Source organism: Cryptomeria japonica, chromosome 9 (assembly GCF_030272615.1).
Source record: "Cryptomeria japonica chromosome 9, Sugi_1.0, whole genome shotgun sequence".
NCBI lineage: Eukaryota > Viridiplantae > Streptophyta > Pinopsida > Cupressales > Cupressaceae > Cryptomeria > Cryptomeria japonica.
Genome location: NC_081413.1, coordinates 315,634,843 through 315,779,021, shown reverse-complemented (window position 1 = coordinate 315,779,021; position 144,179 = coordinate 315,634,843). Strand labels below are relative to the sequence as shown.

The window sequence follows — 144,179 nt, the reverse complement described above, 5'->3', positions numbered from 1 at the left end:
GGGAGATGGCATAGATGTTGGTAGAGACCGGAGAGGAGATACACCATTGGAGGACACTATATGAGAGTGCAGTTCCACCAGAGTAGAGAGCAGCGTCATATCGGGCACGATCGAGGACAGAGAGCAGGCCACACTCTCGAAGGTCAGCGAGCAGCATGGGGGTGAGTGGACCTATGAGACCACCACATCTAGAACCTAGGGCAGGAGGGACATCATCCTTGAGACATGGTAGGGATGAGGAGGACAGAGGGAGCACCCAGTGACAGAGGCACGTGCTCCTTACGACAGAGACATATGTAGTTTGACATTTTGTATTCAGCCTACAGGCCATACTTAGGACAGACAGTCCAATTTTGTACTCCGATATTATTTTGATATATGATATGATATGCAGCTATATGATGGAACACAATGTGTTATAGTTGATGTGTTTACTTTCCATGCATGGATGGCTGATGCACTGTTTATTGTGGAACATGTATGGATACATTTTTATGTGTTTTTGATGCATTTATGAAATGGATAAAATGCTTGATATAATGCTTGAGATAATGCAAATGTATTAATCAATGAATGCAGGATGCAGCTTATGTGTGTTTGTTTGTGGAGATCAGAGAACTAGATTGAACTGATTGCCCAAACTGATGGAAGAAATGTTAGTAAGAAGAAATGAGATAGAGGATAGTTAGAGACGAAGAAAAACTTGCTTTCACTAATGCACTTTGTAGGTGAGAACCTTTATTTAATGTAGCAAAATGGATGCATAGCATCATGGCATTGAAGGCCAGAGCTGAAATGCAACCCTTTTTGCAAAAGACAGACACATCGCACACAAGGAATGAGTGAAGCATCCTAGAGTGCATACATCAAGGGTCGAGGTATGTGCGGCGTTCACAAAGCGAACGTACTTATCACAGACACCCAATGATATAGTTGCCCTAGTTTGTGACAAACATTCCACAAACAGCAATCACAACAAAAAAGAAAGGGACCATGAACCATCCCGGTCACTCTAAATCACTCAGTGACATCATCGAGCAACATAGGAACATGATCAAAGATAAATCAATAAATGATAAGACTCGCTAATTCCAACAAGTCAAACAAACATCTTGATCTTCATTGTCAAAAGTTGAAAGTGCTGATAGGACGATCATGTTGTCTGGTTTCAGGGAATGCGGTACCCTGTCTAAGACAGGACACAATCTGGTTTTGAGTATACCACACCCTGGATAAGACCCATGATAGTAATGACAAGGACAAATCATATTGATGCTAACGCTCGATTGATAAGACAATTGTGATCAGTTTGAATGTCTAGTTTGATTGAAAAGTTCATCTATTTATGCATGATTTCATTAAAGCACAATGTTTGATTGATTGTCGTTGCATGTATGCTCAGCGATCTGTCTATGCACAAAGGGGATATTTATTTTATTTTGCTTTTCGAGGTTTTACAATTTTTTTGTGTTCATTTTTTTCAGGACTTTATTTGATGTTTAGGGATTTTTTCAAGACATTTTTTCGATTTTTTTGGATTATTTCAGGACATTTTTTTATTTTTTTTTGTTTTTCAGGACATTTTATGATTCACAAGTTCTAGTGATTGATCATGACAAGGGGAACACACCCAATGCACATCTGAAAGACATATATAGAGACTAGGACCGAAACATATGCACAAGGACTGGAACCTAAGTATGCAAGACAATGATGTTGACCAATCCCAGGCCTGGAACAGAACATTGGGTCAGGACCAGAATAGGCATGATAAACCTGTAGAGAGAAAGCATAGCTAGAGGTCATGACAGATGACGGAGGAATGATCTCTTTACACATGGCGCCTGTTTGCCAGGTTTTCACCATGGTACTTGCCCAAAGCGCCTGTTTGCCAGGTTTTCACTAGAGGACGAATCCTTTTTCTTTACTTTTTGTTCTTTTCTTTGTTTCTCTTTTTTCACTTTTTTTTTGTATTTTTTTGAGCTTTTTGATTTTTTTGTATTTTTTTCAGGATCATATTTGAAGAACTGCTGATAGAAAATTATGCCCAGTACTTGCGAAGGTGCATGCTATTTATAGGATCTGACAAAGGTTCACCTTCTGGGGTGGCAAGTTGATATGCCCCCGAGCCATAGGCTACAGTAACGATGAAAGGCCCAACCCAATTAGGTTCAAACTTGCCTTTGATGGTGTCAGTAGATTGTGCATTCTTGGGGTTTGTCTTTAAAACCAGATCTCCCACTTTGAAGTGTCACCCTTTGACCTTTTTATTATAAGAGCGACGGAGATAGTTTTGATATGCTTGCAAATGTGTCAGGGTTGTCTGACGTTTCTCATCTAACATCTCAAGTTGATGCAACCGAGAGACTTTGTGCGTCTCATCATCAATCAGATGTTGCAAGGAAACATGCAGAGAAGGAATCTCCACTTCCAAGGGTAAAATGGCTTCCGCATCATACACCAAGGAATAAGGTGTTGCGCCAGTAGGTGTGCGGATAGAAGTACGATAAGCCCATAATGTTGGATTCAACTGTACATGCCAATCTCGACCAACATCATTAACAACCTTTTTCAGGATCTTGATAATGGTTTTATTTGATGCTTCAGCTTGACCATTACCCTGTGGATAGTATGGACTGGAAAAATGGTGTTGGATGTGAAACTTTTCACAGAGTTCTTTGACATCTTTATTCTTGAATGGACGGCCATTATCTGTGACTATGGCAAGGGGAACCCCATATCTGCATATGATATAATTCAGTAGGAATTTTGAAATTTGCATACCAGTGATATAGGTCATGGGGATAGCCTCGATCCATTTTGTAAAATACTCTATGGCTGTAATGATAAACTTGTGTCCATTTGCAGATGTCGGGTGAATCTTGCCAATAAGATCCAATCCCCATTGAGAAAAGGGCCACGAAGATATGACAGAATGAAGCTCTTGGGCTGGCACATGAATGTAACTTCCATAGATCTAGCATTTGTATCACTTCTTAACAAAATCATGAACATCCTTTTCCAGAGTGGGCCAATAATACCCAGCACAAATCAACTTTTTGGCTAAGCTTAGACCATTGAAATGGCCCCCACATATACCATCGTGAACTTCGCATAAAGCTGTTTGTGCTTCCTCAGAATCCAAACACCTGAGGAGGGTATGGTCAAAGGAACAACGGTAAAGGGTGTCGGCAATGATGACATATTTGGCTGTCTATTGGATGAAGGCTCGGCGTTGGTTAGCGGAAAGGTTAGGTTGTAAGGTTTGGGATTTCAAATATTGATAGACATCATTGTACCACGGGGAGTTAGGACCAACAAGAACACACATCACATCTACTGTCAGAATTTCAAAAGAAGGGACAAGCAACTGTTCGACCAAAAATTCACATTTGTCCATATTGTGGAGCATATTTAACATGGAAGCAATCGTAGCCATCGCATCTGCTGACTTGTTTTGAATTCTTGGAACTTGACTGAAATGGATAGCTGTGAATTTTGTCTTGAAGAAATCTACCATATGCTTGTAGGGAATAAGCTTTTCATCTTTTGTTTCATAGTCATCATTCACTTGACGGATGACTAACTGAGAATCTCCATAGACTTGTAAATGTGTGATGTTCCAGTGGACCGCTACTCGGAGTCCTGTGACCAGAGCTTCATATTCTACAATGTTATTGGTACAATGGAAAGTTATTCTATAGGATTTGGGAATAGCATCACCTTGAGGGGTGACAAACAATATACCTGCTCTAGACCCAAACTTGGTATGGGATCCATCAAAGTATAACTTCCATTCATTAGAAGATGTGAGAGCAAAGACTGAGTCATCCAGAAAATCGGTCAACATGGGATGATCATCATAAATAGGAGCCTCTGCAAGTTGATCTGCTATGACTTGTCCTTTTATTGCCTTTCACTCCATGTACTCAATATCAAACTCACTGAGGATCATAACCCACTTTTCTAGGCGACCTGTCAAATCTTCCCTACTAAGCAAGTATTTCAAGGGATCAATTTTTGCAACTAACAATGTCTGATGACTTAACATATAGTGTCAAAACTTTTGTGTTGCAAAGACTACTGCTAAACATGCATGTTCAATAGTTGAATAATTCAACTCATAGCCCACTAGTGTCCGGCTGATATAATAAATAGCTCGCTCTTTGTTGTTCTCATCCTATTGGGCCAAGAGAACTCCTAGTGCCATTTCAGTTGCAGAAATATACAATATAAATGGCTTCCCTTCTATAGGAGGCATTAGAATAGGTGGCGACAACAGATAATCCTTGAGAGTTTGAAATGCTGATTGACATTGCTCAATCCATTTAAAAGCGACTCCTTTATGCAATAAATGCTGGAATGGATGACATTTGTCTACCAATTGAGCTATAAACTGACGGATTGATTGTAGCTTTCCTTGCAGACTTCTTAGTTGTCAGAGATTGGAAGGAGGACGCATATCCATTATTGCTTTAACCTTGGCAGGGTCGACTTCAATGCCTCTGTGAGAAACAATGTACCCTAGTAATTTGCCGGCTGTGACACCAAAGACACACTTCTTTGGATTGAGTCTGAGCTTGTAGGTCTCCATTCGGTCAAAGATTGGGCCCAGGATGGCTAGATGACTATCTCTTGTGACAGATTTGCATAATAAGTCATCAACATAGTTCTCCATCAAAGTATGCATGAAATCATGGAAAATTGTCGTCATAGCTCTTTGATATGTTGCTCCAACATTTTTAAGACCAAAGGGCATCACATTCTAGTAGTAAGTACCCCAAGCACAGGTGAATGCTATCTTATGTTGATCTTTAGGAGTAATGCGAATTTGGTTGTAGCCGGAGAAACCATCCATCAATGAGAGCATCTCATATCCAACAGTCATGTCAACTATGATGTCTATATTTGGCAGTGGAAAATCATCTTTAGGGCATGCTTTATTGAGATCCCTAAGATCCGTACAGATTCTGATGCCCCTAGTTACCTTGCTAACTGGTACCAAATTGGAAATCCAGTCTGCATAATCAATGGGTCTGATAAAGCCCACATCTAGTAATTTTTTTAATTCTACCTTGACCAAGAGAGCCACCTGGGGATGCATCTTTCTGAGTTTCTGTTTGATAGGCTTGGCATCTGCTTTTAATGGCAAGTGATGAAGGACTAATTCTAGATCAAGGCCAGGCATATCTGCATAGGACCATGTAAAACTGATCTTCTTCTCAAGAAAGAAATTGACAAAATCTATCTTTTCCTATTTTGATAGAGAAGCGGCAAAATGAATGACCTTAGGGTTATCAGGTGTACCCAAATTTATTTCTTCAATCATTTCCACAAGCAATGTTGATTTATCCTGACTTGACGAGGGTACGTCCAATCTTCCACCTTTGGGTGCCTCAGAGAGGTTTTCACCCGCAGGTACGTCTTTTATTTTTACTTTTTTAAGATCAAAGAGTGCCTTATGGTTTTCACTCAAAGACTTATCTTTTTGATTTTGTACTTTTTCGTTTCTTTTTTCATTTTTATGACTGGAAGATGGAGTTGACTCCCCAAAATATGTTGTAGAATCTAGGTCAATAGCAAATCCTGCCTTATGATCACCTTGTGGTATGCCTTCCCGTAGTCCAAGAAATTCTGCAATTGCTTCGTCATTTTGAAAACAATCCAATGTGAGTGGTTCTTGTTGGTCATGTTGGATAAGTTGCGGATAGACAAGGGGCATGTCATCATCGGTTTTAAGGAGGGAGAGGGCCGAAATGGTAAAGATGTGAACATCTGTGGTATCACTATATGAACTGCTCGTATCTTATTCGGAGCTTGGGTCCCAGAATGACTCTATCCAAGCGTTAGGACAAGTTTTAGGAGGGGGAGTTATTTCATGTTTGTCTTCCATGGGCAAATCATCAGGGTCAAGGAAAACATTGTCAAGGGCATAGGAGCTAGAAGAAAAAGAACTCCACTCCCATTCATTGGAATCAGTTTCGGGTCGAGTATCCTCAGGTATTGTTTCATCATCAGAGTCACGCCCCTTTCTACACGTGGTCATTTTGGTAGACAAGGGTCCAATTCGCAATGGTACAAAACCTAACCCTAAAGTTGGAGGTCGCATCTTAGGTATAATAGGTTCTAGCCTTCCTTTCTTGTCAGGGTCTAAGCCACTGCAGCCATCATATCCTTTCTTCTGCAGCATAGTAAATCCTTTGCCATACCGCTCCACTGGCAACTTGACAGGTGGGGTCTCAGTTGGATCCTTATAAAGCCAATCTATGACATCATCATCCAAAGTTTCTTTGTCAAGTTCACCCCATCTTGTAAATGTAGTGGGGGGCTGATGTTGAATGACTATCTTAGGTTCCTTTTGCAACAAATGTGGTTTGCCATGTGATTTTGGAGATATTGGTAAATTCCCGATGAGGAATGTTTGAGCCATTGAATATTCTCCACATCCTTGGTCCTGTATTTTCAATTTACCTTTGACAGCTTCTAACAATTCATTAGGATCCAAATAACTATGTGAGTGGGCCTCTCTATTAACTGGGACTTGCTGCTGCGGGGAATCCTTTAGAGTAGCACAAAATTGAAATGGATTAGGATCTCCTGGAATTGTTATCTCAATTCCATTGTAAGGATATTTTGAACATTGATGATAAGTGGATGGAACTACTTTCATTGCGTGGATCCATGGACGACCAAGAATCATATTGTAAGGGAGATCGAGGTCTAGGACCTACAGGAAAGTGTTTTCTGTCACTGGACCAACTCTGATAGGCAATGTAATTATCCATTTAGATGGGTGCTCAGCATCATCATATGCTTTGATTGTTATTCTTTTGGAAGAATCAATATCATTTTCTGTATAACCAAGACCAATGACCACTCTCAAGGTACAGATGTTAAGACCCGCTCCGCCATCTATCAAGACTCGTTGGATTTTGCAATTATGGACAAAGACTTCAAGATGTAAAGGATCATTATGAGGGAGCTTATCAGGTGAAATATCATTATCATAAAATGCAACGTGTTGGGAAACAGCTAGATGTCCTATTCGGGCTTGAAACTGGTCAACATCAATGTCTGTCGGGACAGTGGACTCAATTAAAGCTTTATCTAGGACTCCGCGATGTATAGGGGACATTTTCAACAACTCAAGGATCGATATTTGTGCAGGTGTCTTTCCCAGATGATCTAGGAGATTATATTGACTTGTAGAAGTTGACTTGGGAGGAGTTGCAGGAGCTCCTTTTAGGACTATTTTGGATCAACGAGTGGTGACTGCGCAAGAAGGATCTTGTCCCTTTATTCTTAGGGTGGAAACATACTCATTTGATGCTCGAAAACAATTGATGACATTGTTATAACCAGTATTCACATAAATTGTTGTTTGGGTAGAGTTTGAAGAAGATGCTTTACCCTTGTCATGATCAAGCAAAGGAGTTTTGAAAATTGTATGATCAGTGTTAGAGGTTGCGTTGGGCGGATCTACCTCAATTACTCCTTGCTCTAACAAGTCTTGAATCATATGTTTCAATTGAAAACATGATGCAGTTTTATGTCCTTTTGATCGATGGTATTCACAATAGGCATTATCATTCCACCAATGCGGCTTTACCAATGGTTCTGCCTTCATATCTGGTAACTTGATAAATTTTGCTTGTATTAATTGTTTCATTACTGACTCAATAGGCTCTCCCAATGGCGTAAATTGTCGAGGAGGCCCATCCCTTGATCGGAAAGGTTTTCGTTGCTGGTTTTGTTGCTGACCTTGTTGTTGATTATATTGTTGAGTGTATTGTTGAGTATGCTGTTGGTATTGCGGCTATTGAGTAACATTGCTCGCTGGTGTTTGATTTTTTTCCATAGTTGACATATTAGGAGCACTCAATTTCTTGATTGTGAACGGGGGTTGATTTGCATTCACCGCTCTTGCGTCAACAACTCCATCATTAGTGACATTCTTGTTTTTGTACCAAAATCTATTTCTTTCCCCTGAATTGTTTGTGTTGTCACTGTCTTTATTGAGCTTAATGATTCCCTTGGCTACAAGAGCAGTTTCAATGTTCATCCCTTTCTTAATGAGTTTCTCAATAGTACTGGGACTTTTCAATTTGAGTTCATACATCATTTCTGGGACCAAATTTTGGATAAACAAGTTCACTTGTTGTTCTTTAGGTATATCTAGGGAAGAACGACTATACAAGCTTCGCCATCATTGCAAGAAAGTCACTAATGGTTCACCTTGCTTTTGCTTGGTGTTGCATAAATCTGACATGGTCACGTCACTGTCAATGTTGAATGCGAAGTGAGATATAAACTTTTGAGCCAATTCCGACCAAGTCTTTATATTTCCTGGCAAATGCAAATACCAATCCATGGCTTGTCCTGTGAGACTTCGTGCAAATAAGCTCATTAAATATGTTTCCTCATAACTCACTTCAGTACACGCCGCGAAAAATGCTCGAATGTGATCTTTTGGATTGCCATTCCCTTTATATTTCTCAAAATTAGGTGCCTCAAAATGCTTAGGGAAGGGAGGCATGTATAAGCTCTTGTCAAATGGATTAGGACATAAATCTTGATCTATGTACAACTTCTTTGTTCCTTTGGTTTCCAATGCGTCGACTTGTCATTGCAACTTCTCAAGCTGTTGCACAATTGTGTTAGATTTTGGAGGTCCATCATTAATCCTGGCAGGTACTCTTTGTCGATACATCGTGTTTCCGATCGGTTGTTGATGCTCTGAAATTATCGTCTTTGGTGTCTCCGACATATAATGTTCTTACACCTCTTGTTGTTGTGGTTGTGCCATGCCTTGATATTGACCTTGTTGCTATGCTTCTTGTGGTGGAATCATCATTTGTAGCCTAGGTTGATATTGCAATTGAGGGTGTTGTTGATATTGCACAGGCGTCAATTGCGGTTGTGAAGTATGATAGCTTGTTTGTCTTGGCACATATTGAGGCACATGTTGTTGTTGATGCTAACAAATCAAAATTTGCTAACTTTGTGCCAATTGTTGTTGTCTCGGTGTAAATCCCATCATTTGCAAAAAAATTTGTTTGGGTGGTTTTTGTTGTTTCTCCTTAAGATGGGGTATGGCACTTGCATTGACTTGTTGTGTTGTTTGTCCAAGCCATTGTGGTGGTTGCAAGTTTGCATTAACTTGTAAAGGGGCAGAAGGCACTGCAACTTGTTGTCGAATGCGATACTGTTGTTGTTGATTATTGTTTGTTTGGACATTCGATTGTACCTTTTGTGTATTACTCAATTGTTGCAACATTTGTTGTTGGTGCAAACCACTATCTGTAGCTCTTTGTGTCGCCATTATCGAAGGATCTATCACAATAGTTTTCATAACAGGTACTTGAGTGTTTGGCAAATATATTGAACTTAATGGGACATAGGAACTTTGTTGCATTGTGGAATTATTTTGGACATTGGTGAGATCAGTCATTCCATTCGTGAAGCTTTCTTGCATCTTAGATTTTGATCCAATTTTATGCATGTGAGGAACCACCTCTTGTTGAGAGACAACTGTCAATATTTGTGTGGTCTTCATTTGATCTTGTGTTATAGGTGTTGTGTTAAATAATGGACTATTTATTGTCTCAAATGGTGACTTTTGAGGAATAGTCACTGTCAATGCCTTTGAAGCACGTTTACTCATCAAGGTAGGTTGAGTTTCTTGTTGCACATTTTCTTCATTTGGATGTGGAGAGAAACTTAACAGCTCACCGCCTTGTTGTTTTTGTACATTGATTTGCTCACTTGAAGAGGTCACATTACTCATCATGTCAAGATATTTTTGTGGGAACATCTTAAAGACCTTGTTCAAGAATTTATCCATCTTTTTTGTCATCTTAGGATCTTTAAGGAACATATCAACATCATCGGAAGCATCGAAATCTGATGAAGAATTTGGTAAAACATTTGGATTTGTTTCTTGTTGAATGCCTTGATCTGAACCAAATCCTTGTGAAAGAGTTTGTTCCTCATATAATGTTTGAGTTTGAATGTCATGTTGCAGGTTCAGTTGATTCCAATCAAAAGGTGCATTTCCCCTTAGTGCTAGTGGAACACTCCCATGTCCTGGTTTCATGGGTACAAACACTGGTTCATATAATGGAGGTGGTCCAAGTTGAACCATTCCATATGGTGGTAATGATGTGTTTGACGAACCTTCAATTTGTAATGATTGACTAGGTTGAAACTGTGAGTTTGATACGTTGTCAATGGGTTGATATGTTGGTTCGCCCATCTTCTTAGATTTTGACCTTGTTTCAACAGGCATGTCACTATGCAAATGCAATATTTTTTTGGAATTTTTCAAGGATGATGTATGATATGCAACTAAATGCAAACTAAATAAACAAAAATGCAATCTATGGCAAGAATGCAACCTATGTTTTTGTTGCTTTTCAATATTTTGACAAACTTTTTGGAATGCAAATCTAAGAATGAGACCCTTAGGAAATTGAAATGATGTCTAGACCTCAAAGGACAAAAGGACCGAGTGACAAAAGGATAAAATGACAATGTCTCCCCTACATGCTTGGATACTAAGCTAGGTTTGACCGAATGACATGGATGACAAAAGTTTGATAAGGTCTAGACTTCCTAACAATAACTTAGGGTTTATCGAAGATTTGGATTACTCAAGTATGACAAAAACTAGTTTTGACACTATATGCAAAGGGACAATTACTATGCAAATGACCCTAATATGACATGATAATGACCTAAGCTTAATGAAGAGATCTAGGGTATGCAAATGTGACCTAATGTTATGAGGACAAGGATGCAAATGCAAATGTATGACAATGTCAACCTAAGACAAAACCTAAGGTTGAATTATGAAATGGTATTACTCTAATACTAGAGGACACATGCAAATGGATGACCCTTATTGATATGCAAAGGAGTATGACCTAGGTGAAACTTAACCTTGGTAATTGACAATGAATTTGCAAAATGCAAACCTAGGATGAACCTAAATCTAAGTGACATGAATGTTGAGACAAGATTTTGAAAAATGTTTGACAACCATGTTTGAAGGTGTTTTGACCTATGTTGACTGAAATACTCTTGTGTTTAACCTTGTTTTGAATCAATTTGTCTTGTTTTTGAAATGAAACACAACTCAAATTTTGACAAGTAAAGAAGACAAGATATTTTAACTTAGACTCAAGACAATCATGCTCATTCACACATTTCTTATGGTAGGCAAGGACAGTAGGTACTTGAGAGGTAGACTCATTATGAGATTCAAGGAGAATACATAGATGCTTGACCCCACGGGCTCCCCTCCATGGCACTCACTTCTCAGGGCAGCCAAGCATCAGTCCCCATGGAAATCTCCCCATGGCGAACTTAGTATCTCTTCCAAGTATCCGAACTTGTCCTTCTCAAGCAACTAGAAGGATTTTTGGCCTCTAAATACAAGGTGTTTAATAAGGATTTCTGTTAAGTGTTACTCCTTGGTGTCACGCAAGCGTGATTGAGACATAATTCCACCAAGATACCAAACAAATGTAGTCGCGCAAGCACGATTTAGACCGTGAGGTCCTACTTAGATGTTGATATGAGAAAGAGTTCAAGGGTCATCACTTCCCAAGTAACTACAATTCCCACGTAACCCTTCCTTCAAAGCTTTCGCCCATCAGGTATTTATTTATAGTGAGTTAGAATGCCAAGGTACTCTGGCTGTGCTCACTTTGGGTCATTCCCTTCTGATGATTGCCACTTGCTTGCAAAAGAAATCAAATGGTCGGGAAGGCAGGCCCTCTAAAGGTAACAAACAATCCGAGCCATGAGAATGGTATCGAAGATATGGATTTCTGATCACCCTAAGAAGGATGAGAGCATACTCTCCTAGTCCAATGTCAAACTCGACAATCAAAGCAAACACATGTTCATTCCATCCTACTTAGCAATCATACTAGGTGCCTAATTATGAATCACAAACACAAAGTTCTGTTGGAATACAAGGCAACCTGCAAAATCACTAAGTTAGAAGTTTGATTTGTTTGGTCTTTGACTAGGGAACCTGCATAAGATTTGTTAGTAGTTTCATTTTTGTCTTTGCCATGCGTAATGCCAAGGTGCTGCACAGAGAATCAGTACCAAAGAAAAACCAAAATGCAGAAACAGAATGCAAAACAAAGTAATTTGCAAGTAAAGACACTGATTTTTACCTCTATTTCTAGCCTTACACAGGCGCAGAATGTCTTACACAGGCGCAGAATGCAGTAACACAGCCGCAGATCCCTTTGACATAGGCGCAAAATGCAGTAACACAGGCACAAAATGTAGTAACACAGTTGCAGATCCCTTTGACACGGGCGCAGAAGTGCCCAGAGAGCCCTGAATTACCCTATTTCTTGGGTTTTTCACCTGCAAATCAGCTCAAAAGCACTCAAAAGCATGGTTAAGGGGTTAATTTCACGTCGGGTTCACCAATTAATGTAGATAGGAATCTGGAAATCATCAAAGCAAATAGCAAATTGGACTAGCTCAATCACGAAAACTAAAATGCAGTGACAAATCCTAATTACATTCAATAGAGATGCATAAAAAAAAAGACATTCAATTCAAATGCAAGCCATCACAAATGTGAATATCTCCTCCAGAATTCTCCATTGTCCTTCTTTCTGCTTCAAATAGCTTTGTTTTGTGGATCTCACCTTCAAGTGCATAAGTATAATGTGAAAGCAAGATTGACAAGATGAGACGACAGCATAAGGGTACTAGAAGCGTGATTGATTCAACCTTTTGATTGAAGAAATTCATCCAATCTATAGACAAATTGGAGAAATGACAAGATTAGCATGAAGAGATTTGAAAGGAAATTTCAAATCAAGAATGACAAATATGACAAATTATGACAAAATTGACACTTTCTATGCGAAATTGATTGATTGACAATTATGACAAATTGCTATGTCAAAATGGATTGATTGACAATTATGACAAATTATGACAAATTTTCTATGTCATTCCCATGAAATTAGGAGAAATATTAGAGAAAATAGAAAATTAGATGAATTAGAAATTAGGAAATTAGAAAATTGATGAAAATTAGAGAATTAGGAGAAATTAGTAAATTGGAAAATTAGGTAAATTAATTAATAATTTTTCATTCATTAATTAATTCACAAAGAGAGGAGAAATTAGTTAGCCAATTAAATAAACATTTAATTGTGACAAGAAGACTTAGGATAAATAAATAAATTATTTAACCTAGAGGGAAAATGACTAACAAGGTTAAATGAACAAATCATAAAAACCCTAGAAGATGAATTAGAAATGCAAGGACGACAATTAGGTCTTGATGTAAGATCGATTTGATCATGATTCTGACTTGATAAAAGACCAATGCTGACAAATGATTTGATTGACAAATGCGCCAATTGATGAGGAACAATGACTAATTGATCCAAATTGACATGATTGAGAGGACGACGATCGATGTCAAATCGATCGCAAAATGACAAGATTGAAAATGACAACGATCGATGACAAATTGATCGCAAAGCAACAAGATTGAAAATGACAACGATCGATGACAAATTGATCGCAAGACGACAAGATTGAAAATGACAATGATCGATGACAAATCGATCGCAAGACGACAAGATTGAAAATGACAACGATCGATGACAAATCGATCGCAAAGTGACAAGATTGAAAATGACAACGATCAATGACAAATCAATCACAAGATGACAAGATTGAAAATGACAACGATCGATGACAAATCAATCGCAAGACGACAAGATTGAAAATGGCAACGATCGATGACAAATCGATCGCAAAATGATAAGATTGAAAATGACAACGATCGATGACAAATTGATCACAAAATGATAAGATTGATAAGAGGACAAAATCCTAATTCCATCATCGATTAGGATTGACGATGTCCAAAATGATGACAAATGAACACGCATATTGATGCGACAGGATAAGATCGACCAAAATCATGACTGAAGATTGTTATCGACAAGACCAAATTCAAAAGCGAGACAAATGAAGAATGAAGAAGAAGGACTCGATGCTCGCAAATGATACCATGTGCATAACATAGGAGAAATGTTAACGCGACGCAAAAACCCTGAAATAAGGCAATGCGCCAATGTTAAAATACGACTCCGCAAGTGTTGACCAGTTTTAGACGTCTACACATAGTAGTAGAGTAAAATAAGAAAAATTATGTGGATGTAGAAGCGTGTTTTATCATAATGTCGAGGTTCTCAGATCTAAAGGAGACACAAAAACAAAGAGAGAAAAAAGATGCAGGTCAACATGGAAGAAGGCCTAAATGCCCCCAATGCTTTGCATCATCCTCGAATGTTGAAAAGAAAGCTATGACAAAGGGAAGAAAAGTATTAACAAATAGAAGTTGCACAATAGAAAATTCCCTATTTTTGAGCACCTACAGAGTAACTCGGGTCCTCCAGGAGAGCACAACTTGTAAAGAGAGTCAACCTCTCATTTCCAAGCACCAATAGAGTAACTTGTGTCCTTCGGGAGGGAACAAACATGTAAAGAAAGCATGGGGGAACATAGATAGGCACACACTCTAACTATAAGATAATAAGGGTATTGTCCTAGAGTTCATCCCTTAGGAGATCATCGTCCTCCCAATCTAGATAATATGGGGAGGGGGGATGAGAAAGGAGAGGAACAACCACAAGGGAAGCAACATGTACCTCACCAATAGCTAGAGCTAGGGATGAGGCAACTTCAACATTCACATCCATAAGCTCAAAAGAGGAAAGAGTCAGTGACCAAGTGAAGATCATAGACAACGTCAAGATCTCCTCCAAAGAGTCGAACAAACATGCCCCTATAGAGGAAGTAGGTGACGTAGTTAGAGGAGGTGATACAAGAGTCAAACTGCTAGCCTTAGTGAGAGGGGAAATGACAAACTCGGGAGAAGGTAAGGCCTTCTCAACAACAAAAATAGAAATAGGCAAAGAAACATACATTGAATCAATCAAAGATACAATTGAGGAACATACCTAAGTATATTTGTGTCGATGAAACTCTGGAATGGGGCCCTGCTCAAACTTGCACTTAAGCTGTGAAGGAGGCATAAGCCTCCTGCTAATCGTAGTAGGTTAGAGGAATCCAGGAAAACTCTGATGAAGAAGCAGCTATGAAATAGGAGCACCAAGCAAAGTAGCACTAGAGACCACATGTGTGTGCAACATATCCAATGGTTGAGACAACATAGGTAAATTAGGCAATGACGTGATGACAGGTGGCTCAAGGGATAACACAATGAAGACCTGCACCTTCTTGGGGTGGTTTTCATCAAGAGTTCTAAAAGCGACCGATAACAACACTAAAGATTATATAGATGTTGGAACTACTGAAGTAATAGGAATAGATGTAACAAGAATGGATGCCAAAGGTGCACCATCATCTTTCAAAGCAACATCATGTTCCCAAGTCATCACCTACTGATGATGCTTACGCTCATGCATGCGTTGATTGCACTGAAGATGGGGACCAGGGGTTAAAGCATCATGCTCCATACGAGAGTCCTCCAAGACCATGTTTAGCATAAGAGAAGGCCCCACTAATGAAGCAAGAGGTCCCCCTGAGATAGGCACTACGTTCATGACTATGGGCGCCCTTCCTCGCTTTGCTCAATGAGAAATTGGAGGGAATAGGGGGTGCCCTTAGAGGCTATGATGTAGGGGATAATAGTGATAGATGAGCACGAGGGGAGTGATTCCCCTTCTTATATCAAATAGGATGAGGGATATTTGCTAGGATCGAGATCTCAAAAGGAGGGCGGGCCATAGAATTTGATAGCACAAGTGCCTTTCCTTTGTCTGCACTATGTGCAATCGTAGGAAGGGAAGAAACAAGTGGAGGTTGTGTAGTCCTAGGTGAACAAGGAGATCTACTTGGAGGAACAAGTTTAATCTCAACCCTTGACAAAGAAGGGTTAGAAGGCACTACCTGCTACAACACAGGAATGGACGGAGCAGAAGTTGATGCAGGAGGAGAAAACAAATAGCCAAGCTGAATCGATTCAGAAGACAACTCCTCCCTTTTAAATTGATAATAAGCCTTATACATTAAGTTTCCATAGGGAAGAATAGGCCTAACTAGAGCAGGCCGAAAGTGATCTAACAAAAAATCCCCATGGGCTACTAGTGATTGATATCCAGTATCTTGAATGACATGCATTGAAACCTAATGAAGAATTTTTAAACACTTATGAATAACTAAAGGGATTGCATCCATGGCTACCAACCAAGGAATACATAGTTTAACATTAAAGAGGTCTGATTCGGGAATGATGACAACATAGTTGAAATGACCTTAGGTCCCATGAGAATCATCAAGGTGATAATGCCCAAAGGAGAAAGAGACAACCCATTATGTGTTCTCAAAGTAGCATGACACTCATCATATCTCAAGTAGTTGAAATGGCCTTAGGTACCATGAGAACCGTCAAGGTGATACTGCCCAAAGGAGAAAGAGACAACCCATTATGTGTTCTCAAAGTAGCACGACACTCATCATATCTCAACCTATGTCATCCATTTACAAACAAGATCTCCTTTGTGATGATGTCGACTCTGCACAAATGATCAACCATTACACCTATAGTACTTTGACCATTGAGTTTTGCAGGGATGTATAGAGGAGCAGGTTCTCCACAATATAGGGAATCCAGAAGGGTGAATGATATGTAAAAGACTTTTGTCTTCTAACTGGGATGTGAGATTGGAGTGATAATAACCATGTTAATATAAGCACCCTCATTTTATAGTGGATCCATAGATGATGTAGAGATGAAATTAGATGAATGTGATAGAAAAGGATTTGTGGAAATCTGCAACTCACTATTCATCTTATCAACAAATTTATTAGATTTGTGCTTTCTTTCATTGACGTTAATAGCTCCATTGTCAATGTGGTCTTGGACTATATGTCTAAGACTATAACAACATTCATTGTCGTGTCTAGGCATGCGGTGATATTGATAGAATTATGAAATGCCATACCAATGAGGGTATGGTCTATTGTCAAACACAGGTCAGATTTCTGGAAGGATTATATGATTATCTTTTAATAAATTATGCATTATGCTTAAATAGGAGTTATTCAATTTGGTGAAGACCCTATTATGTTGTGGTTTCTTTTTAGTAGCTATCTAAGGTGTAGCCATGATATTAGCCATAGTTTTTTGCCTTTCTAGACCCTTCCGTGGGCATGACCCCAAAATCACCAGCATGAGAATTCAGGGCAAACTCTCTGAACTGAGTCATCATATGTTGGTAATTAGTGAGTGTAGAACATGGGATAGCAAAGTTTTGATATTGATTAAAGGACAAATTCTCCCTCAATGTCAACTATAGATTTTTGATAAATATTCTCTGTAAGTCACTATCTGGTGGAACAAAGGGGATCCTAGTAGAGATAGATTTGTATCATGAAATAAAATCAGTAATCTTATCATTCAATTCCATTTTATAATGAACAAGGTCTATGATGGTGACCCTGATACCAATCTTGGATTGGAGCCATTTGAGAAACAAATCCATGAGCTAATCAAATGTTTGAATGGAATGATCAGGTAATGAGCTATACAATTCTAACGTGGTTCCCTTGAGGGAACACGAGAAAATCTTAAGCAAGACAAAATCCAAATTGTGGTAATCACTACACATGGTCATAAATGAATCAATATGCACATTAGGATCACCCTCTCTATTGAATCAATCAAGTTTCAATGCTTCAACCACTTGGGGAAGGATAGTGTTAAGGATAGTCAGATCAAGCGGGCTTTTGTGATAATAAGAAGGCAAAGAGGACTAGCCAGAGGTGGATGCAAGGTGTATACGCCTAAAAAATGGTCTGAAGATAATTAATTAAATAAGCAATTATTTAATTAATCCTCCTCCCCAATTTAATTGAATTCACTAGGCAATTTGATTAAATTTTCCCCTTTCATCTACTTATTAATAAATCTAAGGATTTATTTAATAGGTTCATTTCATTTCATCCCCTTTAATTAATTAATTCAAATTAATTAATTCCCTTCATCCAAATTCATTTCTTCTAATCATTAATTAATTAAAACAAATCAAATTCATGAGTTGTTGAGATTAATTAGCCTTTTCCCATTATTTGAATTTTTAAATTCAAATTCTCCTAACTTCTACCACTCCTAAACCTAACCCATTCTACCTACCACCATGTCCCCTTTAATCCAACATCTTCTAGAGCCTTTGTGACACTTGTCACTAAGTGTTCCCTTTCATCTAACTCCTTCTAGAAGCCTCTTGACACCTGTCACCATAGAGATGACAGATGTTCCCTTTAATCCAACCCCCTTTGCCATCCTCCTCCAATTTAACCATTGATATCTTCAGATCAATCTTGACCGTTGATTCTTGCCACATCACCCCTAGCCTTGGAAATACTATAAATAGACCTCATGCAGGCATACTTAACCAGATCATCCTTGATAGAATTGACTATCATGCCTCGTGAGTTGCTCACTGAACCAGTGAGCTTAGACATTTCAGTTTTGCTTACCATCCTTAGGGCTAGTACTTCCCCTGTGTTGTAGAAATCGGTGACTGCATGAATTTCCTGCAGCATGATATCATGTGTTCTCTCCAGGTACATCTTGTCACCATGGACTCTGCTCAGAATGATCCTTATATGATCCTCTATGAAATACTCCAGGAAGTAAACAACATTGTGGAGCTTCTTCTTCTCCAAAATATTATACTCCGGTTTGATCTTCTTATCCTTTCCACAAAATAAACCTAACTGGGAGTGGATAGCTAGAGACCCTAGGTCTTCAATCTTGCAATCTATGTAGTCAGAAATTCCCTCTTCTACTATCACACCAGCCGAAACTTGTGATAGGGCATTATACTTAGACTTTCATTGAATAAAACTTGCAGACTCGACAGATGCACTAGAACTGGTATGAGATGTGGAAGCCATGATAGAAAATTTAAGAACTTGAGAAATACCTTTTGAAACATGTGAATTTAGGGCTTGCAGATTCTCCTTCACTTCACACTCTGTCGGTTGTTGAATCATCGCTTTGTGTTCTCCACTTGACCATTTGCAGTTTGAATTTGAATCTCCTTTGTGGTTTCTCAATTTCTCAAAATCTCGGCTCAAATCACCTTTTCATCGCTCTACTCTTTGAAAAACTTTCTTCGCTCGAAAACTGATAGTGAGAAATGATTTGAAAAATGCTTTTAAGCATATTCCTCACCTACCGTCATTAATGCTCCTCCATTAGGGTGTAAACCCTAATTTGCCTTTTTACCATTTCCGGTCTTCTGCCAAACGACAGGTATCACATATCGGTTAAGGTCTTTTATCGGTGTAAACCGGGGGTTCGAAACATTTTGTCGTTTGCTCCCCCTAAGCTTTTCTAAAGCTTAGTTTGTCGGTTCCGTGATTTCCACACTAGGTGCAGAAACCGGTTCCTCTTGTAACACCGCTGGTTTCTTCTTCCAGGTTTTGTTCATTTCCGCTTGAACAGTGTCAACATCAATGTTTCCTTCCGGAGTGGCCGGTATATCATCAGATATGTTCTTTCTTGATCTACAGAATCTAGCAATGTGACCCAGTTTGTTGCAGTGATAGCAGACCAATCCAGGTGCTCTCCAAGGTCCATTGTTCATGTTTCCATTCTTCCTTTTGCATGTTGTAGCAGTGTGACCATGACCATGACAGACCATACAGTTTTCTCTCCATCCAGTTGCCACTTGATAGCCACCGCTTCTTTGTTGATGATTGAAGGCATTCAACCGGTTGTGATTCTAGTTCATAAAAGGTTCAGGACCAGCTCCTTGGGTCCTCTAAGGATATCTATCAATGTTGTTCATAACTGACTTGCATTTAGATGCTCTATGCCCATACTTGTTGCATGCATAACAGTTACCGTTGAATCTATAGGATCTAAGCTTATCATTTAGGAAATAAGGAAAATTGTTGTAAGCCTTACTCCTACACACATTTGCAGTATGTCCTTCTTTAAGACAGTTGAAGCAAACAGGTTTAAACTTTTGCTTACCTTTATCCTTTGATGTCAGTTGTTTCTTTGACATTCCAACATTTGTACCAGAGGTCTCACCTTCCTCATGACCGGAATAACCAAGTCCATTGGTATTCTTGATCGGTTTGGCAGATTCAAGCTTTTGCTCTAGCTTGACAGTACTCTTGTTGAACTTAGCAAGTATTTCCTTTGACTCAGAGAGTTCTTTGGAAATAGCAGCATTTGTTTCCAACAGGTTTTCATTCTTAGAGATGGCAATGTTCAGTTCTCCTTGCATGTCTTCCTTTTCCACTTTGCTTGCATGGAGTTGAGCAGTTAGAGCACTGATCTCTTGTTTCAGCTTGGAGATCTCATGATCTCTTTCTTTCACCAGATCTTCAGCTTTCCTCTGGTTCTCAAGCTCTTGACACATCCGGATAGTCAGTCCTTCCAACTCCTTTCTTAGGTTGGAGTTTGATTCATTCAACTTATTTACTTCTGCAATTAGGGCTTCCATGTCTGCTTCATCTGAAGAACTATTTTCAGATAGCTCCATCAGCTTTTTAGCATGTTCTCTCCTTTTTGCTTGAGATGCCTTATATTTGACCATAAGATCATCATAGGATTGCTTAGACTGAGTGAGCCGATGTGTAAGTTCCCTTATAGAGTATTCCCCCATATCTCTTTCCAAGTGGTTAAACTTATAGAAAGGTAGGCTCTGATACCAATTGATGAATACTAAGAGGGGGGGGGTGAATTAGTATACCAAAAATCTCTGCACTTAAACACTTTGCAAGACTAATAATAAACCGATAAAACAGTTTAGCAGACAAACTAGTTAACACACATGCAAACCAAATAGCTAATAATGCATTCACCCACAGAAGAAAAAACACCATAACACAAGAGATTTTGACGTGGAAACCCAAATGGGAAAAACCACGGTGAGATGGAACTCACAAGTAACTATCTACAGAATAGGAACCAGACCGGTTAAGGTCTTACAATGTTCTTTACCAGAACATATCCTGTTAGGAATCTCAATCTCTATTAGGAGATAAGTCTGATTAAAGACTACCTTGCTAGAGAATTTTAGATCCACAGATGTGAACCACCTTGTTAGAGGATTTACAAAAGGCTTTTGGGCCTACCTGGTTAAGGGCTACAGACTTGTCAAAGATGTGAGTAATCAACAAGTGTTTGATCTCGCTAGTAGCACAGACTGCTCAGTTAGATCCTTGATAGCTCGTTCCTAATGCACTCCAGCATTACTTCAGTCTTATACACATTCATATTCTCTCCAACTCCTCAACCACCTTAAACCCTAGCAACAACATAAACTTTTGCTACAACCACATCAACAACCTAAAACCCTAGACATGATGTCCTTATAAAGGAATCTGATTTCATGTCGGTCCAATAGGATTACATAACAATTTCCTAGGTTCAATGAACCTAGACATACTTGGTACCACGACACAAAAAGCACTATTTAGGTGTCGACACCGTCAAACAATCGGTGGATGGTAACTCATCAAAAAATGTTGGTTGGTAACTCATCATAGAGTATTACCGGTTCATATAAAATGCCGGTTGTCGGTTTGACAAAAATGAAGACTGGTAAAAATGTGTTATGCCGCTTTAATCCCTCGTACCGCTTGGGATCCATGAACCGCTTGGGGTCAACATGCCGCTTCATACCGGGAAACACATTCTGCAAAACACCAATAGTCTAAAGACTATAATACAACATACCAGTTGGAACAAATACCAGTTGTGCTCTAAATCATACATATAAAGGAGATCTCAATGCAAGTGTGTGTCCATCAATGACAATCACAACATAAACATCAAAAATGCCAACACAAAGGACAAGTTTTTGATGTATTACAATAATATCCTTAGCAATGCAAATATAATGAAAATAGTAGTATCGATGAAGAATGAAAAAAATGAAGGAGATTCTCACACAAGGTCTAGCTATGAAGCTTCTAGCAAGATAACTCTCCTCACTCAATGAAAAACCTACACACAAACTAGAAGGACAAAATCTTATGCTTGTGTTTAGAGGCATGCCACAGTCAGACCCTCGTTTTGGTGTTTCCACCTCCATGGACAACCAAGATAATGGATTGGACAAAATATAAACAAAGAAATGACGATAAAGATAATGATAATAATATGCTAATGGAGATAAAGAAAACATAAATGCAACATGTGAAAGGAAAAAGAGACTCCCCTTTAACACCAACAATGTGCAATTTTGTTGGAGAGAAGATGAGCAATCTATGACAATGATAGTAGCACACAAATGGAATGAGAAATCCAACATGAATGTGTAGAAAACTTGTGAAAAGGATGTAGTAGTCTCCCCCAATTCTCAAATGATCTAGAAGCCCCCAAAATAGGCTCCCGTGGTCAAGATATAGAGCCTAGGGAAGAATCTTGATGTCAGTGGCCGCAAACAAAGGTATTACAAATCTTCTAGGCACATGCGTAACACTCAAATGGCCACCTGCAGATTGACATATTCGCAGGATGTTGGCGCGACACGCAAATGTCTTTGCAGTGTGCTAGTGTCTAAGAGTCAAGTAGCCAATGTGATCGGGAAAAGGCCAAATCTTGAGCTATCAAGGCAATCCATGCGGAAAAAAGGACAAAGAGATGAATAAGATCTCTAATTAGCTTAAAGTGAAGGTTTCTGTGTGACATGGAATTGCATGGGGTACAATTTACGATGTTACAGATTCATTATTCCCACCCATCTTATCATACATTATTACGATCAATCATTCACATTCAACTTTCATCGCACCCATAATCCCACACACTTAATCCCTTCATTCCATCCATACTCACTTCGTCTTGAGTACTAAATATTTTGAAGGGAATTTTCTAGACCATGCAGGCTCCACAACCCGTCATATACACACATCAACACTATCATTTATAAAACCATCATGACTTTGGTTTTGGACATGCAAACAATTATCCCTATAATTTATTCCTTTATAGTATATTACTTTCTATATTCTCTTTTCTTTCATCCTACCGACCATACACACAACCATCTTCGATTCTTCCCAATTCCTACCACATCCTTACATCACTACTAGTTTATTTCCTTTGTGAGATGTTAGGGGTAATTCCTAAACCATGCTATAGATAGGTTTATACATATAATTTTCATATGATCCATTATATTGAGCTTACATCCTAGTACATAGAGTAAATATCCCATGGCATTGAGCTCCCCCCCACCCGAATTACATTGAGCTTACTAGACTCATGATTACACATCAAACCACACACTAAAAACTATGCTTTATACAATCTAAATCAAGACCCCCTCAAAGAAAACTCCTAGTCAACACACTAGATGTCTACCATATTCAACAAATCAACCATGCATGCCCTTAGGGATGCATCCTTCCCATGATAAGAATAATCCATGACTATCATTTATCCCAATTTTGGAAAGAGATGTGTTGGTTGCATGGCTTGTTTATTATTTGGTCTTTTGTTTTGATTTTTATCTTTTTGACCCATGATTGTACATACTCGTAATGAGGCATAATCATTATTTTTGTGTGTTGTATTTTTTGGTTATCTTTTATATTCTCCACCAAGTTTGATTATAATATTAAAAAATGTAGATATGAGTATGACAACTATTCTTTGCATATACCCATCGAGCCTATGCTAAGGAATTGTGTGCATAAGGATATCCTCATACTTTATATCTCAGATGACATATCTAGGTTGTATTAAGACTTGTAAATGTATTAAGTTAACCTTTTGTATGAGAGTCAAGTCCATGCAAAGGATACTATATCACCTTGGTTTCTCATACCTCGGGGCATAATCTCCTTTTCTATATATAAAAAATTAGGCTTTCTCTCCACATATTAGCATAACCTACCCACATCCCTCTCATTCATATCATCTAACCCATCTATAATCCATATCAACCTACACCATCCATCCCCCTATTGCAAGGCTCCAAATTATTCACTATCTATTCCTCCTTTTTCAGTTCCCTTTCCTCTCACCTTGTATCATGACTTTAAGAAAAAAAAATGACACCCACTCATCACCATATCATAGGAAATGATAATAATAATTATGTTAAAACATGCAACATCCATCCCCACATATACCACCTAAATCCACTCAATCCTGCACACTTGCATTCATAATCACACAATAATGTCACACAAACTGAAGAAGTTGAGAAATACAACTTTAGAGATCCCAAGAACACCTGCAAGCAAAATACTTGTCACAAGAGAAGAATGGAGGCAAAAAAGAAATAATGGCTCTGAAGAAAAAGATTATCATTCAAAGAGGGAATGAATAAAGAAAATACAATACAATCCTTATAAAAAGATATTATGCAACCCTAAAGTTGTGCAACCCTAAAGAAACCCTAAAGGGATAATGTGTATTTAATAATTAGAATAGAATAATTATTAAATACCTACAATATTATTAAATGCCTAAGTTTAGCTTAAGTGTAGAGGATAATAGACTAATAATTAAATAAATAACTATTATCTAATACATGATAACTCTAACACCCCCACTTAAGATGAACTTAGGGAGTAGCTAAAAACAAGTAAGGACTAAAACATGCATGTAAATAAAATGCATGAAAGTAACAATGGGTCCCGACAACTAGGCCTGATGAGGTACCCAAGTACAAAAGATCTCTCACAACTGGAGAAAAGGAGAAAACCTCATGGGAAAAACTCCTCTCCTAAAGAGAGAAATACAAGTGAAGGACTGAAGAAGCCTCCAAACAAGAGAATGTTCCAGAAAATAGGAACAAAGTATGAACATGAAGAACACCATTGAAGCATGAAGATGCAAACACTGTCGAAGAATAACTGTCGATCTGAAGAACCTCCATTGAAAAAGAAGATGATCAGGTAGAGAAGATTGTAATCTGCATGAGTGCCCTCAAATAACAATACTCGAATCAGATGGCAAACAAAGGCAAACAACTGAACTCAAAGATATAGATGGCAAAAACACCAAAGTCTGAAGAGCTGATCAATCGAAGATGGAAGGTTGCCTCCAAAAATAGGAATGAAAGGGTGTCCATATGGTAAATGATCCATCTCATCGAAATGTATAGGTAACCAACCACTGCATCCACCTAGTACATAGGAACAAATATTGAATACATAACTCACTCCAATGAACCAAGGAAGCATTAGAACCAACAGGAGAACCCCCCCCCCCCCATAATGCTGACAAGGGAGAGGTGACAGGTACACTGGAAATGAATTCCAATTAAAATTGCATGACGAAGAATGAGGAACATCGAGAGTGCAACAGAAAGTACAAACACATATAAAGGCTAGTGTCATGGAAGGAACACTCACTTGACACACATCATGAGGCTAATATCATGGAAAGAACACTCACATGACAAAGGTAGATGACAAACAAAGGAAAATATCAAACCCCCCATGACACTTTATAATGGAGTGCGAGTACAATAAGGCATAAGATGTGGAAGATCCCAAGCATGCAAGGCATACTGGCACTTTATCTTAGTGCATTTGCAAAAAGGAAAATGCTTACAATGAAGGCTCAGAATGTCAAAAAAAGACACAAGGCTGGAAATACATTAAGAACAACCAAAAACAAGTCATCCCACACAAACAAGAAGTTTCCACGACATCATATGTCCAAGCAATTCACCAGAGTGTGAAAACACAAAAAACTGAATAAAATGTACCTGGAGTAAAATATGGAAAAAGTGCATGGATGGGTGTGAAGAGCTCTGAAACATCATCCCAATGCCACTGGAATCGCAAAAATCAGATAAACTAGCGAAACGTTATGAGCTCGAGACTGGAAATAATACCTCTGACTTCAAATGGTTGTAGAATATACCAAAAGAAAAACTAGGTGATGAAACCACAAATATGGAAAGTAGATGAGACCAACTTTCCACCGATATCTCATTTACCAAAAAATGATATTGTATGCCCAAGTTATGGCCAAAAGAAAAACAACCCCTCTTTTAGGGCACAAAGAGGGTCATAGGGGGGCATGCAATCCATCTATACCGCTGACGTCAGTGAAATATTTTGAGAATATTCCTTCACCTGCCAAAAAAAATCCCTCGCCTGAAAACTCGTCGAAAAATACCTCATCACCAGAAAAAAAAAAATTGATGGGGGCCGAAGAAAGAAACCAACAGCGGAGCAAGGCTTCTATGACGACAACAGGCTTGGGCGGTGGCAATAGGTAGGAGGTGGCATGGTGGATGGACGAGGCAGGAGGCGACACCAAGGCATGGGGGCCAGAGAGTAGGGTTGTTGTCCAATAGAGCAGGAGGGTCGGCCAAAAACTTGCAGGGGCCATGGAAAAGACCAACGGTGGCTGGGGGGCTGACAAAGCCATCGACCCTGCTGCAGGGGGTACGTCCCCCCCCTTTCACAAGTTTTTTAAAAAAAAAAACTTTGTTTTAATGCAAAAACTCATTTTGTAGTGGCTTGGGCATGCCGTTAAACTGTCCACAATTTTTATTTTTTTTTGAAATTTCTCAAAATTCGTGTCCAGAAAAGGGCAAAACCCCCCCAAAAATTCAGAGGCTAAAGTTTTCCAAATTGGAAAAAATTTATATGAAAATGAGATTTTTTGGGTGTTCTGAGGTCATTTATGAGGTCCGTTTGAGCCCAAAATGCCCAGAAACAAAGAAGTACCCCATATCCAAATAAAAAGCTCTGAAAAAACTTGGAACCCTAGCCTCCAAAAATCTTTGAAAAAATAGGAACAAGTAGCAGCAGATGTAGGCTCTGATTCCATGAAGAAGTTGAGAAATACAACTTCAAAGATCCCAAGAACACCTGCAAGCAAAATACCTGTCACAAGAGAAGAATGGAGGCAAAAAAACAATAATGGCTTAGAAGAAAAAGATTATCATTCAGAGAGGGAATGAATAAAGAAAATACAATACAATCCTTATAAAAGGATATTATGCAACCCTAAATTTGTGCAACCCTAAAGAAACCCTAAAGGGGTAATGTGTATTTAATAATACCTACAATATTATTAAATGCCTAAGTTTAGCTTAAGTGTAGAAGATAATAGACTAATAATTAAATAAATAATTATTAGCTAATACATGATAACTATAACACAAACCATTCACACCCATCATAATAATTACAATATAGGTCATAAGATCACAACATTATAATATGTATTTTCATCATAGTCATATTATACACTTTCAAAAAATAAGCAACATTTCATAATAGTCATAGTCATATTAGGCATTTTCAAAATACTAGCAACAATCCATAAAAGTAATATTCATATAAAAAATCATCTCCAAATCATAAGCATAGATCATCATTATAGTGAAATACATCCACTTAATTCAAATGTATAAACCACCATCATGATCAAACACATCGATCAAATAAACATCCATCCATCTAACCATAATCATAAGCATAAATCCATGAATAATTTGTAACACATAACATTAAACATATACATCTGCATAAACATTTACTAGCATTTTCATACATTTCCATTGAACTATAATCATGATCATAAAAACCATAAATAATCCATAATGCATAACATGTTCGTACATATCCATCTAACCATAATCATAAAGCCATAAATGAACCATAATGCAAAGCATAACATTATAAATCTATCCACATACCAATAACCATAACCATGAAATTAGATGCATCCATTATCATATTCATAGAATCATCGTCAACAAAAAACATCATCTCATATAATAATAATCATGGTCATGATAAATAGTGTCACAAAAATGTTTACATAGTAGGGCTCAAAATATTATATACATAAATGCGTGTAGGTATATTCTAAGTCAAACCCTCCTCTAACTAGGTGAGGGATGCTCCTACTCTTCCTCCACCTCTCGAGGCTCTTGTTTCTCCTTACCCATAGGGAGTAAGGTATGTATGCCTTGTTTGTAGCGCAGTTAGGTGCCTCCTACTAGGAGTATGGGGTAGTCCCATATTGTTGTAAGCCATCTGTAGACCCATAGATAAATTGTTGGCATTGTGGACTTTTAAAGATCCTTTTCTTTCCTTTACCCTCAGTGGTAGTGGTGGGACTATACCTACATATGCCCTTGATTGCACTGATCTCAATTGTCCTAACCAACTACTCTCCATAAAACTAGGTGCTCGTTGCCTTGTTGGCATCACAATCTCATAAAGATCCATATAGTAAAGCATGTTTTGAAACAAATTTCCTACCTTATGTTGAGTTGCCAGAATATCTAAGAAAGCTTGTACCAACCCCTACCCTAACAATAGTCCCCTCATTGTATCCCTCTCTTGTTACAATCATGCGGCCTATGCACCACTCCTTTGCTGAAGAGCCCTCATTTCATCCCTCTTGACTAGGGCTATGTCCCTCTCCATCCTAGAGGAATTCCTCTTTTCTCTCGCTAGATCACAACTTTTTGTGCTCAATGATAACCTAAGCCAGATGTCCACCATCCACCCCTTATCCCAATGGTGTATCTATCCTTGCAAGCTCAACTTGAAGGTTGCCTCACTTTGCAGTACTAATCGCCAACTTTGCTTATAGCTAGTCTTTCTGTTGCTAGCTCTCCTCAATCTTGGACATCATTAATGCCAACCAAACCTATACATCCTTCTCATCTTCATCATCCTTGACATCATCACCATATTCATTTCCCTCATGTCCCCCTTAGTTGGAGCATCAACATCCATCTCTTCCCCCTCCCCCTCTGCAACTATCTCCCCTTGCTACTACTTCACTATTGCCTATTGTCCTCATCTCCCCCATCCACTAGTATTAACTGAAGAAATTGATGATGATCCCACCATCAAATGTATTCATTTGTGTAGGTGACATCCTCTATATCACGAGATACCCAAGGGCTCAGTTGCATTTGCAACCAAGAATTCCTCACTAGTGTTATTTCAACTGGTACCCCCACTCCTTAATCTCTTGACTCACTCTAGCAAAAGATAGCTCATCTTGCTGCCACTTGGTCTACTAAAAATCAAATTGATGCAAAACCATGAATGGTGTATAATGTTTAATGATAGGGATTGTTCGTCTAATAAGATAACAAGACAAATGAGTGTATGGAAGATGATCTCCATAATTGAGTCACACCTCACAAATCCACCATCGATGCCATGTAACCTTGTAAATCCATCAATAACTCGGCACTAGTGTTCAAATCACCCACATGATTCTGATGGATCACACTAGCATATAGGTGGGCAAATGACTGATCCACTAGTCGTCACCTCACCAATATTGGCTTGAGTACTTCAATGTGCTCCCTTGCCCAGATGTGTAAATGAGTCACCTCGTATCCGAGGCTCTACCCATCTCTATAAATGATCTCATGTAACTCCTAATATAGATGCACCAATGTGCAATAAAACCATCCATACACTATTCCCTTAGATACCATCCTATAGATCACTCAACCTCATGTAATAGAAAATCCCCTAGAGAAACAATCAAGGGTCATTATACTGACAATCAACCTTGCTAAGTTTAGTGGTAAGGTCTCATGGGGGACTTTGAGACCTATTTTCATCAAGGAGGTCCCATGAGACAAAAAAAAATTATGATATAGGATTATAAGAATACCAACTCCTACTTCTTAGGACTTTATATTTCAGTGGTTGAAATTGGTGTGGGGCTAAAAAAATGCCCCACCAATTTAGGAATATTTTCTCCCACTTGTCAATCAACTAATATTTTAGATTCCCACCGGAAAATAAATAGATAGAAAATTATGTTTATTAATTTTTTTTATCGATAATATTCTTTATGAAGCTGAATTGCTAAATTATTCATGGAACCACCAACTTTAAAATATTTATACAAAATCTCAAACAACTAGCATACAAGATGCACCTTTGACCATACAAGATACATCTTTAATCATGATTGTTAATTAAGTAAAAATAGGAACTTATGATATTCTAATTTTTATTAATTTATTAATAGTGGCATAGACAAAAATATGCTTACATAATTTAATTCCATTTCTATGTAAATAATATTAAAATATCTAGTTTTGAGCAACAAAATGATAAAAAAAGAAATAATTGCCTCCATGACTGGTGCCTGCCTGTTCTTCATGCGTACTCCATTGTCTATGCTGCCGTTGTGGGGATTGTTCTACACGCCTCTTTATTATTGCAGAGGAATCATTAGAAATCAATCATAACTATGTTTTTAGTTGGAAGATCTCAAAATGTCCCAACCCAAGATTTTTGGTGCATCAAACGTTGGATACGTTGTCTATTAAATGGAAGAAAATCAAGGGAAATGAGGTCAAAGATTGGGCATTGGACAAAACAATTAGAGTTAGGGATTTAGAGAGCATTTAGTGTATATGGTTAAACTGTATATTGTATTGTTATATTGTTAAGTATCGCAGATAATGTAAAATATGATTAAATAAATGGTTTAAATGTATAAGATGAGAAAAATATTTGGTTGTTATTAGTAATAATAATTTTAATAATTTGATACTACTTGTTGGGCTGAAGTTAAATTGGCTCCAAAACTGTCATGCTACGACTGCCAGCACACGACCAGTCTGCACCGTCCATTGCGTTTAACAATGGCTGAGATTTTACATAACTTCTTTTTGGAGACATAATAGACACTAATTGTTGGGTCTAACAAAATGTTTTTTTTTTCAAACTATCATGTAAATTAATGCTAATAGATTTCCACAATCCATGAGATTGATTTATGCACTGCGTCTGGATTTGATAGTGTGATAGTTTTTACATCAACATTTCGGATCACACTATGTGATCCATCAGACATAGAGATCATAAGGAGTAAAATGATATAAGTTGCAGACCAACAACTATTTAAGAGAGCAAGGAAGGAGAGGGGAGGACAAGAAAATACAAGAGTTAGGTGGCAAGATAAATTAAAAAATCTATTTAAAAAAAAAAAAAAACCATGAAAAGAAAATGAAACGTTGATGTAAAAACTATCACACAATCAAATCCAGAAGCAGTGCATAAATCAATATTATGTACATGTTAAATAAATTGTTATAAAAATTAGAATCTGATTTAAAATCCTTAACAAATAATTTTGAGAGATGTGAAAATAAAGTGCTCAACTAATAACAGACAATATGATTTGGAAGAGATTAATTGGTGATGCTCACAGGGTTGAAACATTAGGACTTCTTGAGAAATTATCCATCCCAATATTACTTCAACTCAAGTGTGGAGTTTCCTCCAAGATCAGACCCACTTAGCTTTCTACCTTTCATAAGTGTTTTGCCATATGAATCATTCATTGTAGAGTCCCTTTATCTCAAAAATTGATGAATAAGAGGTTATTTTCATAGTGTGTCAAATTATGATATTCATATTAGGATTTAATCATAATTTTTGAATCAAACTCATTGAACCATATTTTATGAGTGGTGGTCAATATAAATCCATCTCTCATGGGAATAGCTGGTTCACTTAACACTCATTGCATCTACATGATGTCCATAGGGTTGAATCATTGGGACTTCTTGAGAAGTTGCCCAACTCAATATAATTTTGACTCAAGCATGTTTAACCATAAAGTTTCCTCCAAGGTCAACCCATTTAGCCTGCTACCCCCATTTGCAAAGCCTTCAACAAGTGTTGTGCCTTATGAACCATACATTATAGAACCCCTTTAGCTTATAAATTGATAAGGTTTACCTCATCAATTAATAAGTAGGAGGCGATTTTTGTAGTATGCTAAGGGGCTCTATAATGAATGGTTCATAAGGCACAACACTTGTTGAAGTTTTACAAATGGGGTAGCAAACTATGTGGGCTTGATCTTAGAGGAAGATCCATGGTTAATCATGTGCTCGAGGATGTGTCTTATGAACCATTCATTATAAAGCCTCTTTTGTTAGGAATAAGGTGTCTCAACCTTGGATAATTCCTATTCTTATTATTTGTTTTGTAAAATGTATTTCTTGCAAATAATGTAATTAAGTGTGAGTGTACATGTCTAGTTGGCATGTTGATGTGTCACTTCACTTGATGTGTCGACATCTTGAATTGTGTGTAAGGAGATCATGGCTGAAACAGTTATGACGGATTCCTATGACACGTAAGAGCTATTTCTAGGAGATTTCAATGACGGGTGAAGACATGCAAGACATGTGGCAACTGATAAAGTTGAGTACTGTACACTCTTCCTCAATCGTGGGGTTCGGGGCATTGCCCCGAAATTTTTTTTAGGGTTCCTATTTTCTCGGAGAATGGTAAAACCATAATACGGCTATCTTTGGAAGTTGCCCTAAAAAGGAAAGCGCATAAGCATTTTTTAGGGTTACAGATTGTGATACGAAAAAGAGTGTATTGTTGGTATGATATCGTGCTACTGGATTTGTCTTGAAGTGTCGATAATCTCCTGAAAGAACTTGCATTGCAAGTGTGTTGTAACCATTGTGTTGAAGATAATACATTGTGCAGGTTTTGGAGTGCTGGGGTTTTTTACCGAAAGGTTTTCCCCAGGGTAAATCATTGTGTCATTCTCTATTTTCTGTATGCATGGTATATGGCTGCAATATCTTTGTTAAAGTAGTTAACGAATCTGAAATTGTAAGGATTTAAAAGAATTTGCACAATACTTTCCTCTAGAGATTAGTGTAGGAAGCTGTTTCCGCACCTGAGTTTCCTTACATCTTTGCCTCATCAATTGATAGTAGGAGATTTAACTCATTAATTGATAAGTAAGAGGTATTTTTTATAGCATGTGAAGGGGCTCTATAATGAATGGTTCACATGATCTAACACTTGTTGAAGTTTAACAAATGAGATAGCAAACTAGTGGGCTTGATCTTGAAGGAAATTCTATGGTTTAGTGTGCTTGAGTTTGAGTATTATTGGGATAGATAACCCTTGAAAAGTCTCAAAGTCCCAATGCTTTACATCACCTAGATATAATAAGTGTAAAGTGAACCATTTATTCTCACGAAAGATGGTTCATATAAACCTAATTACTTGAATCGTAATATAAATATCATTTCATATATATTAATTGAAGGTAAAAGACTAAATATATAAATATCATTTCATATATATTAATTGAAGGTATATATTAATTGAAGGTAAAGACTAAATATATATGATTTGGGGGAAACTCTATAATTCAACTATCTTGAGTTGAAATAAGACCTAAAAAAAAAAAAAAATCCTAATGTAATCGAGGCTAGATTCAATGAATATTATGTATGTGACTATAAACTTGAGTCATGTAATCGAGGCTAGATTCAATGAATATTATGTATGTGACTATAAACTTGAGTCAACTACTAGAGAGCTGAGCACTTCGATAAATGTCATAAAACCACTTACCATATTTGCCAATGAGGTGACGTGTTTTTTTTAAAATAGAAGGGTCATTGCGCACGTAACAGTTGTCAATCTAGTTCGAAACGCTCTGTAGAGGATGAGGATGACAGCTTCTCCAAACACAGAGGGAGTGATTGTTTGAAGACTGAAAAAATTGATATTGTAGTATGGAAAAGCTAGCAGAGAAGTTATGGAGAGTGATAAAGAGCAAATGGTTTGTGATCGTAGCAGGAGTGTGGATCCAATGCACCAGTGGATCGTCCTACACTTTTGGTCTCTACTCAGAGACCCTAAAATCCAATCTTAATTATGATCAGTCTACTTTGGATACTATCAGTTGGTGCAAAGACATTGGCGCAAATATTGGGATACTATCAGGTTTTGTTTATGGAATATCATACCCATGGGTTGTGCTCTTAGCAGGGGCGCTGCAGAATTGTGTGGGGTATGGGATGATATGGCTCTCTGTAACTCACAGAATTCACCGCCCTGCGCTCTGGCAAACGTGTGTCTACATGTTCCTTGCTGCACACGCTCAGACATTCTTCAATACAGCCGTGGTGGTCACAAGTGTCAACAACTTTCCTACCTACAGAGGGACTGTCATCGGCCTTATGAAGGTAAATCACATGTTTCTTTTGGGGACTATGAATTCATCAAATTTCTTTTCAGAATTGCACAATAATTTTTTCATGAAAAAAAAAGGAAGTCTGAACACCACCCTATGGCGAAGCTTCTACTAGGTACTATTTATTGGCTTTGAAGATGAGCCTATGGAGTGTAGTCTAGATTATAAACCTCACAGCTCTTAATATGATGGCTCTTTTTATTACCATAGAAGTTCCCTATTCCTGGCACCCACAGCAGTCCATCTTATTCATATATCATTTCTAGGTTCTTGGGTGTACTTGTAGCGGTTCCCATTTTTCGTTCCCCTGTTGCACTGCCCCATCAAAAAGGACGGATAAATCATAATTACTAACGGGTATGCATTTATCTACACCTTGGTGTATTGTTCTCTTGCATCACCAGTTGTTTCAGACATGTAATCTTACGAGGCATCTTCATTGGGAAAACCTAGTCTCGGTATATATGGAAAAATCAGTGGTTCTCTGAGTTCTAGGGATAGGGGGCATGATGACGTTAATCTGTAAACTAAGATAAGATTCCATACTATAATCTGCCAACTACAGAGTTAATAAGAGGAACTCTGAGCAATTGAACAAGAAGGAACAAGAACCGACAACACAAGAGTGGGTGACCCAAGGATTGACCTTGTAGAACTTGAATTTTGGGAGAAAGATCCAGTAAGAGTGCGTACAGTGGTCTCCTTGTCTACTATCTCCAGTCTGATTACAACCTTAGGCCTCTTTGGCATAGAGCAAACAAGAACAATGTTTTCCCCTTAGATCAAACATTAGCTTACACTTCATCCTCTCTGTTCTGTTACAACCTTTTGCAGTACCAAATTCCAATTACTCACTATAGAGTGAAATATTGCAACTGTACATCACTTAGATGCTTCCTATATATCCATTAATGCATTTACAATGTTCACTTATGCTTTTTCAAGCCGGAAAAGAAGGTGAAAGTACACTAGTTATATAGTGTAGAATTTGAAACTCAATAGGCCATTTTTTGGATGTACAAAGAAATTGCCACTCTTTGGAACAAAAAAATGTATAATTGCTCCATCAGAACAGATAATTTGGCACAGAGGCCAAAAAAATCATCACTTTTCTTTCCCGAAACACCTCCACCTTTCATCAAAGAGTTCTTCAAAATCAAAAGAGTTTGCCAAGTTGTGTTCCACTTCGTCATGGATCCATAGTGTGACTAACTCATTTTTTGATCCGTTTATGGATCACTCCTCCCTAGTATGGAGGCTTTTGATCCTCAAAAGCTTTGAAGACTCAGAAAATGAGGAATACTGGATAAATCCCTCAATGGATGACATGACTGCTATTTAACCCCGCACTACTCCAACCAAGAGCTTGAAAATTTCTGTCTCCAACTATCCAATGATACCTATATGTCAAAATGCTCGAACTAGATGGATATATGATATCAATGCTCTTTAGTCTTTTTCCTCCACCCAAGAAGAATGATTGTGGTGCTTCCACTGAGCATACTCCTTGCTTTAAGATAAAGGATGTGGGATTGCTTGGACATGCCCTTGTGGGATGCAACATGAAGTTGCGCCTATTGTTGACTAAGCAATATTTATTTTCCCATTTGTGGTAAACGACACTTCTCTTGAACATGTAAGTGCTGTCAAAGGAACTCCAGGCACATCCAATGGAACAACATCTACCCACACATCATCTTTAAAATGCTGATTAATAGCAAACTTCAATCTACATTGCCTAGAATTGAACAAATCAACACCCTTCTTGATCCAACCCAAAACATATGGGGTGTTCAACAGTTGATAAACAAATAGTTTGTACTGATTCTTGAGAAGTAGGTTTAACTTGAGAACAAGAATAAAAAAAATGCCATCAACTTTAACTTCCTTGATCCACATTTTATTAATGTTAAAACAATTTTCTATGCTCTTTTCCTTTGTGTGCTTGACTATCACAAATCACTTCCTTTGTAGTGCCTTGGCTGCTTCTTGGGCCTTTAGAGAGAAAGGTGGACTATATGCTTTGAGGTCGTGATCATGTGACCATACTTTGACAACGTTCTTACGTTTGGAAGAGCAATATGAGCCTCCAAAGATGATCTGAAAGCCTCCGATGAATTTCATTAACACCTCCTCATCATACAGATCCTTGTGCATTTGGACAACCCTTTTTTGAAACTCACTTGTGTACTTGTTCACACTTTGTCCTTTTTGTTTAAAAAATTGTCACTCCATAGATTTTGCCTCTCTATGACATATTGGATAAAAGTTTTCTCATGAATTAATTGTTTAAAAGTTTTCTCGTGGATAAATTGTTCCCATGAATTAATTGAAGCTTGTTTTCTCAAAACCAAGGAATATAAGAGATTTGCAAACCAGGTTTAAGTACAGTTTGCCTTTCTCAATCTCGTAAAGGAAATTCTTTGTTCTATGTGAAGAGTATACATGCTAAGATGTACCTCCAATAGTGCCAACCAATAGTCAAGTTTTTTGCATCCACCTCTCCTTCAAATGTTGAAATTTCAATTTTTGCTTCAGCCTTGGAAGTGAGGTTTCCTTAGAATTGCTCTTCTTCTGCAAAGTGGGTTTTCCTCTTGCTCTTGCTGTCTTCCAATTAGCATAACTTTCCCATTAGAGCCTCTATCAAATTCTTCAATTATTCCATTGTTAAAAAAATGCTTGCTACATTAGCTACTAGCTTGAGGAACCTTGCTTCCACATGAAGAGGTTATGCATCTCTTACCATGCTTCTTTTATATCATTTCCAACTGCGGGATTCAATGTCTCTTTGGGAAGGCAACAACTCTTTCCCACTCAACTTGCAAAATTATTCACAACAACTACAAACCAATATAGATTGAACTGCTCATATACTACCTAATCTGTAAACTAAGATGGAGATTCTATACTATAGTTTGGCATTACAAATTCAAGAAGAGGAATTGGAATACTCTAAGCAATTTAACAAGAAGGAACAAGAACTAACAACACAAGAATGGATGACACAAGGATTTACCTTGGAGAACCCAAATTCTTGAAGGAAACTTCAGCAAGAGTGGGGTGCAATGGTCTCCTCATCAACTATATCCAGTTTGATTACAATCTTAGCCCTCTGGGGCATAAGTAAGAACAAACAATGTTTTCCCTTTAGATGAAAGTGATGAAACACTAGCACACACTCTATTCTCTGTTTTGTTACAACCTTTACATGATCCCAATCACTCACTATATATATACTGAAAATCTGCAACCATACCTCACTTAGATGCTTATTCGATATCCTCTATATGAAATCACATTTAGAATGTTTATTTATGATTTTACAAGCTGAAGTAGAAGGTGAAAGGACACCAACAAGTTGAGAAATGCATATTTCAAAATGTCATAGGCCATTTTTTGGTTGTGTCACAAAATTGCTGCTTTGTGAAGATTGATGCTTTTCATTCACCTCAATAGTTGTGAAACCACTATAGTGGTTACAAAACTGTAGCTTTTTGAAACTGTGGGTTACGCAATCACCCTTGTTAGAACCAATAGTTTGACACAAAAGCCAAAAACTCCTTTGTTTTCTGCCCAAAACACCTACTTCATCAAAATTGTTCTTCAAGTATGCTTCACTTCATCATGGATCCATAGTGTGACCAACTCTTTCTCCTATTCATTTATGGATCAAATGTGGACATGGGGGAATATATTTTGGTGATGGAAATTTGTTTTTGGATTTTGGGTGTATTGGGAACAATTATAAAATATAGACAAATGTAAAAAGTACTATTTCAAATTCAAATAAAAAAATTTAGAAAATAATATGATCCATAATCCAACATTGAATGACATTGTCACATTATGATTAATACTAGGGGTTCATAGAGATTCATCCATGACCGTATACCCTGCCCTAGACATCTCAAGGATGTCAATTGGGGACAAAACATATCTAGCTTGTAGGCCCCAATAGGGGGATGTCATTGGAACATCCTTGCAAAATGAGGATGTACCTAGGGATGGCTGGAGGAGCATACAGTCTTCCCTTAGTTGCCATGGTGACATACATCAAGATGTCTTTCTAGATTGAACAACAAAAGACTTAAATAATAGAGTCCACCTTTAGAAATTTGTCAGATGTGATTCTAGTCCATTTGCACGTGAATTGGGAATACTTTTCCTTAGACAAACTCAAGTTGAACAAAAATGCTTTCACAAACAAAATGATAAACATAAACTCTTTGGCATCCATTTTGCTATACAAAGAAAGAAGGTGAACAAGAGGGCATCATTAGTTAGAAGCAAGGAATAAAACACAACCATTAATAAAAGTCAAGGACTTGTTAAATTCAAAGAAAACTAATGCTCTCATCTTATTGGTGGGGGTCAAAAGGTTTATTATTAATTTTGTCTCTTAGATGGTGTACCTACATTGTAGATGAAACCCTATTTTAGCTATGTTCCACGATGTTTTGGGAATGGAGACGATGGGGGATGACAATATACAAATTTTTCATTATATATATATATATATAAAATTTTTCAAAATAGAATAATATATTATAGAGAGAGAGAGAGGGAAAGAGATATGTCAATAATTGATAACAACAATATCATTTGTAAAGAAATCTTGAGGGTAGTAGTACAATAACATAATAAAATTCAATAAAGCATTATAACAGTAGTGTCAACCATAAAAAAACCATGTTCTATTTGTTGGTGTTGGAAATAAGCCACACCCAGACTGACGATGGACTGGTCCAAGAGGGGCCAGTAGCTCAGTGGTAGAGCACTCCAGCAGCGTATGGAAGGTCCTAGGTTTGAGTCCTAGCTGGTCCATGTCTCAACACTATCAATATCCAAAAGTCTCAAACATGTATCCAGAAGTCTCAAACATCAAAATACAATAGTTTATGAAACTAAGTCTCATTCAAGCTATCAATATGCAAATACTTAGAACCATTTGAGTCACTATCACCCTCTAGAAGAAGTGGATCATCCAATGGTAGCCCGACCAGTCCTGGTTGTTGGGTTAGTGTTTTGTTTCATTTTAACTCATTATATCATTTTAGGGTTCCTTTGTTGCTTAGAAGTCTTGTGGGCTCCCACAAACCAATAGAAGCAAAGAAAATGAAAAAAGCTATTTTTTTTGTTTTGTTTTTGTAAGCTTGGAATCATTCCTAGCCGTAGGGGATGGCTAGCTGTTTTGGGGACGGGGGGACGTCCCCTTGCTGTCTCGGGGACGATAAAACATCACCAAATGGTTGGGGACCTGTTGATGTGTGTTTTATGAACATACGAACACAATAAAATACCAAATTATTTTGCCCTCTCTTGAACAAAATCACCTCAGATGCTAAATTTTTGATCAACTAAGACGAAACCAAGGTTTCTATGGATAGTTCTTGACATGTGGGTAACTCAATGGCTTGATGTGATATGCTGTTTTCACTTGGGGATTTGCAAAATTGTTCAAGTTTGCTGAACTTATCATGGATCTGGAATTGGAATAGATTATGCCAATGTCTTAGGATTTTGCATTGTAGCTCTTGATCTAGTCTAACAAGGATTTTAAAAAAAGGACAAAAGGAATAGGGTTTAGAAATTCTATTCTAACCTAGAATGCAAGAAATAGTGAACGATTTAATGGAATCCTACTAGGCAAGGTCTCACCATCAAATGAACGATTTGACACAAACTTAGTGCAATCATCTAAGGTAAATATCATAGATGTTCAAGTTATCACCATTAAAGCAATGCATAACAATGGATGTGCAACAATTGAAGTTACGTTCATATAAAATTCCAGATGACCACACAAGGCTAACTTACAATCAACAAGAAGCTAGTGGTATGGATTAAATGTATTCCACACAAATGCATTCAACAACTCTTTCATTTGATCTAAGATGCTTGAAATAAATTCTAATCTAACTTGGAGGCAATGAGAACCACAAATGCATACAAACAAAATCACTAAACTTCAATGATTGTATTCAAATTTGCAGCATGTAGACAATTCTCAAAAATTTCTCTCTTTCAAATGAGAGGCAATGGGGCATATATAGAGCTTCAAAAGAAATGAATGGCCAAGATTTATTTAGAATCAAGGGCCAAGATCATGCCAACACAGCCCTAAAGTTGCCCTAATTAGGGTTTACATCAAAAAAGGAATCATCAACGTGTGATCCAACGGAATGATGCCTAGTCATCAAGTAAGGAATCTTCTAGAAGATTCCGGGAAATCAGGTTGCCTCTTCTTCCTCAACTCTTCTGCCTTTATCACCAATTTCCATCTCCTTCTCCTTTCATAAACTTGTTCAATGGAAGCACAATTTTTATCACATCTTCTTCGTAAAATTCAACATGAGTAAAGTCTGACTTCAAACTTCTCATGAAACCCTTTGGATCAAAATTTCTCGTTTTCTTAGAACTCATCCTATATGACTTCAAAATTCTGTAAACCCTCTCAAAACTATTTTTTTTTGCAGCAGTGAAATCAACAAACTTGCATTGTGTGGGGAATAGTGAAGGCTTCCTTGGCTTTCTGAAATGAATATAATCAACTTCATTAAACTGCTACAAGACTTCTAAAAATGCTATCCTCCAAGGCACACATTTTGGCAACACATGAGGTTGCATTGGACTTCCACACACTTAGATTGCAATGATATTGGTGTGGAGATACCAATCTCCCCAATTGTGTGAAATTCCAATATCCTTCCTCCTTTTTGCAGGTCTGAGAAAATCTAGTACATCCCTTGGTATCCTTTCTTCTAGGATAGCAAAGTTACTGAGCACTTTTTGCACAAAGTATTGTTCAAAGGTAACAAAGTCAAAATTGGTCCTGTTTCTATCCCACAAATATGTCCAACATTGGACTGGGAACATTCGTCCTTATTATCTTTCATTTAGACTTGCAATTTGTCATCCCAAAGTGTTTTTCCTCTCCATAGAAACATATGATAGATCAATGAATACCACTAGAATTCAAACCTACCTGGGTTTTCTTTTTCTTTGACAAAATTTTCATGAATTTTGTCCTCAAAGGAATTCTGCATAATCAAACTCAATATTCTTCATTACATCTTGTATATCAATTGCCATACTCATCAAATGCATAGGCATTGTATACATTGCATCGTGACCTAATATTTGGCATAGGGTGTAATAAGTCTTCACAAAGTAATCTTCAAATGTATCCAAGGTAAAGGGCTCCAAACTTAGAAATTGGAATTGGCTTCTTGTCTAGCCTTTGTACATATGGATATGTGTATTATATCTCTCTTAAAACTTTTTTAGGTCAATTTTCTTTGATGAAGTTCGATTCAAACCAAAAATATTTGAAATGGCAATCTTATTTATATATTAATCATCTCTCCTCCATTTGTTGTTAATACCGCTTTCTTGCTTATGTCATACCTCTGCACCACTTGTTTGATAAAATCTGCATCAACAAAACCATTAAGACTTTAAGTTGCCAATGTTGAGCTCCCATCCATTCCTCATTGGAATCTTAGAGTTCCTCTTGTGGTACTAATGCTTGAACAAATTCCATCCAGATTCAGGTAATTCTGCATCTCTTACACTAGCTACATTATCTAGTAACCTGTCATTTGGGCTCTCTAGACCATGGACCTGCAACGATACTCTTATGCTTTGCAATTTTTTTAATAGGTGGGAAGCCTTCTTACTCATTTTTGTCATCTAAGTTTACTTGGAGACTAGGGTTTTATCTAATTGGCTTCAAACACAATTTTACTTCTTTCTATCGAGGACTTATAGTAGCTTGCAATTCTGAACTTAACACTGAAAAAACTCAGAAGACAGGTGTACTTACCGCTTAGAATGTGTTTCCTTTGATTTCATCTGCATACCCTAATTTTGTTTGCAACTCACTCCAGAGCTTGAATTAGCAAATTGTGACAAATGCATTGAAATGTGGCAAGGAAAACGGTTTGGAATTTGTATTTGATTGTTTGCAATGGTCGGAATTCGACCTACTTCTATCATCTCATCATTACTGCATTCGTGTGTGAACTGCATCAGCAAATTAGCCGTTTTTTACGGTTTGAATGCTTGCCATTGATAGCTGAGAATCGCGGGAAATCAGACAATGAAGATTAAAAGATTTCATTTGAAAATTAACTTTTACTTGCTTGAAAAATTCCATCCAATCAAGGTCCAACATGTTAGGTCCACCTATACACGTCGCAATATCGATTCATTGGGCTGCTGGCATGGTTCTGGCAATTTTGATTGTGTGAGGCCGAGAAGGGCTATAGTGGAGAGTGGGCCTTGCCACGCATCATCACTGCACTACACCACTGGGATGACTAATCTCTGACATCTCTGGCACAGCAGGGGCGTGCTCCAATAGGAAGGAAGGTAAGTGCTTCGATATGTTTTTCTTTGCAGCGGGCCCATCCTTGATCCAACGGTCCGCGTTGCACTGGAGGTTTGACAATTTTGACACAAAATTGGGTGGTGGGCGAACGCGAGCCATTGATCTGAGCAATGAAGGACTTAGGAAATATTAAAATATAGACTTAGGAAAATGTTTGCGAACTAGGCTACTGGGTGATTAGGAAGGGGTCGGTAAAGCATGACTAATTACCCTCAAGGTTATGACTTAAAAGACCAACTATTGGTTGTTGCAAGTCAATGAAGAAATATAACGTGTAGGGTTTAAGACTATACTTTTAAAATGATAGCCTAAGGGTTTAGGGTTTTAGGAGTTTTAGGACTTATCCGTGCTCAATCAGGAGGGTTTAGAAGCATTCTTAGCCAAAATTTACAAGCTCCATCAATGGCTCTTTCTGGGGACGTGTGATCAGAAGTGTCACAATGAGAATTCAAATCTCTAGGGGAAAGACTGGACTAGACAAACAGAAAGACAAAACCCTAAAGAAAACATATATACATTATTTACAGTATGGTACAATTGTGCATGGAAAAGATCCCACTTTAGGCAAAGTAGGGCTTTTGGAATTGTCCATGCACTGACAATTCCAAAGCTTCACCATCCAAACTTTTCGAGAAATATGAATCTTGACCATGTGTGTCTATAATGAGATAAGGGCTTGTCCATAATGCTTAAAACTTACCATGCTTGCCCTTATCTTTTGCTCTAGCATTCCACATCAACACCATGTCATCAATCTTGAATTTTCTATTTGTTGCCTTCTTGTCAAATAAGTATTTGACTTTCTTTTGATTCTTCAAATTTAATTTTTGGGCCAACCTCCTGGTGTCATCCAAACATGTCAGTTGGTCAATTTTGCACTGCATTGAATTTGAGATATCTTCATCATAATCTTGGATGAATTTGTACACAGGTAGTAAATTGTTGACCGACAATCTAGCATCAACACCATAAACCAATTCATATGGTGACTTCCCTATTGCTTTCTTAATTGTCACCCTATCCGTCCACAATGCCAATTTCAACTTTGAGTCCCATGCCGCCTTGTTCTTCTCTAATAACCTCTTCACAATCTTCATCAAACTTTTGTTACTAGATTTTCCTTGTCCATTACCTTGGGGATGATTAGGAGATGAATGAGAAAGATGTATGCCATATTGATCACAAAGAGATGTAAACTCTTCTGACCTAAAACACATTTCATTATTAGTGATTAGCTTTGCAGGGACACCAAATCTTGTAACAATGTTGTCAAACACAAAATCAACCACAACTTTGCTAGTTGCCTTTCTTATACGGATTGCCTCTATCCATTTAGTAAAATAGTTTGTGGCCACTAGTATACACTTGTGGCCTTGTTGTGACGTATTCAGACATCGCTCCATTGTAAATGGGGACCCCTACTTTTTGCTTTTTGGGGTTTGTTTTTCTAGGTCTTTTAGGTTCTTGTCTATTAGCCTTTGCATTTTGAGTATTGCCAGATGGATCACTAAGATAGCAGGCTCTGCTTAAGTAAAAGGGATTGGGTCAGGTGGATCTCCTCAAGAGGTCAAGTCAATTCAGTGATTAGGGGTTATTTAGATCATTCCTAGGGTGTTTTTTGTGTACTATCTGGTCGCACTTCAAGTTGCTAAATCAAACCTTGGTTGAATGCATAATGTCCTCCTAGGTCCCATCCCTTACATCAAGGACATAGAGAATTCTCCTTAAGGAGTCTAGAATGTCATCCTGATCCTCAAATGTCTTGAAATTTGGCTAAGTTTGGAATGTCATCCTGATCTTGAAATTTGACTGTCTGGAAAATTGAAGAATCCTCCAAAAACTAGATTTTGCATTATAACTCCTGGAGGTCCGAAACTACTCTCAAAAATCTTGACAATGTATATGGAATATAAAGAAGAAAGATATAAGGAAATGACACTTATACTTAAATGTTATATTCCATATATGGATCCTGACAGAGAGACTAAAGACAAATTTCGCTCCTGACCCTTCCAAAGGGTCCAGAACGAATTTCAATTTCGCTCCTAACCCTTTGAAAGGGTCCAGAGCGATAATATCTCCCTTCCTGGTCTTAATTTGCCTCATAAACCTTGTCCTTATGGTGTATTTGAGAGAGTATTGAGGTGTGAAACAAAGTGAAGTGATGAAAAGTAAGGAATTTGAGAATAATTGCAAATTTCGCTTCTGACCCTTCCAAAGGGTCTAGAGCGAAATTTTTTCAAGCTCCTGACCCTTCCAAAGGGTCTAGAGCGAAATTTTTTCAAGCTCCTGACCCTTCCAAAGGGTCCAGAGCGAAATTCCCCAAAATACCTATTTCTTCACTAAGGACATCAAACAATGGACATTCATGGCAAGGAAAGGGATCAAGGGTTGAGTCTAAGGCAAAGCCAAGTGGAAGAGAAGTCGATTTGAGCCTAGAAGAGCAATTTCGCTCCTGACCCTTCCAAAGGGTCTAGAGCGAATTCCTTCATAAGGCATTCTACCTTGCCCAAACCTATGAACTAATCCTTGTCCCATGCATTTTTGAGAGCAAAGCACTTGTCTGGATAAGGAAATGTGTGAAATGAAGTCAAGATTTGAGCCTAAATGTGAATTTCGCTCCTGATCCTTCTAAAGGGTCCAGAGCGAAATTCTTGAATGACCTTATTTCCTCACTAAGACCTTGAAATAAACGCCACTTTGAGAGCAAGTTGACTTGATGATGATAGGAGAAGTCTTGAGAAGCTATATCCAAGGCAAGGAAAGGATGAAGGGGGTGTGAAATGAGCTCAAGTAAGACTTTCGCTCCTGAACCTTCCAAAGGGTCCAGAGCGAAATTCACATAACCTTCATTTTCTTCCTTGTCATGGCCAAGTTTTGGACTTCTAAGGCATGGTTGGCGTGACCTTGAGGTGTTCTAGTCTTTGAAAGAAGGTTTGAGGTGATGAAACGGTGAAAATCAACCTAGAATGAGAATTTCGCTCCTGACCCTTCCAAAGGGTCCAAAGCGAAATCCTCATTTGACCCTCTATTTTGCTTAAGGCATTGAAAAGTGAAGATTTTGAGCTAAGTAGGTGGCAAATAGACTTGATGGTGATAAGGAGAGGTGAATTTGATCAATTTTGAAGGTGGATTGGGTGAAGGAAGTGTGAAACCAACCTAGAACATGGATTTCGCTCCTGACCCTTCCAAAGGGTCTAGAGCGAAAATCCCCATAAACACTATTTTCTTCCTTGCTTAGACTACCAACCTTGTTCCTTGGGTGTATTTGGAAGTGGATTAACATGTATTTGCCTTTTGAAGTGATGGAATGTGAAGAAGTGAAGGATTTTAGCCTAAAACTAGAATTTCGCTCCTGACCCTTCTAAAGGGTCTAGAGTGAAATTCCCAAAATCTACCTTTTTCTCTCAATTTTGTGTCAAGCCAAGTGTGGATCAGGGTGAATTAAGATTGAAGATGTCCTTAAGCATTTGAGTTGCTTGTGATCACCAAATGTGAAGGAATTGAGCTAAAACTAGAATTTCGCTCCTGACCCTTCCAAAGGGTCCAGAGCGAAATTCTTGAAAACACCTATTTTCCCCTTGGAGAAGGTCAAATCCTTCGTTTTTATGGCGTGGATGGGAGTGGAGTGATGTGTCCTTACCTTTTGAGGTGGATTGGAGTTAAAAAAAAATGAAGAAATGAGCTCAAAATGTGAATTTCGCTCCTAACCCTTCCAAAGGGTCCAGAGCAAAATTCTCATTGTCTCCTTTTCCTCTCAATTTTGTGTCAAGCCAAGTGTGGATTAGGGTGAATTAAGATTGAAGATGCCCCTAGGCATGCCTTTGAATGACTTGTGGCCACCAATGATGAAGATTCCAAGCTAGAACTTGAATTTCGCTCCTGACCCTTCCAAAGGGTCCATAGTGAAATCCTAAATAGGTCTTGTCCCTGGCCATGATTTTTAGCGAAATTCTCCTTTCAGGCCTTTTTTGGGATCAAACAAGTGTCGTGGGAGAGGGATCCAAAGGTGAGAGTCAAAGGAAAACAAGGTAGGAAAGATAGAGCTAAGTGAGGGAAAGCAAGCAAACTATGAATTTCACTCCTAACCCTTCCAAAGGGTCCAGAGCGAAATTCCCCAAATCACCTAATTTGCCCATGATTGAGATTAAGAGATGGATTCCCAGGCCTTGGTGGAGAGAAGACTAGTGTATGCTTGCCTTGGAAGGAATTTTGGAGTAGAGAAATGATTAAATTTGTCCTAAAATGCAAATTTCGCTCCTAACCCTTCCAAAGGGTCCAGAGCGAAATTCCTTATAGGTCCTATCCTTCGCCAAGGTCCAAGGCGAAATCCTCTTTTTTGGTCTTTTTGGGGGTCAAATCAATGATGTCTTCTGGAAAAAGCGATTCAAAGGTCAAGAGAAGTTCAAGGCAAGGAGATGATGAAATTTGAGCGAAAATGCAAATTTCGCTCCTGACCCTTCCAAAGGGTCTAGAGCGAAATTCTTATAGGGCTTGTCCCTGAGGAGGATCTTGAGCGAATTTCATTCTAATGCCTTTTTGTTGATGATTTAAGGTAATAAATCTTATGTTAAGATAAATATATCATGTGTACTTAATCATCTTCTGGTTTGTTTTGTAGGTGGAAGAAAATCAGGCCAAGACAAGGACGACCTATTCTAAGCCCATCACCATCAAGGACGTTCCAGATGCATAAAGGAGGACTCAAGGTGTTTTGAAGCGTTGGAAGACTTCAAGTGTTCGAGGAGTTGCAAGCTAGCCTCAAGACCTCATTCTACCACATGAAGAAACCACATGATGACAGAGAAGAATGACACTTCAAGGCGAGGTATGCTACTAGAGAAAGAACACTTGACAATGAGGAAGCCTCATCAAGCATATGGGAGTCAAGGAGGTACATCATTCATCGCATCAAAAGACAAAAAAGAGATCAACCAAGACACAGACGTCAGACAAGGTGGTATCCTAGTCATTTTTCCTCCAGTTGGATTGGTCCACCTCAGCATGTCTAGATTCATGTACCTGACTCATCGGGGACGACACAAACTTCGGTGTACCTACCCCTGCTTCCTATTGGTTCTCAAATTTTAAATGTAATTTTCTCATTGGCTAAGGAGGTTTTGTTGTAACAAACCCTAATTAGGGTTTCTATCTTGTAATCCTAGCCATTGATTGTAAATCAATCTGAGCCATTGAAATGTAAAGAGCTCTCTATATAAGGCTCTGGCTCTTCATTTGTAAGGGTTAATAGTTGGTTAATAATAGTTAGGAGTTAGCAAAAGAGAGATAGTCAATATTTAGTAGCTCAATAGTAGATAGCATTTTAGAGTAGAGTAGAAAGAGAAGGAAAATATTGTTGTCAACATATTGTTGCAAAAGACATGTAAACTTCATTGAAGGAATGGTGAATTCTATGTGTTGATTCGACAATTTGCATGGTCTCTATACTTCTCAAATTTAATTTCATGTTATTAGATGAATGGAAGAAATTTGTATGATCAATGGTGAAATTTGTATATCCATACTACTAGCGGTTTGTTGATTGCAAACCTGCCTTGCATAGTCAACTGGAATCATTCAACTTAAGATTAACTTCAATTATCGCTTCTTCATTGATATGCATCAACCTGACGGTGTCTATGCTTGTAGCGGTGATCTGAACATCATAAAGCTATCCTTAGAAGATCGCACTAACCTTGTGGAGATGATCATAGCATGTCAAAGCAAGAATTAGTTAGAGTTTCATCAAAGGTCATCCATTGCTCCTACATTCTTAGTGTTAGAATTAGATTCCTCTCCAACCCTTATCCTTTTTCCCTTTTTAAAAAATCAAGGATCAGTAAAGACCCACGTTCTAGTGATATCCAAAGTAAATTAGACGCTCAGGTCATCAAATGTAAGTCCCTTTGTGATTCCAGCAAAATCACATCATACCGCAAGAGCTTATCTACAAGTAGAGAACCTACATACAAGAACCTTGGAGTTGCCTCGATTGATCCTTTGGCGAAATCTTCAGCATTCGGGGAAACTTTGTTCAAGAGAGGATAAGATACTTTGGTATTTTATTTTGTGTTCGCATGTGCATAAAAAACACATCAACAGGCCTCTACTAGATGTCTCTGTCATCTCTCCGATAAAATCAATTCCCCACTGTTGAAATGGTGCTTCCACAGTCATAGTCAATGGGAGAGATCTTGAGTATTTCAATTTACTTGAAATTTTTGGACATGACTCACACTTTCTTATCAGCTTGTGAGCATCTGCAAACAAAGTTGGCCACCAATATCCTTCTCTAATTGACCCCTTACCAACTTAGTAATTTGGATTTCAATATTGAATTCTTGAATTTTATTTATCCACTTGCATCTTCAATGTTTCGACGTGTTACTTCTTGCTAGACAAAGATGTCTTTAACTGCAGCATGAAGAACATAGGCTACCATCTTTGACCCTACCAAGTACGGTTTGAAACATTTAATAGACTTCACCAAAACATAAGCTTGCTTTTCCATAATCTCATATTTAAGCTTTGTAGCCTATAATGATTTGCTAAAGAAAGCAATTGGCTGCTCATAACCTTCATCATTCTTTTGCAGTAGCATTGCAACAATAGTGTGAAATGAAGCAAAAGAAAAGATATAGAAAGGCTTAATAAAGTCGGGAGATTTCACTAGTGCCTATTTGATAGCCATCTTAATGTTGTTGAATGATTGAATAGCCTCATCACCCCAAGAAATATTTTCACCCCTTTTTAACATCTTGGAAATGGCCTTAGTCATCTCTGCAAAATTTGTTACAAACCTTCTTACAAAGTTGATTTGCCCAAAGAAGGATTGGATATCATTGATTGTTTTGGGAATAGGGATTTTGTTAATGGCTTTTACTCTTTTTGGGTATAGCCTTACTCCATCTTTTGACACAATGTGTCCTAGCAATCTCCCTTTTGTTACCCCAAAATTGCACTTCTTTGGGTTCAATGATATACCATATTCTAAGGCCTTGATGAAAACATTTTATAGGTGTCCACAATGATCCTTTGCCTTCTTTGAAAATGTTGTGAGATCATCTTGATATACCGCCAGAATAATGTTAATCAAGTCTACAAATGCCACATCCATTACTCTTTGAAAATGTTGCCCCTGCATTTGTCAGACCAAAAGGCATTCTCTCATACACATATGTGCCCCATGGAGTAGTGAAGGCAATTTTGTATTACTTTGATTCCTTCACCTTCACCTAGTTGTATCTTGAAAACCCATCCATTATTGAGAGTAGCTCACAACTAGTCACCTTTTGCAGTATTGCCTCCATGTTAGGCATAGGATAGTTGTCTTTCAAGGAAGACAAATTCAAATTCCTAAAATCAACACAAAGCCTAATGTCCCCATTCTTCTTTCTGACTGGTACCAAATTTGATACCCAAGTTGAGTGTTTGATAGGTTTTATGATTCCCCATCCCTCAACTTCAATAATTCCTATTGCATCTTTGGGGCCGAAGTAGGATTGATTGACCTTTGTTTTTACCTAAAGGGCTTTGCATTTGGCTTCAATGGAATTTCATGTTGAAACAAATCTTCCCTGTATGCTTTCAAATCATCATATGACATGCAAATACATGCTTGTACTTTTTTAGCAAGGCAATTAATCGAGTTCTACTTTGGGGGCTTAATTTCTTTCTAATAAATGCATTCCTAGGTGTGTTGTTAGTTCCCAAGTTTACCTCTTCAAGTTCTTGTTCTTGGGGCACTATTGGCTTTGCATTGCACTTATCTATGTTGTTAAATGTTCTCTCCAAAGCAACTAATCCTTTTGGGAACTTGTTAGTTTTGAGTTGAATCACCTCTTTCCCAAAAAGAGTCTCTTTTCCATCCATTACCTCAACAAAATTCTTTAGATCAATTTCCTATCCTCGTATTCATCTATACCAAAGATGAAAAACCTTTACTCGGCAATAAATCTTTTGGCCCAAAATTTAAAAAAAACGGGACTCAAGGAAAAAATGGGGAAAAAATCGGCAATAAATTGTCAAATTTATTGAACATTTGAAAATATATAATTTATTAAAATATTCTTAAAAACACACACATATACACTAAATTTATAGAATATAATAACATATTACTGGTTTCCATCATATATAAATCATAGTTTGAGTGAAATACATATCATATACCAAAAACAAGTGCAACCTTTGAATAAATTTGAGTCCACAAAACAACTACAATCTCTGAATATATATTATGTTCAAGCTTTCCTATCAATGAAAATTAGAAATTATTAATTTCATCTACGACTAAAGCTCAAAAAAGTCTGTTGCCGCTGAGTGGGTGTTGAAGTAGGTGGTGTTTCTATTGCAATATCTTCAATAGGTGAGGCAACTGCCTTTGTTGGATCACCAACCTCATCTTCTGCCTCCTCATGTTTTGCCACTTCTGTCACCCATTCAGCTGCCTCCCTCTCCAACTCAAGTAAGTCATCGTTAGTGAAAAATGGTTCCACATCAACATTAGCAATAGCAAGTTCAGAAATCCAATCCACTGAATACAAATCAATGTCATCTAGGTCAAGTGCTTCATGTGAACCCTGCCCGTGTACCCTCTTTTCATACAATCGAAGGTTGTACCACACATATACTAGGTCATTCAAGTGCTTTTGAGTCAACCTATTGCGCTTTTTTGTGTGAAAGGCCTAAAAAACACTCCAATTGTGCTCACAACCAGAAGCACTACAAAGCTGAGATAATATGCGGATTGCAAGCCTTTGGAGATTAGGCATTGTGGCACCACAATCTTCCCACCACAAATCTGCAAGGATAAAAATTGCCATTTATAACTTGGTAAAGATTTTTTTGATAAACTTAAAGATCAAAATAAGTGGTAAGATAAATTTAAGAGCACGCTTTTTTTTATGTGGTAGCAGGGTGTCTCTTTTACAAATGCAAATAGGTGAAGAAAACAATGGCCCTTCTTCCTTCTTATAAATCTGTAACTCATCAAGTATGAGGTCTTGAATTCTCTCATCAACAACTAACCTCTAAATACATGTGTCGAGGCCAACTTGAACCTTTGCATCTGCTTTGAAAGTAGGGGAGATAAAAAACTTGGGGTTTAAATAGTAGGCAGCAGCATGATTATGTTGGTGGAGTTGTCGGTTCCACCTCCGATCACTTATGCGCCATATGGGTTCATATTTGGTCCTGTCTGATCCATACAAGTGCTGAATTGCCTCTTTGGCCTTATGCATGGCCTCATATAGATACCCTACGGAGTTTTTATCCCCATCGACCATCCATAGAATCCTCACCAGTGGTTTTGACAACTAGATATAAAAAATTAACAAAAATTAGAAAAGTGTAAAATATTAGAAAATTAAAAAAAAAATCATTAATCGAAGTTTGAAAACTTAAATTGATGATCTCCTCTACGAGTTTGGCAAATCTATCATAAAAAATGGTCTTCATGACCTTCTTTGCTTTAGACCTCCTAGAATAAGGACTTTCTAACCATCTTTTACTCACAAACATCCGCTTCAGGTTGGGCAATGCACCTAATATGCTCTATAAGCTGAGGAAATTAGTGGCAAACCTGTGACTCCTAAATGCACAAGATCCTTACCATCAGTGTGTTGTGTTACAAGCTCCAGGACCCATGTGTGGTTGTGGATGTACTTTGTGATTTCCCTTCCATATTCAACCACATTCTTCACCCAACTTAGTTTCTCTATGTCCTCAAGCAGAAAGTCAAGGCAATGAGTAGCACAAGGACTCCAAAATAATGTCAGATGCCTAGCCTGTAGAAGTTTACCGGCTACCACATATGCAGCTACATTATCGGTCACAACGTGAATAAAATTTTGCACTCCCACTTCTATCACCACCTCATCTAACATGTTACACAAGGTTTCTGTATTTTTCACTTCATTTGAGGCATCAACCGATTTTAAAAATACCACCTATCCCCTTGAAGCAACTAGAAAGTTGATGAGTGTCCTATTCCCGCCATCTGTCCACCCATTAGATAAAATGGTGCAGCCATTCTTTTCCAAAATCCTCTTTTGTTGTTCCACTAAGTGTAGTGTGTTTTGGACCTCATCCTACAATAATGGTCCACTCAACTCATAACGACTTGGGGCCTTGAACCCGTTACTTGCCATAGTCAATGTAGTGAATAGTTGCTTCCAATATGGACTAGAAGCAATACTAAACGGAATACTATTGTAATACCAAAATCTAGCACATGCCACCTTGGCTTGTTGATGCACTTCCTCCATGAAGTACCTTGCAATTCCAGGTTGCACACTAGGAGTGTTACAAGGAATGAAATAATGAGACATATTGCTGCCCACCCCCACACTTCCCGATCTTGTAGAACTGAAATTTGTCATTGGGGCTGCCATTGCCTTTGTTGTCTTCACTTTATCTGCCTTCTTTTGCTCATATTCTGAAAGCCTTGCTTTTGCCTCCCTCTCAATATCTTTAGGACAATTGTCACATGGCGTAATATTCATTCTAGTGATCTGTGCAAGGTGATATTTGAGTTGGTGTATGCCACCAGTCATAGATTTTCTGCAATGGTTACAAATAACCTCTCATTGCACTACACCTAGTGTGCCATGTTTCCATAAAGGATCCCTTTTTCTACCACCAACTCTACTTCCACCACCTCTAGTTGTAGAAGCCATTGTCTTTTAAAAAAATATGAAAGAAACCTAGCAAAAGAGAGAGTCAACATAAAAAATTAATAACAAAGTCATTTGAGTAAATTGTAAATTGTGTAGAGATCAAATTGAAATTATCATGAGCTTCCCAAATTATTTATTAACAACTCCTATGTTTGACAGCCATAAAAAAAGAACTTAAATAAATAAGAATAAGTGTATGAAATTTAGACACTTATTCAGTAAGGGAGAAAAAAAACTTGAACCATTGGAAAATTCAGAAATAAGAATAAATTGTAAAATTAATGGATAACATAGTTATTCAAATTTCAGACTTTGGATAACTACTTTATCCATTAATTTTACAATTTACATCTACATGTTCAGCACTATTTACTTTGGTCGTAAAATATGTCAAAAGGTTTATGCTTATAAATTTGCAAAATGTACAAGTACCCAAATTATGCTGCTGCCATGACATGCACCAATTATGTGCAACGGCATTTTCATTGTCTTCTACCCAAGTCTTTGTACCTTGGGGCTGTGTACTGCTTGGTCTTTTTATCCTGCTATTGAATTTCAAAGGGAATGTTTAGATTTTCTTATAATATGTTTAAAGCTTATTGTCCTAGGTGGTACTAGGTTTTTTGTTTGAATATCTATTGTCATCTCTAATATCTATTATCATAAGCAGCATATTGAAGAAAATTTCTACAATATTGATCTACTATATGAATAGAAATAATAGAAATCTACAATATGAAATAATAGAAAACTTACGAGGAAAAACTATAGTGAAAGTTGAAAGTATATTGAAATAATAGAAAACTTATTGAGCAAAGTTGAAACTATATTGAAATAATAGAAAACTTATTGAGCAGAAACTGGCAGCTTGGCAGGACGAGCATCCACCTTTTTTGGCACAGAAGACTCCTTTGTAGGCGGACTAGTTGTGGACTCCTTTCTCAAAATCTTCCTGAACCAGATCTAGACATTTTTCTCAGTGCTCACTTCTATTCCTTTCGTCTATTGATGTACGTGGGTCAAAATGCCTTGAAACGAAAATGATCAAAATGCTTGTGTTTTTTCCTTCCCTCGGCATCCATGTTCTCTATCTTGCGCGAAAATGATCATGGGTCAAAATATGTTAATATTTCTTTAAAAAAATTAGGTTTTTCATTAAAAATGAAACACTTTTTTTATCCACAATTTTGTTTGTTTTACTTGCAATTTTTTCTCCAAAACTCCACGCAATTTTTTCAGAAAATTGTCCGTGATTTTTTCAACAATTAAATCGTTGGCAAGCTTGACTTGGGATAAGTCAAATGATTTATTGCCGATATTTTCATCCTTGATCTATACAATTCAAGAATCTCAATAACTCTTCATCATCATGAAAGATTTGCCAATGGTAGATGTTGTTTGGAACTTCAAGTCTTGTTTTCACTTCAACTTTTGAGATCCCTGCAAGAGTAATGTCCTTAGGCTTTAGGGAAATATTTGCAAATAAGTCTGCCATCACATTTTTTGACCTCTCTAACCAAAAAATTCAAACACGTCCCAAATTGCAAACTTATATTGCTTCAATCTCTTGTTCTTAGAAGGGTATGTTTACTCCTGAAGGGAACTAATTTGATTACGCTGAGTAAATAGTAGACAAAAATGTATCACATAGCAAAATAAAATAACAATAATAAACATCCGAACATGGCCAGAAGATGTCTTTTATTCCAGAATGTAATGTTTGTACTATCAATAATAATGGTTTCCAAGACAACCATGAAGTACATATAGTACCTAGTGGTTCGTTAAGATGACCAACTGCTAACAACTAGCAATAGCTACTTAGAAAAAAATGTCATTACATTGCCAATTATTAAACAAAACATTATTTATTTACGATGGCAAAACTGCCAACTACATCAACCTCCCCAAAAAAGAAGTCGTCTTCCAGATGATGAAAAAAAATTGGGGCTATGTACAACGACAATTATTTATTGAGCAAGGTAGGAGGATGTCCTTAGACACATAGAGGACGCTGGAATGGATGTAGCCCCAAAGGTGGAGAGCATCTCGCGAAGCCACTGCACTTGCTCCATATGGAGCTTCAGATCGCATTCTGTACTACCTCTCGTTCTCGTGACCTCTTCACCATTTGCACTGCCTTGATCAAGTCTGTAATGTCCCCTTATTTTATATCGTATGAAATAGAGACATTTATCTTGCAAAGATCAATCGCAAGAGACTTCTTTCCTCAAAAGTCTAAAATAATGCTTAAATAATAATAATAAAGGTTTACTTGATTGTAAAGTTATAGTTTATAATATCAATTTACAAATGATGGTCCTTATAATATATGATTGATACCACTCGTATCTAGATATTATATGATATATATGTATACAATTATCACTGCTATCACTGATAGGGTACTGTTATCACAAAAGCTTGCACCCTTGTTGAGCTATCAACTTAGCAACCCTGTGAAACATGGAAACAACCCTGAAGTGTGGGACCTTGCACGGTTCGTTAAGATGACCAACTGCCAACAACTAGCAATAGCTACTTAGAAAAAAATGTCATTACATTGCCAATTATTAAACAAAACATTATTTATTTACGATGGCTAAACTGCCAACTACATCAACCCCCCCAAAAAAGAAGTCGTCTTCCAGATGATGAAAAAAAATTGGGGCTATGTACAACGACAATTATTTATTGAGCAAGGTAGGAGGATGTCCTTAGACACATAGAGGACGCTGGAATGGATGTAGCCCCAAAGGTGGAGAGCATCTCGCGAAGCCACTGCACTTGCTCCATATGGAGCTTCAGATCGCATTCTGTACTACCTCTCGTTCTCGTGACCTCTTCACCATTTGCACTGCCTTGATCAAGTCTGTAATGTCCCCTTATTTTATATCGTATGAAATAGAGACATTTATCTTGCAAAGATCAATCGCAAGAGACTTCTTTCCTCAAAAGTCTAAAATAATGCTTAAATAATAATAATAAAGGTTTACTTGATTGTAAAGTTATAGTTTATAATATCAATTTACAAATGATGGTCCTTATAATATATGATTGATACCACTCGTATCTAGATATTATATGATATATATGTATACAATTATCACTGCTATCACTGATAGGGTACTTTTATCACAAAAGCTTGCACCCTTGTTGAGCTATCAACTTAGTAACCTCAAGGAAACAACCCTGAAGTGTGGGACCTTGCACGGTTCGTTAAGATGACCAACTGCCAACAACTAGCAATAGCTACTTAGAAAAAAATGTCATTACATTGCCAATTATTAAACAAAACATTATTTATTTACGATGGCAAAACTGCCAACTACATCAACCCCCCCAAAAAAGAAGTCGTCTTCCAGATGATGAAAAAAAATTGGGGCTATGTACAACGACAATTATTTATTGAGCAAGGTAGGAGGATGTCCTTAGACACACAGAGGACGCTGGAATGGATGTAGCCCCAAAGGTGGAGAGCATCTCGCGAAGCCACTGCACTTGCTCCATATGGAGCTTCAGATCGCATTCTGTACTACCTCTCGTTCTCGTGACCTCTTCACCATTTGCACTGCCTTGATCAAGTCTGTAATGTCCCCTTATTTTATATCGTATGAAATAGAGACATTTATCTTGCAAAGATCAATCGCAAGAGACTTCTTTCCTCAAAAGTCTAAAATAATGCTTAACTAATAATAATAAAGGTTTACTTGATTGTAAAGTTATAGTTTATAATATCAATTTACAAATGATGGTCCTTATAATATATGATTGATACCACTCGTATCTAGATATTATATGATATATATGTATACAATTATCACTCTTATCACTGATAGGGTACTGTTATCACAAAAGCTTGCACCCTTGTTGAGCTATCAACTTAGCAACCCTGTGAAACATGGAAACAACCCTGAAGTGTGGGACCTTGCACGGTTCGTTAAGATGACCAACTGCGAACAACTAGCAATAGCTACTTAGAAAAAAATGTCATTACATTGCCAATTATTAAACAAAACATTATTTATTTACGATGGCTAAACTGCCAACTACATCAACCCCCCCAAAAAAGAAGTCGTCTTCCAGATGATGAAAAAAAATTGGGGTTATGTACAACGACAATTATTTATTGAGCAAGGTAGGAGGATGTCCTTAGACACATAGAGGACGCTGGAATGGATGTAGCCCCAAAGGTGGAGAGCATCTCGCGAAGCCACTGGACTTGCTCCATATGGAGCTTCAGATCGCATTCTGTACTACCTCTCGTTCTCGTGACCTCTTCACCATTTGCACTGCCTTGATCAAGTCTGTAATGTCCCCTTATTTTATATCGTATGAAATAGAGACATTTATCTTGCAAAGATCAATCGCAAGAGACTTCTTTCCTCAAAAGTCTAAAATAATGCTTAAATAATAATAATAAAGGTTTACTTGATTGTAAAGTTATAGTTTATAATATCAATTTACAAATGATGGTCCTTATAATATATGATTGATACCACTCGTATCTAGATATTATATGATATATATGTATACAATTATCACTGCTATCACTGATAGGGTACTGTTATCACAAAAGCTTGCACCCTTGTTGAGCTATCAACTTAGCAACCCTGTGAAACATGGAAACAACCCTGAAGTGTGGGACCTTGCACGGTTCGTTAAGATGACCAACTGCCAACAACTAGCAATAGCTACTTAGAAAAAAATGTCATTACATTGCCAATTATTAAACAAAACATTATTTATTTACGATGGCAAAACTGCCAACTACATCAACCCCTCCAAAAAAGACGTCGTCTTCCAGATGATGAAAAAAAATTGGGGCTATGTACAACGACAATTATTTATTGAGCAAGGTAGGAGGATGTCCTTAGACACATAGAGGACGCTGGAATGGATGTAGCCCCAAAGGTGGAGAGCATCTCGCGAAGCCACTGCACTTGCTCCATATGGAGCTTCAGATCGCATTCTGTACTACCTCTCGTTCTCGTGACCTCTTCACCATTTGCACTGCCTTGATCAAGTCTGTAATGTCCCCTTATTTTATATCGTATGAAATAGAGACATTTATCTTGCAAAGATCAATCGCAAGAGACTTCTTTCCTCAAAAGTCTAAAATAATGCTTAAATAATAATAATAAAGGTTTACTTGATTGTAAAGTTATAGTTTATAATATCAATTTACAAATGATGGTCCTTATAATATATGATTGATACCACTCGTATCTAGATATTATATGATATATATGTATACAATTATCACTGCTATCACTGATAGGGTACTGTTATCACAAAAGCTTGCACCCTTGTTGAGCTATCAACTTAGCATCCCTGTGAAACATGGAAACAACCCTGAAGTGTGGGACCTTGCACAAGGGGGTTGAATCTCCGGAGAAGGCCGACTTCCTTCTCAATCCAAGTGCAGGTGTTGAACCAACTCAACACTCCAAATCTTACTTCTAAATCTATCCTAATAGCTTGCAGAGGAAAAGGGAAGAGAGAAATGCTTAAAATGAAAGGAGGTGATGCACCGAGATAAGAGATTGTTCCTCTCCCCACCCAAAATGGCACGAGGAATCAACTGAAATACCCAAGAGATGCACAAACTTCAGTTGCATGAGTGACCCAAACGCATGTATGGAGGTTAGAATTTGCTAAGTGTCAAGAGGGGAGAAGGATTCCCACAAGTCACACTCAGAAAAACAAGTTAACACAACATTTATGGAGAGAAGAGCCACAAAACATACACTTATGATGAAGGTAAGGAAACATATACAACATGCATAAGTTGAAGGAAGGCAAGAATGTAATTTCAATTCATTCAAAGGCCAAAGGCCAAACTTACAGTTGCAGAAATGCAAAAATAATTACAAATCTTCAAGAGAAGAGAAAGAGCATAGGAAAGCTCAAGGTAGTAGGGAGAGAACCTTTTACAATGAGGCTTAACAACCTTTATATAGAAAAAATGGTTACAAGGGTGATCATGACCCCTGCATGTCAGTCTGGAAGTGCAAGGAAGTGCATGCACTTGACTTGTACATCCAAGCAACCTAGCCATACCCACAAGGGGCAATCCTGAGAAGGTGGATTGATTAACCTTCCAAAGTCAGACATGACATAAGTCACCAAGCATGGCCCTGTACCTCCCTTGATGGAAATCTTGCCAAAAACATTCAATGCACCCTTGTGGCGGCTCCACAAAAGAAAGTGCACAAGTCACCAAAACTGTCGGAGCATTTAAAGCCTCGAGTGTCGATCACGCCATCCGGAAGTGTCGCCAGTCAGAAGGAAGTCCAGAGACTTCGGAAGCTCGAAGTCTTGAAGTGAGGAAGACAAGGGAAGGAGCAAGGAACTTCGGAACCTCGGGGTTTCGGAGTTCTGGAGAACTTCAAAAGGCTAAGGAAAGAACTTCGGAACCTCGGGGCTTCGGAGTTCAGGGATAGAGAGAGGAAGAGAAGGAAAGGAACTTCGGAACCTCGGGGTTCTGGAGTTCTTGAGGAACTAGAGAGAGAAGGCAAAAGGGGAAGGAACTTCGGAACCTCGGGGTTCCAGAGTTCTGGGGAAGATAGAGAGAGAAGGAAAGGAACTTCCTCCGGACAAGGCAACACTTCATATTTCATATTGCTTTTCTCCTTGATCAACTGGGGCAGTGCTAGTCTATGGAACATATCTCTGATCGGTTCTCACTGATGGACCAAGGGTGTCATAAAATGACAACATTTTGGCGATTTCTGTGGGATGCTTGCCTGCTAAGCATGAAGTCTAGAGCCTTAAGCATCCATTGGGCACTGAGTCATCGAAAGACCCAAACATGTGTGTGCCATCACTTGGAGGAAAACTAGAAACTAGAGCGCACACCCTCTTAAGGAGAACGTGGCATGTGCATAAGCACTTGTGAAAGCAAAACAACCTCTAGTCTAATATTTACATAGTCATCAACACCCTCTTCAGAAGCAGGGCTTGAGATGAATCCCATTCACTGGGATTGGAAGAACTTCTCCATCAAGCCTGGAGAGATGAAATGCATTGGCCTCCTTGCAACTAGTGATATATGGACCACTCCAGATAGCATCAAATTTGGAGTGTCTCCCAGCTTTGGCTCTGTCTGCATCCCACTTGAGAACTAGATCTCCCTCTTTGAAGACCTTATTAGTCGCCTTTTTGTCAAAAACTTTCTTGACCTGCTCTTGATGAGTCTTAAGTGTATGCATAGCCAGACTTCTAACCTCCTCCAGCTCCATCAGCTCAGCTAGTCTTACTGTCATGGCATCATTCTCTATCAATTCCAGTTGATGTGCTAGTTAAAGAGAGGGTAACTCTAGGGAAGTTGGGAGTCTTGCTTCCTTCCCATATACTAGCATGAAAGGGGAGTTACCAATCGCCCTCTTGGGTGTGATCTTGTCAGCCCATAAGGCTGTCCTCAAACTAGTGTGCCATGCCCTCTGACTGTCTTCAATTGTCCTTTTAATTATCCTGATGAGGTTCTTGTTGGAAGATTCAGCTAAGCCGTTACCCTGAGGGTAATAGTTGGATGATGTCTTCAAGTATACACCATGCTTAATTGCCCAAGAACTGATTTGGGTTCCAACAAATGCCCTGGCATTGTCTGATATGATGGTGGAGGGGACACCGAATCTTGTCACAATTCCCTCAAGGAATTCCAACACCGAGGCCTCAATGGCATCCCTCAATGCAACTGCCTCTGTCCACCTAGTCAAGTAATCTGTTGCGGCCAAGATCCACTTATGGTCAGCACTAGAAGGTGGGTTTATCATGCCAATGAAGTCTAAATCCCATTGGGCGAACGGTTGATCTGCTTGGATGGGATGAAGAGGTAGGGCAGCTAGTCTTTGCTTCCCAGAAAAGAAAGCACATTTCTTGCAATTCTTCACCCATCTATGTGAGTCACTGAATAAGGATGGTCAGTAATAACTAACCCTCATTATTTTGATGACTTGGTGTTGCTCTAACAATCTGATGACTTGGTGTTGCTCGATGCATCTTAGTAAGACTCCATTAGAGTCTTTTCAGAAAAGAGTGCCATTCACTAAGACATAGGGAATGGACTGCAACCTGAAGTGTCTTCTTTTGGTCCGGTCTAGACCTTGGGGGTATCTACCTTCCATTAAGAAGGTGGTCATGTCACTTATCCAATTGAATTGAGTGTTGTTGCCAGTTGATTGATCCTCTTGTAACACAAGGGTGACCTCTAAAGTAGTCTCAGAAGATGAGACAAGCTGTTCACATAGGCCCTTGCCTCTTACAAGCTTGGTGATCTTGATGTTGATGTCATATTCCATGACCTTGGTTATCCACCCAGCCCTCTTCTCACTGATATCCTTGTTTAGAAGGAAATCCTTGACACTTGCATGCGGAACTAAGAGTTGGATCCTGTTGTTGGACAACATGTGCCTGAACTTTTTTAATGCCCTTACAACAATGAGGACTTGCTTTTCTACTTAGCTATACTTAAGCTCATAGTCCTTTTGCCCCTCACTAAAGAAAGCAATAGGTTGCTCCAAATTGTCATCGTTCAGCTGTGTTAGGACAGCTGAGATGCTGGATTCTCCTCCGAAGGTATAGAGGATAAAATCCCTTTTGTAATTAGGATTGACAAGGGTAGGGGCCTGAGAAATTGCTTGTTTGATCTCTTTGAAACCGACCCTTCTCTCCTTGGTCCAACTGAAAGCCAAGTTTTTCTTCAACATGGAAGTGAGGGGTTTAACCATGGTGGCAAGGTTGGGAATGAACCTCCTCACAAAGTTGATCCTACAAAGGAAACTTTGCAATCCTTTCTTGTGACTGGGGAGTGGAAGAGAAAGAATAGCTTCCACTCGCTCTAGATCAATGATCAAACCCTCCTTGGATACGATGTGTCCTAGCAATCTTCCTTGATCAGTAGCAAATACACACTTGCTAGGGTTCAAGGACACACCATACTCCCTGCATTTCATGAACACCTGCTCAAGATGACCAAGATGGTCAGCTGCATGCTTTAAATAAACAGTTATGTCATCAAGGTATACAAGCTCAAACTTTGCTAATACACCCCTGAAAGCCATGTCCATCGCTCTTTGAAACGTGGCACCTGCATTGGTTAGGCCAAAGGACATTTTACAATAAGCAAAGGTACCCCACTTAGTAGTAAATGCAGTCTTGTATTGGTCTGATTCTTGGACCAAGATCTGATTGTAGCCTGAATACCCATCCAAGAATGAAAATCTTTTTGAGCCACTGACCTTTTGGAGAATCTGCTCTATAGAGGGAAGGGGATAATGATCCTTGAGGGAGGCTCTATTGAGATACCTAAAGTCTACACATAGCCTGATTTCCTCATTCTTCTTCCTTACAGGGACAAGGTTGGCCACTCAGGAGGAGTGCTTGATAGGGAAGATGATATTGGCTTCTATCAGCTTGATCAACTCCTTCCTCATTAGTGGCTCAATCTTGGGGTTTATTGGCCTTTTCTTTTGTCTAACTGGCTTTGCATCCGGGTTTAGCTCTATGGTATGCTGGGCTAAGCTAGGGTCAAAACCCTTCAAGTCTTCATAGGTCTAAGCAACTATGTCATCATACTTCTGGCAAAGCTCAACAAAGGCCTCTTGTTCGGTTGAGGAACACACCTTTGTTAGACACGATAGATCACTGAGAGGGGGGTGAATTAGTGATTTTAATCTTTTCTTTTCAACAAGAAGACACCGGTAGATGAAACAAACTGAGTGTTAACCGACAACATAAATAGTGCAACCAAGGTGTGTGAAAGGATTTGCTAAACTACTAAAATATCACATAAACAAAGATGCAACACACAACACCAGATATATACAAGGAAAACCCAATGTGGGAAAAACCTCGATGAGAATAGCTGCTGGAGATCTTCTGCTCCAATCCAGCCTCATAATGAAACTCTGATTACAAAATTTAGGGCACCAACCCAAGGAGCACCAATCCCTGATTTATGAGCACCGACTCAAAGGAGCACCAACCCCCTGCACAATTTGTAGGCTACTACCTAAAGAAGCTACAACCCCTGCACTAAGCTACAACTTAGTGAGAAACAATATAAGACTCAAATACACAAATGAAATCACTGTTGCAAATGAAGTTTTGCAACATTACAATATCCCACTCTGCCGGTTTGAGTCTTACTGGTTTGTTTCCTCTTTTCCTACTCTGCAACTTGACTTTGCTGATCACCTTTCTCAATCCTTGCTCACACTGTCTTCCTCCTTCTTAACTCACCCTCAATCACTCTTTATCAGGCACTGCTTCTGCCGGTTTATAACCTCTATGTTCAATGCACTCTTCACCGGTTGTTCCTTATACTGGTTTGCTCTGCTTCACCTGTAAATTAATACTTTTCTCAGAAACACTTTTAGTGTTTTTCTCTTTGGCTCTCAGACATCAAAAATTACCCTTGTCTTCTACAACAGAAACAACTTTGCTCAGTCTCGAGCTCTTCTTTTTAACCACTAGTTTCCCGCCAAAACGCAAATCAAAATTTGAGCGCTTAGGGTTTCCTTTTCCCGACACAATCTGCATTAGATCCTATCTAGTCTATCATATGTCGATCACTTGTACTCCAGAGATGCATCTATACATATTTTCCATTCCCAACGCATGCTTGCTAAAGATAGCAATCATGTACAAGATTTTTTACTCTGAAATTTGTTGACACATAAAAGCTCCTGGCTGTTTTCTTTTCAAGGTCATCTTGGGATCGGATTTCTTTTGCATTGATTCAGGCGCCAACCGCTTGCTGATCTTCCTTTTTCATTCTTTCTTCCTCGAGCCGCATCTGTTAGTTACAATCCCGTGATTTGCGGCTGTTTCATTTATGTCGACTAACAGTTTCACCAACCTTGTCGATGGTAGCTTTACCGACCCCTACATATTTGCCACCTCAGCTCCACATGGTGTCACATGATCAACCACTTAGCTTACTGACACACAGTCGGTTCATACTTGATCGTTTAACAACCTCATACCGGTACATCCCTTTACCGGTGAGACCTTCTTTGTTTGCTAACCAGCAGTGTACACTACACCGGTAACACACCTTCACCTTCGGTGGTTTATGATGACTTTAACATTCTGCCTCTTTATCATAAACAGGTAGCTAAACTTCAGACCGGTGTAAGCTCAACCGTTATTATTTAACATGCTCACCCACACATGTATCTCATCTCATACTGATGAAGTTACTGGTAGTACTTGTCTTTCATCATACCGGTACATTATTCTTCATCCCAGTAGCTTGCCTGCAATACCGGTTGACATCAATGACAACTCAATGGCAACAATCTCCCCCTTTGGCATTGATGTCAACATTCCTTTTTCGGTTACACTCCCCCTTTGACAGCAATGGCAAAGGGAACTTTAGACTAACACCAATAATCTCTCCCTTGACAACTCTTGCTTAAGTCATTTTCTCCCCCTGTGTCAATGCTTCATGATTCAAGACCCCCCCCTGAATCATGCATCCTCTCATGCATTTAAGTGCTACCAGATGGTGGGACAACTCCCATTTTTTGTCTCAGGTACTCAAAAGGACCCAATGGAAGTGGCTTGGTGAATATGTCAGCAATCTGCTCACCGGTGGGAACACATGTTACCAGAACCTCCTTGTCAGCTACCTTCTCCCTCAAGAAGTGATACTTGATTGCGATATGTTTTGTACTCGAGTGCATTACTGGATTCTTGGAGATGTTGATTGCACTTGAATTGTCACACCGGATTGGAATGGGTTCCGGTATCTCCACCTGTATGTCTTTTAGTGTCTTGTTCATCCATAAAACCTGTGATCAACATGTAGCGGCTGCTATGTATTCTACCTTAGTAGTAGATAGTGACACTGAATCTTGCTTCTTACTGTGCCATGAAACTAACCGGTCTCCTAAGTAGAAAGCACCTGCACTTGTACTTTTCCGGTCATCAATACTTCCTACCCAATCTGCATCAGTATAAGCCTACAAGGTGAAGTCTCCTTTCTTTGGATACCACAGACCATGACTGATAGTCCCTTGCAGATACCTGAAAATTCTTCTAACTGCATTTAAGTGAGACTGTTTAGGAGCAGCTTGAAATCTTGCTACCATGCAAACAACTTGTACACTATCCGATCTAGATGCTGTTAAATACAACAAACTGCCAATCATAGACCTATACAGTGTTTGCTCAACTTCCGGTGTTCATCTAGTTTGCTCAACTTACAACCGGTAACCATGGGAGTGCTCACCTGTTTGCTGTCCTCCATTTGAAATTTCTTCAGCATGTCTTTTGCATACTTGGCTTGGGAGATGAAAATTCCTTTTTCCTTCTGAGAGATTTGCAAACCAAAAAAATAGGACAACTCACCCAACATGGACATCTCAAATTCTATCTTCATCTGATCTGCAAATTCTTTGCACATGATGTCCTTGTCCCCACCGAAGAAAATATCATCCACATATACAACAACTATAATCATGTGATCTCCATTTACCCTGACATACAAGTTGTTGTCTGCATTCCCTTTCCGGAATCCTTGCTCCTTCAAGTATTTATCTAACTGGGAATACCATGCTCTGGGAGCATGTTTCAAGCCATACAGAGCTTTCTTCAATCGGCATACAAAACTTTCATCTTCATGTAGCAAGTACCCTTCCGGCTGTTCCATATACACCTCTTCTTCAAGATTGCCATTGAGAGAGGCATATTTCACATCCATTTGATACACTTTATATCCCTTGTAGGCTGAGAAAGCTAAAAACATTCTTATTGCCTCTAACCTAGCCACCGGTGCGAAGGTTTCTTTAAAGTCAATACCTTCAACTTGAGCATACCCTTTGCAAACTAACCTTGCTTTGTGCCGGACTATCTTTCCTTCTTTATTCATCTTGTTCCGGTAGACCCATTTGGTACCTATGACATTCTTGTCTGTCGGTCTAGGAACAAGATCCCAAGTTTGATTTTTCTCAATTTGTCTCAACTCTTCATCCATGGCATCTACCCACTTTTCACTTTTGCTAGCATCATCAAAAGTTTTAGGCTCTACTTCAGTCATGAGACAGAAATTTACCTGCTCACCTTCCCGGGCTAATCTCCTTCTGGTCTGCACACCTTCATTCCTATCTCCTATGATCTGTTCTTCCGGATGATTCTTCTGCACATATCGCTTGGGAGTCTTGTTTGGTACATCTTCCACTGGTCTGTTGTCAGATTGGTCTTCATATTCCACATCTGACTCATCAAAGTAGGGTGCAGGTGCAGATTGTCCTTTGTGTGGATCTTCATCTATTCTTACACGTACACTCTCAACCACCCTTCTCAATCTCTTGTTGTAGCATTTGTAGGCTTTATTGTTGGCTGAGTATCCCAAGAAAATTCCTTCATCACTCCGGGAATCAAAACTTCCCAATCCATCAGCATCTTTTTTGATGAAGCGCTTACTTCCAAACACTCTGAAGTGTTTGAGTGGTGGTTTCCTTTCATTCCATAACTCATAAGGAGTCATTCTACTGTTCACCCTTAACTGAACCCGGTTTAAGGTGTAGACAGCAGCATGAACTGCTTCCTTCCAGTATATGTCCAGTATGTTGGCCTCATTCAACATTGTCCTGACCATCTCTTTGACTGTCCTATTTTTTCTCTCCACCACCCCATTTTGCTGAGGTGTCCTTGCAGCTGAAAACTGTCTTCGAATTCCATGCTTCTCACAGTAGTCAACAAATTCATTTGAAGAAAATTCTCCACCTCGGTCAGATCTTAGGCACTTTAACCAGTGTCCACTTTCATTTTCCACCATCTTCCTAAAGATTTTGAATCTCTCAAATGCTTGTGACTTGTCATGAAGGAAGGTTACCCAAGTCATTCTTGAGTAACCATCTTTGAACAACATGAAATACCTTTCTCTGGCCAAAGCTCTTGTCCGTGTTGGCCCACATAAGTCGGTATGTATCAACTCCAAAGGTCTTGAGGTGTTATATTCTTTTGTCTTAAAACTGACCTTTGCTTGCTTACCTTTGATACATTCATCATAGAATGTGTTTGCCGGTTTTATGATCTGAGGTATGTTTCTCACATACCGGTTCTTGCTTATCTTCATCAGATTGTCAAAATTCACATGGCCTAGTCTTCGGTGCCACAACCAACTTTCATCAACCTGTCCCATCATGCACTGAGACTCATAAGATTCCTTCAGATTGTAGACATTACCCTCTGTTCTCTTTCCTTCTGCAACCACCTTACGATACTCTGCTTCCTTCTCTGGCAACTGGTAGAATCAAATGAGAACTTGTACCCTTTGTCACACATCTGACTTACACTCAGCAGGTTATGTTTCAAACCTTCCACATAGTACACATGATGAGCCTTGAGCTTTCCATCAATATTCAGTGTACCCCGGCCTTTGATTTTGATGGAGGAGTTGTCACTGAATCGGACTGAACCACCAGTCCAATCATCAAGCTTGATGAACTTTTTCTTATCTCCGGTCATGTGATTTGAGCAACCACTGTCAACTACCCATAAATTCCTCCTTTCAGCATGTAGAGCGGTCTGCACAATCAGGCTGGACTCTGTCTTGTTTTTCTCCTTCTCTACCCAAACCGGTTTCTCTTCTTTCTTTTCCTCTTCTGTCACTTTGTGTTCCGGTTTTGATTCCAACTTTTCATCTGGTATAACTCTCTTTTGCTTGTCAGTTCTTAGCTGACAGTGCCCTGCTATGTGACCAAAATTTTGACACTTATAGCATTTCACATTAGCACCAAAAGATGTACTCAATACATTCTTGTAGGACATTTGCGTGTTACTCCTACATTCATAACTCTTGTGACCAAACTTATTGCAATTATAACACATGATATTTGTACTTTGTAATGCAGCAAATGAGTTTCTACTCTCAAAACTAGGGTTGACATTCATTTTCCTACAGTCTGCCATTGTATGACCGAACTTATTGCACCGATGACAATAACCATGAAATTTTGGTACATACTGGTTAGGTTGTCTTGAACCTACAAACGGCTGCCTCACCGGGGTGCTTCCTTTCATGCTGCTAACCCTTGCGAATCCTTCATGATCAATGGTTGCATTCCTTCTTGGATCTTCATTTTGGTGCATTGAGTATGGTCTCCGGTTCATTGATTTAGCATACCGGTTTGTGTATCGGTTTCTAGCAGCATCTGCATGTCTTTTTGCCGGTATCCTTACCCACTGTGAATGTCTTCTTCTCTTCACCTTCCTTTGTAGAAGTGAATTGAATTTCCTTATCCGACGTGTCTTTTCTTTTTGAACTTTGACCTTTTACAAAGCCTAAGCCACCGGTATCTTTTGATTGCTTCTGATTGCTCAGCATCTTGTCCAAAACTTCAGTGCTGCCTTCATACTTGCTTCTCACTTTTATTTCTTCCTGACTTTTCTCCAAGTCCTTCCAGAGTTTCACTATTTCTGTTTCTAGATTCTGATGTTCTTTTTCCTTTTCACTCAGACTGGTACTAGTGACTTCACACATCCTCTTGGCCTCTGCCAACCAAAGTTTTAGATCTGCAATAGTTTTTTGAGACTCTTCAAGAGATTGTTCCAACAACTCTTGTTCTTTAGCTGCAGCCCTTTTTACCTTCTTCAACTTTCTTCTTGTTTTCTTTAGCTCATCTAAGGCACTAATGAGTTCTTCTTCAAGATCTACTTCACCTTCTTGCTCTTCCTCTTCCGCTTCTTCAGGTACCGGTACCTCTTGAGCCATAAAAAGATTTGCTCTTACTTCATTATCACTGCAGCAGTCATCTGAGGCACTTTCCTCATCTGTGGTATCATCTTCATGTGTGAAAAGACTGCTCTGCTTCCGGTAGCCTTTCCTACCATGCCGGTAGACATTTTTCTTCCTATCCTCACTAAATGATCTGCTACCTTTTGATTGATCATCTTCATTCTTGTCACCATAAGGACAATTAGCAGCAAAATGTCCAATCTTTCCACAGTTGAAACATTTTAAAGGGAGCTTGCCTTTATATTTGCCTGAACCTGTCTTGAGTCTTCTGACAAAGTTTGCCATGATGTCATCAGAGTCTTCACCAGTTGCATCATGGGCAGATTCTTCTTTTCCTTTTCTTGATGTCTTGAATGCAGCTTATTTCTTCACAGCATCAATACCGGTAGTCCTCATCTCATAAGCAGTAAGGGAGCCATACAACTCATCCATTGTGAAGACCTTCAGATCTTTTGCTTCTTCTTTTGTTGAGACTTTTGTATCATACTTAGATGTAAGGGATCTAAGTACTTTCTTTACTACAACCTCATCTTTTATTTCTTCTCCAAGCCCTCTAATGGTGTTCGTTGTTTCATCAACCCTTTGGAGATAGTCAGCAATCTTCTCTTCATCTCTCATCTTCAAGCCCTCAAGCTGTGCTCTCAAAGTCTGCAACTTTTGACTTTAGCATCGCCTTCAAAAATCTTCTGCAACTTATCCCAGGTCTCCTTGGCAGAAGAACAGTGCATGACTTTAACAAACTCATTATCGGACAACCCACTAAGAATGGCATTCTTGGCTTTAGCGTTGTTCTCATATTCCTTCTTAGCATCTGGACCAGTAGGAGGATTATTAGGAACTGTATAACCATTTACAACCGACATCCATACATCACAACCTAGAGAGGACAAATAGGTTTCCATTCTTCTACTCCAAAGAGCATAGTTGATACCATCAAACATAGGAGCTTTTGAGGAGGCTGATTCATTTCTTGCCATTGTGATCACTTGACAGGATCTACCCAAGCTAGAGAACGCTTTTGATAAAACAGGGTACTGTTGATGTGTATTTTGTACACGACCAAACACAGAATAAAATACCGAAGTATCTTATCCTCTCTTGAACAAAGTTCCCGACTGCTGAAGATCTCGCTAAAGGATTAGTCGGAGTAACTCCAAGGTTCTCTTATGTAGGATCTCTACGTGTGGATAAGCTCTTCGCGGTACGATGTGATTTGCTGGAATCACAAGGGGACTTACACTCAATGACCTAAATGTCTGATTTGCTGGAATCACAAGTCGTATTCACTAACTGGAAGACAAACAAATGGCAAAAGATGCAGGGTTTGTTTACCTCACTGGGTAAACAGGAAGAATACAGAAATCGAACAGTAATGCACAATGCCAATACAAAAGAAGTACCAGAATAAGCTTGCCATTAATGTCAAAGGATGTTCATATTATAATCTGCCGTCAATGTTACATGTCCTCCAACACCCGGGGGTGGTACAATATATGACAGCCGAAGGGGTGCGACACAACCGTCGCGACTCCAACTACCTACCCGTCGGCTAACTAACTATCCATAATTAACATTACTAAATTATACACTTTTTCCCGATAACATCATCCCCCCCAAAAAAGAAGTCGTCTCCGACGACTAACAACAAAATGGAGACAATATAATATAGATATACAACCAAGATAAAGTCAAGGAGGGGGCTGAGGAAGCGTCCCTGAAGTCGAAGGCTGAGATGCGGGTGTCTGGGCCGCCAGGCGGGCGCGGAGCTCATAGACCTGCTGGGTGCGTGCTGCCACATCTCGCTCTGCCACCAACACCTTCTCTAAGGCCGTCTTCACCATAAGCGCAGCCTCCAGTAGCTCCTTCTCCTTGGTATCGGCGGACTCTGTCATGCGAACCAACTGAGCCTGAGCAACATCTAACTCCTGCTAGACGAGACTCCGCGCACTCTGCTCCTCCGAAAGACGGTGTCCACCGCAACCTTCTCTGTGCGGGCTGTCTCAAGCTGTGCTACCAACTTTGATCTCTCGGCTGCCCACGAGGCTTGTTGTCTGGCCATGTCCTGCTCTAACTCAACTCGAGCAGCCTCGCGAACCGCAGACTCATGCTGCGTCTGGCGTAAGGCATAGTAGGCCTCCCTGTAAACCTGTTCAATCTCCCGGACGAGAGTCGTCACCCTACTCTCCACGACGGGCTGAGGCACACTCCAAGCCTCCAACATCGCATTCGTCTGGATAACTGGCCACCCTCGTGCCTCAAAACATGTAGTGAAAGCTGCGGGACAGCCGTTTCGCATAAACTGGAGGACCTGCTCTAATTCCTCCACAACCTGCTGCAGAGCTCGTGTCTGAGCCGCGGCCACCACTCGCCGACCCCTCGTCACCATATCTGCCAAGTAAACCTCAATATCCTCCCCATCCAGCCCCGATGTAGGTACAGGAAGCCCACGTGGTAAGTCAAAAGTCTCCTCAGGGACCACACCTGCTGCCTCCTGCTGGCACAATGGTGTCTCCCCCGCCCCCTCAAGTGTAGCAGTCGCCTGCTCTGGGCCGGTAGGAACACCTTCTCCAGTCACCTGTCCCTCTGCTGGTGCCTGCGTCTCCGCCGAGGAATCCTCTAGATCCACCACCTCAGTGGGAGGCTCTCGCCGAGGTGAGAATACAACTACTCCTACGGGTGGCATCACTGTCATCTGGAATCTCCGGGTCAACCAACTCCCCATAGCGGCCACCGATGGAGCTGCACTCAACACCTCCGACCCTCTCTCCCCTTCGGAAACATGTCCTGCGATGGGCTCCTCCAACAAGGAGGCAGCAACCGTCACCACTGCGTCGGATCCCACAACGTCCAGTCGCACCTGAGGCTTCGTCTCAACCATCTCCCCTGCCACGCCTCCCTGCGGTGGACCACACAACTCCGCCCTGCTGTCAGTACATGCCTCTGCGGGAGTCGGTCCTGCGGCTGGTGCACAAGCCTGCTGCGGTGGTATGGCGGAAGGTGATGCGGTCGGCTGCATGGGCCCGAGTGTAACGGGCGTGCGGCTCTGCCCAAATGCCGGAATCAAAGTACTGCCTGCCGACGACCCCACAAGTGTGCCAAGTGGGAGTGTGGGTGGTGCAAACAACACTCGCTCTCCGGCGGGCTCCATCCTCCCCTCGTCTGTGGCCCGACTGCTACTGTCATCCTCATCCTCCTCATCCTTCGAATCCTCTGCACTGCTAGAAATTTCTCGCCCACTATCAGGTTCTGCTGAGGTGGTCTCTAATATCCTTTTCCGCTTTGCGGAAGAGTGGCCAATGTCAAGGTGTCGCCAATGCATGATAGGAGGCTCACCCTCCGCCAAAGGTCCCTGTGGCCGTACCTCTAACTCCGCCTCTGGCACTGCTTCCCGCGTAGCTTCCAAGAACAGTCCAATGGCATAGTGGGGCATGTAAAAGGTGCGCTGCTCCATCATCAAGAATGTGCACATCCGCTCTGATAGCAAGGTAGCCCAATCATATACGACGCCGTTCATCAACCCGTTCATCAATACGATCTGTGGTAGAGCGATGTCTGATGCCCTACCCGACCCTGTCAACCTGCTTTTGATGACGTCCATAATGCACCGCCAATGACCCTCTGCGACAAAGGACCTACACATCCCACGACCCTTCGTGGCGTCTACGATGCTCACCAACTCTGCTGGGGTCAAGTTTCGGGACACTCGCGTAATCCAATGTTCCTTTTCTTCCCGTGTCATCTTCTTGGCCTTCAAGTCCACTTTCTTGCCATGTATGCCTGGGATGCCAAATACTCTCGTGAAATCTGCAGGTTTGAAGGATATGGTGATATCCTTCCCAAGGTACTCAAATGTGCTCGTCCGTGAGTGGCTATCAAAGGTATCAACCATATATCGCAATGCTCCCACGTACTCGCGAATGGCGAACACAGGCATCCGGATAGCCCATTCTACCCCTGCTTTGCGAAGACTTGTCTTCACCAAATTATCATCCGGCGTTTCTTGCCACCATTTCCGACATTCCACCCCATTCAATCCCTCAAAGGTGATATTCTGTGAAGTGAAGGTGGTCTTCCCTCGTGCAGTGGGCTGCTGTGGTGTCTTTTTCTTCGGCCTGGCTTCCATTGTGCCACCTGCTATTCGAACACCTGAAGGAAGAATACGTGCATCCGGCTTCCTATGGCTGCTATCCTGCAACTGTTTTTTCCAATTCCTCTTTCCTGCAGACTCCATTAGTTTCCCTGTAACTGATTCTTGATTTTAGCTGTAGCGTTGCAAAAAAAACGGCTAACTGCCTCCGGGCAGCTAAGACTGTGCGGGGGTGATGTACCTGTGTGCGGTGCGTTTTGACCGGACGGTGTTTGCACAAAATTCTATTTCCGAAATAACACAAATATCTACGGTAGTCAGTCCATTTCCATCAGCCGGCCGGTGGGGGCGAGAAGTATGGGATATGTCCGGTGTTTATTCCATCAATCACCCGGATCTAGGCATTTGGAACTTTATTCTGATTTTCCTCGAACTGCTACACACACGGGTCCTGTTGGGAGAAAATCTGAAAGTACTCAGTGCGGCGCCTTCACTATTTCAACCCTCCTCCTCAAAGACCCGCATTTAATTGATTGCATACTATATAATTGAATGAATTTTTTTCAATTTCTTGGAATCAAGGATATATTTAGAGAGGAAAGAAAAGATATGAAAGATAATTAGGATCAGGCTGATGTCCTTTTCAACTGTCAGGATTCCATAACAGGCATATGTTTTCTCCCCCCTTAGTGGATATGTGGAAGTACGCTACGATGATCCGGAGAAACGTGTGGTTTCTGAACCAATTGGGATGACCCAAGAATCCCGCTATTTCGATTTCGCTAGTCCTTGGGAACAAATGGCGCGTAGTGACGAAGCTGAAGTCGCCTTTCCTCGCTTCCACCGCATGGTAGCTTCCTTCTTCCTTCCCTTCGGCTGCTTTTGTTTTCCCTTTGGTGGTTCCCTTTCCGCGTGGTGGCATGGTGGTGCGGGGTTCGGTGGCTGTGTTCCTTCCCTTCGGTATGTGCGGCGTTGTGATAGAAACCTCTTCGGTGGCCAGCCTTTATATTCCTGCGGCCTTCGGTGGCTTCCACCGCACGGTGGCTTCCACCTTCGGTGGTGCCACCGAACAGCCACTTCCGGTAGTCTTTCTCCCGCTTGAACCCGCCCCCTCTTCTTCGAAGTCGATTCGATTTGCTCGGCCCCCCTACCATCCACCGTACGGTGGTCGTTTTTCTTTTATATATACTTTGTTTTGTTTTGTTTTGTTTTGTTTTTTTTTTTTTTTTTTCCCATTTTATATATATAAATTTTTTTTTTTCCAAATTTTCTAATTTTTTTTCATTTTCTTTCATTATCTGACTGCGACTGTGCCTCCTGTCGGGCTGCTCCTGTGCGCCTCCAGCCTCTGGTGATACACTTTCAGTTTTGACCCGTTGACTCCCTCTGGAATTTCCTGTTCGTCGAGGGTCGAGAGCTTGATCGATCCATTCGCTGCGACCTCTCGGATCCTGTAAGGACCTAGCCACTTCACTCTGAACTTGCCGGGCTTAATCTCGTTCTGTCCGTTGTACTTTAGGACTAATTGGCCCGGCGTGAACCTCGCCCGCCGAATGTGTTGGTCATGCCAATATTTCCTGCGTTGCTGGGCCACGTCTGTCACCCATTGTGCCATCGTCCGTCTTTCATCCAACTTATTTAGGGTGTATAGTCTCTCTCGAAGGCTTTCCATGTCACCTAGCCTATTGTCAATAGCGATTCTGAGACTTGGCACCATGAATTCCACTGGCACCACAGCCTCCTGGCCGTACATCAATTGGAAAGGTGTCTGCCTGGTGGTTACTTTGTAAGTTGTTCGGTACGCCCAAAGTACTGACGGCAGATGCTCCTCCCAGTCTTCTTTTTCAACCCCACAGGACTTATAAATTACCGACACCATGATTTTGTTGGTCGCCTTAGCTTGACCGTTTGCCCTGGGATAGTACGGACTTGATAGGGAATGAAAAATTTTGAACTCGGTTGTCAGTAGTCGAATAATATGATTTACAAAGTGCCCCCCTTTATCACTTGTCAGTTGAATAGGTATTCCGTACCGGGTGATAATCTGTTCATAAATGAATTTCGCCGTACTGACGGCGGAGTTGTCTGCCAAAGCCCTCGCTTCGACCCATTTGGTCAAATATTCTGTCGCCACGACAATGTATCTACATCATCGGGCGCGACTCGGTTTCAATGGACCAACGAAGTCTAACCCCCATCTTTCGAACAACTCTTGAGCATGCGACGGGTTAAGTGGCATGAAATCTCTCTTTAACGGTCGCCCAGCACGCTGACATGTATCACAACTTGTCACCCATTCTCTGGCATCATTATGCAGTGTCGGCCACCATAAGCCCGCTAGTAGGACCTTCCTTGCTGTCGTATCCGGTCCCATGTGTCCTCCAGCGGCCCCTTCATGGGCTTCTCTCAATACCCCTGGGATTTCCTCTTCCAAGACGCATCGTCGTAGGATCTGGTCAGGTCCCATTTTGTAGAGAAGGCCATTTATAAGTTGGAATGTTCGGCTTCTTAGTACAAGTTTCCGTCTTTCGCCTGCTGACATTTCCTTAGGAAATTTTGACGTTGATAGGTATTCACCCACACTCGTGTACCAAGGAGGAAGGATGGCAATGCGGAAAAGATGGGCGTCCGGAAAATCCTCGCTAACGCCTTCGGCTGGCTCTCCAGACTTGATCCGTGATAGCTGGTCGGCCATGACATGGCTCCTGCCAGGTCTAACAATGATGTTGAACGTAAATTCTTGTAACAGCAACAGCCATCGACTAATCCGCCCCTGGATGATTGGCTTGTTCACCAAATACATCAACGCCTGGTGATCCACATAAAATGTGAATGGTGTCGCCAATAGGTAATGTCGGAATTTTTGGACGGAGTATACCATGCCGAGGGCTTCTCTCTCCATCGTGCTGTAGTTCCTCTCTGCGTTTGACAAGAGTCGACTTGCAAAATACACTGGGTGGTCCAGCCCGTGGCTGCCAACCTGTGCCAGGGTGGCCCCTATAGCGAAGTTGGATGCGTCGACATGTACATGGAACTCCTTGTCCCAGTCTGGGTATGTCAAGATTGGCGCACCCACCAACCGTGACTTTAACTCTTGAAAAGCCTCTTCTTGGGCCGTCCCCCAGACGTACGGCTCCCCCCTTCGTGTCAGCCTATCAAGTGGGTATGATACTTGGGCAAAGTTCTTAATAAACCGCCTATAATACCCGATGTGTCCAAGAAATGACTTGACGCCAGTGACATCGTCGGGCGCCTCCATCTCCACAATGACCCGTACTTTGTCAGGGTCCGTCTTCAGTCCAGCCTTGCAGACGATGTGCCCTAGTAACTTGCCCTGAGGCACCATGAATCTGCATTTCTTGGGATTTAGGGCGAGGCGGGCTCGTCGGCATCTCTCCATGCATTCGCCAAGTGCGGCCAGATGTGCCTCCTCCGTGCTGTAAATGGACCAATCATCCAAGAATGCTTTGAAGTTTCCTACGGACATTTTATCGAAAATATGGAGGATTATCCGTTGAAAGGTAGCTGGCGCGTTGCACAACCCGAATGGAATCCGGTTGTATGCATAGACGCCATCTTCTACGACAAAGGTGGTCTTCAATTTGTCCTCCTCTGCAATGGAAATTTGATTATATCCGGAAAATCCATCCATAAATGAATAGATTTCATGACCCGCGACTTCCTCGAGGATGGTGTCTGTGAATGGTATGGGAAATGGGTCTTTAATTGTGACAGCATTCAAAAACCTGAAGTCTACACAGATTCTTATCTGATCGGCCTCCTTTTTCAAGAATATCACAATGGGTGATACCCATTCACTCGTCTGGACCTTGAAGATAATCCCTGATTCAAGCATGCGGTCAATTTCGTTATTTACCCTGGCCGCATAATTTTTGTTCATCCTGTATGGCCTCTTTCGTACGGGCACGGCTCCAGGAACCAGAGGGATCCGATGTACACAAAGTTCTTGTGGTACCCCCTTGAGGTCCTTATACGTCCAAGCGAACACATCTTTGTATTCTGTGAAGATTTTGAACGCCGCCGTCTTTAAGACCGGATTCCAGTCGTCGCCGACTAGAATGTTTTTCTGTTCTGAAGTTTCTCCAAGGTTTGTAACTTGAAGTGCGGATTCTTCGTACCTTATGGGCTTACTTTTGTCAAACTGGTGCGCTGGTGCGTCATCCATAGGGACATCCCCTTCCTTGTATTGTCCGTATTCTGGCGGAAACTCGTTCATGTCAGGTCCTTCAATCCCCAACATATTGCACCCGTACAATAATTCATAGTCTTCCATTTGCCAATGGAAGAGCCCTTTCAAAGAATCCATCTCATCCTCAGAACAGGCTTGAATTCCTAAGATGCCTTCGTCATCTGGTTCCCTGCCATCTTTTCCTTCGTCGATATCGTTGTCTCCGTCGGACTCTGACTCTGACGCCAACTCTTCACTGACCAGTTGAGTTTTGAGGTCAATGGTATACCTTCTGCCAGCCTTTTCCATGGACAAGGTGTTCTTTTTCCAATTGTGGTTTGCTTTGGCCGCCACCAACCAGCCTCTGCCGAGGATGGCATCATACCCCTTCTTCTTCAATGGGATGACCACAAAATTCAAGACGAACGGCTGTGTTCCGATCGTCACTGGTTGCGCCATGAGTGTGCCAAGTGGCTTGATGCCGTGTTGGTCTGCTCCCAATAAATTAAAGGTGGACGGCCAGAGAGTAGGTTTACCCAATTTTTTCCATGTTTCCTCTGGCAAGACATTTACTCCCGACCCGCCGTCGACAATTGTGTCGGTCAGGATGGTGCCCAATATACCCATTTCCACCACCGTTGGGTGTCTACCATTATTGATCGTAAGGGTTAATGGGTCTGTCGCTGTCTCGCCAAGGTTGTCCTTGCCATGTATTGGTTGGCCTACTGGGGTTATCATTGCGGATTGCAACAATGTCGCTCGCAAGTGCGGCATACTTTCCAGGAGGTCCTTCATTTTGACGGGTATCTCGACCTGTAACAGTTGGTTTATAATGTTTGTTTCTCCTTCAGAGCGAGAAGTACCCGCAAGCCCCTGTGCATCCTTGCTCGTTGACATCTCCTTCTCCAATTCCGCTCGTGCCTCCAGTGCTTTTCGTTTTTCCGTGCGGGGATCTGGATAAGTGGCTGCTTTCGTCTTGGACCTTGTTACGGCGAGTACATCCTCCGTTTCTACATTCAACAGGTTCACGCCAGATTTGGGACAATTGCCATCATCATGGTCCCCCGGACTGCACCACTTGCAAAGTTTTTGTGGTGCTTCCTCCACTGTACAGTCTCTGGCGAAATGCCCCTAGTGATTGCAAGCTCGGCATTGTATCATCGGCCGCCCTTTAGCGTCGTATTGGATTCGGCTTCTATTATTCGTATTGTTATTATTACCTCTTCCTCGCCTGTTGTTTCGATAGCCGCCAGACGAGGCATTGCTCGCAGGCTGGGACGTGCCGGCTGACGCAGATGGTTCTGTAAAGAGAACCTGTTGGTTACGGGTCCTCATATTGTACGGACACTCCTTGGTAAGGTGTCCGGCAATCTGGCAAATATCACAAAATGCTTTTTTCGGACAAGACCCCTTGGTGTGTCCGTTGGTACGGCAGTCCGTGCACCATAACTCCCCTTCGTCGCCCTTGCTTGTGCTTCCTTTGGTTGCCTTTATCTCTCTCATCATTCACTCCATATCTTTCTGGAGAGCCTGTACCTTCCGATTAGAGTCGTCATCATTGCTATCACTTTTGTCAGAAGAGGAATCATCCTCCGACGAGGATTTATTTTTCTTCTTCTTGGACGTCTTCTGTTCACTTTCTAAATCCATTGCCCTGTTATAGGCGTCAGAATATGAAGAGGGAGGTACTATCTTCATTTTTCGTCTAAGGGATGTCTTTAGACCTTCCACGAACCACCGTTTTTTCAGTCCATCTGCCGGCTGGTTCTCCATCTTTCCTAGCAGCTCTTTGAGCCGCCGGCTGTAGGTTCGAACAGTCTCGTCCTTTCTCTGTTTCGTGCCGTAGATTTCGGCTACGATCTCATTATCGTCTCTTAGGAGACGAAACTCTGCTTGAAATTCCTTTTTCAAGTCTGGCCATGTGCCAATTTTAGCCTTATCCGTATCCGAAAACCAGTCGATGGCTACGCCCCTCAGGGTTGCAGGAAACTGTGTTACCCACTCGTCCTCATCGGTAACACCATTCGCTCCCCAAATTGTTTCACAAGTGCGACAGTGGCGGACAGGGTCTTCTTTCCCATCCCCATGGAACTTTGGAAGTTTTTGTTTTTGTGCCATGCCTTGTCTTTTTACTACTGGTGGCTGTTGTCCTACTCCGGATGGGTCAGATCCTATAAGGGGTGCTTGACCGCCGTGCCCCGGTGTCCCTCCGACACTCCTGGCAGCCCCGGTGTCTTCTCCCTCTCCTGTCTCCTCCCCACTCCTTGGAGTTTTCCTAGCCTCTGGTGTGTGTGGCAAGTCCCTCAAATCCCTCAACTGAGTTTTGGTACACTCTATCCTACGGCGGGTTTCCGCAAGTAACTCCTCCCGACTCCGTGGGTGGCCGCTGGCCTCACCGTCCCCTTCGGAGCGTTCCTCCTCTCTTCGCTTATACCTGTGTCGCCTTTCCGCTTGCTGTTCAAGGATCAAGGCACGTTGGGCTACTGCACGTTCATCTATATATTGTGGCTTATTTTTGTCCTTATTCAGTGTATTGGGCATTAATTCCCAGACAGCTTTCTATATACTTAATGACATAAAAAGTAGAACACTTTTATTCATTCATAATGTGGAAGACAAGTTTATGCCAACAATATGACATAATCATTACAATAAGTGTTCTTTATTCCGCCCCGTATGGCTCACGGTTCAAATGCCCCTGACCTGGCGCCATCTCGTTCTACTTCCCGTTCCTCGTACTGCTGCAAAATTTGTTGGCGTCGCTCTTCCTGGGCAATCTCCTCCAGGCGAGCTTGTTGTGCCAACGATGCTTGTGCTAGCAATCGGGGGAGATGGTTCATCAACCGATTTACCTCCGGACTCACTTCTAACGCTGTCCACACGACACTTGGTGGGACTTCCGCCTCCGCCGCCTCTCGTCGTACGTAGGTCTGAATGGCTACTTGGAGTAGAATTGAAAATTCTCTCATCGCGGTGTCTTCTCCTACGTAGAGTTCTGTTTGGGCATCGTCGACCTCCGGGTTCACCTCACCAACGGGTAGGCCCATTGTGTCTGTGCGCCATCCGTGTCTCCTGTTCCCGAGTTCGTGTCGGCAACGACGCCAAATGTTTACCTCACTGGGTAAACAGGAAGAATACAGAAATCGAACAGTAATGCACAATGCCAATACAAAAGAAGTACCAGAATAAGCTTGCCATTAATGTCAAAGGATGTTCATATTATAATCTGCCGTCAATGTTACATGTCCTCCAACACCTGGGGGTGGTACAATATATGACAGCCGAAGGGGTGCGACACAACCGTCGCGACTCCAACTACCTACCCGTCGGCTAACTAACTATCCATAATTAACATTACTAAATTATACACTTTTTCCCGATAACAGGGTTCAGGAAGTCTACTCTACAATCGAGGATGTGAGAAGATGGATGAATGACTAGGTGGAGTCCTATTGGGCTGGGTCTCACCATCAAGCTTGAACAATTAGACACCAGCTCAATGCGATCTTCTAAGGGGTGCTTCCAATATGTTCAAATCGTACACCATCAGACACTGATCACCATTCAAGATAATGCATGAACAATAGATGTGTAACGACTTAAGATTAAGCTCACTTTATTCCAGTTGACCACGCAAGGTGCACTTACCATCAGCAAGAGGCTAGTGGTTTGGATTAGACGGATTCCACACAGGTGCATTCAACAATTTTCTTCATTCAATCTAATCATCTACCATCTAGAATTGAAGATTCAACAAGAAACCATGCATATTGCAAGAAACGACACACTTCACCATTACTTCAATGAAAATGGAGTTTATTTACAATCAATGGCAACAATTTCTTGCCTTGTCCTCCTATTCTACTCTAACTGCTATTCTATTTGCTATTAATCATTAGCTATTCTAACCTCTATGAACTAACTATTCCTCTTCTAACTATTAATGACTAACTATTAGCCTTTACAAATGAGGAGCCAGGGCTTATATAGTACCCACAAAACAATTCAATGGCTAAGATCAATTTGAGATCAATGGCCAAGCTTCTACAATGAAACCCTAATTAGGGTTTGTTACAACAAACTTAATTCTGACCAATGAAATAATTGCATTATTTGGACACATGTCTTCTTTGGAATATTCGACCAATGGATAGCCGGGGTAGGTACATGAAGTTTGTGCCATCTTTGATGAGTCAGGTACATTGAATCTAGACATGCTGAAGTGGACCAACCCGAATGGAGGAGTGATGACTGGGATGCCACCTTGTCAAACACTTGGTTGATGCCTTCCTTCAAATGCTGGACTGGAAGATAGATGGAGAAGGTCGTCCTTAATGATGCTGGACTGGAGGAGATCGTCCTTGTCCTGACTTGATCTTCTTTGATGAGGGTCAGCCAAGTAGTTGATCCTCCGGCTTTGGGGGTTGTCATTTGATGCCTACACAAAAGATTAAAGTTAGTCTTTGAGTATAATATCTTATAGCATAGGATCTAACCTTTCAAGGGAACATATTAGACATTAATTTGAAAATGACAATAAATTCAAGAATTCTAAATTTTCAAATTAATTATGAATAGAAATTAGATTTTTCAAGACTTAGACTTTAAAAGATTGCTATGAAATCAAAACAAGTCTTGAATAAGAACTTCAAAAAGGATTCTTCATACCTTCTCCTTTGAAAGCCAAACTATGAACCCTGAAAAATGAAGAAAGAAGATCATATTTTGCTGGATAAGGATTGAATTGTGGTCTTCCTTTGGATGAATTACGCCTCAATTAGCCTTCAAAAAACTTCACCTTCCACTAGCTTCTCAAAATCTGGAAATTCGCCTTCAAACACCTTCCAAAATCTGGAAATTATCCTCCAACTTGCTCAATTTCGCACCTCCAAATATGCTCTTCAAGTTCGCATGAGAGATAATGAAAGAATGATTTGAATATGCTACAATACACCTCCCTTAAATAGGGCGCTCACCTTGATTTCCCTCAAGGCCGACTTGGCAAGTAGGGAATAAAATAAAATAAAACTCCTCTCAAAAGATGGCCAACTTGTTTGTGAAGGCACAATAATGATTTTTGAGCGCTTAAGCATAATTTTTTAATTTTTAAATTAATTCCAAAGCTCAAAGGTGTATTTTTTTTCAATTATTTCAAGGCCTAGAAATTAATTAATTAAATTGCAAATGCCTTAATTTATGTGAACTTGATTTAGACTCCCCAAATGTCTTGAATTTGGCTAATTTAGTGAAAATTGAGGAATATCAAGGTTTGATCAAGGCTTAATGAAGGCTCTTTGCTTCTTAGGCACTGAAATATCCAAAGTGATGAAGGCCTAAATTATTTCAAGACTTGTTTGAATTCTCATCTAGGCTAGTTTGCTTCATGAATCAAAATCTTCACAACCTAGGTTTGCCATCACAATTTTGCATTTTGCCTTCAACTTAGCCTAAACAAGGTGAATAATAGGTGTTTTCAAGAATTTCACCCTGGACCCTTTGGAAGGGTCAGGAGCGATTTTTCAAATTAGGTCCTGAATACCTTGTTTTTTGACTCCAAAATCTCCCGGAAGGCGAGCTTATGTTTGTTTTGACCTAATCAAAGTCTTGCATTTCAAACTTTTATCATTTCACATGAGGAAATTAGGTGAAAATGTAAATTTCGCCCTGGACCCTTTGGAAGGGTCAGGAGCTATTTTCCTTGCTTAGGCTTACTCCTCCATCATTCTGTCTTCAATCCACCTCCCAAGGCTAGGCAATGGTCTTCTTCATTCACTCAATCCAAGCTTGGTTCGTTCCTGCAGGGCAAAATAGGGGATTTTGAGATTTTCGCCCTGGACCCTTTGGAAGGGTCAGGAGCAAAAATCCTTCTCTGACCTAGAATCATCATTTTTCGGAACAAACATCCACTCAAGGGCGCCTTGTCTTAGCACAAACTCGAAAGGAATGCACTGGTTTTGGATTTTTTCGCTTTGGACCCTTTGGAAGGGTTAGGAGCGATTTTTAGGTTTTAGGGCAATTCCTTCATCCTTTCATCTTCAAATCACTTCCAAGGCATAAAACATCTTGCCTCACTCCTCTCCAAGTCATGAAAAGCAAAATCTTGTCTTAAATTTGCAAGGAAAAAGGAGAATTTGGAAATTTTGCTCTGGACCCTTTGGAAGGGTCAGGAGCGAATTTCTCTCCTGGCTTCAAAACTAGCATTCTTAGCAATCCAATTCCACTTCAAGGCAATTCAAAAGTCCTCTCAAACCCATGTCTAAGCTTGGTCTAGTCCAATCTTTGGAAGAAAAGATAGGTTTTAGGATTTTCGCCCTGGACCCTCTGGAAGGGTCAAGAGCAAAATTCACCATTTGGCTCAATTCCTTCACTTTTCAATGATTTCTTGCAACCTCAAGTTACTCCCAGGGGCAATTCCTTCAATTTTTCACCATATCCCATACTTGTCTTAGCAAAACTTGATAGCAAAGAGTGATTTTGAGAAAATTCACTCTGGACCCTTTGGAAGGGTCAGGAGCGAAATTCTCAATCTTGACCAAAAATCTTCATTTTTCACCTTGAAACTTCTTTGCTTAGTGGGATTTCACCTTTCATCATGTTAGGATTAGAATTTCATGTCCAAGAAAGGCTAAAAAATGTGTTTATAAGGAATTTCGCTCTGGACCCTTTGGAAGGGTCAGGAGCGAAATTGCCTTTCCTGGCCAGAATCCTTCATTTTCATGACTTCTAAACCTGCCTAAGGGTTTGAATATGCTCATTCTTCCTTTCATGATGCCTTAGACTCCTCAATTTGACCAAACAAGGCAAGAAATATCCCTCAGAGATTTTTGCTCTAGACCCTTTGGAAGGGTCAGGAGCGAAAATTAGGTTTTAAGCAAAATCCCTCATTCTTCAAAGTTGAAACTTCTTCAGGAGGCAAAAACAAGCTATTCTTGTTTCACTCATGCCAAAGACTTGACCATCTTCACTGCATAATAAGAGCGTTTGGGAATTTCGCTCTGGACCCTTTGGAAGGGTCAGGAGCGAAATTCACCATTTTGTCCAAAATTCTTCATTTTTACATGCTCCCAAATCCACAAAGGTATCAAATAAAGTCCAATCTTCATTCCAAGAGACCCTGCACATCAAAACTTGGCCAAAGTTAGGAAGAAATAAGCTCTAATAAGATTTTCGCTCTAGACCCTCTGGAAGGGTCAGGAGCGAAATTTTCATTCCAGGCCAAATTGCTCAGTTTTCAAGTTTCAAACCACCTCACAAGGCAAAAACATACCCATTCATCTCCCATCAAGCCAACGCCTAGCCAAAATAAGGAGGAAAACAAGAGTTATAAAGATTTTCGCTCTGGACCCTTTGGAAGGGTTAGGAGCGAAATTCCTAATCTTGGCCAAGATCCTGACTTCATTTTCACATTTCTCCATCCAAACAAGCGTTTTTACCTTCATTCAAGCCTAGGAATGCATTAGTTCTAAGTTTTAGTCAAAGTAGAATGTCTTATGGAGAATTTCGCTCTGGACCCTTTGGAAGGGTCAGGAGCGAAATTCGCTTTGGACCCTTTGGAAGGGTCAGGAGCGAAATTTGACATTTTGGACTCTCCGTCAGGATCATTTTATGGAATATAACATTTAAGTATAAGAAATACTTTAAGTTATATTCCATATATACTTTCAAGATGTTTGAGAGTGGTTTCGAACCTCTAGGAGTTATATTGCAAAATCTAGTTTTTGGAGGATTCTTCAGTTTTCCAGACTTAGTCAAATTTCAGGATCAGGACATTACAGACTTAGCCAAATTTCAGGATCAGGATATTCCAGACTTAGCCAAATTTCAGGGCATTTGAAGATCAGGATGACATTTCAGACTTCATCACCCACCAACTCAACCTAGCTTGGACCTTCAAGAATGATACCCACTCACAAAGTGAGACACAATTAGCAACGAGAGCAAAGGAATACTCTCAAAGAAACCCTAATTCTGGGGCCCTGTGGACTCACCCTGGCTCAAGCAAAGCCTATAATCCAACGATCCCCTCGACAACACTCATCCTGCAAAGGCTAACAGACAAAACTCTAAAAGACCTAGAAAACAAACCCTAGAAAGCAAAAAGCAGTGGTCCCCATTTGCAATGGGGCGATGTGTGAATACGTCACAACAAGTACCTAGGCTTTGATACCAATTGTTGGACACAATGGATCACTGAGAGGGGGGTGAATCAGTGATTGTAATCTTTTCTTTTCAACAAGAAGATACCGGTGGATGAAACAAATTGAGTGTTAACCGGTAGCATAAATAGTGCAACCAAGGTGTGTGAAAGGATTTGCTAAACTACTAAAATATCACATAAACAAAAACGCAACACACAACACCAGATATATACGAGGAAAACCCAATGTGGGAAAAACCTCGGTGAGGATAGCTACTGGAGATCTTTTGCTCCAATCCAGCCTCACAATGAAACTCTGATTACAAAATTTAGGGCACCAACCCAAGGAGCACCAACCCCTGATTTATGAGCACCGACTCAAAGGAGCACCAACCCCCTGCACAATTTGTAGGCTACTACCTAAAGGAGCTACAACCCCTGCACTAAGCTACAACTTAGTGAGAAACAATATAAGACTCAGATACACAAATGAAATCACTGTTGCAAATGAAGTTTTGCAACCTTACAATATCCTGCTCTGCCGGTTTCAGTCTTACCGGTTTGTTTCCTCTTTTCCTACTCTGCAACTTGACTTTGCTGATCACCTTTCTCAATCCTTGCTCACACTGTCTTCCTCCTTCTTAACTCACCCTCAATCACTCTTTATCAGGCACTGCTTCTGCCGGTTTATAACCTCTATGTTCAATGCACTCTTCACCGGTTGTTCCTTATACTGGTTTGCTCTGCTTCACCTGTAAATTAATACTTTGCTTAGAAACACTTTTAGTGTTTTTCTCTTTGGCTCTCGGACATAAAAAATTACCCGTGTCTTCTATAGCAGCAACAACTTTGCTCAGTCTCGAGCTCTTCTTTTTAACCACTGGTTTCCCGCCAAAACATAAATCAAAATTTGAGCGCTTAGGGTTTCCTTTTCCCGACACAATCTGCATTAGAGCCTATCTAGTCTGTCATATGTCGATCACCTGTACTCCAGAGATGCATCTATACATATTTTCCATTCCCAACGCATGCTTGCTAAAGATAGAAATCACATACAAGATTTTTACTCTGAAATCTGTTGACACATAAAAACTCCTGGTTGTTTCCTTTTCAAGGTCATCTTGGGATCGGATTTCCTTTGCATTGATTCAGGCGCCAACCGCTTGCTGATCTTCCTTCGTTATTCTTTCTTCCTCGAGCCGCATCTGTTAGTTACAATCCCGTGATTTGTGGTTGTTTCATTTATGTCGACTAATGGTTTCACCAACCTTGTCGATGGTAGCTGTACCGACTCCTACATATTTGCCACCTTAGCTCCACATGGCGTCACACGATCAACCACTTAGCTTACCGACACACAATCGGTTCATACTTGATCGTTCAGCAGCCTCATACTGGTACATCCCTTTACCGATGAGACCTCCTTCTTTTGCTAACCGGCAGTGTACACTACACCGGTAACACACCTTCACCTTCGGTGGTTTATGATGACTTTAACATTCTGCCTCTTTATCATAAGCAGGCAGCCAAACTTCAGACCGGTATAAGCGCAACCGGTTATTATTTAACATGCTCACCCACACATGTATCTCATCTAATACTGATGAAGTTACTGATAGTACTTGTCTTTCATCATACCGGTACATTATTCTTCATCCCAGTAGCTTGCCTGCAATACCGGTTGACATCAATGACAACTCAATGCCAATAACCTTGCCCAAGTTCAAGGACCTACCCTCGATGACAACAACTGGCTTGTAATCACCCCTCTTTGCAGCCAAGTTCATCTTCTTCTTCAACTGATCATCCGAGTTGAAAATGCCTTCCAAGGTAACTAGACCTTTAGGCAACTTGTTGGAGTTGAGCTGCTTGATTTGATCTCCATACTGGTGTTGTACTTAGACTGATTTTTAGCAGAAAATTCTGCTTCATTTTGCAAGAAGTTGACAATCTGCTGATCTCTTTCGAACACTTGCCAATTTACTTGATTGTCTGGGACAACAGGCCTCACAACAAGCCTGATGTGTTGCTCCTTCTCACTTGCAACATGCGCTGGTATGTCGAATTAAGCACTAACCGCTGCAAGCCTATCAGCATGCTTGTTCTGACTTCTAGGAATGCTCTAGATATTGAAGGCCTCGAATCCTTCAATCAAATCCCAAACCCTGTGTTTGTATGATTTGAGTAAGTTGCTCTTTTCTATACTTTGTGCTCGGATGTGGTTAACAACCAACTCACTATCTCTGAATACTTGCAAATATTTGATCTTTTTGCTTTGTGCAAGTTGGAGACCTTGGATCAAGGCTTCATACTTAGCGACATTGTTAGTGCAACCAAATTGAAGCCTAAAAGAGAAGAAATATTTCTCCTACTCAAAAAGCATGTTCCATAACCCCTCTAAATCTCCTTGTTTCTTGATGAGGTTAGGGATAGGATTATCCTCTTCATGGATACAATAGGTGCCTAGCCCTGTCTCTTCAGTCTCAGCTAATGGATCAAACTGAAAAGCATTGGCCCATTCATCCAGCAAGCAATCAAGGACCTCCTGCAAAAGAGTACCAGGCTCACAGACAACACACTCCTCCCCCTCTTCATGCAAAGTGCAATTCATGTTTATAGGGCTGGGGGTATAGGGCTCTATGTGGTTTTGGGCAATGGGTTATGCCCTTATGGTGACCTTGGTACCATACCTTGTTCAAAATAGCATATGGGACCAGTCAAAAGACAGGTACCCACCTATCTTAGCGGTGAAGTCTCTAGACAGGCAGATGGCAAAGAAGGCAAAGAGGTCGATGATGGATACGTCTTGCAAGACAGTGCAACCAAGGCATGCATGCAAGGTTAACTTCAAAATTTTCGCCACCCCTACTGTCTTAATAGAAGTGCCATCTAATTGGACCACCCCTTTGGTCACAGGTTTGTATTCTATGCCAAGAAGATCAGCTACCTTCTCAGGCATGACTGAGCTAATAGCTCCTGAATCTATCATACAGTTGTGAACCAAATTATCTCCTATGATTAAGGAGAGATAGAAAGGGGGAGGCTTGCTGATCTTGCTTGAATCTTCCTCCTCCTTGGGTTGCACCAAACTAGTGGAGACTGCCTTTCTGCTAACTGTTGCTTCATTACCTGACTGATCGACGTCCTTCAGTGCTTCCTTAAGCAAATCCCTTTGAGATAGGATTGAAAGGGCCTCCCACATAGTGACGTTGAGGTTGGCCTTCTTCATCTGATCAACTATGTTGAAAGGAACACCCGCTGACTTCAGAGGCCCCTTTGAGGCTACAAGGTCTACTTTTTCTCTTTGGACGACTTGGGCCTCCTCCTGCCTCTTGTTCCCTTGCGTGGCACTTTGGCTTGTATCATGGACAGTTACATTGGGCGTTGGAGCTTGGGCTGATGTTGAAGGTGAGGCAGCCTCCATGGCTCTCTTCTTTGACCTTGCATACTGCAACATGGACTCACCATTTGTTTGGTTCAAACCACAGAATTCTGCCTCTTGCCAATTGACAAAGGTAGAATCCCCCTGTAAGTGAGCCTGAGTGCCAACACTAGGCTGATTTGGGTCATAATGTTGGCTAGAAGTGGTCAGCTCATCTTGCACCACTAAAGTTTGGACAAACCCTCCATTTTGGCATGCACCTTTGTTGTGTGGCTGATTGCACGGTTGACACCAATCTTGCTCTTGGGTGAGGTTATTTTGCATTCGAACTATCGCCTTTGAGTTGCTTGCGGTTGTGGGGTTCACACTATTCAATGGCCTGGCATTGCTCCATTGGTTTTTCCCTTGAAAGGATGGCCTATTCTGCTGATAGTTCTGATTTTGTGCTTGGTAAGGTCCGCTATACCAAGTTTGTTGCCTTTTTAGTGCCACCAATTAATTGCCAAAGTTTTGCAATAGAGCCTTGACCTCATGGAGCTCATTGGGGGATGTAAAGGGTGTGGATGATTGTCTTGCGGGACCCATGGGGATTGGAGCCAAGGTGGGTTGTTGAGTAGGAGCTTCTGGGAAGAGAGGCATTGGAGGCCTTGGAGCTATCTTCCCAGCCTGAATCAAACAATTTTCTGCTCTTATGACTATGTCATATGCACTTGGTAGAGAGGCTCCACCCATTGATTGTACCATGATAGCTATATCGTTGTTGAGAGCTCTAAGATAAGGCATGATTTGGAGATGGCTTCACTAGAGCAGGAATTCTATTCCATGTCTTATGGAATCTGAAATTGAAATCTCCCATGAACTCGTGGGGTGCCCTCTTGATCGTATCAACTGCTCCACAAGTGATAGGTGATCACTTTTGTCTTCGAAATGGTTGCATAACCTCTCCCCCAATTCATCCCAATTGTGAATGGAGCTAGACGACAACCCTCTATACCACTGCAAAGCTTTGCCTTTCAAAGATGTGGCTAGGAGTCTGACAGCGACATCATCCTGAGTGAAATTATGGACGGAGCAGATCTTTGCAATGTCTTGAATGTGCTTAATGGGCGTAGTAGTTGCCTCACCAGTGAAGTATGGTATACTCTTCAATGCAGCCACTGGTATGTCACTCCATTGAGTCAAAATAAAGGGACTGCCCCCATTGAAGGTAACAAAAACCTGATTTCTTGCCATGCGAAACAATGGTCTATTGATATGAGTGGTGGGAGCCCTTGATAGTAATGGTCTTGTAAATGGAGGAATAGAACGAGACCTGGGAGATGGAGTGTTTACAACCTTGACACCCCTGACTAGTGACAATGAAGGTCTACCTCTCTGCCTTCTAGAATCTGCAGATGGGAGCTCTACGAATTGGAAATTGCCTTTAGAAGATGCCCTTGTATGAATTCTGGGCATGAAATCAACAACCTGCCTGAGTGAGAGACTGGACTGGCAAGTAGAGACCTCAGAACCTGGGGGTTCCAGACTTCCGAAGTAGCGGACCTAGGAACTTCGAAACCTGGGGGTTCTGGGGTTGAGATGGCTTAGTGACTTCGGAATTCGCAACAGGTCATTTACAAGAGACTTGTCTTGTGAGCAGAGTCACCAAGTGCTTGAAGATGACTGCCTCTAAAGGCTGAGATGCCAAGAACAACATTGAATCCCTAGCATGTAAATCGAATGAAGTCCCACAGGGCGTGCCAAAAACTGTTATCACAAAAGCTTGCACCCTTGCTGAGCTATCAACTCAGCAACCCTGTGAAACATGGAAACAACCCCGAAGTGTGGGACCTTGCACAAGGGGGTTGAATCTTCGGAGAAGTTCAGCTTCCTTCTCAATCCAAGTGCAGGTGTTGAACCAACTCAACACTCCAAATCTTACTTCTAAACCTATCCTAACAGCTTGCAGAGGAAAAGGGAAGAGAGAAATGCTTAAAATGAAAGGAGATGATGCACCAAGATAAGAGATTGTTCCTCTCCCCACCCAAAATGGCACGAGGAATCAACTGAAATATCCAAGAGATGCACAAACTTTAGTTGCACGAGTGACCCAAACGCATTTATGGAGGTTAGAATTTGCTAAGTGTCAAGAGGGGAGAAGGATTCCCACAAGTCACACTCAGAAAAACAAGTTAACACGACATATATGGAGATAAGAGCCATGAAACATACACTTATGATGAAGGTAAGGAAACATACACAACATGCATAAGTTGAAGGAAGGCAAGAATGTAATTTCAATTCATTCAAAGGCCAAAGGCCAAACTTACAGTTGCATAAATGCAAAAATAATTACAAATCTTCAAGAGAAGAGAAAGAGCATAGGAAAGCTCAAGAAAACAGGGAGAGAACCCTTTACAATGAGGCTTAACAACCTTTATATAGAAAAAATGGTTACAAGGGTGATCATGACCTCTGCATGTTAGTCTGGAAGTGCAGGGAAGTGCATGCACTTGACTTGTACATGCAAGCAACCTAGCCATACCCACAAGGGGCGATCTTGAGAAGGTGGATTGACTAACCTTCCAAAGTCAGACGTGACATAAGTCACCAAGCATGGCCCCGTACCTCCCTTGATGGAAATCCTGCCAAAAACATTTAATGCACCCTTGTGGCTCCACAAAAGAAAGTGCACAAGTCACCAAAATTGTCGGAGCATTTAAAGTCTTGAGTGTCGATCACGCCATCCGGAAGTGTTGCCAGTCGAAAGGAAGTCCAGAGACTTCGGAACCTCGGGGCTCTGGAGTTCCGAGATAGAGAGAGGAAGAGAAGGAAAGGAACTTCGGAACCTCGGGGTTCTGGAGTTCCGGAGAGAAAAAGGGGAAGTGAGGAAGAGAATTTTGGAACCTCGGGGTTCCGAGGTTCCGAAGAAAAGAAGGAAGAAGGACTAGGAGGGAACCTCGGAACCTCGGGGTTTCGGAGTTCCAAGGAAGGGAAGGGAAGGGAACTTCAGAACCTTGGGGTTTCGGAGTTACGGGGAACTGCGCAAGGGAACTTTGGAACCTCGGGGTTCTGGAGTTCCGGGGAACTGCGCAAAGGAACTTCAAACCTCGGGGTTCCGAAGTTCCGGGGAAGAGAAAAGAAAGGAACTTCGGAACCTCGGGGTTCCGGAGTTCCGGGGAGAGAAGGAGAGGAACTTCAGAACCTCAGGGTTCCGGAGTTCCAGAGAAGGAAAAGCGAGAGAAGGGAAAGAGAAAGAAATTCGGAACCTCGGGGTTCCGGAGTTCCAGAGAAGGAGAACAGGAGAAGGCAAAGGGAAAAGAACTTCGGAACCTCGGGGTTTCGGAGTTCCGGGGAAGACAGAAAGAGAAGGAAAGGAACTTCCTCCGGACAAGGCAACACTTCATACTTCATATTGCTTTTCTCCTTGATCAATTGGGGCAACGCTGGTCCATGGAACATATATCTGATCAGTTCTCACTGATGGACCAAGGGTGTCATAAAATGACAACAGGTACTTAAATATATGCAAGGTGATCTTGATTAATATATATAAATCTGTTCTGCAACTTATAATATACTTTGATGCTGCTGTCCCTGATCTAACTTGAAAGAATATGCAATGAGATATCCAATCTGCAGAACTGAAGAGAGAATGCTGCTCTTTTTGATGCAATACTGTGTAATGTATGCTTCGAATCTCCTTCCTTGGATTATAGCAATAATGCTACTTGAGCTGTGTTTGAAACTTTGATATGACAATGGAATTATGCTGATAAACTTTCCTTTTCACCTATGTTGATGAAAGATGAATTGCTCTCTGAAATATAATTGACAAATATGCAATGTCTTGGTGCTATGCCTGATGTAGACTTTGAAATATGCAACCCGTTATGCCAAAGGCAATAATGCTCAAATGAGCAGATCCAAATAGGATACAATTAATAAACAGGATACAATTAATAAACAAAAACAATATTCGATGATTTTTCTGGAATGGTAGTTGATCCACTTTAATATCATAGAATACAAATAGATGAGTGACGACTCTTAGCGTGAACTCTTCATCATACCTTTTGGCTTATCTGCGTGCAATTGTTCTTTACAAAATGATACTCAAGGATAGTGAACAATTATATTTGGGTGGTAATGATATTATTTGCTTGGCCCTATACAATGATTGATTGTTTTAGGCTTTTAGCTAAGTCTTCCACTTTGCTCGTGTCATTTCCTAACCATGAGATTCCTATGTGGGTGAATGAACTAAGCTCCTCCTGCGATGCAAGACTTTATCCAAACCTTCGCTTCATGTTTGGTGTTAATCCATCCACCACTTCCCATTAATATATCGTGGCTACTTATTGAATTTGGTTGTATATCGCAGATATTCTTCAATCAGTAACTCCTGTGCCTCCATGAGAACTCAATAGAGTAGAAGCCTTGCTATATATTTTCTTCTGTATAAGAGAATTTCACATGGTCACGCTGGAGAACATTTCATATCTTGTTGTGATTGTTCATTGGATGGGAATCAATCATAGTCATAATCGCTGCTCTTACACATTTCCTATATCATCTCTGTCTCTTTGTTTAATTATTATTTGTAAAGGCAAATCGCCACCTTTGCAGTATATTGATTATCTTTTAATCTGCTGTCTAAGATTCTTGGTTGCTTCATATAATCAAACAAATTGATTTCTTTACCAACCACTACTTCTTATCGTTGCTTCTTTTCATTCTATATAATAACTGCCTCAATGTTGTCTAATACAATTGCTGCTTGGTGATCAATATGCCAAGTTTATTTGCTTGAGATCTTAAACTCTAATTACATGAATATATGAGTAGCCACTGACCACTTGGTCTTATTATGGATTTATTGCTTTAGTTTTTGCTCGTATCACACAGGTGCATAATGCTAGATTGATGTTATGTAAAGGATGGGACATCACAAAGTCCTTCTTGGACTTCTCCAACTCTCGGGCCATGACTTTCTATTGCTCCTCCAATTCTGCCAACCTGACATCCTTCCCTGCCAAGACAGTCTGTTGCTGCTCCAACTGCTACTCCAAGGCCATGTGACCTCCCACTCAAAGGTGGTAAGTTGTGTTTGTTGCACAAGCTGTTGCTGCACAAGTGCCATCTAAGAAGATAACTCCCTCCTCATAGTCTCCTGAGCAACCTCCACCTGGGCAAGTGCAAGTGCATTTATCTTCACCGTCTTTGCCTCTTCCAGTGAAGTGTGTGCTCTCTTCATCTGATTAAAATCTCGGAAGCAATTCTCCATAATTTAATCATTATATTAATGTGTTGAATAGATTCTATGGCTCTATGTTTGTGTTTGTTGTACGGATTGAAAAGGTAGCAGGTATTGTAGTTTTTTTATATGCTATAATACATCAGGAGGTCAAGGACACTAAGGTACAAAATAGATGGTTTTTGTCTTGGCACCATCACAGCATGGAATACAGTGAAAGAGGAAGGATAGGAATCAACCATGGTGTTGTATTCCCACCAGGGGTTGTAGGTCTCCCTATGGGGTGGGTCTCTAATAAACTATTAAGTGCTAATAACTTCTTTCATTGTACAGGTCAATGTTACATGGTTACAGATATGAATTCACGTGTACCTGATAATTCGTGTCTGTAAAACTCTAAGATTCCATGGAGAACTGCAAGTAATTCCATATTAACATGCTATAAATCAAATTTTGACCTGACACCTTAGTTATGTACAACAGTTAACAAGACTGTACACATTCATGATGGAATTAAGCAAGTCATCAGAAAACCATTTGAGAATGACATTGAGAGCAAATTCCTAGTCATGTTGGTAGTCTTAGATCAAGTCATTATTGTCACGTTATTAATGTCAATGGGATTATTCTCTAGTCAACTTGCAAAAATGCCTAGTCATGCTTTAATGTTTCAACTAACAACTCTTGAGATTGTTCGAGCTTGCATCATGCCAAGTGAAGATGAAAAAGTTCCTGACTGATGGAGGATGTTCAGCCAGTGAGACAAAAGAAAAAGAAATGGCAAAGGCTTGTGACTAAAATGATCAAAGTTTGGCAGACAGCTAAGCAAATTCCTCTAGTACTCCATTCAAGTGACAGATTGGCACAACTAGAAGTGGGGACAAGTCTTAGTTTTGGTGCACAATTTCAGTGGAAATGCCACAGGGAAAATGACAAGTAAGGTGGAAAACCTAGTCCAAAATGGTGCCAGGGGTCAAAAGGCGCCGAAGACAAGTGAAAGTTCCACCGATGCAAATGAGTTAAGTGAAAATTATAAGTCATAGTGCAACTTTGCTTCAGCAAAGCCAGTCCACAGTGGTGACAAAGAAGAGGCAGAGAGATGAGAAAATTGTGTTTTTCAAAACAGTTGAGTGAACGTCACAACTTTCAGCTGGCAATGCCAATAGAAAATGGTGACTAAAGTGGCAAATTTGATCCAAAACTGTGACAATGAAAAAGGAGATCAAAGAGTGAAGTTTATTGTCCTTTTGAGGTGGTGCAACCAAAGGAAAAGTGCACCACAAGTGGCTGCCCCCTAAGTGAATTGTGACCAGCATAAAAGACTAAAAGAAACAAGCTTAAATGAGTTGCATTTTTTAAATGGTTTTTCCATTACAAAATGGTGATCAGGGTGGCAGATTAATAATAAAGTGTGACTAGGAAATATTTTAAAAACATAAAAAATAGTTGCAACTTTTAGCTGCTGTAAACATTAGAACAGTGCAACTTAAACGGCAAAAATAATGTAAAACTTTGCCCAACTCAAGTAACTAAAAATACAAGAATAAGGTCATGTCTTTCATTTGGCATTACCATGTAAAAAGCACAACTAAGAAGTTAAGTCCACTGTGATCAAATCCAATGCCCTTTTTCAAGTTTAAAAAGAAAAAATCACTTGAAGCAATGGTACCATCAATCCTATTGGCCTATGAAAGGTAGAAAGCAGATTTAAAGAAAAGGAAGCCTATTTTAGGCTATTGAGGTAGTTTTTTGCCACTTTTCTAAACAATAGAGATAGGTTTTCTCTAAAGCACAACTTAAAAGAAATTAATTTACTATTATTTGATTCCTAAAAGCTTCTTCTAGAGAGTTTATAAGTAAGTGCCTTGAGCACATAAAGTGAAATGAGAGTTGATGCCAAACTTATGCTAGAGAAACTATCAGTCAAACTATGAAGTCAAAGTCTTTGTGTTCTGTTTAGTGAATGAATGTATATAAGTTAATGTTAAGCCTGTGCTGCAAAATCTTATGTTAAATTCATTGATTTTGTGTTTGTGATTCTGAGAATTAAATTGAATTGAGTAACTTTGTTAAGCTTCATATTGATGTTTGTTATTTATTAAAGTAAAAACTTTGTGTATACTGATACTCTTAGCAACTTGCTTTATGCAATTGTCTGATGTTTTTCCATTTAATCATTATATGTTGATGTAGAATGTTGGTCTCGCTTTTAGCCAATAGTTGGCATCTGTTGTTGTTATCCTGTTAAATCTTTGTTTACTGTCAGACACTAGTCTTTGTTTTAATCAATAGAAAGTTGTTTATGCACAAATTGATTATCCTCCTCAATCTGAAAATCTTGTTGCAGCGCTTGACTGTTGACAGTTTGGCATTTACATCCAAAGCAAAAACCTAGTCAATTTACAATTTACATTTAATGCAAAACCCACATGAAATCTCGTAGAATGTATATACTTGTAAATTCTGTTAGTTTTAAGTTTAGTCAGGTCTTAGGGAGTTTCCCTTTATAATTTGGAGAATAGAAAAATTAAAATGCTAAGACAAATAAGGTTCACTCTCGTTGGCACTTTAGTTCTTCTTCACTTATACCTTATGTTTTTCTAATATTTTGAAATTCCCATTTTTGCTTGTCTTGATGGTCATATCTCTTTTTATGGTTTTATGCATTCAGAATATTAGCAAATATGAATTGTGTTTTTCACATTCTAAGCCAAGCACTATTGTATTCTAAACGCAGGGTTTCCTTGGATTAAGTGGTGCTATACTTGTACAAATTTATCATATGGTGTACGAGGGTGATCAAAGTTCATATCTCTTCATGCTTCTTTGGTTGCCCACACTTGTGTCTGTACTGCTTATGTTTGTACTACGGATATATCCAACTCATGAAGATGATGGGAAGAAAACATTGGACTGGTTTTCTGCCATTGCAGTGATAGTTGCTTCTTACCTAACGGCAGCTATCATATTTGAGAATGTCTTGCTTATGGACTCCTTGAGTTATTTGATCATTTGTTTGGTTCTTATCATCATTCTGCTATCCCCTATGTTAGTGGCTATTAAGTCTGAACTTGATTTTTCTCCAGTTGTGCCTCTTTCTACACCACTATTAATTTCACAAGAAAACTACCCAGAAGAAATCCCCTGCCAAGCAGAAGTTGCAGAGAAAAGGCATCCAGAAAGTGTAGTTGGGTTTGATTCCGGTATTGCTGAGGTAGACTCCCAAAGAAAGCAAAGAGCTCTCCCATCAAGGAGTCTAATGTATTCTGAAATAAAACAGATCCAAGATGCAGAGATGTGCTCAGATGGTTCCAATGATGTACCTCAAGTAAATGGCGGGAATCTGAAAAGAGGACAAAACTTCAATCTCATTCAAGCAATGGGAACTGTAGATTTCTGGCTTCTTTTTGTATCAATGGCATGTGGCATGGGTTCAGGTCTTACTACAATCAACAATATGAGTCAGATAGGCTCATCTCTTGCTTACACATCTACAGAGATTAGCACGTTAGTGTCTTTGTGGAGCATATGGAATTTTCTGGGCCGTTTTGGAGCTGGTTTTGTATCTGAAACATTTTTGCACTCAAAAGGTTGTGCAAGGCCCATATTCATAGCCATAACCTTGCTAGTAATGAGTGGTGGGCATTTAATCATGGCATCAGGCCTGCCAGGTGCCCTGTATGCAGGTTCGGTAGTAATTGGTGTCTGCTATGGTTGTCAATGGTCTCTGATGCCTGCAACAACTTCAGAAATTTTCGGACTTAAACATTTTGGTACCTTATTCAACGCAATTGCCACTGCAAGTCCCATTGGTTCATATGTTCTTTCAGTAAAAGTTGCTGGTTATCTATATGATTCAGAGGCAGAGAAACAGAGACATTTAAAAATTGTGCATATTGTAGGTTTAGCTGAATCGTCAGAGCTAACATGCCATGGTTCACAATGCTTCAGACTAACTTTTCTTATCATGTCTGCAGTAAGTCTTTTGGGTTGCTTTATTGCACTGGCATTATATCAAAGGACCAGAAAGTTTTATGAAAGGGAAATATTTGAGAAAATTCATTCCCAGAGTTGCCCCACTGAAAAGTGATGTAATATTACTTGGGATGCGAAAGTGCCATTTTTAAGATTGAAGATTTCTCCCTTTAGAGCATTTTAATATAACTAGAGATGGTCCAACAACTTATATGGCAGTTGTACCCTGAGTAAGTTAAAATATATTTCCACTTTGGTGTTACAATATTTTCTATAGAATGGCAGGATTGTTCATTCTGTACTGGAATAAGAACAGCTGTATACAAAATTTTAAGAGAGATTTATTGACCAAAATATCGAGGACAGTTCTTATGAGGCAGAAGGTATGCAACTTTGAAGATTCATTCAGTTCCTTTTCTTTCAATCAAAATTGATAATTTCTGACACAATACTTGTTTTCACATCAGGATCTGCATTGGTATATTAAATAAGTGCCACCAGAATGCCGAAATGAGTTCGTGCAAGAAAGTGGGATGTATACAAAATAGAGAAAAATGGCTTGGATAAGTGACAGAACGATGGCATCAGGTCCATAAGAAGGTGCCAAAGTCTTGGAACAGAAACACAATTGAAAACATCCTGGCAAATTCCCAAAGCAGCAATGTTTAGAGCACTGTGAGAAAACTTTATTTTTATGTTTGGTATGTTGGTTGTGTTTATATGTTTTCTGTGGCACAGATGTCGATCATCATTTGCAGCTTGTAATTATCTGCCTTTTTTGCATCTGTCTTCGATGGGAATCATTGTTTAGACTGTGTGATGGTTTTACAAGTTGGAATTTTTTTTTCTCGCAATGTGTGTACATCCGACAATAATATATTTGGAAACAGGTATGCTTTTGGGGTCTAGATGGTGATCATGGGGTTAAATAATGATAATATGTTTGCAACCTTCTAAGCTGAAGCACATTTATTCATATTTTGTAGTTTTTTGTGAAGAAAATAAATGTTGTTTATGTAATATTGGCTTTAGATGTTTGTGAAAGATGTTTGTTTTAGCCCATCATGCAGAATCTCTATTCCTTCCCTGCTGGCATCAATTTTCCCTAAGGGCTAGTCACAAATCACCAGAGGCAACATCTAGTTCTTTAAAAATCACTTGTAGGAAAATAGTTATTGGTTAAACTTTAAAAAATACAAATATCCACTTGCAGTTAAATCATGCATTTGGATTAATGCAGAACGGTAATTTCGTCGGTAAGAAACTATTTTGTCATTGTTGGAAATAATATAATGAGCTCAAGTTTCAGTAAGCAAGAATTATTTTTTATCTTGCATGCATTTTCCTGATTTTCCTGTGGGTTTAAATACATACATGTTTTAATCTTCTTAGTCAAATAAATCCATCCGTTTACTGTTGTACCTTGTATCAAACACTGAAGCAGATAGAGAAATTCAAGCTTCATATGAGAATATCAATAGAAACACCTGGGAAATCATTTTGAGCTAAAAAAAATCAGAAATAACTGTGATTCTAACTGACAAAATAATTACTAATCTTGATGATTAGCTCTCTATATATTTTTTGATCCTAGAAATAGACTTACATTTTCATTAAATAATAAGACTCTTACAAAGCCATTTAATCATTAAACAACACTGGCATTAAAGAACTATATCTCATATTCCAAACGTAATGCACTCTATTTTTAGACTCTATATTTGATTAAAACTTTATGCACAATGACTGCATTTTCAAAAACAAGTAGGACTTGTTATCTATTTGATAAAATTCTTTGGCTATAATTCAAAAGATAAACTATATTAATTTTTATTTGTTGTGTGCAAATGTCATACTATTGAGAATTAATTGAAATGTGGTGTGTTTTTGTCTTTAGTTGGTAATTAAAGAAGTGTGGAGGTTGCTTTTCATATATTTAGTAGGTTTAAAATGGTGTTTTTACTTTCATAGATGGGCCAAACTACCTCTTGTGAAAGGTAATATGATAGGAACTGGTCTTGTTTTGGCAACTGAGTTTCAAGGAAGGAAAATTTTGGCTTCATCAAACTCAAGTTCAAAATTTGGAATTTCTTGAGTTGATTCAATGGAAGGAATCAAATTCAAGTTCAAATTTGAAGGTTTTTAGTTGATTTGTTGAATCTCTAGTGTAGCTTAAATCTAATGGGTAAATTAAAGTACAAAATATGTCATTTGGTTGTCATACTTTCCACGTTGGTCAATAAGAGGAGAATGTAAAAAAAAATGCAATGTAAAGTATTTCATGAAAGATTATTAACACAAAAATATACAAGATGATATACATGGGAAAAACTTTTTTAGTAAAAACTCTACTCCAAAACATGAACCATTTGTGTTATCAACAACAAAGGTTACAATACAATATTTAGGCGCACACACCCTTACAAGAGAATTAACATTTTAGTTGGAGCAATTTCGATTGCATAATGACACTTGCAAAAACTCCATGTGTCCTTCACCTTAAGTATCCAATAAATAGATAAAAACCAAAGAAAACCATTTGATGATTTTGGAAAACTATGTACTAACATCCAAGATATATGGTGTCCATAACTTGTTACAAATTCCAATGCCATTGTCCAAGATAGGTCTCTAGCTATGTTCAAGAAGATTGTTTTACATCTTGTCATGGTGTGTCATAACTTCTTATAAGTGACCACTTTAACTTATGACCACTTAAAGGCAACAATTGGAGCACACTCAATTAAAGCGAATAATATATATATATATATATAAAATGTGGGAGATACAAGTTTTTTGTGGTCCAAGACATATTTGGCCATTCTTTTCTCCTATGACAAGTTTTTATGCCAAGCTTTCTACATTATAGTTAAGAGCTTTGTGTTAGGACCCGGAGGCAACTGGGGGGGGGGGGGGGTGAATCAGTTGTCAATTAACTTCAACCCAAATATACTTTAACCAAACTTAATGCATGATACCAGTAAATCAAACTTAATGTCGGTAGACAGTTTAGCAGTTAATAATAGTACCGGTAAAGTTTAATGCATGAAACAGAAAGACAAATAACATACATAACACAGTTATTTGTATGTGGAAACCCTGTAAGGGGAAAAACCACGTTGGGAAACCTTACCCACAATCAGATGATGCTACTGCAGATAGCATGTGTGTACAAATGGGATCTGGACCAATCACAAAATGGGAGTCACACTGACTACAATTGGATGATTAAATCCAATGATAATGTACTGCTCAAAATAACATCTTCATATGCTGGATTCAGTAGCGGTTAAACTCTGATTGTCTTCCTCATACCTTCCTTGAATCTTCAAATGATGTCTGCGTGTATAGCTCTACTTATATTTGCATATATCTTATTACAATCCTTTTTCACACTTTTCTACTACATAATCTCACAAATGAGATCTTATATATATACCAAAACCTAAGACCAAATGTGTAGGTCGACTCATTAAGATATTACAATAAAATCAATTACCAATGAATCAATATGCGATGCATGATGTCAGCTCAATGCATTTACAACAATAACAAATCATCTCCATAACGTGTTGTGCTGATCTGGAATAGATAATGCTTGTCGGTCCATAACCTAGACCTATTTGCCGATAACAACAAATATGCAAACTCAATTGTACCAATAATCAAATCACCAAAACCAAGTGTCCAAACAGTGTCTTCGACATAACCAAGTAATCTCCAGATGATAATAGATCATCCTCAGTGCCGGTGAACAATATAACCTGTCGGTGAACCAGATACCGGTGACTGTGCATAAGTCACTGAACATGCCGGTGAACATAATCAAAGATCTCCAAAAGGATAAGTGTTCACCGACATGTTCAGTGACTCATGGGGTACCTATGGGTTAGGACCCGGAGGCAACTGGGGGGGGGGGGGGTGAATCAGTTGTCAATTAACTTCAACCCAAATATACTTTAACCAAACTTAATGCATGATACCAGTAAATCAAACTTAATGTCGGTAGACAGTTTAGCAGTTAATAATAGTATCGGTAAAGTTTAATGCATGAAACAGAAAGACAAATAACATACATAACACAGTTATTTGTATGTGGAAACCCTGTAAGGGGAAAAACCACGTTGGGAAACCTTACCCACAATCAGATGATGCTACTGCAGATAGCATGTGTGTACAAATGGGATCTGGACAAATCACAAAATGGGAGTCACACTGACTACAATTGGATGATTAAATCCAATGATAATGTATTGCTCAAAATAACATCTTCATATGCTGGATTCAGTACCGGTTAAACTCTGATTGTCTTCCTCATACCTTCCTTGAATCTTCAAATGATGTCTGCGTGTATAGCTCTGCTTATATTTGCATATATCTTATTACAATCCTTTTTCACACTTTTCTACTACATAATCTCACAAATGAGATCTTATATATATACCAAAACCTAAGACCAAATGTGTAGGTCGACTCATTAAGATATTACAATAAAATCAATTACCAATGAATCAATATGCGATGCATGATGTCAGCTCAATGCATTTACAACAATAACAAATCATCTCCATAACGTGTTGTGCTGATCTGGAATAGATAATGCTTGTCGGTCCATAACCTAGACCTATTTGCCGATAACAACAAATATGCAAACTCAATTGTACCAATAATCAAATCACCAAAACCAAGTGTCCAAACAGTGTCTTCGACATAACCAAGTAATCTCCAGATGATAATAGATCATCCTCAGTGCCGGTGAACAATATAACCTGCCGGTGAACCAGATACCGGTGACTGTGCATAAGTCACTGAACATGCCGGTGAACATAATCAAAGATCTCCACAAGGATAAGTGTTCACCGACATGTTCAGTGACTCATGGGGTACCTATGGGTGAAGGCCAAAATTGGCCATGTGTCCTTCCCTTAGGACTTGTTTAACCACCCAAAAAATTGGTTTTCCCAAGATGGACGAATTCCATCTATAGGAGTGCCATCCTTGGTAGGATAACCTTCTTGATGGGAGTAATCCCTCTTCTCCATTCCATTTCCCTTCTCTAGGTACCTAGGTTAGGGAGTGTGTAAGACCTAGGGAAGACCAATCCAATGGGGGATCCCTCACTCTGTCCAAGAGGTTGGAAGGAGTGAGAGATGCCTTCTTAGGCTAGGAATGGAAGCTTAATGAGCTAATCACCCACTCTCCATCCTTGGAGATTTTTGGAGAAATTTTTTGGAGGAAAACCAGTTTTAGGGATAGTAAATTTGGGGCTAAGTATTTGCAGAAAAAGATTGAGGATTGGGCAGCTCTTCATCAAGCTTTCCCCTAGATTTTCCTTGGCAGTTCAAGGTTGGTGTTACTTTTTCCCTTTTATGTAAATGTAAAAATGTTCTAGAATGCTTGAATGGAAGTTGTTGTAATTCTTTATTTGTGTTGTACTTGTAAAAATCTATGTGATTTCTTGCTTATTTCTGTTTTATGTATTGTTGTGCTTGGGGAGTGTTCAAGACCATCCTTTCCTTGTGAGGATAGATTGGTCTTGGGGGTGGAAGGAGCTTGACAACCCTTAGGGTGAGAGGCTCTCATTATGAGAGTGATCTCAAGGGTCTGTCCACGAGACCCTTGCTGCTTTTCTTTTGTGTTATTTCACTTGGGGGTCATAAGGGGAGCAAATATGACATGTTTGCCTTTTTGGGGGTCATAAGGGTGTAGGGGTTAAGGACGATTTTTGGTTATGCTTTCATGGATGCCATGAGTTGGCTGTAAGTTCTATCTAGCAGAATTCTCCCCTAGGGTACTTGGTCCACTTCCACCCTAGTAAGACATCACATTTTGTGATGGAGTTTCAGCTTGGGAAGGGATGTGTCTGTTGTGTTGATTTTCCCCTTTGCTTGTTGTGTTGCTTGGTTGTAACCCCATCTAGGTCTTGATTCTCCAAGCTCGGGGGTGGCTTCTAGTAAGCCTAGGCTGGGAGGTGAGCACCCCATGGTCATAGTCCTAAAATTCTGTATGCAGGTTGCTTGGAAAGGAGATTAGGAGTTGCAGATTTGTTTGGTTGCAAATTTTTATTCCGATGCAGAAAAGCAAAAAGAAATGATACCATGTTTTGTTGCAGAAAAATATTATAAAGAGCCTTATGTTGTTTTCTTTTATTTCTGTATAAAGAAATGTATTCTTTTATTCAAGTCCTCATCATTAAGAATGAGAGACTAGTTGGGTTATTTCACCCATTGTAAATGTGGACCTGGTATTCAAATATTCTATATGCAAAGTACATTTTATTTAAATTCTGAATATCTATTATGTTGCTGTAAATTGTATCAAATTTTGTCTCAAAAAAAAAAAGGAATTCTGTTGCCATGTTTATTTCTGTAAATTTAAGTAAAGGAAGGAAATGAAAAAAGAAGAATGCATTATGTTTGAGTATTTACTTGCAAAGTTTATTTACTGTTATTTTGTTACTTTTAACTTTGTTTAGGCATAGCTGAAAAAGAACTAGTATTTAAACATTGTTGTAGAAAACATGTTGCATAACTGTTTAAAAAAAAATAATAACTTCTGAATGCTGTATATTAAGATAAATCACACCTAGGAAATGAGATCTAAAATTAGTGAATGTGTCAGTATTTAACCCACTCCTGCAAGTTGTAAAACAAAAAAATATATATATCATGGACCTATGTGTTGCTGTAAAAAAAAAAAAGGGTTGCATGCTTATGTGTTAAAATTATTCAAAATAAGCTTCCTAACCCTATTAGGTTGATATATATATATATATCCCTGCATTTAAAAACATACTCAATGGATACCTTTAAAAAAAAAGATATATGTATATATTTTGGTCATGGTTATATATATATATATATATATATATATATATATATATATATATATATATATATATATATATATTAAATAAAAAATTTAAAAAAAAAAAAAAAAGAGAGGAAATTGGGGGTACCGGCCAAGCCACTGTATTTACACATAGTGGGGTGGCGTGGGAGGCACCGCACTATGTGTAGACACAGTGGAACGGCCACGACCGCCACTATGCTACACATAGTGAGTGACGCCCTGCCACTGTGTGTATACACAGTGGGCGGCGGTAATACCGTCCACCACTGTGTGTGCACACAGTGGGCGACGCTGTCCGCCACCGTGTGTACGCACAGTGGCGTCTCGGGGAGCCCATGCCACCACCTCCGCCCGTAGCCTTCGAAACCCCTCCGCCGTCTATGGCCGCCGTCCCCTAACCCGACCCCGTACCTGCACAGTCACACACACAAACCACAAAAAGAGAAGAAAAAAAAACTCTAACCCATTCGGGTAGGGTAAAATAAAAGAATATTTTGGTGCAACAAACCCTAACCCATTTCGGGTTAGGGTTTAATCTAAATTAAATAGAAGAGGAGAAATTAAAACAAAAGTGAGTAATAAATAGGAATGCAACCCTAACCCAATTTCGGGTTAGGGTTAGCATTTTATGAATAAGGGATTTCTTTATTTAAAAGAATTTTGAATTAGATATGGGAAATTTGAATTAAGTTTTAATATTTTAACTAATATTTAGGGTTATTTAAATAATTGAATTATTATATGCTTATATTCCTTAGAGAATTAAAATTTTAATATAGTTATTTCAAAAAGGTTTAAAATGAAGATTTAATGTAGTTAGATACACTATACACTTAATCAAATTAATTTATTTAATTAGTCAATAGATTATCCTCGATTTAATTGTGGACGTTAAGTTATATTTTAAATGGGGAAAATTTAAAAAGGGAAATTGTAAATTAATTTTATGAATCATAAGCCTTTGAGACCGGCATTGGCCAGATGAATTAAATCGCCAAAGTAAAAAGGTTAGGGAAATATTAAAATTTATTAGGATAAAACTGAATTTATTTGACTAATGACCTTGTGAAATTTGAGCCTATGACAGTTAGATTTAAAAAATGAAATTGGCGCGCAATCAATCAATTAATTTAAAAATTGAGAATTCCTTAGCATTGTTCGGTTAGAAATGAATTCGAAACGATTTAGGTATTTAAATAATCCGCGACTTTATTTAACGGTAGCTTAATTCTAAGAAAATTAATCTAACTAATTAAAATGCGACAACCCCCTCGAGAATAGTTAATCTTCATTAATTAACGCCGCTTATTTGATTTAGTTAATTCAATCCAACTTTAGAGAACAACTCTCTACACATCTTAGTTAAGACAACACTCTAATGATCTTTTTTAATGTAGACTATGTTATGAGTTATGTTGTTTAAAAAAATAAATTTGTTGTTCCGTTTTTGCCCAAAAGTTTGGGCACGATACAAAACCAATGCAACACATCCATAATACCACAATCTCCCCTTTTGGCATTGATGACAACATAAGATGGAAAAACCATCTAAGTGCCAAAAACCAAAAACCAAAAACCAACAATCTCCCAAAGAGATAATCAAAATACAGATACAAAGAGTAACAATCTCTCCCCAAAAGATAATGTGTTTTTTCATAGATATCTCCCCCCCTTTGACATCAAATGCCAAAGCAATACAAAACCAAATACAATCTGTTCATAGAACTTGTTACAAATACCAATTGTTATAACCAAATTTATTCCCCCTGAGAAGTAGCTCTCTTTCATCAAAGCTGGAAAAAGGTTTCTTTGTTAATTCTGCTGGGGTGATGCCATGCTCCAACTATCTAAGTTTCTACCAGTGAGGGTATAACTCCAAGTTGTTAGTTTAGATATTCAAAAGTTTCCTTAGGCAAAGACTTAGTAAAGATATCTGCAATCTGCTCTTTAGTATTCACATAAACCAATTTCACTTCTTTTGCTTCAACATTCTCTTTCATAAAATTGAATTTTAGATATTCAAAAGTTTCCTTAGGCAAAGGCTTAGTAAAGATATCTGCAATTTGCTCTTTAGTATTCACATAAACCAATTTCATTTCTTTTGCTTCAACATTCTCTTTCAGAAAATTGAATTTGATAGAAACATGTTTAGTTTTAGAGTGAAATACCAGATTCTTTGATATATCAATTGCTACCATATTATCACAGTAAATGATTATAGGTTCTTTACATTTTACCTTTGTTTAGTTTTAGAGTGAAATGCCAGATTCTTTGATATATCAATTGCTGTCATATTATCATAGTAAATGATTATAGGTTCTTTACATTTTACCTTTATGTCCTTCAACATTTTCTTAATCCATAATACTTGTGTACAATTAGTTGTTGCTGCAACATATTCTAATTCTGCTGTTGATAGTGATGTACAACTTTGTTTCTTGCTCAATCATGAAATTAGTTTGCTGCCAAGAAAAAATGCTCTGTCGGTGGTGCTTTTTCTGTCATCTACATCTCCTACCCAATTTGCATCTGTTTATACACATAAATCAAAATTTTCATCTTTAGGAAACCATAAGCCAAGATTTGTTGTGCCTTCTAGGTACCGAAAAATCTCTTTTACTGCTGATTCATGATTTCCTTTAGGATTATGCTGAAATCTTGAAACAATACATGTTGCATTCATAATATCAGGTCTTGTTTGTGTCAAATACAGTAAACCTCCTATCATAGACTTGTATCTTGTTGGACTAATAGGTGCTGATTCATCCTTCAATGATAGTTTGCCAGTTGTAGTCATAGGTGTACTTACCGGTTTAGAGTTTTCCATGCCAAATTTCTTAAGTAATTCCTTCAAGCACTTTGATTGATTTATGAATATACCTTTATCAGTCTGTGAAATCTGCAATCCTAAAAAGAATTTTATCTCTCCAATCAGAGACATTTCAAATTCTTCCTGCATCTTATTAGAAAAGTCTTTACACAATCCATATTCTCCTCCAAAAATGATATCATCAACAAAAACTTCAATAACCAAGATGTCATCATTAGTCACTTTGTAATATAAGTTGCTGTCAACATTACCTTTAGTGTAACCAAGCTTCAAAAGATATTTGTCTAATCTAGCATACTAAGCTCTAGGAGCTTGCTTCAATCCATATAAAGCTTTCCTTAACCTGCAAGCCATATATTTGTCACCTGTCAAAGAAAATCCATCAGGTTGTTCAATGTAAACTCCCTCTTCAAGATCACCATTCAGAAATGCACATTTAACATCCATTTGATATACTTTATAGTTCTTGTGTGCTGCAAAAGCTAAGAATAATTTGACTGCCTCAATTCTAGTTACCGGTGCAAAGGTTTCATTATAATCAATTCCTTCTTTCTGTGAATATCCCTTACACATTAATCTTTCTTTGTTTCTGATTACCTTACCATCTTCATTAAGTTTATTTCTGAATACCCATTTAGTTTCAATTACATTTTTTGTTTTCAGGTCGGGGAACCAATGTCCATGTGTTATTCTTTTCAATTTGTTTTAATTCATCTTCCATAGCCTTAATCCAATGTTTATCTTCACATGCCTCATTAATAGTTGTTGGTTCAATTTGAGAAATTAAACATACCTCTTCATTTGCCAATCTTCCTCTAGTCATAACTCCTTGATACTTATTCCCAATTATCTGACTTTAAGAGTGATTCAATCTTTACATATCGGGGTGTTTTTTTTTGCTGTTGTTCTTCAGTCACTGTGGAATTCTTAGATGATGCCGGTGTGACTGGATCAACATTTTGTACCGGTGTACTCATAGTAGGTTCATTTGTGATTATCTCAACTGCCGGTTCAGAGTCTATAGACCTTCTAAACTGTTAATCAATCTTCACATTTGTACTTTTAATGATTTTCTGCAATCTCTTATTAAAACATCTATATGCCTTGCTCTTAGATGAATAACCAAGAAATATTCCTTCATCACTTCTAAGATCAAATTTGCCAATATAATCATCTCTCCTAATATAACATTTGCTTCCAAATATTCTAAAATATTTAAGAGTAGGAGTATTACCAAACCATAGTTCATGAGGGGTCTTACCGGTTTCACCTTTGATGTGAACTCTGTTGAATGTATAAACAGCTGAATTGACTGCTTCTCTCCAATACACATGAGGTAGGTTTGCTTCTGATATCATACTTCTAGTTACATCCAAAATAGTTGTGTTCTTCCCTTCCACAGCTCCATTTTGCTGGGGCGTCTGAGGTGCTGATAATTGTCTTCTGATTCCATTCACTTCACATAATGTATTGAATTCCTTAGATGTGAATTCACCTCCTTGATCGGATCTCAAACATTTGATTTTCTTACCGGTTTCATTCTCTACCATGACCTTGAATAGTTTGAATTTCCCAAAAGCTTCTGATTTCTCCTCGAGAAAAGTAACCCAACACATTCTAGGATAACCATCAATGATTAGCATAAAATATCTATCTCCTTGTAAACTTCTTGTTCTTGCTGGACCACATAAATCAGTATGAATTAAGTCAAGAACATTATTGGTTTTTTCTGGAATACTCTTAAAAGTTTCTCTAACTTGCTTTCCAAATTGACATTCCTTACATACCGGATTGTGAGGTTTAACAATCTTAGGTAAATCCCTTACTGCCTTAGTTGTACTGATTTTTATAATGCAATCAAAATTTACATGACAAAGTCTCTTATGCCATAACCAACTTTCATCAATATGTGCAATCAAGCATGTCTTCTCATTGTTATTCAAATGAAAGATATTACCTCTAGTCTGATTACCAGTTGCAATTTCCAAACCAGTTCTATTCATGATTTTTCATTTACCATTCTTGAATTGTAATTGAAATCCCTTTTCAACTAATTGACCTCTGGCTCCTTCTCAGTAATTGCTAAGATTATGCTTCAAACCTTCAACATAGTAAACATTATTAGTATTGTGCTTACCATCAAAAGATATAGTCCCTTTTCCTCTGATCAAACAAGCTTTGTCATCTCCAAATCTTACTAGACCTCCATTGTATTCCTGAAAGGTTAAGAATTTACTCTTATCACTAGTCATATGATGTGAACATTTGGAATCAATGATCTATTCATCCTTTTCTTCAATTTTAGCTGCGAGGGCCTGCTCTGCCAGTTGAACAGTAGGTGTCGGTTGATCTTCTGTTATTGCAACAAAAGCCCATCCATTGTCTGTCAGTTCTTCATAAAAATCATCAGTAACTCCTTCATTAGCATAGTAACATGATTTGTCTCTATTCTTCTTAAATCTGTACCTTTGATATTCAGGGTTAGGCTTATATGTTCTTTAGCTTCTTCTTTCAATCTTGCATGTCTATCAGGACACCTAGATGCCATATAACCAATTTTATTGCAATTAAAACATTTAAATGGTGCTTTACCTCCATACTTACTTCCAACTGGACCTTTAGGCATTTTCCTTGCAAATAGTGCTTCAAGCTTTCAAGTTCTTCATTCTCTCTTTTGATTTCTTCAAGTTCTCTAGCATAGAGTGCTTTCCAATCAGATTTTTCAGATGATGATGATGCTGCAGATGATGAAGCTTTGAAAGCCAAATCTATCTTAATTGTAGTAATAGGACCAAATTCCTCAAGTTCAAAAGCTAAAATTTTTCCAACCAAAGTATCTCTAGATACTGATGCATTCAACATTGTTCTCAATTCATTAATAGCAGTTACTTTCATTTTGTATGCCGATGGCAAAGCTCTTAAAACTTTAGATACAATTTCATCTTCACTTAAGGATGCTCCACAACATTGTATACCCAAAATAATTTCATTAACTCTTTCCATAAAAGCAGAAATCCTTTCATCTTCTTGCATTTTCAGATTTTCATACTTGACCTGGAAGCATTCCAGTTTTGCAATTTTGATAGTGGTATCACTTTCATTCAATGTCTCCAATTTATCCCAACTAGCTTTAGCAGTAGATTGGTTTGATAATCCCATGATTTGCTGATCTGACAATGCGCTCAAAAGTTCTTCTCTTGCTTTCCAATCATTCTCCTGATCTTTAGCCAAGGTTGGTGGATTAGGTTGACTTTGTGTAGGACCAACATAGCCATTCTTTGTAACATCCCATATGTCTTTTCCAATGCAATTCAGATGAGTCTCCATTTTGATCTTCCATATACCATAGTTGGTTCCATCAAGTTTCGAACTATCCTTCCTGAAATAGTTAGTAGACATAAGATCTCCTCAAGTTGTTAAACTTCTGCAAAAAGAGGACTAGGCTCTGATACCAATTGTTAGGATCCAGAGGCAACTGAGAGGGGGGGAGGGGGGGTGAATCAATTGCCAATTAACTTCAACCCAAAAATACTTTAACCAAACTTAATGCCGATAGATAGTTTACCAGTTAATAACAGTACCGGTAAAGTTTAATGGATGAAACAGAAAGACAAATAACATACACAACACATAACATAGTTATTTGTATGTGGAAACCTTGTAAGGGGAAAAACCACGATGGGAAACCTTACCCACAATCAGATGATACTACTGCAGATAGTATGTGTGTACAAATGGGGTATGCGCATGCAGGAAGGCCAATTTCCTAGAGCTCACTGCTCAATCACAAAATGGGAGTCACACTGACTACAATTGGATGATTAAATCCAATGATAATGTACTGCTCAAAATAGCATCTTCATATGCTGGATTCAATACCGGTTAAGCTCTGATTGTCTTCCTCATACCTTCCTTGAATCTTCAAATGATGTCTGCGTGTATAAATCTATTTATATTCGCATATACCTTATTACAATCCTTTTTCACACCTCTCTACTACATAATCTCACAAATAAGATCTTACATATATACCAAAACCTAAGACCAAATGTGTAGGTCGTCTCACTAAGATATTACAATAAAATCAATTACCAATGAATCAATATGTGATGCACGATGTCAACTCAATGCATTTACAACAATAACAAATCATCTCCATAACGTGTCATGCTGATCTGGAATAGATAATGCTTGCCGGTCCATAGCCTAGACCTATTTGCCGATAACAACAAATATGCAAACTCAATTGTACCAATAATCAAATCACCAAAACCAAGTGTCCAAACAGTGTTTTCGACATAACCAAGTAATCTCCAGATGATAACAGATCATCCTCAATGCCGGTGAATAATATAACCTGCCGGTGAACCAGATACCGGTGACTGTGCATAAGTCACTGAACACGCCGGTGAACATAATCAAAGATCTCCACAAGGATAAGTGTTGACAAGCATTGACATCAATGACAAAACCAATGCAACACATCCATAATACCAACACTTTGCTGAAATTTGAAAGTCACCAAGAAGGCATTGATTTGTCTTACTCCAAGACTAGGTTGCAAGTAGGAAAAAAGTATAGCCTTGTTCCTGAATGTCTTGTTGGAAGGAAACTAGAGATCCTATAGTAAAATTATAATACATGGACGCAATGTATTTTGAATATTTTCAAGTACAAATGTTTAACCAATATTGTCCTTGGTAGATATTTCCATCTAGACACTATGGGTGAAGACTAAGACAAATTTGATGAGTGATAGAGAAGCAATCATATTGTTGGAGAGAAGACTCCATAGCTAGGAACACAAACAACAATATAGCCTTCACAAGAAGAACAAAATATTTCACAAAAAATGGATGATTGTATTGAGATGCTTAGCAATGTACAATGAGCCTTCTTATAAAGCAAAATGCTAGAGGTGAGAGAACATAAGATAATGACGTGTCTCAATAAGATGAGAGGGTAGGTAGAGAGTAGGTAATATCCAACTATCCCACTACAAATATCAATGCACTTAGGAAACACTAAATGCAAGTCTAAAATGATAATGGCGTAAGTAAAAATAAGTATAGAGTAAAATACAATAAATAATATTTACTCCAACACCCCCTCTTAAGTGTAACTTAGGGAGTAGATTATTATTGCAAGATGGGTCCCAGTTACAAAACAATTTTAGGTACCCATGTACAATGCAAATGCAATGCAATGAAATGAGATGATATCTCTCACAAACGAAGAAAAAAGGAGAAAACCAAATGAGAGAAAAATCCTCTCCAAAAGAGAGAAAAGAAACAAGATGCATGGATGGAGTGTAACATGCCACTAATTCTATACTTAAAGAAAGTAGTTTACTAACTATAACAAAATAAAATATTGAGCTTTCTCAATAAACTTTAACTACTTTAGATGAAAATGAAAATTAGCTAACTAACTAACTATTATTCATCATATAAAGAATCTAACTAATTCATCTAAAAATAAGTTAATCTTTTAATGAACAATACTGTGAAACATATATCCTTATACTATTCAATATGAAAAAGAATTCATATTGATAACTTTCATTTTCAAAGGAAGATATAAATTTTTAGAGATTACAATCATTCAGCTTTCCAACTAAATTCTTCTGTAACAAGCCTCAACTTAGTCTGAAAGAGGGAGAGCATCATCAAGGGATTTTACTCCCAACCTTAGACTTGGCAATCCCCCACACCTTCCAATTGGAAGTGGCCCCACCCTTCATGAGGGTGAAAACTAAGGACTAGATCTAGTTGCCATCTTGCCATTTGAGCCTAGTGTTTAAAAAACACACATATAATTGATCACACTCTATAGGTACCCCAACTAGTATGACTATCTGACTAGTAGGTGTATCTGGCTTATGTGAATTGATGGTCACATGCATAGAAAAATGCCACCTTGACCAAGGTTTCAATTACGCAAGCACTCTATACGTACTGTCAGTATTCACCACCCATACTCAACTTGTACAAATAGAGGTTCAACTGACTCTTTGGTTACAAACTACTAAGAGTTTTCAATTGTATGATGTTTACTGACATATAACGACCATTAACGACCTTCTAGAGAATGTGATGATACCAAAAACCAACTGTTTAACAACCTTCTGACAAGTTAACAATTTTATCTTGCCTCCTAGGCAATCTTCACGAATGGTTGTAGTTTTCTTATTCAACTAAACAGAGACATTATTATAATTTAATAACCTTCACAATTTCAATTATTCATTCTTGTTTATAAATGTGTATAATCATGCCAATGTTTGCTTCTATTAATGCATTTAATGAAGTAAAGATTCTTTCTTTCAGATCTCGTTGTTATGAAATCTGACTACACTCTGTTTTTATCCCTAATACGCATTGACTCAAATTTGAACATTTTTCTGTTCAACTTAAAGTTACTTGTTTATAATGATAGGGTACATATGTTTGACTTATATGCTTACTCTACCACATCGGCTAACTTCTTTATAGATAAGTGGCTCATTCTTTTCATTCTTTAGTTTTAGTATTTAAATACTTAAACAATGACTGTTATAAAACATCATTATGAAAGTCGAATTGAGACTTAACAATGCTATTTCATGATTCAAAATCATAATCAATTTGTAAGCTAATCGATACTTGATAGCTTGATAGAAACAATTCTTTTTTTACTATGAATTCTTTAAAGATTAGAATGAGAACATACCTGTGATTGGTGATGAATAAGTAAGAATGTCACTTACACTCTCGAACCCACTTTCTAGTGTTTACAATGTGATGATTCTTTAACACCAAGGATGTAATGCAATGATACCTATGATCATTGATTGAATGCAATGATTGCTTATGTTCTCAAAATGCAAGAATCTCTTTATGAACACAGACAAAAAGTATAATGCTATGGTCACAAAATGCAATGATCTCTTAATGATCATAGACAAAATGAATAATTTTGATGATCATAGACAAAAATAATAATTTCCAAGAAAGTGTTCGTAAATGATCTCCAATATATGATTGATTCAGTCTCTGTTCAAGTTGCTCAAGAGGCAGATCGAATGGGAATTCATGCGGCAATACCATGCTGCATCATATCTACTATCTAGAATGGGTAACTTTAGCTATTCAAAACTTGATAATGATCATGCCCTCCTTCTAGCGCCATTTTATGTTGGTGTTTGTTTTATCATCTAACAAGCATTAGAATAAGATACCCAAAGGTATTCTATCCTCTCCTGAAAAATCACTATTGATTCCAAGGTCTATATGTGCGAACAAACAACTTTAATGAAATAGCTAGTTGGGTAGTGTATGCTGAAAATCTCAAGGGGGACTTACGTTAACAAGTCTCTTTCAAGTTTTTGGACTTAGATAGATTTATCAATTTTAGGCTCTTTCATTTTTTTTGGATTTTTTGATATTTAGACTTCCAAAAAGGGAAAACGGGATAGGGCTAAAAAGGTTGATCTAAACCTATGAATTCTGGAGATGATATTAACTGTGTGTTCTCGGGAAACTGCACTTTGCTTCGCCACACTGAGGACAACTACACAAAGCAAGTGCAATCTTCAAAGGGTTGTGTTTATGATCGAAATGTTGGCATGCATAGAGGATAGGCTCAGACTAACTTTGCACAGTGAAATGGAAATCATCCATTCACCAAAAGTATGAGCAGAGATACACTATCAATTAACACTTATCAAATCCTTCATTCAATTCTAACAACATGAAAGAAAATCTAAATTAACTTTAACTAATGTGTTGAGGAAATTGAAACCATGCTAATTACTCAAATAACAAAGATTACAAAGCCTTAAGAGAAAGTGCACATCCAATATATTATTTGAAAATATGACCTTCACGCAACAATATATCAAAAACCCCACACTCTCCAAATGAGAGGAGGTAGCCTTATATAGTTTTTCAGAAAATAATGAACGACCGAGATCAAACAATGATCAAGGGCTTAGATTGAAAGTTGTAAACCCTAATTAGGGTTTCTCAAGACTCTATCAGTTTGAAAGAATGAGAACATGACAAGTGGCACAACTGCTATTGTCACTGAGGTGAGTGTCCAGTTTCCCCTTTTGCAGATTCAATGTAACTGGACACGATGAGCCTAACCTCTTCCATAGTGACACTTGGTAGGTTACTAATTTGGAAGTTGATAATGTCCACATCATTAGTACACATGGCGAGGATGCCTTCCCACTCAACTTCCTGGACAAGAAAGTTCTTGTCAATGAGGAGAAAACTTGCAATCCTTGAGAGATAGCCCTTATCAATCATCCCCGAGTCTTTGAAACAAATCGACTGAATTCTGGCTCTCAGGTTCTCTGCCTGCAAGTGTTTTTCTTGTATACCCTATTTCTTCCAGATCACTGATGCTACACGAAACACATTACTCAAAATCTCTCTGACACTTTCCTCTGTCTCAAAACACTTAGTTTCGGATTTCTTCAAGACTTCAATCTTGGTGACCAAAGCATAATACCAAGTGTTAAAATCATACCTATCTCCAGCTTATATGACACCTGCATCTACCAAGCTTCGCTTTGACAGACCTCATATAATCGTCAATTGTGGAAGTATTTCATCTTGGATTTCTTCAACATCTTCCCAGTTTGCAGCTAAGTCCTGAATTCTGCTGACCAATGAAGAAGCCGACTCATGTGCTGATACCAAATTTTCCACAATTATGTTAGCACGTGTCAAAGCATCTGAGATCCATTCCTTAGCTTGTGTGAATGTGCCCTTTATGTCCTCATAATCTTTCATTGACTCTTGTTGAAGAGGTTGTGGAGGGGTGACTGTTATCTCATGGTTGAGTGTCCTAGTTAGATGGAGAACATATTTCCTCCATTGTTGATTCTCTTCCTCAACCTTCTTTCTTTTTTCCTTCTCCTTGGCTAGCTTTGCCTTGAGGGCATTGCAAGAGTAGTCAAAGTATTGGACTTCTTGGTTGTGAGTAGGCTTACCCAACTCTACAGTAGCAATCTTATAATCTTCTGGGGCAATATTGTCCCGAGTTTTACCTTCTTTCAGTACAACTATCTGAACTGTCCTAAAACCTGCACTATCCCTCTGAATCAAAGAGAATTTTCTAGCTGACTTAGGTGGCTTAATTACGACTGGTTCATTCACCTTTGCCAAAAATGCTATTGTATTTTCTTCAGAATGGGTTTCATTAGGAACCTTAGCCCTTATCATTTCTCTCAACCAATTAGGAATGGTTGACTGCTCCACAGTGTTTTGATCAAATCCACCATCTGTCCCTCCTGGTCTAGTAACCATATCATCAAAGAAAACTACTGGGGGCTTAGGCTCTTCAACTTCTGTGGTTCTATTAAGAACTTGTTCCTTGTCTGGGGTTTGGACAACCTCTCTCATTATTTCTTCAATTGAAGGAGAAGGCAATCTCACTTCATTATTTCCCATATCTGTGTCCATCTCCTGCTCTTCAACTGTATTCTGGTCAGGCACAAAAGATGCGACACTCATAAAATGACCTTCGTTGGACTCATGTCTCTCCCCAATAACTTTCTTTCCCTTTGCCTTTCCAAATCTTCCAACCAGTTCTTTTCTTTTTCGAGAACCAACACTTTCTGGATTTCGAGCATTGCCTGCAGAGATACAAGGGTTGGAGGACATAGAGTCATATATTCCCATTAAATCATAAGTGAGGGTAACACCTTTGGACTTTAGTTGTTTTGTCTTCTCAGATGTCCACCACTTGGAATATTCGACCACTGATCTCATAAGGTATGCTAAATCTGACTTTTCTCCTTCTGACCAATCAACCAAGGCCAATGGCTCATTTCTCATCTTCTCAAAGCCCGACTATCTAAGCTTAGGAATATCTTCTATTTAATCAACAACTCTGAATACTTCCGTTTCTCTCACCATACTCAGGAGAATCCTTGACCAATATCTTCTCTTGATTTCGAAACTATCGACTGCATTAGCCAAATAATCTTCCAAATCAGCTCTGTGCTCGATGTAATGCCCCTACCCTAGTCGGACTTGTAAAACCCGTTTGACCATGGTTGAATTCCTATGTGGCATTCTTGCATGGTAGGTTAACCATGATGCAATGTGTAGTTTAGTTAATATAAATAATTGTGCATACTTATTATTGTGCTCTTGCATCGATTCTTGTGTAAATGTAATTGTTTCCTAACTCTTGTGATAAATCTCGAGCTAACGCCCTCATTGAATATGTATATGTATATGTATGCTTGCGTGATTCATGGGTGCAGGAGATTGCAAGTACAACACCGCTTAGGGCGAGGTTCATCTCCTTTGGGATTTGCAAGGTTGAGTATGCCTCCTTCATCCTTAGAATTCGGATTTGGTGGTTATAAAACTCTTTTCTTGCCTTAGCCATGGTCAGGTGAGCATCGCGTGTGTGGTTCGTGGGGCTTTCTTTTCATTGGGTTGCGTGTCATGTGATTTGGTGGACTTCCTCGGTTTGCGTGCCTTGCGCGGGGTAAGTGGAGCTTGTTATCCTAAGTATTAAATTCAATTTAATGAGTAGACGTACACATTAGTAATTTAGAAATTTAAAATAGGTAGTTTTCTTTTATACGATTATTCGTTAATTTAAAGAGATTGCTTTAATTATTATTATAGCAAGCTTAAGGTATTTAACTTGGATTAATGTGCTCATTTATGCATTAAAAGTTGAGAAATTAGAATAAATAGGATTATTTCATTTGAGTAGTCATTTATTTAAAAAGGTCGCTTTATTATGTTATAGCGAGTGAATTTAATAGTTAAATTTGATAATAATAAATTTAATGAGTTATGCGTTTTAGAAAGGAAAGATTTAAAGTCATTTGGGAAATAGAAATAAATTAATCATTTTCGCATTTTGGAAGAGAGAGGGAGAAAATTTATTATTTAAAGGAAATCATTCTTTTTCTTAAAAAGTTGATAAAGTATAAAGGATTGATTTTTGAAATTTAAATTAATTTAAATATCCTAACCCTTGTTAGAAATTCAAAAGATAAAGTGTTGGCTAAAGTAATATGAAGAAATTTAAAATTAGAGTTAAATAAGAAATGGAAGCTTTTTAATTTTAATTAGAAAAGCAAATAAGATGTATTGAATAGTGGAAAGAATGATTTCCATTTTGGATTTTCTTTTAAAAAAATAAAAAATAAATGCCTAAATTCGAAATTGAAAATTAGGGCAAAAATAGGGTTTCTCATTTTAACCTAGTTTTGGAAATGTTTTTGGGGGTTCTTTCTTGAGAGCTTTTTGGGGGAAAAAAAAGGGAGATGGGGAAATGGAGGTGGGAAAAATGTTGGAGAAAAAAAAAAGAATGGAGTTTTGTTTGGAGTTGCAGGTGGAGCTCTCCTTCAAGCCATGCCCGGAATGCGTTATGAGGTAGGAATCCAACCGACCTTTTTATTTATTGTTGAATAAAAAAATACAAATTTGTGTAGAATGTTCTCCATGAAATGCTGGAAAAATAGAAATGACACTACCCATGAGTGTTCTTAAGACTTAGTTTTCAGTTTTGTTGAAAGTTTGGTTGTTTTGGATTTAAGATTTGTCATGGTTTCTTGGATTTTTTGGAAGAAGAAAAATCTTTCCCAATTTATGGCTTTATTATTCTGGAAAAAAAAAAAGAAAGGATAAAAAGAAGAAAAAAAATAAAAAATAAAAAAAATGGCTATGGCTGTGACTGTGTATGCATTTTCTTTCAGTATCCTCATTCAAAAATGTTTTAGCTTTAAACTGTGAATCTTAAAAAAAAAATATATATTAAAAAGAAACAAAAAAAATATGTTTTTGGGCTTAGGGTATGGCGGGCGGAGGAGCCGAAGCTCGGCTCGCGCCGCCGCCCCCTCCCCCATTTCCTCCCCTTCCCCGTGGCTCTGCAAGGAAACCCTACGACCACTGTGGCCGCAGGGAATCCCTACGTCCACTGTGGCTGCAGGGTAAAACCTGCGACCGCAGTGTCTACAGGGAAACCCTGCGTCCACGGTGGCTCGCAGGGGAGTCCCTGTGCCACAGTAATGCAGCGAGGGGACTGCGGGATCTCCGCGCCTTTTGGGTTGGGAGGTGGGCCCCGCAGTGCCCCCCCCAATTTTTATTTTAGTTTTTTTTATTATTTTATTTTATCTTTATTTTTATTATTATTATTCAAAAAAAAAAGAAAAAAAAAGAAATATAATATTAGCATTTATAAATGAAATGGGGGATGAAATAAAGAAGTTGTAATAAGTTTGTAGAAAAATCTATTTTTTTATAAATTTAGATTTTAGTGCTATATATATATATATATATATATATCAAATAATGGAGATTGCATATTCTTTTTTTATTTGTAGATTAATTAAAATTTATTAATCTTGGATTATTAAATTGATATTAACAAACATTTAAATTTGGAACTTCGTTTAATAGGAAAGGTAATCCTTGGAGAAGAGATCAAATATTGTCTGTATTTGAAGACCTTTAAAATAAAACACCATTGCTAACGTTATGAAATATATTTTAATAAGACGTTGTATTTCTTTTAAATAAGCATTGTCTTTCGATTTGAATGATTAAGATCTTCCGAGAATTTTAGAAATGAAAACTAAAGTATAGGAGAGAATGAAATTTGAACCTAAATTATCTTCGTATATTTTGTTATTACTTCATCGATATGCTAGTAGAATGAATGGAAGTTGGACAATATATCGATTTGGAAAGTTATAAGTTTAAGTTTTGTATTTGCTTTGTTAAAGTGATGGCAAACCTTGATGTATTTGTTTGGACCCTGTCGTGTTGTCATTGGGACACCTGTTAAGTCTTAGGTCTCTAAATAGGGTACTGTTGGGCAATGGACCTTGTACTTCCTTTTTGCATGCACTGTTGGTTCTGCCTCTACGTGGAAGTCAATTAGGATTTGTGGATCAAAGTGGTCATTTGTAAATTGGTTGTATCCGCCTATGTGGCAAAGATGTAAAAGACTTATAAATTATGTATTCCTAATGATATAATACCAAAGGGGTCTTACAGTTGAGCAGACCAGGAGATGTAGCCCTTTAGGGGTGAACTCCAAGATCATATCTGTGTTATGCGATGTTTTAACTTCCTTCGTTTCATGCTTTAAGTTATCATATATGGTTGTTATCTTGTAAAGTGTACGTTGGGAAATTAACGAATTTAAATCTAAGTGCATAAAATTATTCATCTTGACAAATGTAGTAGTCAGGTTCATGAAAGATTGTAATTAAGATTATGGAAAAGTATTTTGAAATTGTGAATTAAAAGTAGTATTAGTGGAAAGAATCTTGTTGGGTTACATTATTGGATTAACTAGTTATTAAGCATATAAATGGAACGAATGTGAATTGGGAAGAAAAGTTAGAATTAATGTTATAATTTCTAAGTTGAAATCTAAAGGATGAATGTTATATAGATATTTACCTTCTTACCTTATTAAATGAGTAACGCCATGTTAATTATGTTACACTATATTGGATGAATTTGTTCAATTAATTCATGTTTTAAATCCCAACAAATCATCCTTACCATATTAATTTGATAATCGGGTGAACTCAACTAGATATCCATATTATAACCTTAATAAAAGGATCTCTTATGATTGCTAAGAATGAAACTAAAAAGGGAAGTATTCGTATAGTTGTTGTATCTTAATCATAGCCAAATGTATCTCTTCATATTAACTTTATTTGATTAAAAAGAGTGACATGCAATAAGATAATCATATTTTAATCCTAATGGAAGAACGTCACTATGAACTTATACTTTAAATCCTGAAATAACGAATTTCATCTTGCTATCTATATTTTAATTTAAAGGATACTCTCTTGTGTCCTAATACATTTTCATCTTAATAAATTTAGTCCATCTAGTAGCACTATTAAAGCTTCAATGAATGAACTCTATGGTTACTTGCATTTTATCCTCCATAAAAGAAACGATGAATCTTTAGTTTGATTATGCTCAAACATTAATGAGGGAACCACACTCTATTAATGGAAGTTTAATCCTTAATGAACGAATCTCATCTTATTAGCCATACTTTTAATATTAAGGGATGATATCAATTGTGAATGGATACCTTAAACCCAATGAATGAACTTTGTTATATTTATCACATTGAACCTTAAGGGAGGCCTCTTAAATTAATTAGGTGTTAATGTGCATTGAGTAAATAACCTCACGATGGCCTCCTAACCACCCAAAGTAAATGAACACTTCCTAAAATTATAAGACATCAAATCATTGAACATATGTATAATCAAGTCTTATGCATTATCTCGTAATTAAGTTATCCAGCTTATTGGATCAATCGACGCAAGTTGAGTTAGGTGTTAGGTTATGTAATCGCGTTGGGAAACTTCTTAGGATCGTTTAGCCTTCCGCTGTGTTATATAAGTTCTTAGCTAACTCCAAATTATCTTAATGTTGTAACTTATCATTAACGCTCTTAATTATTTTATTTAAAAAAAAAATATTTACACTCTATTCGAGTGTTTTTAACTTAAACCCTTTTTAGGGGTTTCCTGGCGGGGCATTACACTCGAATACCATTCCTTCTACCATTTTCATCTTATGGAATGGATCAAAGTTCCTTCTTGCCTTGTATTGGTAGTGTGAGGCCCTACCCCGACTCGGTCTAGTAGTTCAGTGATTTTTTATGTTGAGACTATTATGGATGCTTTATTTTTATGCATTATGGATTTAGAACTTATATTATTCCATGTTCTGGATAACAATGCTATATGTTGATGCTTCATTTATATGATTTATCTTATAGAACTCTATATGATTGTAGAATAAGATAAATTTGAGATGATGCATGTCATTTATGGATTTGCAGGACTTTCCTATGATGATAGAAATAGGATGCACGTTTTATATGGATCGAAATTATGAGAAATATGATAATTTCTTATGTTGAGTTATTTGGATGCAAGATGTATTGATTTAATGTATATTGTATACAGAGTGTTTGATGTGTATTCTTAATCATGTGTTTTACATTATATGAGAGTATTTGAAATTACTAATGTGTAATTGAGATGCGCAGGAAAATTATCCATGTGACCATGGAAATATTATGGAGAACCAAACCTAGACCTATGTGTGTTCGTAAAATCAGGGTTTGTCTATTTGGAGAGACAACACCCTGTTTGTATCATATTTTATTCGTGAAAGTGATTGTTGCATGAATGTTAAATTGAATTTTGTTTATTTGTGTAAATCCAATAAGAGACAAGATTTCATGTATAAATTTTGTAAAAGTATTTTCTTTGTGTCACTTGACACATGTTTTGAATTATGTTTGAGTTTTTAAATTTGTCTCTTGGAGGGAGTTGTTTAACTATAGCTTTTCAATTAATTTAATATGATTCCAAAAATGCCTTGGGTAAAGAATCTTTGGGATGGTCAACTTAAGTTTGACCCGAAAATTAACTTCAGATGGGTTTAAAAAGGGTTAAATGGACACCTAGGGGTAGTTTAATAGGGTTTCCTAAAGCCCATAAGGTATACCTAAGGGTTAGGAGTAATTTTAGGCATGTACCAACTCTCACGTGACCTTTTTGACACCTTAAAAAGTGACTTTTCTAAGTTGTGCGAAAATTGAAATTATAAGGATCATCTAAGTTGTAAACTTTCCCATTTTCTCCTACCTTTCCTTTTCAGTTTTAGAAACTTGTGAGAACTCTCACTAGGGTCTTCTTAAGTAAGAATGAGAGATTTTGTGGGTAATCACCCACTCTCCATTTTTGGAGACAAAGAATTTTGAAAGGAAAAAGATAGATTTTGAATTAAGAATTGGGTTAAGTGTAGAAAGGAAAGACTTGTGGAATTGGGGTGCTCATCCTCAACAAAACTAGCATACCCTTGGGCAGTTGAAGGATGGTTTCACCTTACTTGTAATGTGTTTTCATATTGAATGTTATATTGAAAGAATACCTTATGTAAAAAGTCTAGTTTTCTTGCATATTTTTCCTTGGAAAATTATTGTGTTTTATGTTTTACTTTTGTGTGGTATTTAATGTGCTTTGGGAGTAATCAAGGTCTCCTACTCTTGGGAGAGAGGATGGTCTTGTGGGTGGTAGAAGTGACAGCCCTCGAGTGAGAGACTCTCGTAATGAGAGTGATCACAAGGGATTTTATGTGACCCTTGCTGCATGGCTTGTTTATGCATTGGGGGTCATAAGGAGGGAAATAAGGCATGAATGTCTTGGGGGGCATAAGTAATGTGGGGTTGTTATACTTATGATGTATTTGGTTTGCCATGAGGTGGCTATATGTTTTACCATACTTGCAGTCTCCTCAGGGTACTTGGTCCACTACCACCCTTGAAAAGACATCACAATGTGTGGTGCAATGTAGCCCTGGGTTGGGAATGTGTTGTGTTTGTTTTCCCCTTGTCTACTGTGTTTGCATGTGTGTAATCCTGTCTAGGGCTTGGTTCTCCAAGCTCGGGGGTGGCTACCAATTAGCCTAGGCTGGGAGGTCAGCACTCCATGGTCATATCCTTGATTTATATGTAGGTTGTTGGAAGGAATGAATTAGGACAAAAAAGAAATTTGATGGAGTTATTTGTTGCAGAAAACTATTTGGAGATATATTTATTAATTGTTTGAAGTCCTCATTTACTAATAATGAGAGACCTATTTGTAAAATGACGATAGTGTCTTTTAAATGCAATTTAAAGAAATGTAATATTTTAGATATAGCAGCAATGAAATGAATAATTCTGGATTTAGTTCCTAATGTTTTGAAATTGATATTTGTTGAATTTATAATATATTGAAAAGAAAGATACTTTTTTCATCCCTCTATGCTTATGAAATACATTAGGAAAATAAAGAATTAGTTTAATGATTGCATGCATGTTACTTGAATATATACGTTTCAGTTTAATTCCTAATTACATGGTTAAATTTAAAGGACTCTAGTTAAATAAAGTTGCTGTTGGAATTTATTTAAATCTGTCATTATATTATCTTGTAGAAAATAAAAATCTAACGTGTATTATAGTCATCTCTAAAGATATATTGTAGATTTCTAGGTTTAAATAGATGCTGTGTTAAGTTGTTTAATTCTGTTAATTACTTTATTTTTGCAGAAAGAAAAGCCATATTTAGATAGCCTAACTATTTCTAGTTGGCAACTAGGATATTAGAAAAAAAAAGGAATAAAATGATTAAATTTGTAGAATATATCTAATCTATTTTATTTGTTTCAAACAAAAAAGAAGAGAAATAATTGCATGAAAAGAAACTTCCGTATATATATATATATATATATATATATATATATATATATATATATATATATATATATATATATATATATATATATATATATATATATATATATATATATATATATATATATATATATATAAACCTATATATATATATATAAATATATATACATACAACTAATTTATATGCATTCATAAATACATAAATGAAAATTCATTTCTTAAAGTTAAATAAATAAACTTCCTATTTAAATACATACATACATACATACATACATATATATATATATACAAATTTATTTCATTTAAATAAACAACAAAAAAAAAGATATTAAGACTTGTTTTTTTTTTTGAATAAAACAAATCTAGGTTTCGGGGAGGGGCCAAATCCCACTGTGTGTACACACAGTGGGCGGCCCGCGGGTCGCCACTGTGTGAACACACAGTGGGTGTCGCCAAAGCGCCACCATTGTTTGGGCACATAGTGGGCGGCGCCCGACACCCCCTGCGAAAATAAAATCGCCCCCGTCCTTTTGCCATGGCTGCCACTCGACCCTATTCGGCCCTGTGCAGGAAAAATAAGAAAGAATAAAGGAACAAAGAAAAAAATGAATAGAACCCTAGCTCAGTTAGGGCTAAGGTAAAATGTGGTCACAAAAAGAAATAAAATAAAATAAGGAGAGACTTATTTTATAATATAAAGAAGGGTTAGGATTTGCATGGGTAAAACTCTTTAGATTTTATATAATTGTATATATATAAACAAGGTTATAAATATGAAGTTGGTAAAATATATAGGTAATTATATATATATATATATATATATATATATATATATATATATATATATGTTGAGATGTTTCAAATTAAATATTAATGAAGTTAATATTTAATCTTAAATTTAAATAGATTGAGATGTTTTTGAATTAAATATTTGTGAAGTAATATTTAATTTTAATTAAATAAATTGAGATGTTTTAAATTAAACATTTAGAGAATTTAATTCTGATGTATATAATTGGACTATAGGGTTTAATTTTTAGCTCTCCTAGACGTAGGTGCATGTGGTTAAACTTTATAGAAAAATATTCATTTACGAATATAATCGACCCTTTAGTTGTTTTAAGTTAACCTACTATTTAATTATTGTTAAATAAAATAAAGACACTTATAAAACTAAGCGCTAGGACTAGTTTTAATTAGATCCTAAGAACAATGAATGTATATTGGAGATTAATCTATTGCTATGTTAATTAATTGATTTAATTATTGATTAAGAGCGATGCGACAATAAAACTATTCAATTAGAATTCAACATATAATTTTAATTATTTTGATTACTTGAGCTAGTAGATAAAGTTAACTCTAAACATAGTTAACACAAAACATGTTATAGCATCTTATTTTTGTCAAATTAATGTTTTAAGCTGTGATTTTAAAAGAAAAATTTATTCCGTTCTTGCCCTAAATTTTGGGCATGACATTTTGGTATCAGAGCCAAGTTTCCAACACTAGGAACCTTTCTCCATTACGTTTCGCTTTAATTATTTAATTAATTTTATTATATTGATTTTCTAGGATATTTAAATTTAATTAATTAAATATTTTTTTAAAGAAATTAGTTATTTAATTTATTTTATTTTATTTTTCTCTTAGGTTGCCTCCGACTATGCGACAAGCTCGCAAGAGCGGAAGGGGTCCTAGGCGTGTACGCATAGCACGCGAAGAGGTAGATAGGGAGGAATCGGTTCCAGAAGTGAACCCAGAGGTTCCTCCCGAACAACTAGTTGACCCAAACCAAAATCTCTTAGAAGCAATCTAGAACCTAATTGGTATAGTCCAGGATAGGATTCCAGTCGGGGATCATCATGTTGAAAATCAAAACTCAGGGAGTCATAGATCGACTGATAGGGAACGGAGCAAGAGTCCACCTCCTATTCCCATAGAGAGTCAAGGTGGGAATGAGCTAGAGTCTGGGCACCTACGAGGACCACCTCTAGGGGCAGAGGTAGTGTATTATGAGAGAGCTCATCGGGAGCTAGGGGATCTTATCAGGGAGGTTATGCGCCTCCAGCCACCATCAATTGGTGGATCTACCGACAGGGTAGAAGCTGAGGCTTGGATTTTGAGCCTTGAGAGGTGCTTTGCATTGCACTCTTACGAGAGTAATCTAAAGGCACGTGTAGCAGTCCATCTGTTGAGAGGAATGACCTCCACATGGTGGAGATAAGAGGAATATAAGTGTGGTTTAGTCCCTGATACTCTCACATGGGAGATATTTACAGAGAGGTTCAGGGACAGGTACTTGTTAGAACATTACAGACAACGTAGGATAGACGAGTTCCATGACCTCCAGCAAAAGGGTCTCTCAGTGACCCAGTACGAGAGAAAATTCTTTGAGCTCTTGCCATACGTGGACTATCTAAAGGATGAGAAACTTCTCGTTAACCATTTCATCAGAGGGTTGAATGTCGGTATAGTAGGACCAGTGAGGATGTCTACTCCAAGGAGCCTTCGGGTTGCTGTGGAGAAGGTACTGATAGCAGAGGAGATTCAGGTCAGACCACAAGATACTAGGGATCGGTTCCAGAACTGAAACCCTACACCCCAGACATATGGATTTCAGAAACCCCATTGGAAGGGTAATAACAGAAACTCACAGGGGTTCTCCAAACCCCCTCCTCCGCAATAGTCACAATAGAACCAGAGGCAGAAGCCTCCACAGTATCAGCAGGCCGTAAAGCCCAAGCAGTGGCAGTCTCAGGGTCAGAGGCAAGATCAGAGAGCTCAGGTGCCTTACACACCTCCGGCGAGGACTCAATAGTCCTCCAGGGGTGGGTACAATGGATCTAGCAGGATAGAGGGACAAGCTTTCTCTAGGCCTCAGGGCACCCAGTGTCAGGCACGCGGTGCTTGCTTTACATGTGGAGCCATGGGGCATATGCTGAGGGATTTCCCTCAGGGTCAGATGGCAGGAAATCAGTGGATGGCCGCTTCAGAGCCTACAGTTGGTGATATGGGTAGGTCCCATAGAGTATTCGCAGCGGTTGACAACCGCCAGGCTGAGCACCAGACCACGGTCATCGAGGCTGCAGGTATGATCAAAGGTAACAATGTATCTATTTTATTTGATTCAGGAGCTACTGACTCCTTTATATCTCCATTGGTTGTGGAGCATTGCGGGCTAGTGGCAACTAGACAGGGTGTCAGTTGGGAAGTGGAGTTAGCTTCAGGGGCTAGAGTGTCAATGGAATCAAAGGTTAGGGCATGTCAGCTGTAGATTGGCAAGACCACCACTTTAGTAGACCTTAGAGTGACACCACTTGGATCTTATGGTATCGTACTTGGCATGGATTGACTTTATGCCCACAAAGCCAAGATGGATTGCCGCCTGAAAAAGATCAAGTGTGAGGATGATCATGGTTCGCCCATAGTTATCGCAGGGATTCAGAGACCTGTGTCTCTCCATATGATTTCCGCAATGCAGCTTAAGTGGAGCATGCGGAAGGGATGTCAGCTTATTGCCATCACCATCAGTGATAGAGAGGAAGAGGATGAAAAAGAAACATCGATTGATGACCATCCTATCCTTAAGGGATTTTCAGATGTGTTTCCTTCAGAGTTACCAGGTATGCCGCCTTGCAAAGAGATTGACTTCCATATAGACCTTGTACCAGGAGCTGAGCCAGTTTCTAGAGCACCTTATAGGATGACCACAAATGAGCTTAATGAGCTCAAGATGCAGCTTGAGGAACTCCTAGAAAAGGGTCACATTCATCCTAGCATATCCCCTTGGGGTGCACCAGTCATCTTCGTGAAGAAGAAGGATAGATCTCTCTGATTATGCATGGATTATCGTCAGTTGAACAAAGTAACCATCAAGAACCGATATCTCTTGCCCATAATTGATGATTTATTCGACCAACTTCAGGGTGCCAAAGTATTTTCCAAAATTGATCTGAAGTCAGGATACCATCAGCTGAGAATAGTGGAGAGCGATATCCACAAGACCGCATTTCGCAATAGATATGGCCACTATGAGTTCACTGTGGTTCCATTCGGCCTTACGAATGCTCCAGCTGTTTTCATGAGCCTCATGAATGGGGTATTCCGCACATTTCTGGACCACTTTGTGATTGTGTTCCTCGATGATATATTGATATATTTTTCAGAATGAGAAGGAGCATGAGGAGCACCTGAGATAGGTATTGCAGTGTTTGCGGGACAATAAGTTGTTTGGCAGTTTGTCAAAGTGTGCTTTCTTTCGATCAGAGGTCAAGTACCTTGGGCACGTTATTTTCGGTGATGGGATCTCAGTAGACCCATCCAAGATCAGAGCTATTATGGATTGGCCAGCGCCAACTAGTGTGACAGAGGTTAGGAGCTTCATGGGCTTAGCAGGTTATTACCGACGCTTTGTTGAGGGATTCTCTAGAGTCGCTCATCCTATTACTTCTCTTCAGCGTAAAGGGAAGAAATTTGAGTGGATAGAGAAGTGAGAGATGGCCTTTTAGGAACTCAAGAAGGCACTTAGTAGCACACCTATCGTTGTAGTACCAGATCCCTCAGTTGACTTCATGGTTTGTACAAATGCTTCCCTAGAGGGTTTAGAAGCAGTCCTTATGTAGGATGGTAGGGCTATAGCTTTTGAGTCTAGGAAACTAAAGACTCATGAACTTAATTATCCTACTCATGACCTTGAGCTTGCAGCAGTAGTGCATGCACTTGTGAGGTGGAGACACTTCCTTTTGGGTCACCATTTTGAGCTTCATTCAAGCCATCAGAGTCTTTAGTACATATTCACTCAGCCGAACCTTAATGCACAATAGAGGAGATGGATGGAGTTCTTGTGCGAATATAATTTTGACGTTCACTACATCAAAGGAAAGGAAAACGTAGTTATAGATGCTTTGAGTAGGAGACGTCACGAGGTATACACCATATCTATGGGAATGGATTTGAGAGACTGTATATTGCAGCATTTGCTAGAGGATGGATGGTATTCAGAGGTTTGTCAGGTGATATGGTCTCAAGGTACTCTAGAGGGGAAATATGTAGATTATTCTTTGGAGTCCGATGGACTATTACACCATAGAGGGCGCATCTATGTACCTTCTTTCGGGGGATTGCGAGAGTTCATTGTCATGGAGGCTCATAGAGATCCTTATGCAACACATTCCAGAGTTAAGAAGATGCATGCAGACTTGAGACAATTATATCATTGACTAGGAATGCAGTAGCTCATTGATGAGTTAGTTGCCCAATGTCTTGAGTGTCAGAGAGTCAAGGCAGAGCACCACCATCCAGGTGGGTTGCTCCAGTCTCATGCTATACCAGAGTGGAAGTGGGATACTATATCCATGGATTTCATCATTGGTCTTCCTATGTCTTCTTGTCGCCATGATGCCATCTTGGTGACAGTTGACAAGTTGACCAAAGTGGCCCACTTTTCACCAGTTCATACTACTTTCATAGCACCAGCAGTGGCACATGTGTTCTTGTGAGACATTGTCAGACTTCATGGCGTTCCACGGAAGATTATTTCTGACAGGGATTCCCTCTTCACTTCTTCCTTTTGGAAGGCATTACAGGCAGCTATGGGCACTAAGCTCAACTTCAGTACAACCTATCATTCGGAAACTGATGGTTAGACAGAGAGGGTTAATCAGGTGTTAGAGGATATGCTTCGCATGTATGTCATGGATCATCAGACCAGATAGGAAGAGTACCTTCCCTTAGTGGAGTTTTCCTATAACAATGGGCATCACACTTCTTTGGGGATGCCACCCTATCAGACATTATATGACAGGCCTTGTAGGACACTGTTGAGTTGGGACCGCATAGAGGACAGAGTTGCTATTGGTCCATAGATAGTTCAGGATATGGAACAGCAGGTGTATTTGATTAGGCAGTGTCTTATAGAGGCACAGGATAGACAGAAGAAATATGCAGATGCGAAGAGGATAGATTGTAGCTACTTAGTTGGAGACAGAGTTTTCTTAAGAGTGCAACCGCATAAGAGTCCAATTCATTATAGAAAGGGTTCTAAGCTCGCACCTCATTTTGTAGGACCATTCGAGATCCTTGAGAGGATAGGACTAGTTGCCTACCATTTAGCATTGCCACCTGGCCTGTCATGCATCTACGATGTGTTTCATGTATCAGTTTTGAGGAAGTATATCTATGATGAGTCTCATATATTAGATTGGGATGCCTTGCAGGTGGAGTCGGACTGGCAGCTAGCTTTGGAGCCCATTCGCATTTTGGCACGCCGGACGCTGGCCCTTCAAGGTCGAGAGCTGGACTAGGTTAGGGTCCAGTGGGATTGCTATGATGAGGTTACGACTTCATGGGAGGATGCAGCATGTATGAGATCAGAGTACCCCCATATTTTTGATGAACTCCAGGAGGGAGTTCATGCCTAGAGGGGGAGGGTGTGAGGCCCTACCCCGACTCAGTCTAGCAATTTAGTGATTTTTTATGTTGAGACTATTATGGATGCTTTATTTTTATGCATTATGGATTTAGAACTTATATTATTCCATGTTTTGGATAACAGTACTATATGTTGATGCTTCATTTATATGCTTTATGTTATAGAACTCTATATGATTCTAGAATAAGATAAATTTGAGATGATGTATGTATTTTATGGATTTGCAAGACTTTCCTATGATGATAGAAATAGGATACATGTTTTATATGGATCAAAATTATGAGAAATATGATAATTGCTTATGTTGAGTTATTTGGATGCAAGATGTATTGATTTAATGTATATTGTATGCAGAGTGTTTGATGTGTATTCTTAATCATGTGTTTTACATTATATGAGGGTATTTGAAATTACTAATGTGTAATTGAGATGCACAGGAAAATTATCCATGTGACCATGGAAATATTATGGAGAACCAAACCTAGACCTATGTGCGTTCGTAAAACCAGGGTTTGTCTATTTGGAGAGACAACACCCTGATTGTATCGTATTTTATTTGTGAAAGTGATTGTTGCATGAATGTTAAATTGAATTTTGTTTATTTGTGTAAATCCAACAAGAGACAAGATTTCATGTATAAATTTTGTAAAAGTATTTTCTTTGTGTCACTTGACACATATTTTGAATTATGTTTGAGTTTTTAAATTTGTCTCTTGGAGGGAGTTGTTTAACTATAGCTTTTCAATTAATTTAATATGATTCCAGAAACACGTTGGGTAAAGAATCTTTGGGATGGTCAACTTAAGTTTGACCCAAAAATTAACTTCATATGGGTTTAAAAAGGGTTAAATGGACACCTAGGGGTAGTTTAATAGGGTTTCCTAAAGCCCATAAGATATACTTAAGGGTTAAGAGTAATTTTAGGCATGTACCAACTCTCATGTGACCTTTTTGACACCTTAAAAAGTGACTTTTCTAAGTTGTGCGAAAATTGAAATTAGAAGGATCATCTAAGTTGTAAACTTTCCTTTTGGATGTGAGATCCCTTTCCCATTTTCTCCTACCTTTCCTTTTCAGTTTTAGAAACTTGTGGGAACTCTCACTAGGGTCTTCTTAAGAAAGAATGAGAGATTTTATGGGTAATCACCCACTCTCCATTTTTGGAGACAAGGAATTTTTAAAGGAAAAAGATAGATTTTGAATTAAGAATTGGGCTAAGTGTAGAAAGGAAAGACTTGTGGAATTGGGCTGCTCATCCTCAACAAAACTAGCATACCCTTGGGTAGTTGAAGGTTGGTTTCACCTTACTTGTAATGTGTTTTCATATTGAATGTTATATTGAAAGAATATCTTGTATAAAAAGTCTAGTTTACTTGCATGTTTTCCCTTGGAAAATTATTGTGTTTTATGTTTTACTTTTGTGTGGTATTTTATGTACTTTGGGAGTAATCAAGGCCTCCTACTCTTGGGAGAGAGGATGGTCTTGTGGGTGGTAGAAGTGACAGCCCTCGAGTGAGAGACTCTCGTAATGAGAGTGATCACAAGGGATTTTATGTGACCCTTGCTGCATGGCTTGTTTATGCATTGGGGGTCATAAGGAGGGAAATAAGGCATGAATGCCTTGGGGGGCATAAGGAATGTGGGGTTGTTATACTTATGATGTATTTGGTTTTCCGTGAGGTGGCTATATGTTTTACCATACTTGCAGTCTCCTCAAGGTACTTGGTCCACTACCACCCTTGAAAACACATCACAATGTGTGGTGCAATGTAGCCCTGGGTTGGGAATGTGTTGTGTTTGTTTTCCCCTTGTTTACTGTGTTTACATGTGTGTAATCCTGTCTAGGGCTTGGTTCTCCAAGCTCGAGGGTGGCTACCAGTTAGCTTAGGCTGGGAGGTGAGCACTCCATGGTCATATCCTTGATTTATATGCAGGTTGTTGGAAGGAACGAATTAGGACAAAAAAGAAATTTGATGGAGTTATTTGTTGCAGAAAACTATTTGGAGATATATTTATTAATTGTTTAAAGTCCTCATTTACTAATAATGAGAGACCTATTTGTAAAATGATGATAGTGTCTTTTAAATGCAATTTAAAGAAATGTAATATTTTAGATATAGCAGCAATGAAATGAATAATTCTGGATTTAGTTCCTAATGTTTTGAAATTGATATTTGTTGAATTTATAATATATTGAAAAGCAAGATACTTATTTCATCCCTTTATGCTTATGAAATACATTAGGAAAATAAAGAATTAGTTTAATGATTGCATGCATGTTACTTGAATATATATGTTTCAGTTTAATTCCTAATTACATGGTTAAATTTAAAGGATTCTAGTTAAATAAAGCTGCTGTTGGAATTTATTTAAATCTATCATTATATTATCTTGCAGAAAATAAAAATCTAATGTGTATTATAGTCATCTCTAAAGATATATTGTAGATTTCTAGGTTTAAATAGATGCTGTGTTAAGTTGTTTAATTCTGTTAATTACTTTATTTTTGCAAAAAGAAAAGCCATATTTAGATAGCCTAGCTATTTCTACTTGACAACTAGGATATTAGAAAATAATAATAATAAAATGATTAAATTTGTAGAATATATCTAATCTGTTTTATTTGTTTCAAACTATATATATATATATATATAACTAATTTATATGCATGCATAAATGAAAATTCATTTCTTAAAGTTAAATAAATAAACTTGTTGTTTAAATATATATACAATTACTTATATATATATATATATATATATAAATTTATTTCATTTAAATAAAGAAAAAAAAAAAAAGATATTAAATGTTTTTTTTTTTTGAATAAAAAAAATCTAGGTTTCGGGGAAGGGCTGAATCCCACTGTGTGAACACACAGTGGGCGGCGCCGAAGTGCCACCACTATGTGGACACACAGTGGGCGGCGCTAAAGTGCCACCATTGTGTGGACACATAGTGGGTTGGCGCCCTGCGCCACCATTGTGTTGTCCCACAGTGGGCAGCGCCCGACACCCCTTGCAAAAATAAAATCGCCCCCGCCGTTTTGCCATGGCCTTCGCTCGACCTTGTTCGGCCCTGTGCAGGAAAAATAAGAAAGAATAAAGGAACAAAAAAAAAAAATGAATAGAACCCTAGCCTGGTTAGGGCTAGGGTAAAATATGGTCAAAAAAAGAAATAAAATAAAATAAGGAGAGGCTTATTTTATAATATAAAGAAGGGTTAGGGTTTGCATGGGTAAAACTCTTTAGATTTTATATAATTATATTTATATATACATATATATAGTTATATATAAATATATATGTATATATATATAACAATATATATGTATATTTTATATAAACAAAGTTATAAATATGAAGTTGGTAAAATATATAGGTAATTATATTATATATATATATAGGTTGAGATGTTTCAAATTAAATATTAACGAAGTTAATATTTAATCTTAAATTTAAATAGATTGAGATGTTTTTGAATTAAATATTTGTGATGTAATATTTAATTTTAATTAAATAAATTGAGATGTTTTAAATTAAACATTTAGGGAATTTAATTCTGATGTATATTATTGGACTATAGGGTTTAATTTTTAGCTCTCCTAGACGTAGGTGCATGTGGTTAAACTTTATAGAAAAATATTCATTTACAAATATAATTGACCCTTTAGTTATTTTAGGTTAGTCCACTATTTAATTATTGTTAAGTAAAATAAAGACACTTATAAAACTAAGTGCTAGGACTAGTTTTAATTAGATCTTAAGAACAATGAATGGATATTGGAGATTAATCTGTTGCTACGTTAATTAATTGATTTAATTATTGATTAAGAGCGATGCGACAATAAAACTATTCAATTAGAATTCAACATATAATTTTAATTATTTTGATTACTTGAGCTAGTAGATAAAGTTAACTCTAAACATAGTTAACACAAAACATGTTATAGCATCTTATTTTTGTCAAATTAATGTTTTAAGCTGTGACTAATTTTTCTTTTTTTCCCGTTCTTGCCCTAAATTTTGGGCATGACAGGTAGAAAGGGTACCATGCCAACTCTTTCTCTGTAGTGGCAATGACTTCTGATGATGGGCATGTCTCCAGTCCATTTCCAATCATGAGAGAGGATGTTCCTGCCTTCTTTTGTTTATCTCTTTGAACTATCATATAACCCTCTAGTTGCCTCACAACTTCCAGTAGCACAACTTGGTTGGTAGAGTAGATTGGGAGCTTATAGGGAGATCCAAAAAATCCCTGAATTTTGACGTAGGTGAATTTCGGATATTGAACATACCAATACCGGAATCTTCTTATGAAGTCCATAGAATCTTGTGAGAGTCTTTGATGTAATCAACCTTGAAGTGTTTGTGTGATGTGCATAAAAAATATATCATTTACCCTCTTGAAATGTAACTTTTCTTCCATGTGCAGCTGGGGATAACAATCATAGACATGAAATTGATTCTCTTTTTTTCCTACTTCCCCTCTATAGGTGAGGCCTCTGTATCTATAGGTTCTAGCCAGGGAATAGAACATGTATGAGCTCATGTAAACGGTCCCATTTGCCTCCAAATTTCTCATCTAGTTGTCCAAGTTAACACTTATCATCTAAGCCCAGTCAATCATCTTGACTCCACTCGTTATCTCATTTATGAAATAATACATCCAAGGCTCAAATGGAGTGCCCTAGTGATTACCCATTATTTTATTCAACATTACAATCATATATCCAATATCCTCTTTAAAATATGCCCTTTCCAAGCTCTTCCTATGTAGTTTGGAGACACCCTTTCTTGGCTTGTCCGTCCAGGAATGATTGATGATAGCATCGTAGTCCTCCAGATTTGCCTCCATATTTCTCAACTAGCTGTCCAAGTTATCGCTTATCATCCGAGCCCAGTCAATCATATTGACTCCACTCATTATCTCATTTATGAAATAATACATCCAAGGCTCAAATGGAGTGCCCTGAGGATTACCCATTATTCTGTTCAACAGGACAATCATATCTCCATTATCCTCTTTAAAATACGCCCTTACCAAGCTCTTCCTCTATAGTTTGGAGGCACCCTTTCTTGGCTTGTCTAGCCAGGAATGATTAATAATAGCATCGTACTCCTCCAAATAGTCTTGATACATTCGATCAGTCTCATCCTTGGTCACATATACATCATTATGATATTCTAGAATTCTGAAAGCTTCTCTTATGGCCTCATCACTGATATTGGCCAACACTCTTCCATCTGGTGCCACAATAGCTCGACTGACAGGGTTATAACACCTAGCGCACTCGGCTACCAACTCTGTACACTGCATGGTAGGGAGGAAGTCAACAACATGCATGATACCACTCTTCATCATTTTTTGTGCGGTCACGGTAGGCACAAGGTTATCTAAGTCGAACATCCGCTTCTTAAATTCCCTCAAATTGATTTGCCCAAGGTTGGTATCACTGATACTCTTCCATTTTGAGTTCATTCTTGATTCAGGAGGAGCATCCTTGTCTACTTGGAACTTCATTGTGCTTGAAATGTAAAAATAAAGATGAAACTTAAGTTGGAATCCATAAATTTAACTTAAAATTTAGGATTTTGATGACTAAGTCATTGGTATTTCACTCTATTCTTGATACTTAGTCACAAAAAGATGGAATTTTCACATATAAACTCCACACTCTTATGATTCTGTAAGGATTGGGGTCCATTCCCAATGATGTGAATTGGTTGGATAGGAGAGTTAAATCTATTTTGGTTTTGATTTTAAGTCTTGATTGTGTGTGTTGCTCCTGATATTCAAGTTTTATTGTAGGTACCCGGAAAACCAGGGTTTACCTTGGGTTTTTCCCCCTTCATGGCCATATCTTGCACTTTACCGATCTGAGACTCATGGGATTTGGTGAACAGAAAGTATGGTCAATGAATTTTATATTTTCAAGAGTGTTTTTCAAGAGGAGCAAGGAAGAGAAGTGTTTGGAGCGACCCTAGGTAGACATCTCTATGTGGCTACCTAGACCTTGAACAAACAAAAGTACCTTGTGTACAAATGGCGATGCTTCTAGGTGTGTAACCTTGGAACCCCTATTGATTTATGTTTCCCAAAATGTCCATGGGATTGTAATTGACTGGTTCATTCATTTGAGCATAGTTGCTTCACAAAAGAGACCTAATTAGCCCTTTTAGGACAGTCAACTTCCTACCGGAAAAGACCTTTATTTTCAATACCTTGACCCTTCCTTTTGGGGACTTGTAGAACTTCCAAAAGGGTGTTTTAATCCATAATTTATTTTCCAAGGTTATTGGGAAAATTTGAACTTAAAGTCCCTTTACCTGCTAAATAGGGCTACAAGCAACTAGGCCTAATTGGGCGAGTTTCTTAAGGAATGAGCATGTATTCTCGCAATTGGTGCTTTGTCTAACCTTAGGGAGTCTTGTATGACCCAAAAATAGTGTGCAAATGATTTGTAACCCTTGGAGGTATCATGGAATGTGTTGTAGCAAGATACCCCTGATTGAGTAGGCAAGAGACTTGGAGATGGTGAGAAGACTATACTAAAGTTGTAGAGCCTTGCCTTGATAGGATCCCATTCATGTTCTAGGGGGTCAGTGTCATACATTATGAGGTGTTTGGCAGGTAACAAGGAGGGCTCTGCATTAAGTGGTATCAAAGCTAGTAACGACTTTGGTAATGATATAAAATTGAGAGATGTCAGAGGGACAAGAAGAAGAGGTCCCTAGAGGAGCAATCGCCAACATAGAACTGGAAAAGATTGTGAGAGAGAAAGCCACTACTTGCAAGGCAATGTAGAGGGAGCTAGAGAGGTTGAGAGGCAAAGTAGATGGGAAGGAAGATGGAGGCACTGGTAGTTGTGATAAAGGGGATGCAGATGAGATCCCTATTCCGGAGGAAGAGACAGTTCCTCCTAACCAGAGGCACTTCTTTAATGCCCTCAAATCCATGGAGAGGAGAACCATGGAGCAGAAGATTGATTTGCCAACTTTCACTAGGAAGATGGAACCAGATGTTGTGATGGATTGGATAGACTCCCTATCTAGTTTCTTTGAGTGTGAAGACATTCTAGGACACCAGAAGGTGAAGATTGCTAAGTCCAAGTTGAAGGGAGCAACCCTAACTTGGTGGAACTTTGTCCAAGAGGAAAGGGATAAGGACAATAAGCCCAAGATTGTTTCTTAGAAGAGGATGGTTTCCTCAATTAAAGAGGTCTATGTACCCAAAGACTATGAAATACAACTCCATAAGAGGAGACAAAATCTCAAGTAGAAGGAGATGGATGTGAACTCATATATAGAGGAGTTCCAAAGGCTATGCATGAAGTCTAAAACAAAAGAGGAAGAAAGTGAGAAATTTGCCCGGTACTTGAATGGGTTAAGGTACAACATTCAAGAAGAACTGAACCTTCTTAGCTTGGATATCATTGGTAGATGCCATCAACTTGCTATCAAGGTGGAAGAGAAGATCAAAAGGAGACAAGAGAAAAATAATAAAGGAAGAGGAAGATAGCAGAGGGGTAGAAGAAATTTTTTCAAAAGCAAAGGAAATGGCTTTGGAAATCAAAGTGAAACCAGTCAAGAAGGCACTAAAGGAGAGAGCAGTTCCAATAACAATGGAGGATACAATCATAGAGGTAACTTCAGAGGAAGAAGACCACCATTTAGAAGGAGATCTCAAGGTAGAGGTCCAATCAAATGTTATAACTACAATCAAGGACACATGGCTAATAGATACCTGGAGAAACCTACTAGTTCCATAGGAGAGAGAAGAAGTAACTTGATTTTAGAGGCTGACTGCCAAAGTGTGGAAAGTGCAAACACATACCAAAGTGTCAATACCCCTGATAGTTATGGATACCCTGAAAGAGGTGAAGCCTTGATGATCAGAAGAGCAGTAACCACTATGAAAATGTTTGATAGGGAACCCCCATAGAGGAAGTCTCTATTCAAGACCACTTGCAAAGTAGGTGGATAGGTCTGCAAGGTCCTAATAGATTCCGGTTCAACTAAGAACTTTGTGTCTCTAGAGATGGTGGAGAAACTAAAGTTGAGGAGACTACCTCACCCTTTCCCCTACAAAGTCTCATGGCTCACACAAGGACAACAAGATGTTGTGGAAGAGAAGGCTTGGGTGGAATTTCAGATTGGAACCTATAGAGATAGGTTGATGTTTGACATTCCAAAGATGGATGCTTGCCATCTCCTATTTGGGAGACCATGGCAGTTTGATTTGAAGGCACAACATGATGGTGCTAGGAATACATATTCCATTTCCAAGGATGGTAAGGTGATTGAGTTGCTACCTTTAATGGAGGGTGAGGAGGAGACCAAACAAAAGGAAGCCAAGGTGTTGATATTAGGAGGGAAGTAGTTCATGAAGAACATGGAAAATAAAGGCATGGTCTGTTATGCCCTTATCCCTATTCCAACAGTAACAAAGGTGGAGAGGTATGAGGATAAGAAAGAGGACAAATTGAGGTTGACTGACCCTGCAGTGCAACAACTACTAGAAAGGTACAAGGGTGTCATCTCTGATGGCATGCCAAGGTCACTACCTCCCATGAGGGACATAAACCATTGTATAGACCTTATACCCGATTCCACCTTGCCTAATAAAGAAGCATACAAGCTCACACCGGATCAAAATGTTGAGATGGAAAAACAGGTTGAAGAATTGTTGGAATCCGGATTGATTGGAAAAAAATTGAGCCCATGTGCAGTCCCTGCAGTCTTGGCATCCAAAAAGGAAGGAACTTGGAGGATTTGCACCGATTCAAGAGCTATCAACAAGATTACTATCAGGCATAGGTTTCCCATGCCTAGGATTGGGGATTTGTTAGATTGTTTGGGGGGTGCTCGATATTTCACAAAAGTTGATTTAAAGAGTGGATATCATCAGATTAGGATTAGGCCAGGAGATGAATGGAAGACTGCATTTAAAACAAATGAGGGGTTGTATCAGTGGAAAGTCATTCCCTTTGGCTTATCCAATGCACTTAGTACCTTTATGAGATTAATGAATGAAGTCTTGAGGGATTTCATAGGGAAATTTGTTATACTCTACCCAGATGACATTCTAGTTTTTAGTCAAACCAAAGGAGAACATCTAAAGCATGTAGACCTGGTCCTAAGGAGATTGTATGAAGAACAATTAATGATCAACTTGGAAAAGTGTTTCTTTATGAAGGAAGAGATCATTTACTTGGGATTTGTGATCTCATATGGTGAATTGAAAATGAATCAAGAAAAGGTGAGTGCCATATGTCTTGGCCTACACCTAGGACAATGAATGATGTTAGAAGTTTCCATGGCTTATCTACCTTCTATAGGAAGTTTATAAGAGGCTTTAGTCATATTTGTGCCCCTATTCTTGATACAATAAAGGGAGGACAAAAGTGCAGGTTTAGTTGGACATAAGAAGCAGATAACTCTTTTGAAACACTGAAAAGAAAAGTTGCAGAATAGCTGGTCCTTGCCCTACTTGACTTCAACAAGATCTTCCAAGTGGAATGTGATGCTAGTCATATGGCCATTGGAGCAGTGCTCAGTCAAGAAGGAAGACCTATTGCTTTCTTCAGTGAGAAGTTGAATGAGGCAAAGAGGAGATATTCATCTTATGACCTAGAGATGTATGCTCTAGTCCAATCCTTGAAAAAATGGAGACACTACTTGGTACCAAAAGAATTCATAGTTTTCATAGACAATCAGGCCCTTAGCTTCATAAACAGTCAAGAAAAGTTGAATCACCAATACATGAAATAGGTAGAGACCCTACAAGCTTTTACTTTCATTCTTAAGCACAAGAAAGGTGTCAAGAATAAGGTGGCAGATGCTTTGAGCAGAAGAGTCCTAACTGCAAATCAAATTTAGTTGAAAAGTGTTGGAATAGACTCTTTGAAAACCATGTATGAGGATGATGAAGATTTTGGAGAGGCCTACAAGGTATTTACTTCATTTGATGAACAATTTCATGTTGAGTATTCTGAATTTTTTATTCAAAATGGATTGTTGTTTAAGGGTGCACAACTATGCATACCCAAATTCTCTATGAGACTGAATATCATTAAGGAAAAACATTATGGAGCAATGGCAGGACATTTTGGTCTTGACAAGACATTAGATTTGGTAAAAAGACACTATTTTTGGCCCAAACTACAGGCAGATGTTAGGAGATTTCTGGAGACATGTGTGATCTTCCAAAAGGCAAAAGGAAAGTCCACCAATGCATGCTTATACCAGCCTTTACCCATACCTTCAAGACCATGGGAAAGCATAAGTATGGATTTTATTTTAGGATTGCCTAGGACAAGGAAAAGATATGATAGTGTTTTTGTAGTGGTGGATAGGTTCAATAAGATGGCACATTTCTTGCCATGCAAAACCGCTTGTGATGCTTCTTATATAGCAGACTTGTTCTTTAAGGAGATTGTCTGGATACATGGTTTTCCTTTGACCACAGTCTCTGATAGGGATGTAAAATTTATTAGTCACTTTTGGAGGACCCTTTGGAAGAAGATTGGTACAAATTTATCCTTCTCCTTAGCCTACCATCCCCAAATAGATGGTCAAACTGAAGTTGTAAACAGATCACTAGGGAATCTCTTAAGGTGTTTGACTAGACAACATGGAGAAAGGTGGGATAGTATATTGTCTTAGGAAAAATTCTCCTATAATGATATAGTTAATAGGAGTACTAGTAAGTCACCTTTCCAGATTGTATATGGCATCCACCCAAGGGGTGTGCTGGAGTTGAGAGAGATACCTCAAGGAGAAGCCATTAGTGCAAATGGAGAAACCTTTGCTACTACCATACAAGAGATCCATGACCAAGTGAAGACTCATCTTCAACAATCTGCAAAGAGATATAAAGCTCATGCTAACAAAAAGAAGAGCGATGTTCAATTTGATGTGGGAGACTTTATGTGGGTTCACTTGAAGAAGGAAAGACTTCCAAAAGGAAGATAGACAAAGCTAATGCAAAGAAAGATTGGACCTTGCCAAATCTTGAAGAAATGTGGTTCAAATTCCTATGAACTTCAACTACCATCTGATCTTGGTTAGTCACCTATTTTTAATGTTTGTGACTTAACTCTTTATAAGTGTAGTGTTGATGCAGGCGAAGACAATGCAAGATATTGTTGATGATGACATTCCCAAAAATGAACCACCAAAGTTGCATAAGGTTCTAGATACTAAGGTTGTCAAACGAACCAGGATTAAAGTTTACATGGAGTATTTTGTGGCTTGGAAAGGACAACCTGATACTGAAGCAGTCTGGATGACAGAGCAACAGATCGACGATCATGGTGCAAACCTGCAGACTCTCACCTCAAGTGGACTTGAGATTTCTTCTTTCGGGGAGTATGGTGCAGGAGCACCTCATCAAACCCTTCAAGATGAAAAGTCAAACTCTGATAAGGGAGGATAAGGCATTAAAAATGTCTTTAGGATGTTTTATATAGGTTTTCAATCATGCATTATATGTTTGTAATAATGCACCCCATCTTGTGAGACAAACTCCTATTTTGGCATTTTTATGAGCCAACTAGGACTTTTGGAGAATAGGGGATTAAATGTGTTGGTTTTAAGTGTTTTAAGATTTTTTAGGAGGGGTTGAAATTTACCCAAGGCATTAGGAGGTGAAAGATGACATTTTGACAACTTTTGCAAAAGTTGTCAAAAATTGTCATGAGCAACTTTTATGTACTTTTTGCATTTTGTAATTTGAAACTCCTCCAATGGCTCTAACCTATTTAATTTTAGTTAAGAGAAGTTTAGGAATGGTTTATACACCTCTTGGATCCAATTTCCAAGAGGTGATTGTACGGAGAAGAGTTTTGATGCAAACAAACTAATATAATTCTGAGTTTTTCTTGCAATTCTGGAGTTTTGGTCCGTGGTACGGTTCGTATGGATTGGGGTCCATTCCAAATGATGTTAATTGGTTGGAGAGGAGAGTTAAATCTATTTTGGTTTTTATTTGAAGTCTTTAATGTGTGTTTTTCTCCCGATATTCAAGTTTTGTTGTAGGTACCCGGAAAACCAGGGTTTACCTTGGGTTTTTCCTCCATGGCCATATCTTGCACTTTACCAATTTGAGACTCATGGGATTTGGTAAAAAGAAAGTATGGTCAATTTATTTTATATTTCCAAGAGTTTTTTTTAGGAGGAGCAAGGGATATAAGTGTTTGGAGTGACCCTAGGTAGACATCTCTATGTGGCTACCTAGACCTTGAACAAACAAAAGTACCTTGTGTGCAAATGGGGATTCTTCCAGACATGTAACCCTATAAACCCTATTTATTTATGTTTCCCAACATTCCCATGGGATTTTAATTGACTGGTTCATTCATCTGAGAATAGTTTCTTCACAAAAGAGACCTAATTAGCCCTTTTAGGACAATCAACTTCCTACCGACAAAGACCTTTATTTTCTAGATCTTGACCCTTCATTTTGGGGACTTGTATAACTTCCAAAAGGGTGTTTAAATACATAATTTTTTTTCCAAGGTGTTTGGGAAAATTTGAAGTTAAGGTCCCTTTACTCGCTAAATAGGGCTACAAGCAACTAGGCCTAATTGGGTGAGTTTCTTAAGGAATGAGCATGTATTCTCGCAAGCGGTGCTTTCTCTAAACTTAGGGAATCTTTTATGACCCAAAACCATTGTGCAAATGATTTGTAACCCTTGGAGGTATCATGGAGTGTGTTGTAGCAAGATACCCCTGATTGATTAGGTAAGAGTCTTGGAGATGGTGAGAAGACTGTACTAAAGTTGTAGAGCCTTGCCTTGATAGGATCCCATTCATGTGCTAGGGGGTCAGTGCCATACATTTTGAGGTGTTTGGCAGGTAACAAGGAGGGCTCTGCATCAGTGATCTTTCCTACTGAAAATTTGGACAAATCCACTAAAATCATCT

At 38.7% G+C, this 144,179-nt stretch overlaps 1 protein-coding gene across 1 annotated transcript; it reads left to right on the top strand.

The window, feature by feature from the left end:
• Positions 1 to 33,403: 33,403 nt before the first annotated feature.
• Positions 33,404 to 98,785, top strand: LOC131029759 (protein NUCLEAR FUSION DEFECTIVE 4). The gene is made up of 3 exons (XM_057960408.1): positions 33,404 to 34,043; positions 96,642 to 98,262; positions 98,347 to 98,785. Exons 1-2 carry the CDS (start codon positions 33,591 to 33,593, stop codon positions 97,992 to 97,994), a joined length of 1,806 nt encoding a protein of 601 aa, XP_057816391.1. The 5' UTR covers positions 33,404 to 33,590; the 3' UTR covers positions 97,995 to 98,262; positions 98,347 to 98,785.
• Positions 98,786 to 144,179: the final 45,394 nt, after the last annotated feature.

What these genes read in the sequence shown, in the direction of transcription:
- LOC131029759 (XM_057960408.1), top strand. Translation starts at nt 33,591, where the DNA reads ATGGAAAAGCTAGCAGAGAAGTTATGGAGAGTGATAAAGAGCAAATGG. An exon ending in CTGTCATCGGCCTTATGAAG is followed by an intron (nt 34,044 to 96,641) that starts GTAAATCACATG and finishes TTCTAAACGCAG; the next exon opens with GGTTTCCTTGGATTAAGTGG.